General features: G+C 42.0%; 1 long non-coding RNA gene across 1 annotated transcript; it reads left to right on the top strand.

Moving 5' to 3' along the window:
- The first annotated feature begins 81721 nt into the window (after positions 1 to 81721).
- LOC128787690 (uncharacterized) lies at positions 81722 to 84972 on the top strand. Its single transcript, XR_008430796.1, has 4 exons — positions 81722 to 81794; positions 82857 to 82973; positions 84616 to 84678; positions 84870 to 84972. It is a non-coding gene; the product is annotated as an uncharacterized LOC128787690 (long non-coding RNA).
- The last annotated feature ends 59207 nt before the right edge of the window (positions 84973 to 144179 follow it).

The following is a 144179-nucleotide window of genomic DNA, read 5'->3' as shown; positions in this document are numbered from 1 at the left end:
TTGTAACAAAACCAGCTGGTGTTTCAGGTTGCTACCTGTTTCTGCTCCTGACTTGCCCTGTGCTGCCCTCATGGCTGGCCCAGTAGCCATTACCTCACTCTGAGCAGGTCTAAACCCTCAAGAGAACAGGCAGAGGTGAGGTAAATAGGATAGGATCCCTGGATTATAAACCTGGTTATAAACCTGGAGCTCCTCTTTGTTTTTCCTAATCCTGTCCTTGCACACTGCATGCAGAAATCTTTGGCCTCAAGTTCTGCCAGGGAAAGGTTAGATTGGATATGGGGAAAAATTTCTTCATTGAAAGGGTGATCAAGAAATGGAAAACACTGTCCAGTGAGATGGTGAAACCACCATTTCTGGAAATGTTCAGAAAACATACATACATATAGCACCTGGGAGCATTGTTTAATGTTGGACCTGGCAGTGCTGTGTTTGTGATTGGACTTGAGGACCTTTGAGGTCTTTTCCCAACCTTGACAATTCTATGATTCTCTTGTAATAAAACAAATGGCTCCTCAGCACTGGAGAACCATCATCTGCAGCATTTGTTGGGCACGTTTGGCCCACACCAGCAATGCCCAGGCTGCTGAATACAAAACTTTTTGCTGAAATGTGCACAAATGCTTTCTTTGCTGTGTGTCAGCACATCCCTTCTCAGACTTTGCAAGGAATTTTGTTTCCATTTCATTCATCCTCAATAATTAGGGAATTTGCTGCAGCCAATGTGCGTTGAAGAATGGGAGAGGAGACCTGGGGACATGCCAGCACAGCAAAGTGATGATTGTCCTGGCACCTGACTTGACTGGTCTGTGGATGAGCTGTCTACACCTGGATTATTTATTTTCAGAAAGAGAGATATTTTCAGAAGGGAACTTCTCCAATCCATCCTAAGTGAAGGAGGAAAAAGGTGGGGATTTTGATTTTTCATGACTATTTAAGTCAGCTAACTGAAATTCTGCACATTGATTCTTTACCTTGTCGTCACCTTCAAATCTATGTAAAATGTTGAGGACAAACAACAGAATTTTACACTGCATAAGACACATAAAAGAAGAAGATTTTTTTGCGGGGGGGCTTCATGGAATGACTGTTCCCTTGACACCTGCAAAAACAAGCCTTTGAGCCTCTGCCAGAAAATTTCTTACTGTCTTATGTAGAAAAATGCTAGATCTTCTAAAGGATGTTAGAGCTATATTTCCAGCTATCCAAGCCTCTGTAGTTTTTTCAGACTTCCTAAAAAATAACAGTAATACTTCAAAAAGTTCTTTAGCTTGTTCCTGTCAGACTCCTGGGGTAGGTGTCCAGGCCTGCTCAAATAAAATACTCCTAAATTCAGCAGATGCTGCCTCACCCCCTTCTCTCCTGCTATTTACTATTCCACCCACAGCACGTTGGAGCTGCTGCAGATTGTGCTGGGGCTGGGGCTGTGCAGGTGTCTGAGGCTGGAAATTTCAGCTGCTTCCTTTGCCATCCCTGAACTTTGCCACGACAGACACTGAGAGCAATGGGGAATCCGACCTGTGAGTCAAACATGACATTCCCTGTCTGGTTGCACGAAATGTAACCCACAGCATCATTTAGCCCTCTAGGCTGGAATCTGTTTGCCTTAATTATGGGCAACTGTAAAAAACTGAGAAAGATGCGAGAAATGAGATTCCACAAGCCCTTCTAGTGGTTCTGCCTGGCCTTAAGCACTAGGAAACCTCTTGAATATGTTGGCCGATGCTCCAGCACGCACTATCCTACGTGACCTCTATGAATATTCTACGTGTGGCTACAGTAATTCTGACATTCAGTAATGTCTTCAGCCTTTCAAGAGCTGTACAAATTTCAAGTGAACTTTCATACTGACTCTGCTAGCAAGATCACCTACACATTCTCACAGCAATTCCAGCTTTAAGCTAAGGTGGAAATGTGCTGGTATATAAATCCTGCCATTCTGGCTCTTTGAACATGAATGCTATCAGTTTTCAAAGTTAGCCAGATAGGACAAATATGTTCCTTTACGGGATCCTTTCTTTTGATCACTGAGGGTATATCAACACCTGGTAATTTCTCTGAGGCCTGCTATGGTGGAGGCTGTCTTTCTCCAAAGACTATGGAAAACATCCAGGGTGATGGTTTTTCTAGGCCAAAATTAATGTTGTCAATAATTTGGATACTCGTCCTCCTACCCCTGTATTTCACACACAAGGAAATACAAGCAATCGTGTGGCTTATTTGATAGACCCCAGCACTGAACTCAGGAATTTTTGGCTCATAGCCCTGTGCTCAAACCCTTTCTCCTCCAGCACTCAAATAAGGGCCTGGTATGTTCTCAGTAATGACATCCAGTGATTTGTGCAAGTGTAATAGAACAATGCCATATGCTTTGGTTCTTAGGCCAAATTCACATTTTGGCTTTACTCCACTGGCTGTAATAAAACGAGGCAAATGGGAACATTTGACCTGGTGTGTTTCCAGTCTGTAGGGAGTGTAGAGGTGGTCCTGTGGTTTTAACATGGAACTGTTTTGCTGTGATGCTTCAGTCTTTATTTTGAACATGGGAAGTTTCAGGGAGAAGCAGCTGCTTGCATTGTACTGGAGACTTCATGGGATCTGCCCAAAGGAAATGTTTCTACCATTTCCATCAATGCCCACTTAGCAGTTGCTTACCCTTAAAGACATTCCAGTTGCTTACCCTTAAAAATCTGAAGTGTTATTCTAATTCTGTTGAAAGGATTTTTGATGTCTCTGGTCATCCCATCTATAAGAGGGTCTTTTCTGGATTATCTTAACTAAAGGACAGCCACTAACCAAGAATGGCAAATAAACCATCTATCGTATGTGGGGAAGTTTAAAACAAATATCTGCTGTGTTGAAACTGGTTGTGTGAGGATTATCCAAGTGCCTCATACATCGATTACAATACTTGAAAAAACTGCAAACTCCAGGTTCCAAGAAGGACCAAAGCATATTTATCTTCATTTTATAGAAAGACAGGCAAGATATTTGGACACAAAAATATCTGTGGTGAGCCTCTTGAAAATGAACCCTTCATACACAACTTTCTGGGTTGATGCTTCTTATGGAATTGTGGAGCTAAATTTGCTCATCATTTATGTATTGCCTCTTGTTGAAATCTTTGATTTCTTTTTTTCTTGGTCTTAATTTTCCTCTTAAGGAGCTTAAAGAAATCAAATTAACACCCCTTAAAATATTTCCTAAGAATTTAGATTAACAGTCTTTACAAAGGACTGACAATCCTTCCAAATAAAAAAACTCAAAATATATTTTCTCAGTAAAAAGTGAACTCCTACAATGATACTCCTCTCTTCCCACCCTGTAGTAAATCTTGGCATTTATCTTGAAATATGTCAGCATAATAAATGAAGTATATTGATAATATAACAGTAATAAAAAGTTTCATAGTATCCCAAGAAATCCTGAGGGAACTTTAGCTTTGCTACTGAATTTAGGGAAAAAAAAATAATTCTAGCATTAGTGAAAACATTGATCTATAAGAGACAGAAGAAAGAAATGCCTTGCTGAATATATTATCTGTGAGGGGAGAAGACAAAATGACTGAATATTACATGTAGTGTATGTTGCCCTCCAGGCTTTGCTCCAAACTTGCACAGGAAAAAAATAAAAACCAGGCTGAAAATAAAAAAAAAAAAGGAAGACCTATCTTTCAGCTTGGAATAACTTCTTTAGGAAGTAGAGCTCTTCAAATGTGTTCATGACTTAGGGAAGAAGGGGAAGTGATTTGTAGAGGTGTACGTGTCTAATCAAGCTTTCTGAACCAGTCGCTGCACTGGGCTGGGGCGTTATTTATGACAGAGAGTTTCAAAGGTCACTTGGAACGAGAGAGTATCTTTGATGGGTGACATTCTAGCCCAGTGGGAAACATGGCATAAATTAGCAGTTACAGAGACTTTCAGTTTCAGACACTTTAACTTAGTGGAAAACGAGAAACATTTTCCCAATACAAGAGCATGTAGCGACAGGACAAGGGGGGATGGCTGCAATCTGAAAGAGAGGAGTAAGTTCAGATTAAATATTAAGAAAAAAAAAAATCTTTACTGTGAGGGACGTGAGGCAATGGAACAAGATGCCCAGAGAAGTTGTGGAAGCACCATCCTTGGAAGTGTCTGAGGCCAGGTTGGACAGGGATTGGAGCAACCTGGGATAGTGGAAGGAGTCCCTGCCCACACCAGGATGATGGAACAAGATGAGCTTTAAAGTCTCTTCCAACCCAAACCATTCTGTGATTTTATGATTCCCCTTCCTTTCTAAATATTACATCTATTATTACTGTATTTTGTCTAAAACAAGAAAAAGAAGAAATTCAGTGACTAAAACAGAGACTAGGTGTAGATTAATTACAAATAATTTTATCTTTCTAAAATTTAGGAGTCTGATATAAACTAGTTCTCTGGATTCCTGCTATTCTTGCTGGGAGACGTGGGCACCAGCAGTTTTATATTCATCACACACTCCTTCGACAACTTTTCAATACAGAGTGACCAGAATCAGGGTTGTGCTTCTCCATTGACTTCACAGGGATCTCAATTAGTTTTGCTTAATATTGAACTTCTATTCAGCTACACTGAGGAGGGAGAAGCTCCATCCCAGGTAAAACTTGTGCCTTTAAAGTCAATGACAGCAATTCCAATCACTTAAATGCCATCACATCATCTGTCAGGAATATTTTGTGCAACTCCTTAAATCAGGATATTGCCAATCTAAAATTTTTTAAGTTAGCAAGGAAAGAGGAACTGAAATCATCCCAGATTACTTGAAGTATTTCCTGAGTAGAGGCTGTCATCTGAGCTCATCTCTCTCAGATTCTTTATATAGATTGGAGAAAATAAAAAATTAATTTTTAGACTATGAATCACAGCATTAATTTTAGATTCCTTGTTTAGAATGATGCAATGAATTTCAGCCTGGAAGTGCCTAATTCTCTTCTCTTCACTGATTTATCAGGGAGTCTAAACACTCTCTAGATGACCTGTAGATTCCTCTGTTGTAAACTTTTGCTTTTGGCCACATGAAGCCTAATTCTCATCATAGCCCTTTTAATTCATGTTTTAGTATTCTTTGCCATCTTATCTTTCTGCCTTGATATAAAAATTAATATGCACCATCCTGGATAGTTCCAGTTGTAAGACTGTTCCACTTCAGCCAGGAAAACTTGACTGATTTTAGGGCAAAATGTATCATAATATAAGGAGCAAGTTTCTTTCTAATCTCTTTAAGCAATGGTAAGGAAAATTTTACACATGCTTCTGAATAGGTTTGGTGGCACAAAAATCAAAGTGTTTTATAAGTATTGCTAGGTACATCAGAAAAAAACTAGAAAACATTTAAAAGTCCTATTTTAGATGCTCTTAAGTTCTGCCTTGCATAGTCTCCAGTCTTAAAGGAAAATATTCCATTAGGTTTATACCCCTTCCAAGGTCTTCTTGCAGACATACATCAAAAAGGACATGGTGTGAATATAACTGAGCCCAGAGTTTGTAGCATAGTGGGGAATAGTCTTTAATGATTCCTTCTGGAAACTGGAATCTTCCTGTGGAAGAAGGTGAGTCAAAAGCTTCTTTCTTTGACTTTTCTCAGAGAGGATTACAAATATAGGTAAAAAGTCAATTGTTCTCTCTGAAATTTTTGGTAGTTTCTGCTTATACATTTTTGAGGAGAAATACATATTCTGTCAGTCCTTAGTTGAATATCACTATTGTGTCTTAGCTTTCAACAGGACAGCAGCAATATTCTTAAAATATTGACAAGAGCCTTTAAACTGAGATCTGGAGCTCTGCAGATCTTGCATTTGGTCACTAATTTGTTGCGCTTTGTATCCAGGATTTTGGTTTTCTGTCTCTGGAGGTGATGATGCTTCCTCTGAGTAATTCAGAGCTGTATTAAGACCCAGATCTTGGGATATGCTTGAGAATTTATAGTCAGGTTCCACCCTGAGACTGACTTTTTGTTACTCAGAAATACTGAATTTGGAGCTGTATTTCGATGAAAATATCAGATCACAGCTTGAAAGATGTCAAAAAGTAATTTAGCTTTTGATACCTCCTAAGAAAACAACAGAGAACAAACTAGAAAACGTCAATATGTCTCTGAATAAATCTATAATCATAAAATCATGGAATAAAATCATATAATGATTTGGGTTGGAAGGAACCTCAAAATCATCTGGATCTCACCCCCTGTCATGGCCAGGGATGCCGCTCACTAGATCACGTTGCTCAGGGCCTTGCCCAACCTGGCCTTGAGCCAGTCTGGCTCTCACACTTTGAATATTGTGTGCAGTGATGGTTTTCCTCATTTCAAAGAAGATATGACAGAACTAAAAAAAGAACATAGAATAACTAGAATAACTAGGTGAAAACTGTTCACCCTTCAAAAGAGATGACATAACAGAGGTTACTCCTTCTCCATTTTTGGAGAAGGAAAATAAGCAATTTTTTTATCTCTCTTCCCCCCCCCCCCCAATAAAATAGGCAGACTGTGTAAAATAAAACAAGTTAGTGCCAACCACAACAAAAAACGAAATAAAAGTTTACTCTTAGAACATGTTGCTGAACCTTGGGAGTGTCCTCCACAGGACCTTGCAGATGGTAGATTCACAAAGCCATCAAAGTTCTTCTGAGGTTTTTTAGTTCTAACCAGGGAGGGCCTTGAACCAGTTTGATAGAAGGACAGAAAAAGTCCTCTAAGAATATAGGTCTCACTTTTCCTTGCTCCTGCCTTATGCTTGGCACTTCCTGTTGAACTTTGGTGAAGACAGGGTTAATTCCAGCTAGACCTTGGGTTTCATTTTTATGAAAAATTTTTATTGGCCATTTTTATGCTATGGTCATGGCTTTGCCTTCAACAAGACTTTTGCCTTGTGTATGCATCCTGAAATGAGTTAAAATCTTATAACCCTAAATGACACCTTATTATTTTGTCTTCATCTCTTCCAGACAGCGTGCTTGGACCTTAAGTCCCTCTGAGCCATTACTGATGGCAGTAAATCCTCTGGATGACTATCAATGCTTGAAGCACCATGAATTCTAATCTGAGGTCTATGGAAGTCAGGTGCTCTTGGATGGTCTGTCTAGCTCTACTTTAGAGGCACAAAGAAGCACCAAGGGGAGAAAATGTATGGCTTATGTGGGAACACCCATAGTTGATGGGATTTTTGATAGTATATCTACAACTGTTTTTTTGTTTTCTTGACAAGAAGTTAGTTTTGAAGGTCTGGGCAAATTTTCCCCCTTGCTTAAAATGTCTTTTGTTCCCTTTATGTTTCCCTTCTATGGGCTCTTCTGTCACCATTGTGTGGATGGAGTGGCTTTGATGGCAAGGTTTCAAAATCCAGTCACTTCTGTCAGTCAGTCATTGAGTTAATAACACAACTATGGCTGTAAAAGGTGTACCTAGGCAAAGCAGAACTGGAATTACAGGAGAATAACTTCTTGAAGTGCCCAAGGGGAAAGCTGAATAAATAAGGGCTTCCAGCCCGCTCAAAAATGTGTCAAAATGATGTCTGCAAAATGTAATAATGGCTTAATAGGAACTCAGGCCATACATTGTCCAGTAAAATATGAATGTAAATGTTTGGAAAACTGTTGTGCACCTAACAAGCTGTTTTGGAATCCATTATTTACCTTGGATTTCACTGAGTGTGTGATGGGGCCTTGTTCAATGTGGAGCCTTGATTTCCCTCATTATTTCAGTTTACCTTTTTATTTTCTCAATGTGTTCATATCATGATGGCATTTGGCATTTCTCAGTTTTCAATTTGCCTTCAGTGTGAGACCTGGATTAATCCCTCAGCTGATGTAACCCTGCACACTTCATTAGCACCAAGCAGATTTACATCAGCTGAGGATGTGTTTTTGGACTATTTTCATCCACAGTTTCCCCCCTCTTTTATTTCTTTTTTATCTGTCTCATATTTGTCTATCTAAAGAAAAAATTTGGTTGGGCACTTATTGGAATCTACATGGAAACCTCAGACTGAGGACAGAGTGATGTGTACCCTTCAAAATCTGAATATTTGCTTTTTAATTAATGAGGCGTTCAAATTTAAAAGGACAAATTAAAACTGATTTAGAAGTTGTATACAAGAATTTTCTTTAACTGTTGCTTTAAAATCTATCAGAGACATATTTGATGTTTTTGCAGCTGTATGGCTCTTATACAACCTAAGGACCATTTATTGGAATTTTTGAGTGAACTTTTGTTTTTATAGGTGTGTAAATGTGTTATCGAAGATATCTTGGCATTTTAACCAACGACCTAAATTTTGTCGACTTTCATAAAAAATATAAGTTTCTTTTTTACTTTTCAGAAAACCCCTTTGGTTGACAGGTGCTGTTTTTCCCACAGTGAGCCTTTCAATGCACTTATTTTACTAAGAGGTGGTTTGGATTGAAAAATAATAACACAACAAGTTAAATTCAGTCCTTGATTACACCTCTGTAAACCTGGAGTAAAGTCATGGAAACAAAGAGAATTTTTCAGCATTTGCATCTATCTGCACAAAAGCAGAAGGTTCTTTTGGGCAGAAACAAAATCTGTCTTGACACTTTGCATGAAATCTAGTCTATCCTGGTTTTTATAGGACTTCTTTCTTTTTTGTGGACTTAGGAATATTTTTTATCCTTGAGACAAGCGAGAGTTTTGCTCACAGTCTGAAACCAGGAGTTTTTAGGTATGAACCAGAGAACAATGAAGTGATTTGTGTTGGGCTCCTCACTCATTCACATGCAGTCCTAGATCTTCTGGATATTTGAATAGCAAGAGCTTTATTTGGTGGCCAAGAGAAGACTCAAATAAGTAAATTAAGGCCTTTTGCTTCCACTTGCTGATTACCATTAGATTTTAAGATGGAACAAAGTGCCTGGTGGGAGAAGCACTAGTCCCCTGGGCCAAGAGATGAGATGTGTAAATGTTATCACTGAATCACAAAATTCAGTTGTTCTCAATTTTCTTTTTTTTGTTTGTTTGGTTGGTTTGTTTTGGTTTTTGTCTTTTAATCTTGGTAACATTTTTAATGTAGTCTGCCTTCCTGAGTGCCAGTGTGCTGGTTTTGAATGAGAATCCAACTACTTCATTAAGAAGTAGATATATATGTATATATATACCACTAAAAAAAGTGTTAACAAAAATTACTCTTATATTCTAATTAAAGAGATTTAAAGCCTAGTTTCTTGCCACCTCAGTCATTGCGTGCTTTGCCATTGACATCATTAGGAGAAGGATTGGCTTGATCATTCCCGGGAGTCCTACAGAATAATTTTCCAGTCTTGATTTATCCTTCATTTGGTCTGGGCTGAATCCATAAGGTTTGTCTGGTTTGATGGCAGAGAGGGACAGGCAAGAGTTGGCTTTCAAGCACGACACTGTTCTTGTTTATAAAGGTTGCTTTCTGAAAAGCCTTTGGAGAAGCAGGGTGAAGAGGATGTGTTCCACATTGCTATTTTATTTAAATAAAAATGCCTAGATTTTATTTAAACCCAGCTCAAACTTACACAGGGGGAATAGGTGAGATGACCACTAGCCTTAGAAACTCTGCCCCATCAACCTTTTTTGTCAGTGCTCCTAATTTTTAACCTTTTTTTTTTTGTTCTCCTCTTGACTCCTTCCACTCTGTCAGCCTTATTTTTGAAGAATGATGCTCAGCCTGAAAGAAAAGTCTTGTGTTCTGAGTACAGTTGGCATTGCTGCTACCTTCAGTTACACACAGCAGGTGTGATGTCCAGAAAAACATTTATTCTTTTCTGCTGCAACATCAAGTTACCGATGTCTCAGTCTGCGAGTCAACCTCTCCATCTTAGGTTTGCTGAATTTTCTAAATTTTCTAGAAAATGTTCGTACTAACAGCATGCCAGTTGTGGTGCTTTATTTAACCACACTAAATGGTACCTGATCCACTTCCAGAGAGAGCCTGAAATGTGTGAGGTGCACTGATTCAACACTGACCACTGCCTGCTGCTGCTCTGACACTCCTTCAGGACGGCCAGAGCTGGCCTTGGTCCTCCATCTGCTTCATCTCCTTCAGGCTGTGACACCCCCACATGACCACTGTTTTCTCTCCCCCTTCTTCTGCTGTGTCAGAACTGACAGCTGAGCTGGATGCTGATGAGTCAAGGCTTGGTGGAACCCCAAACACATATTTGTGGATAATAAATTCAGACCCTGAATGAACACCCATGTTGCAGCAGACGGGTACCAGGTGGGTGTTGGAAATGTGGGATGTGAATTCATTCAAAGGATGCTGGGGCTGTAATTTACAACCTCCTGGTGTATGTTATTTTTAAACACTTGATTCATTAACACATCTCTAGATGTTAAAAGAGGTTCGTAAATCGATTGGTAGCCAGGAAAAATGAGCAGCAATGAGGTAATTTCAGTCGGAATGGGCTCATTACCACGCCAACTGTCAAAAGTTTTTGAAGCCAGATTTATTCCTTTTCCCTTCTTTCTAACAGCCAACACAGGCTGAAGGTATTTGGTTTGATTTTTTTATTGTAGGATAAGAAGAAATTGAAAAAAATAAAATTTGGGAAAAGACAGGTAAACAGCAGATTTTCCTAGAGAGCTGAAAAAGTACTTGAAATAGAGATTTTCACCAATCTTGGACCTAGTTTGGTCCAAGACTGGACAGAATGACTTGTAAGTTTGTCCCTTAGGAGCTGCATGTGAAGAGGAGGATTAGCTTCATCATCTTTTGGTGCAGCATCATTTTCAAATCATGGCAGGGATAATACTGATGTAAAAACAAAATTAAAAAGGCGAAACCCCTCCATATTTCTCAGATTTCTTTTTTTCTCTCATCCAAATAATGGCACAACAAGGCTGGATCATCAATAAAAATCTGAACTCCAAGCAGAAACCACTCGAGTCCTGAAGCAGAAGGTCAGGGGTGAGACCTTCAGGTGGCTGTAATTCGTAATGTTCACACTTGCTGAGAGAGGCTTTGATGAGTCCAGTCAGCTCAGGGAATCCCCAGCTCTGATCTACAAACGGAGGCTACCACGAAGAGATAGGAGCATGTTCCTGAGGAGAGATACAGCGTTCCCCTCAGGTTCACTTTGGACAACTGGAAAGTAAGATATCTTTGGGCTAGGGTAAGATTATGAAACCCTTCACTGGTGTGTTTATTCCTGATCGGGTAGCACACAATTACTCTGTCCTTCCTGTTCATCCACTTTTGCCCTTCTTATCTGTTACGTTTCATGACAGTAGTTGAATTGCTTGATCAAAGGAAGCTCTGGCTGGAATTTATCTCAGCTAACTGTAGGCAACCTACACATAAGCAGGTAAGTCTGAGTTAGTCACTCTAGGCTGCTTTTATTGTCAATAGAGATAGCCAGGTATCTCTAGAGAGCAATTAATCTGATTCTTTTTTGATATCTATATTAGGATGAGATGAATCACCTTCTCCAGACGCCTCTTCCTCTCTATTGCCTGTAAAGGGAACTGAGGATGACTAGCTTAGATGTAGGCATCAGTGTTATAGATGCTTTAAGATAAGGAGATAAATCCAACCTCAGGGGAGCCCCAGTCCTGGAAGTCCAAATGGGTAATGATTCTAGAAAACTTACTGCAGAACTAAAGATAATGGTTGAAAAGAACTCTCGCAGCATGAAACACATAGTGTTTTTTACAAACTCCATGACACCCTAAACAACAATATTGGTGGGTATGTTTGAGACTTCTGTACTGTAGAACACTGTAGGATGGTGTGCTTCATGCACTGCTTGCTCTGCAGAAATGGTTCCTGTTGAATTGCCACCTTTGTGCTGGTGACAGAAACCGTGCAGTGACATCACTGTGCTTTTCCTGCTCATATCCACTGCTGATTAACTGCTTCAAGTTAGAGAACTGATAAAACACAGGTTTAAATCCAAGGATTTGGGCCCTAGTTTTGAGCCACACAGTGTCTTCCCAGTGTCTGACTACACAAACCTGTCCCAGGGTATTTGTCTCCCACAGTCAAGCGCTTCAGATGGGAAATTAACCTTCTGTATTCAGACACTTCAGACACTTCAGTAGGGATTTTTTTTCTCCTGTGGAAAACACCTACTGGTTGCATGAATAACCTTTTCTTTCTCTAAGTATAGACAGATCTCACACAGATGGTTTTGACTAGATAACTAAATTCTGTATCAACCAAAGGCTGTAAATCTTACATGTAATGTCCATGTTGTCATCTTGCTTATAAAGTGCTGGAAGGGATATACAGTGGGAAATGTGTATGTCTGCAGGGAAGGAGGGGCAAATTTCTGCTGGAGAAGTGGTAAAGATGTTATGATCAGAGGTGTAATTCCAGCTTTTCCTTAAGGCTCTGCAGAGTACAGAGGGATCATACTTCACCATCTCTGCGGCTGGTGTTGTTTTTGCCACCTCTCTTGTTAATCAAGGATCTTTGAATATTAGACTAGGGAAAGATCTGTGCCTGGTAGCTTGCCTAGTTGATAGTTATGTTTCTTTTTATCAGACAGGAGATGAAAGCCAAGATAATACGAGCTTGCCATGGTTTAAGCCCAGACAACAAATAAGAACCACATGCTTGTTCAGTCACTGGCCCTCGGAGGGATGGGGAGGAAATCCAGAAAAAGGTAAAAACCGTGGGTTGAGATAAGAGCAGTTTCATAATTGAAATAAAGTACAATATAGTAATAATAATCATAACAACAACAGCAATGACATTAATCACAATTGCAATGAAAAGGGAGATAAAAATAAGAGGAATAAAATCCAAGTAAGACAAGTGATGCCTAACAAAATTGCTCACCACCTGCTGACCAAAGCCCAGCCCATCCCGAGCAGTGATTGGCCCCTCCTGGATAACTCCTCCCAGTTTTTATATTGAGCAGGACCTTCCATGGTATGGGATATCCCTTTGGCCAGCGTGGGTCAGCTGTTCTGGCCATGTTCCCTTCCAGCTTTTTGTGCAGATTCTCACTGGCAGAGCCTGGGAAACTGAAAATGGTTGATTTAGGGTAAGCACTAAGCAAAAACTAAAACACATCAATGCATTGTCAACATTATTTTCATACTTAATTCAAAACACAGCACTTAACCAGATACCAGGAAGAAAATTAACTCTATCCCAGCTGAAACCAGGCCAGAGCTTCATTTTCTCCTCATTTGTACAGCTTCCCTTGATACTTATGGTAGTTATATATCAGTGTTACCTTACAGTTGTCATTGTTTCTGGTTTTGGCAGGCTATTTTAAGCAATTGAGGTCAGATGAATACTTACTACACAGCCAAGACCCATTAGGGAGTAAGAATAATTCCAGGTGACTGTGTTAACATTACTCTGTACTGAACTCTATCCTTAAGATCTAAATATTTATTCTTTCTCAGTCATTTTCATAGCAAAACAAAAATCCAAAGGTATCTAGTTTAGTTTCTTGTAGCTGAATTAAAGGTGAGTCTTTTTAAAACTTTTACTACTAGGTATTAATGACTCAAAGACATTTATGAAGCATTAAGTAAGGACACTTCTCTGCTACTTAATGTATTTCAGATTTTTTTTTTTCATGTCATTTGTTAACAAGGAAATTGCAGTTTTGGTAGGTGTCAATATAAATGACCAGATATTTTTTCTCATGTATAAATACCACACCACTAAAGACCAAGAAGATATTTGTTTCTTCCAACTCTCATGTTTTATGTAGACAAGTCATAGCTGTCAAATGGGTACTTAAACAGAACTTCTGAAGAAGGTGATTTTCTGAGGCAGGAAATGCTCATTTGTCCTTTTCTGAAGGTATGAATGTCATCATTTCCTTCTCTCTTTGTTACTCAGAATGAAAGGCCAAAAAAAAAAAAAAAAAAAAAAAAAGAAAAGAAAGGAAAGCATTTATGTCCCTTAGTTTGATGACAAGTTAGTCAGGAGAGCAGAAGCTGTCAAGCTTTCTTTGAGGAATGTGTATTTACGATACATAACCATCTAGACAAATACAGGTAGAGTTTAATTACCTTCTTCTAACTCTGGCATAAAATGAAACTAGTTCCATGCACTACAGCTACATTAGGGCTAATTTTTAAATAGATAAACTGAAGAGCAAAGGCATCCTCATCTGATGGGTGGGGAAAAGAGACCCATGGAGATTAAAGACTGGAGGAGAAGAGGATTTAGACAAGCATTAAGGTCCCTTGCTCTGAAGGAGGCCCAGAAGCCAAGGCTAGCCAAGCTCCTGGCTTGTTTCTGTATTTTAAATTACTCCCAGTCCGATTATGCCCCTCCTTGTGTGAAGCACATGGAGAACTGGCTCCAGGACACAGTTCTCATGGGGAGTCCTGGGGAGACTGAGCCCTTTGCATGCAAAGTGCCACTTAGGAATGGGTTTGCAGTGCAGAGCTCTGGGTACAACTCCTGTTGTGTAGGGCACAGACATCACTCTTAATCCCTGAGCGAGCTGGTCCAGCCAGGGCTTACCTTTCTGATCTCCAGACCCCTCCACATCCCTGACAGAGGCAGGTCACATCCAGCCAGAGCTGAGTTACTCACACTTCAACGCTTCCATTTTCACCAGAAGTATAAGCCAGCACATGAAATACTTTCTTTTGAAAACAAACCCCCTCACAGGCCTTGTAGGAAGTTTCTTGGGCCTCTTATTAAATTACTGGGTGGTGTGGCTAAAGGCAGAGCTGGGACCCCCAGCTCCTGTGTCTCAATGGAGAATAATTGTGCATCCTTCAGTGAACCTTGCAAAACCTCACCAGTGGGCACCATCAGCCAACTTGAGCTTGAGCTCACAGGATTTTCTCTTTCCCAAGTATCACATCCTTCCTGCTCCCTCCTTTTTTTCCCCACTCCTTTGTTTCCAAAGATGCCCGAGTCCCATTCATGTTTCCAAACCCCTACAAATGTAGAAAAATTGAATGAGAGGGTTTCACCCTCATTGGCAGTAAGTGCATCTTGATGTCAAGATTTTATTTAATCAGTAGTCTGGGATTTTTTTTTTTTCCTTTCTAAATTCCTCTCTACAAATAACTCATAGTGAAAGAGGGCAATTTTCTGGACAGTTATCAGGCAGCTTTCATCCTTTTTCTGATGCACAGGCCACCAAACTAATAGTTTTATGCTCTTTTCCCTCCTGCCCAGGATATTTCTTTTTCTTTCTTTTACTGACTCAGCTTAAATGACATTCCAGCACTTCATGGGAACATTCTGTTGGGTGATCTAGTATGAGCATGTACAATTTCCAAGCACCATATCAAACTTTTTAGTTACATCTCAGATGATAAAGCATAAAGGCTTTATTCATATTGTGTTTGCCTGTGTCAATAAACCACAGCTTCTCAATGGAGAGACTGTGAAGTGAAATGGAACAAAAGACCTCATGGTATCACAGAGTGAAAAAAGTCATATGCCAAGGGAGTGACAATCTTCCAATGGATTCTTTTCAGTGAACACATGGAGGGAATTCAACTTGCCTCCAGCCACTTACAGCTCAGATTGAACCTCAGCCAAGAATAAAAAATTAATGTAACTATAATTCTGAGGTTGCAGTTGCCCTTATCCCAGACCAACAAAATCTTGAGGACTTATTTTTTTAACAGATCCCTAGATGAATTTCATTGTAGGAGAGATGTCTTCCAAAATAACTCAGCAGAAAGAGACGTAAGAAAAAGCCACAGCTGAAAAATGAAGCCTCACGAATCTCACTTATGTTTTAGTCAGTAAGACCAACTTCAGGACAAATTGCTAAATTGATATCTTTTTTTCCTTCTCATAATATGGTTTCCTTCACATAATATGGTTTCTCATAATATGGTTAGATACCTTTCTGAAATCCATGCTTTACCTGACCAACTTGGGCTTAGTGCTGAGGTGGATTTCTCACAGGTCTATATGGGAAATCAGACAAGACCAATGAAATATCCCTTCTACCGTTGAAAAGAGCTCACATGTGAATCAATTCTGTAAAGGCCTCACTTTTTATAATTTTTCCACTGCTTCTAAGTAAAAATCCAAAAGACAAGAACAATTTAATACCGTCATAGAATCACAGAATGGGTTGGAAAGGAGCTTACCATGAGCAGGGTCACCTTTCACTAAACCAGATTTCTCCATGCCCATCCAACCCCTTGAACTCTTCCAGGGATGGGGCATCCATAACTTCTCTGGAAAAGCTGTCCCAGGACCTCACCACTCTCACAGTAAAAAATTTCTTCCTTATATCTCACCTAATTTTCCCCTCTTTCAATTTGAACACATTGCTCCTTTTTCTATCACTGTAGTTCCTGATGAAACTTGTCTAACATGAGGAAAATGAATATGAAAACTGTTATAATATTACAGAAATCTGAAACAAAGTGTCATCTGCATCCTGGAGAAAAATAGGATCATTTAAACACAGGGTGTGTTGTCTTTCCATGTAGATGGTTCATGCTTTTGTCCAGGCAGACAAAATGACATTAGTCCAACTCTGCTCAAAAGTGGGATCTAGACATACCTAAGCTGATATCCATCAGATATCCATCTGCTGTGGTCTTAAAGGTTATGGAGCAAGATTCCACAACCTCCCTTAATATCCAGACTCTGTGATTATGGGACTTGTTATTCAGCATGCACTATGAATAGATAACCTAAATCCTTCCTGCAGCAAATTGAACCTTTTTTTTTTTAACCTGTCCTCTCCTCAGTGCCACTGGGAAACAATGATTACCATCATCACTAAAACAGTCTTTTCTGCATGTGAGGAAAGCTTGATTGTCCTCAGTGAACCTCTTCCTTTCTTGACCAAACAAATTTTATTTCTGGAAACTGTCCTTGCAGGTGATGTTTTCTACTGGCATCTCTCTTCAGTACATTTACACCTCCCCTGCTGGAAAGCTCCACCCTTTTAGGAATTTATGTCTCTGAGCTCCCAAGTGTATGTTTCATAGAACTACAGAATGGTTTGATTTGGAAGGGACCTTAAGGACTATCTCATTCCAACACCCCTGCCATGTGCAGGGACACCTTACATGAGACCAGTTTGCTCAAAGCCCTGACCTACCAGGCCACTTCCATGGTTACCTGGACTGAACATAATTTCTTTGGATTCCTGACCATTTCTCCAGTTTACCCAGAAAACCTGAATCCTGATATTTTCTGGAGTTCCTAGAACTCTCTCTCAATAGTGTCGTATGCTGATTCTATGCAGGTACTGCCCAGTCTGTCATCGGGTGGTTTTCAAACTCTGGGACATCTCTGCCACACAACTTTGAGTATTTTTCAGAACTAGTTCTGCACCTGCTTTTCAGTGATCATACCCATGCTTCGGAAGCATGTTTGCTGATAAGAATGACTTACGGGAATGTGCTATAAACCGTAGAATAGTTGTGTTATATCAGATTTCTATGTTCGCTCCATCCATTATGCCAACTATCCTGGCATTAAAGGGAATTAGATTGATTTGACATGATTTGTTCTTCACAAACTCATGTTTCATCTTCTATCTTATTACGCCCTGGCTTGCTTACAAATGATTCAGTGACTAATGTATTTCAGTGTGTTTCTAGGCTTCAAAGTGAAACTGAGACTGGCTCATAATTGCTGCTTTGTCTTTTATTAGAATAAGTCCTCTGCTTGCCCTTCTGCAGTGCTCACACAATCTCTTGCGCTCTCAGATAAGAACTTGTGTTTTCAGATGAAATTACACAAAGGAAGTTCTGTGGGGCTCATGACCACAGAAATGTCCAGCTTCATATCTTCCCAGCCAAATCCAGAGCTCATGGTATTCTGGCACATGGCTGTGATCTCTCTTCATCCTTGACCCAAAAGCTTGTTCCACTGGCCAGCTGCATCTGGCTGTCTTTGGCCAGTTTGGGATGGTCATGTCCTTTCCAGGGATGGTCTGACATGGGAATCTACTTTGTCCTGTCTGTCACTCCTCCTTTAATCCATCCCTGGTTATGTAGTCCTGGACATTATCCACTCACCCATCTGTCAAGGCTCAGATGCACTCATGTCTGATAGGTGCTGGACTACCAAAGTGAACTGTACCACTCTCCTCTATGACCTCAGGAAAACAAGGGGACTTTCAGAAATAAAAGAAAAAAGGAGAAAGTTTAAAATAGATCAAAGAAAATGTATTTTCTGCAGTGAGCTGTCACATGATATCAGTGTGATGGGATGGACGTTGGACTTCTTATCCCAGTCTTTTTCCTCCTGGAGACCAAGAGCCATATTCCTCACAAAGACCAAGGTCCTAGAAGGAATAAAATGAAAACTAAATGCCACAAAGAAATAATTATTTGATAAACCAGGTTGTGCTACTGCAAACTTGACCAGCTAATGCCAGAAGTCGAGGCCTCAGCTGAGGTGCAAACAGTGAACTCTCTCTGGTGAATTAAAAGGGAAAGAAATAGAACTATTTTAAGATACCAGATTTCAACTAATATTTCCCCAGTAGAAAAATGGTTACTACCCCATAAGTCAGGATGACTTCTTATAAATCTCTTCACATTGTTATCTGAGGTAAGGTAGACACACAGGTTAAGGGAGAATAAATTTAGGAAGATTATAAAAAAATAATGTTATAAGCAAATTTCTACTTAATGAACAAGGATGGAAGATTTCTGGACAATTCACAGTTATTTGCATCCATCATTATAACGTTTAGTCTTATTAACATTCTATTAGTTCCTATTCACAAACTATTCCTATTAACATCCCAAACAAGATACAGAAATAATTGCATGAGTGGCCTAATCAGAATAGCACCAGCTGCTTATTTATTGTCTGTTGTGTTCTCTTTTTATTATCCTGCTCAGATCCAGGTTTACAGACTGGAAACAGTTTTCACTTCCTTTTCTAAAGTCAGTTTCTCATGGCTGTGCTGCTTCTTCAGGACACAGACCTAAAAGGAAGTAGCATTACTGGTACTGTAGGAAACGTGAAAAAGAAACAGCAGAGAAGGAAACATCAGATTGTGATCTTGTCTAGTAGTAGTTTAAAGGCAGTTTTCCTAGAAGTAGATAGTAAATATTTTCAAAGCGAAAGTTATGAATTCTGAGACTGCCAGAAATTCTCACAAAAATGTATGAATAAAGAAATTTGGGTAGGAGGGGTAGATCAGCCAAATTATTCTAAGAATCACCTTCAGCTAATCTCAAACAAAAAGTCGGTGCTTTTTGTCAATGAGATTAAAGGAAGTGAAAAGAAAAAGTGTGTGGCTGTTCAACCCACAGACATGCAGTTTAAGCATGAGGAAATTTTCCAGTGCATTTATACTAAATAGCTGAATGCTGTGTTTAATAACAATCACAAATAAGAATCTGCATCCACTTTGACAGGACAACCCCATCTGAAAATGACAAAGAAGAAGAACAACAAAATTAAAATACATTGAAATGATGGTTTCCCAATTTGAATCAGAGCCTGTGAGGAGTTTTGATGACTCTGAAGGCATTTTGCCCAGCCCTTGTGCTTTGTTCAAACTCTTCCATGCTCCAGCTCTCGGTTTCCTTGCTGGTTTCCTCAGCTAGCTCACTGTGTCACAGCTCTCTCCCTGTCTGTCTCCCCTCCCAGCACAGGCACGGGGACATTCCCTGCAGAAGGAGCTGCATTGTTTGCAGGCAAATCAGGTGTCAGAGCTTTTAGTAGACGTGACTTCCTCCCAAACACAAAACTGCACTTCCAGCAATACATCACTGCCATTGTACAGGTTGGTTTGCAAAGAATTTTCTGAGGTCAGCATCCTTTGCCAGACCCTCAGCTGATTGCCAGGCTTATTATGAGGGAAATGCATAGCTGGCTGGGGGGGCTGTTGGATAAATTGTCTCTGCTGCTGGGAACAGCTTTGACCCAGTGGTGAATAGTAAGGAGATGTGTAGAGGCAGGAGAAGCATTGCTGGAGAAAAAAAAATAATGTATTTCCCCTTCTCGGCTGATGGGAGAGTGGCTGGGATTTATTTTCTTTTACAGCTTGTGCAAGGTGGAGCAGCTTCCTTCTTCTTTTGTTCTGTGCCTTTGGTAGTTTGACTCATGTGAAGGTGCAGTGGATGAATTTGCCTGTGGGGCACAGTGACAAAAGGGCAGCTGGGATGAGTCTGAGATCTTGGCAAGAATCAGCTGGTTTGTAGCCCTGCTATTACAGTGCAAGAGCACATGCCAAGAAGAAATCCTAGGAGTCAATTTGTAGTCTGGGATCTCTCAGAATCATAGAAAGCCTTGTTTTGTAAGCTGGGCAGGGACATATCCCACTAGACCAGGTTGCTCCAAGGCCCATCCAGCCTGGCCTTGGACACTTCCAGGGATGGGGCATCCAGAACTTCTCTGTGCCAGAGCCTCACCAGCCTCACAAGAAAGAATTTCTTTACGTCTAATTATAACCCAGGTGTTTCTCTCCAGACAGCACAGCTTCCTCCTCACCCTGTGCATTGCAGTGTATTAATAAAGGTAATAAATTGGCTTTTGATCATCTGTATTTTCTAGGTGGGTGAAGAATGATGGTTCTGTTTTTGCAGCATTTTTCCATATGGTGTCACCAGGACTAGCAAAGCTAGTCATGAAGAAAGGCTCAGCATTTGTTGCTGCTGTGTGTGACTTTGGCAGCTGTTGTGTGTGGCTTTTAATTGCTGCAAATATAATTTCAGAGCTTCTCAAGACTGAAATGAAAAGAGAGCACATACCAGAGGAGTTCAACTTCCACTGAAACTTTCCTCATGAGTTAGAAACTGTACTGATGATTGACAGAGTTCAGTCCAACAAATCACCTTCTCTCCCCTTCCCCACTGTTCAAATAGGAAGGGTTGTCAGATGCTGTGGACCTGAGCCGAAGTGGAGAAATGTGTAGCTGGCAGAATGGGTAGGAAAGAGGAAGAGTGAGTTAGCCTTTTTCACTCATGCGTGGGAGAAAGGCAATGCTATTAAACACCATTCAGCTCTAATGCAGTGAAAAAATTGTATATGACAAGCTGTGACACTTCCTGTGGATCTGAGCCATTGTTTGAGCCCAACCTTACCTTTCAGTGACTGGAGCAGCAATGTGTAGCCAGCTGGCAGCTGAAAGGACAGTGAGGGAGCTGTATCACAAATGTTAATCTTACTATTAGGATATCTGATTTATCTGTGGTTGCAGTAACAATGCTCCAAACGTGTGGCAGTGAGAGCAGCAGACAGTCACATGCTGTGTGTTCTGCTGGCTATGGGGAGCTAAGGCCAGCTCTAATATGAAAATGTCAGGAGTTGCTTGGATGGGATACTGGCTGCATTATCCACTACACAGGCACCTGGCCACTAGGAAGTGTGCCGAGACCACCGTGTGGATTTCATCTCCTCTACCAATCAGCTGGACAAGCACAGGCCTTAATTTCTTTGCTTTAGTGCTCTGAATTGGCTTACTTTTGAAGTTGTACACCCCCTTCCTCCTCCCCTCTCTGCCCCCCACACATATCCTCTCCTTCCCTCCAAGGGAAGTGCTGCCACACAACGCTGCAGGGAAGAAAAGGGGATGACTGACACCAGATTTATTTGAAAGGTGCTTTTGAGGCATCAGCCTAGGGACGCTGTGGGAAGTCTGGCCCCAGAAGGTGAGAGGTAGCTCAGGAGTCAGAAGAGAAAGGTGGAGCAGGGCCAGCTAAAGCCGGCCTAAGCCAGCTCTTCTGTTCTTTCCTTTTAAAGTTTAAATCCTCCTGCCCTCAGTTAATCCATCATTTGCTTGTCATCTAGCTATTGATTTTACATGCAGGTAATATTGTGTCTCTGTGCAACATATTTATATGCACAGACATAAAATAATAAGTAGATTAAAGAACAGGTAGAGAGAGAGATTAATTGATACACTCTGTTTTCATACAGTGCTGAATGCTGGTATAACACCACTTGAATGAAAATCAATGGACAACAAACCAGTGACAGAGTAGCTGGAGGAAGCTCTGTGTGCCTGTCTATCCACCTACCAACCTACCTGTCTTCTACCTTATCATAAAGTGTTTCTTGAGCCCATAAACCTTCTTGCTGGTTTGGGGTGAAATTATTTTGTAATAAATACATGCAAAAGCTTTTTTCCAATTTCCCTCCCAAAAAGAGAATGTCTGGGTTTAAACTGATGCCCAGTGACATTAATAAGGTTTGGACAGGCTTAGATCCTGACTCTTTGAGAAGTTTCTGTCTAAGGCACACTTGAAAATAAAAACAAAATTTATGCATATTTGCAGTAGATTTTTATTATTCTGTGTGATGGCTTGCATTACTAGAAATGCACAGATATCAGTTAGAGTCTCATAAGTAAAGACCCCCTGCTATTCAACTTAATTTCTTTATTGTTCTTTAGATCTATGTGGTTATTCAATATATATGTATATCTAAAATATTATTGCATTATACATAAAACATGGATCTATATATCTCTATGTTATAAATATGTGTGTGTAACATGTCTGTGTGGTGCATGTACATTAGAGAAAACTGTGAATTTTTGGAAAAATCCTCCGTGTTGCATAACGCAGACAGGCACTCAAACATTTGTCAAGGATTCCAGGCGGTGTGAAGGTAAGTTGAGTGAAAATGTTTATGTGAATGTTCAAAGCCGGGGAAGTTTGAATCTTGTACAATACAATTAAAATGTGTATTTTAGTGATAACTGAATCAGAAATAAACACAAAGAAAATATGAGAGAAGAAAGGAGGAAAAAATTACGCACTGCCGACATGCTCTGAATTAATTTGCTAGGTAGGAACCGTGATGTTGATGTAGATATTCCATCTGCAGCGAGCTCCTCTGTGAGAGGAATAACCTCTATCTAATACTGCATTGATATGAAGGACTTTGACACAGTTTGGAAACATAAGTGATTCACTGGAATTAAAAAAAAAAAAAAAAAAAAAAAAAAAAAGAAGCATTTCTGTGTTATAGGGTCCAAAGGAAATAATTTATGCTGCAGGCCTTTTTGTTCTAGTGACGATTATTTTATGGGAAATAGGTTTTGATTTCTAAACTTAGCCATGCTGCCCACAAAACAGTACTTTCTGGGGATTAGTGATTGATCTTTCCATTTCTCAGCTTTCTTGGTTCTCTTCACATCTTCTGCTTTCCAATGTGTGTGTGTGTGTGTAAGCTCTGTAGCCAAATGCAGAATAGTCATCTGGCAGAAGCAATAACCCACTGGAATACAAACACATTTCTGTCTCCAAATTTCACCATGTCTTCAGTCTGAAGGCCAAGGATGGCAGAAAGATTAGAGTTTGACATTCATTTCTGTTGTCCACTGAATGGATAGGGGAATTCCCTTTCTTTGGTGTTTTGAACCCACAGAATAGATTGTTGAAGGCTGGAGTCAGTATCCAGACAAAATGTTTGCTGATTTGAAAAGAGGTGTTGTAAGAACAAAGATTTCAGAATTAGAAAGGCAGATTGAGTGTGTGTTGAAATCTGTCCTTCTCTGTGGAACTAATAATCTTTGCAGTTTGGGATGGGAACCTGCCTCTGTTTGACTTCTGTCTGGCCCAAGCTCATTCCCAGGTTAATGGCAAGACATCAATAAATCCTTCAATCGTCGGTGAGTGGCTTGGTAGTTGCTATTCCCAAATATCTAAGAATGGATCATGCCTTTATATATTTATTACCTCATCTTCTCTGCTTCAGTCCATTTGTGCATCACCATTGGGGGTGAATGTTCATCTGGTGGGGCTCTGGTCTGACTGTCTCCAAAGGACGTATTACATAAACCCAGTATCAAGCTGCAGATTTTTTTGCTGGAGCTGGCTTCACACAGCACAGCAACCCTTGTAAAAATTGCCTATTTCTTCTTCTAGACCTAAAGAAATTTCCTCAAACTTCAGATTCTTACTAGAGGAGATAAATTGGCAGCATGGTGCATGGTCACTTCATTATGAAGTGTTTTTTTCTATAGTCAACAGAGCTCAATAGTCCCCTTCTAAGGGAAATTAATCTTATCTCCTATCTCAATTGTTCTATAGTTATCACTGTCTTACCTCAAGAACAACTACCTGCTTAAATTAGATGCTCCTTGTAGTGCCTTAGGTGGGAGAAACTGGTCCTGGGCTTGATTATATGGGATATCTCAGTGGATTTTGTTAGCACATAAGAAAAAAAAAGAAACATAAAAAAAGGAAAAAAAAAAAAGAAAAAAAAGAAGAATAAAAGAAAAGAAGCAAAAGCATCTGAAACCAAGTGAGAGCATTCATGGATTCCCCCACCTTAATTTTCATATAATCATGTACTTAGGCAACACAGAAAATACCAATTGTTCCAGATGCCAAATTGAACATAATTGGCAAATCGTCGTCTTGAGCAAGTAATGATTTCCAGCAGGTTAAAATCTGTTAACATAAACTACTGAGCCAAATGCTATTGCATAACAAATACATTCTGAGAAATTAAGTATGATTATAATTAAATGAAGATTAATAATGGAGTAACTGTATATTGGGGTATTATCTGAGTTGATGAAGATAATATAAATTATCACTAAGACTTTATAAGGTATATGCAGCCAGTGTGATTGCTGAGGACAAAATTTTGTAGCCAGTGACCACACAGTGGGCCGAGAAAAGACGTGTCCAGCTATTTTAGACTTCAGTGGGGTCACTGAAAACCTGCCTGGGTTTGGGAGGATGTGGGTGGCCTTTGTTACACATCTAGAGTGAGACTTAATCATACATCACATGCCTCCAGGCAGGCACTTTTTCAGCAAACAAGCACCTATAAAGCTGTACCAATACTGTAAACATGATCAATAATACAGTGGAATATTCTTTACAGGAGCACTCCTGTCAGACGTTGTCCTTCTGGTTCTGGTGACTGGAGAAGTACAAATAATTCTGAGTTTTTACAACTTGTTCCCACTTTTATTTCACAACCCACTTTTCCCTGTTGACTTTTGAGAGAAAGTTATTGTTAAGCAGTGATGACCTCTGCACCTTAAACTCTGTGCTAATCCTGGCATACTCCTTTGCATCTCAGTTTGCCGCATACCTTAACACGAGACTGGAATGTTTCATGTTCCAGAAAGGAATTTTGGGCTCAGAAACCTGTATTTCATGGAAACACGTTCTGCTAGTGGAAGCATCAGTGGTTCAGGCATATCTTACTGCTTGACACTGCAGGAAAGAAATGCTTGGAATGAGGCAACTTGAATATTTTCTCCACTTTGTAAATGTTTTGAGAAAGAAATGAGAAAGCTACTTGTTGGGAGAAAGTCATCATTCCTTTCTCTGCTATGGCTCGTGATTAAATAGTAGGGTCAGAGTTGGATTTTTGGATAGCTGCCGGCCCTTTGTTACTGCTTTTTTTGTCTACATCTATTTTGTATCTCAGGAAATAAGTCAGAGAGCAAACTGCCAGCCCTCTCTCACCTAGCTCTGAGGGGTCAAGATGCCTGTATGCAAGGCAGCATAGAGAGCTGTTCAGGATGCCTATATACCCCATCTCTGTGTGATCTTGGGTCCGTCCTGGAAAAAGACCATTTGACCAAAACATCACTTGATTAAAGTGTCCTCATGGGACTTTTCTATGGGAGAAGCAAAATGATTTGTGCCCATCGTGTCTGTATTACGGATGTGTGCTGCTGATTAAGCATAAGCCATGAAGCAAGTCTTGGTTTAACACAGGCTCAGACTCAGGTGTTCAGAGTGCTAGGGTCTGAATTCAGAGTCTGACATTCGTTCTTATACACAAATGGACTTTGAAGAGTGACTCAGCTGTGCCTGCTGCAGGGTGCCCTCTTGGCTGCAGTGATTGCATTGCCTGCATCTTTACTTTGTTATCTGGCACTGTGAATTGCCCCCTGTGTATGCCCATGAAATATTGAATCTAACAAAATTCCTATGCATCTTTGCTTTTCTGCGTATAGAAAAACAGGAGGAGGTACTCATGATAAGAAATGGCCATCTGGGCATCCACAATGTCAATCAGAGGACCAAATATCTAAAGATTTATAGCATCATTAAGGAGTTTTTCCATATAGTTTGTAAAGGAAGGAAGAAAGGAAGGAAATAAGTGAGGGAAGAATAAATAAATAAATAAAAGGAACAGAAAAAGAAAGAAAACAGAGCAGTGAGCAATTCTCTTAAGAAAAGGAGTTGTAGTTCATTGAACCTTGTCTTCCTCTTGCCTCCCTGATCTTAGGTAAATATTTGAGCTAAGTCCAAACCAAATACACAGACCAAAATAGCATAGGGTGTAACTGATACAATCTTCAGAACTCATAGAAAAGGCGACTTTGAAGGGGGAAGGGAGAGACCTTTTCCTAGAACAGCTATTGCTTGGGTGAAGACCATCGCCCCTTTGACTGGACAATGCGAATGAAGTACTTTCCATAGCAAGCACAACAAAATGTCCCGTTTTAGAAATGTGTCCATGGCTGAGCTAGCAGAGGAGATCTGAATGTTCAGTGCTCTTTTACATGGCTATTCATGCAATTGTCCTAAAGTCCCTCATAAACATTTTGCCCTCATGTATTGAAATAATCAAGTAATCTGAAACACTGGAACAGTTATCCAGAGAAGTTGTGGATGCTCCATCCCTGGAAATGTTGGATGGGGCTCTGAACAGCCTGGTCTAGTGGAAGGTGTCCCTGCCCATGACAGGGGGTTTGGAATTAGATGATCCTTAGGGTCCCTTCAAACATATGATGTTCTATGGTTCCATGACCTTTTCTATGCAGTAATAACTTCTCTTTTCCAACTTTCCATGGATGTCGTCTGTGTGTTATGGGAAAGAGGTGAGGATGAAAGGCAGTGCCTCAGCAGAGAGGAGAAATCCAATCTGTGGGGATTAAAAATCAAGTCTCTTTGCCCCATCTACATGACAAAGGCCCATTGCATAATGCTATGAGTACAGCTAAATCCAAGGCTTAGTCCCTCACCTCCTGGTTAGGCAACAGAGAAGACAGATAGGGCTGGAGGAGCAGTTGGATGGAGATAGCTTTGGTCATGTAAATGCCTCGAGTTCACTGTGAGGAGTCTGAGCCCATTCATCATTTCATGCCAAGCTCAACTGCTTTGATGGAGGCATCACACCCAACATGCACTGAAGATGTCCTCACATGTCTAATGTGTCTAGACATTCTGGCCTTTGATATCCTGCAAGCTGCAGGAATCTAGAGGTGACAGGGACACTGCAGTGGTCAAAGCCTGTGTTGGATTTTTTCTGATGTAAATCGCCAGAACAACACCCAAAGTTAGAGTCTGATGCATCGAGCCCGGGTGAGGAGCTGGGCCCATGCCAGTGGTGGCTGTTACTGAAGGTATAAAAAGTCTTTATGTGAGGAGGAGGTTATGGAAGGGAGTGGTGGATTATTATGAAGATGGGGCTGAGCCTGACTTTGGGACAAGTCTGTGTAGCTGTTTAGGAGACAGCAAAAGCCAGGCCCAATGCATCTGACACATGGTCTCTGGGAATTAAAAAGGATCTCTGACTTTTGGAGCTCTGATCACAGGTTGTATCTTGTGCTTGTACCTTGTGCCACACACAACTCTCACCATGGCTGTGCACTGGGTACAAAACGTTCCTCTCTGGAGGGCTTGTGATCTTCTGGGAGGGTTGCTGCTGGCTGTCAAAAGACTGCTGGATTTGCCCTAGAGGAGAGGAGGGATACAGATGCACATCAGATTTCCACATTGTGTGAAAGGAGCCTTATAATTAATTTATACATTACAGTTGGGAGCCCCAGGCAAAGGGTAGGCTCCTGTGCTTTCTCCTGACCCATTGTGTGAAGTCTCATGAGATGCAGGGTGGGGAAGTGGCTGCCTCAGACGTCTTTGTCGTGCAATGTTGGTGATTACGTGACAAACGGGGCTGGGCCAGCCTGCCTGGGCACGGGGAGAGGTTGAGCAGTGTGGCTGTGTGATGTGTTGGGCACTGTGGTGGGCTGGGACATCACCAACTGCTGACATGGTTCTTACTTGTCCTCTGGCAAGGTCTCACTTGCACCTTGTCCCTTTGTCATCATAGAACCCTTGAAAGGTTTGGGTTGGAAGAAACCTTAAAAATCATCCCGTTCCAAGACAATTGCCGTGGGCAGGGACACCTTCCACTGGACCAGGTTGCTCCAATTCCCATCCAACCTGGCCTTGAACACTTCCAGAGACTGGGCATCCACAGCTTCTCTGGGAAACCTGTTCTGGTGTCTCACCACCCACATAGTGGAGAATTTCTTTTTTACATCTAACCCAAAATCCACTCTTCTAGTTTGAAGCCATTCCTCCTTGTCCAACTACTCTATGCCCTTATTAAAAGTCCTTCTTCAGCTCTCATGGAACCTCTTTAGGTACTGGGGGTGCTGCTCCAAGCTCTCCACAGAGCTTTCTCTTCTCTGCCTTTTTTGTCCCCAGAGATGGGTCAGTTTAGCACCTTTTTGCCCCTCCCAGCTTCTCTTCCATAATAAGGACCAGCAGGACTTGTGTACCCTGCAGAGTCATCTTCTCCATGCTGGTTCAGAATCCCTTTGGAAAAGCAAAAATGGGATAAAATAGGAAAAATTTTGACCTCTGTATGAACAGATTGTACTTAGCTGTTGTCACTGTGGCATAATAGGAGAGGATTTGCTCTTGTGAGAAGGGATGGATATGCTGTAATCCCCCTTAGCCTGGTCCAGCACATCATGTGTGGTCTGGGTGCCGAGGTGCTGCTGCAGATGAACTGACTTGTTCAGGCTGTAGCTGCATGCAACCAAATTAATTCCAGGATTAATGTTTAAGCTGGCTGCAAGAGGCTCTTCATCTCATAGAAACGCTGCAATTGTTGGACTAAAGGTACAGTCACCTCTCTGAAAGGGATAAAATAAAATTCACACAAAATTTTCAAGAAGTGAAAAAAAAAAAAAGAAAAAAAGAAAAAAGGAGTTTTTTTTGAGTTTTTGCTTCACATAATTAAAAATATTTCCTTTGTGTCTTGTTTGAAGAAATTATTTTATTTTTCTGAGTAATATTTTTTCGCCAAAGGGTCAGGTCCAAGAGAAAATCACAAACCTAGTCTTTGAACTCACTGAACTGAAACTCTTTGATCCCCTTGAGAGGTTTTTCTAGCAATACTTGAAGCCCACCAACTTGTTTAAATGGACCTTGGGCCATGGGCAGGGTCGGCTTCCAGGAGCTGACAAAATCAAAGTTTTACGAAAGAATTCCCAGTCTGAGGCACACCTCACCACCCCACCCAGGAGAGGGAGATTATGGGAACTCATATCACAGAAAGATCAAGCTTCAGTTTAATCACCTCTTGTTAATGCCTTTCTTATATTGGATTTTAATACATTTTTAATCTGTTTTTCATTTTCCATGCTTTATCACTGGGGCGATCAGAGCGAACAGGAACCAACCTGATGCTGGGACCGAAACACAGCAGAGGAGATGTAAAAGCAGAAGTAAAATTTCCCAGGAGGTTGTGGAGTAGGGGTGTGAACTGAGGACTTGTCTGGCAGAAAAAACCTAAACTAGAGTGAGGCAGCTGATGTGACAGGGCCTTGTTGTGTGACCTTGAGCCCCTTTAGCCTCTGTTCCTCCAGTCTTTTGATTGAATATTTAGTTATATGCATAGAATCACAGAATTGCAGAATGGTTTGGTTTGGAAGAGACCTTTAAAGATCATCCAGTTCTAACACCCCTGTCACTGACAGGGACACCTTCCACTAGGCCGGGTTGCTCATATTCTCCTTTTTATTCTAAAGCACTGACAACACCAAAATCTTCTTCCCAGCTACGTCCTCTAAGTAATACCCCACACAGAAAAAAAGAAAAATCTTTCAAACTTATGATAGTGACTCAGAGAATCTGTCAAAAACCCCTTCTGAGGGACTTCTCCCATCCCCCCCACGAGGAACTTATTTTCCCTTCTGTTCAAAAAGACCCTTATCAACGTTTCAATCTTTCCATGTAAATACACTGACAAGTGTCAGGCCCTGGCAAACCTATAATTAAGGCTGAATACAATTTGCTAATAAAAGCCAAGAAACCCTGGGTTGAGTTTACTTACATTATTCCCACTGGGCACTTTCCATCAGAATCTTTTATCAGCCTCTGCAAATGCCACTTTGACATTATTTTTACTGAATCAATCAAACGTGGACACAACACTCATTCTCCTCCTTGCAGAGAAGATGCTCCAGCTACAGAAATAAAGATTTGTGCTGTTGTTTGTTGTTGTCATTGCAGCTCCTCTGACTCACAAAGCACAGTGAGCTTTTGGAAGGAGAGAAAGAATGAGAAAAATAGAGGAGAGGAAAAGAGAAAATTGGAGAGAGAGAGGCAGAAAACGTGAGCCAGAGATTGTGGCAGGCTTTACAAATTGGCACAGCCTTATCAACAGCATTTCATGGTTTTCTGGAACTCTTTCAAAGGGAACTTGCCTTTGTGTGCACTGGCTTAAGCTTTACTAATATTTAAAGCTATATTTAAAAGTTTATGAAAATTACTTCTGAGTTCCTCTGTCTCTTAAAATCGCCGAGGCCAATGTTTGCTTCTTGTTATCCCACTCACCCCCCTCTTCCTGCATTTTTCTGTGGTTTTCCCGTCCTCTTCGTCCTTCCTTGGCAGGGTCTCTGCCTTTCCCTCTCCCTCCCATTTGCTGCATTCCCTTCACCCAGCCTCCCCCCTCTCCATTTCTAGGGAGCTGGGAGAAGGGTTTTGTTTGGTGGGACTGTTTGTGATGGGTGAGGTCCAGCTCCGAGCAGCGCCGCTCTCCACTACATCAGTAAGTGTGTAAGTAAATACATCTCTCACGCTCTTTCTCTTGGCTCCCTGCTCGGGCAGAGGGTCAGCTGGCTTTTCTCCTTGCTCCTGCCTATGTCTGGGTCAGTTGAGCACAGTCTGACACCTCCAACAACCCACAGTGGCATCTTCATCCAAACACCGATATGGAAATAGCTCAGGTGATTCCTAGAACAGACACACACTACTTCCAATGGGTTTTGAGGGGAGAATTTATGCCAGCTTTCCACTGATGGGTGGAGGACTGATGGGAACCCCAGACTGTGTCCAGATTTGCCTGCAGCCAGTGTTATTTGTGTGCAGATAGGCACTGGGGATTGTGCTCCTGGAGGAGGGAAGTCTAAACATGTTCAACATTTTGGTGTGCAGATGTGCCCATGGTCTGGGCAGGAGGACACTCGAAGGGGAGGGTGGTCCAACACAGGCTTCTGTAGCTCTCCCAGAGATCCACTTGGGGTAGGGTTTGCTTACCCCTCACCCTGTGATGGCTGTGTCTGAGCTGCTTGCCCTTTGTAAAGCATCATGCTGACATTGACAACTGGATATTCTATGATTCCATGATCTGCAGAGGAACTGCCACTTAAAAAGGCCCATTTCTCACCAGGGCTGTTGGGAGCTGCAGATGCCCCTCAACTATGTGAATAAATACACCTCAGAGGTCTACAAAGGTTAGATGAATCCTTTTGGGTTAAATGACTTGGAAAAGTTAAAAAATATTAGATCCCAAATAAAATATTCTAAAATGACTTACAACATTTTCATATCAGACTTTGAGCTGTATAATAAAAAATAATGTTAGCTAATGTGGTTTTAAACACAAAGTGTATGTGACTACATTACTTCAAGCCAGAGAGCCCTGATGGTCCAGCACTGTTTCCAAGATCAGTCAAGACTAAATGTTTAAAGAGAAGAATAAACTACTTATAGAAAAATAAAGTGTCTGTGCCTCCAGCAATCACTGATGCAGACATCTTCAGGAGACTACATTTATACAACCAGGCTTAACAGCCTCCACTGTGTCTATCTGTTGAAATTTCCCCCTTTTTGAGGCTGTTTTTAAATAAAAAGTTAGTACCTTGGGTATATCCAGTGGCAATGTCCTGTTTGCCTGGGTTATTCCCAGCTGATGATCCCATGGGTGATTCTATACCTTCACAGTGCCCTGGAAAGTGCCTGCTCTTTCCTTGGGCAGTTTGGTGGAGTTAGGCTGACTTCAGACAGGATGATCTTCTACGACTTTTCTGTGACTTCAAAAGAGGTAGGCAAATGTGCCCTATCTGAGGAAGTGACCCCTTGCTTTACCTTATTCTGTGACATTAAAAAGAGCAGCTTTGGTGTAGGGGAATGTCGAGCAACGCTCTCATCTCTCAAGACTTAAAAGCGCATAGGGATGAACCACGAGGATAAGCTATAAATGACTTCTGTATCCTATAATGTATCAGTTATAAGCAAATCCTTTATATAAATGAAACCCAGATCCTTTAGATTCCCTTTGAAGAAATCTTGTCCTCTGGCAGTGGGAACTGCAGTGGTGGGAGTGACGGAGGTAGTGGCTGGAAGAAACGGCTGTCTGCTGGAGATAGGATCGACGTTCCTGCAAGGGACAGCTGCAAATTTGGTGTTGCAGTGAGATTATAAATCCCCTTAGATTTTACTGGTGTTTCTGGAGAGAGAGAGAAAGTTGATTTAGAAAAATATGGCATATAGGCACATGTACTCATTTATAAAATCTAGATGGTAACACCATGCTCTGTGGTGGAAGGTATATTCAGCTTTAATGTGTTAATCAGCGCAGGTCTGATGGAGTGTATATGATCATCCCTCTTTTATAAGGCAAGGGAAGGTTAAGTGATTTGTGAGGCCAGAGACTAAATCAGTGTCACAGATGGGATGAGAAAGGACGAGGCTCCAGTTCAGGTTGGATTCTTAACAGAACAGGCAACACCAGAAAGAAATAAGGCTCAGGCAAAAAGCAGTGGTGGCTTGTTACTTCAGTGTTCATCACACTGCTAAGCAGTGCTGCTAAGTGAAAAGTCCTCTGCTTCCTTTTTTTCTCATCAGATAAAACAGCGGCCAAAACTCTGTCTACATTCTCTACACATATTAATCTTTGCCTGTTTCACATTTCCTATGTGCTGGAAAATTATTTTATTTTCTAGAGGTCAGACATCTCAGTGTCCTGAATTTCTCTGAAACAGCAAATACTGCCCCAGCCTGATCCTGTCACTGCAGCTCCCACTTTGTAAAAAACACGTACTGCCTATTAAGAAAACAACAATCATGCACTCCAAATAATTAGTGTCATTATTGGTACTGTGGCATAACCTGCAGGGCCCAATTAAGATCCAAACCTTATCACGCTAGGTTGGGGAAACATACATTAACGCACAGTTTCAGCTTTGAAGATTTTGTATTTTTAATGGATAGAATTAAGAGTGGGAAAAAGGAACTTATTCTCCCTATTTCACAGGCAGAGCACTGGGACCCGGGGTTATTAAGTGAGTTGCCCAAGGTCACACTGGCTGTGTCAAAGGCAGGAGCTGAACCTGTGTTCCTACCTCCTGATCAAGGAGAGCTGTGAGATGGAGCTTATAACTATGATGTGTCTTTAATACAACAGGGAAAGTAATAACCAGAAGAAAGAGCTTGGGAAGGAAAGAGGGAGGGAGAGGGATGCGTGTAACTAATAACAACTGGTCTTGACTGAGATGCTCCGGGGGATGTTCATATTTCATCCCAAGCCACTTAAAGAGCCAGTTAGTCTTAGGGAACTCTGAGCCTATAATCTAATGCCCAAATAATAACATTTGTCATTAAGTAATTTTAAGTAGAACATGCACGTATATATGTGTATATTTACAAATATATGCACACAAAGTGTTTTACTTGTTTAACCTACATCTGTATGTATATATAATAACACATGCACATACACACACACACACCCTGCCCTGTCTTAAAATAACATGGCTAAGTTAGGAGTGGATCTACCGCTGTAGCCTGGAAATGTAGATGATCTAAAGGTCGTTGTTAACATTAAAAAAAAAAAAAAAAAAAAAAGAAGAGAATGTTTCATTGAAATCCATATTTTGTAAAGCTGTGCTCAAAGAAAAGTACTTAAGTAATGGCAAAATGTCCCATTCTATTATTTGAAGAAAAAAAATTATTTTAATTTTGCTTTTTTTTTTCAAAGTCAAATGTGGTTTTTTTTCCCCATGATCTTTTGGGAAGATTTGGGGTAGATATAAAATTTAAGTATTTCAAAGTTAGTAAATTTTTGAATTTAATCTATCCGTTGAAACAAAAACCCCAAACAACAAAAGAGTCTGTATTCCAGGTAGAAAAAATCACTGATGCAGTGATGAGAGGGGTTCAAGGCAGTTACAGCCACTTGGAGGAGGGTTTAACTCACAGCCCCTGTGGGTACTGGGGGCTCTTGCACTGTAGAAGTGGATTCTAGCTTTGCTTCTGAAAAAAATTTCCAGACAAATAATTTTGTGTTGGTTTGGTACCAAAATGGTCAGTTGTGAATTTCTCACCTTGGAGGGAACCTGAGGATGCTGAGCAAAAAGCTCTTTGGTGAAAGAGCTCAGTTTTGTCCTTAGAAAAGATGCTGGAAAGCAGCTTTTTGCTTGCCACAGAGTGGGCATCCAAAATTAGCAACTTCATATCACTTTAGCCCTCTTGTACTTCAACCTGTGAAGAAATGAGAGCAAGAAAACCCTCTCAACACACAGAGGTGCTATGGAGAGAAAGGCATAAATATTTGCAGCACCTTCAGGTGTTAAAGTGATGGGCAATGAGGAAAGGAGTGTGTGGAAATGAATCATTCTGTCTTGGGGCAAAACTGTGCTGACATGCAAAAACATTTGTCTTGAGGGTCATGCATCACACAGGGAAGAAAGTAAAATCCTAAAGATTTTGTGATTACGGGAGCTCTGTCCAGCCTCTGCACAGATTAAGGCCTTATAGGAAGAGAAAGAAGTAAGGGTGTATTTGCATTCCTTTTGCAGAGTGGATGTGTGCAGGATAGCAGCTTTAATCCCAGAACTTAAAAAGTGTTGGACGCTTGACTAGGAGATCTGAGTTACAGTTGTTTGATGTACTTTCTCTTTTTGCATCTCTTTGCGCAGACACATTAGATAGGCAGCATATATTTACATTCTGGATTTATGAAGTTGGAGCTGGACGTTTTTCTAAATTACTGTGAAACTAATGCTTTTCACATCCTGTTCAGTCTTTTTGGGCATCCTCATTTGCACTTCAGCTGGCACGGTTGCAGGTTTGACTTTGTTTTCCTCTTTCTGCTGCGTTTGTGGCTCTCTCCCGTTTTCATCTATTTCCATCTTCTGATTGAAGTGACCTTTCCCATTCACCCTTAAAATTCCACCCAGCCGAAAACTAGTCCTGCCTCCAGGCCTGTAACTTTGGCCTCTGTGTCCTGGGACAATGGGGTGAGGAAGGCAAAATAAGGGACATTCCTGCAGGTCCTCGGTGTGTGGATAACAAACAGGGCAGAAGAGACAGGCAGGTAAATCAGAAATCTCTCCATTAGCTGGTTAAGCATTTTGGAGTGACACCAGGTACTTTAGGAGGTGGCAGCCACAATGGAGGGACATTGGCCATTTGATATTCATGAGATGAAGGAGGTTTAAGAAAAGAAAAGGAAGGGGGAGGGAGGGATGTGGGCTTTCTAATGTAAACACCATTATCATTTGAAAATCAATTAGCTCCTCGCACCGAGGGAATGACGAGACTTAAGGCCCTTTTCTGAACTGCTATTGTGAGCCTGGGTTATTTACTTTAATTAAGAGGAGACAGAGTGGATTATTGTCTCAAACTAGGGAGTTGGGAAGAGTCAGAAAATTACACTCTACCTCAGTGAACAACAAAGCCCAAGGCTCCAAACAGCAAAGAGACAGGCTCCAAACCCAGCAAAGTCGAAAAGAAATTAGCCTTTAATCTGGATTCGTCCTACATAAGGAGCAGTCAAAAGGATGGAAGGTTTGGAGCCTTGCTAAGCACCAGGCATGATATTGCAGTGGCTGCCACTGCCAGCTCTTCTGCTGGAACTTAAGATTGCTTCTGGGAGGAGCTTCTTCCCCTGGAAGGGTTAGAGTTTGAGAGCAAAGATTTCCTTTTTCCTAAAATTTGACACGTTGAAATGTCAGATGTGGGGCTTTGTTTCCTCCTGCTCTCCAACACAATAACGGAGCAAAGCATTGTTCTAGAAAGAAATCTAATTGTTGATGCAAAGATTTCTCTCCTGGATGAAGATGCTAATATTTTTTTGGCTCTTATTTAATTTAAGCGGCTTGGATTAAAAAATTAGGGGAAAAAAAAGAAGGAGGAAAACAAAAAAGAGAAGGAATTTGGCAAGTGACTAATCCACAATATTGTCTTATTTGGCATATGGAGAAACACCCCCCGAGGTATCTAATACTGAGATGTTTCAGCTCTGTTTTGCATTGCCCACTCTTACTCTGCATACTCTAAATATGTATTAAGTCAGTCGAGCATGGCAGCTGCTGAAGGAGTTGCCACAGCTTACTGGGTAAATAATGATCGTTTTTTAAATCACCTAAATGCGTATCTACCCCAAAGACCATGGCAGTGGCTTATGGGAATGCTGATTTGCATTTTAAAAATTTTACTTGGGTGTTATTTGCAGTTGCCGTGCCTCCCACTCCATGCTCCAGTTTTAAGTCCAGGGTCCAATTCTGCTCTCAGTTATGAATGGGAGAATAAGGACTCCCATCATTTAAATCAGCAATGTGAAGTCAAACTGAGGAAAAACTCAATGTGATGAGTTTTGCCAGGAATGTAACCTGGCACTGAGATTTTTTTGGTGATTTTGCAGCTTTAAAAATAAATTGGTGATAACTAAGGAGCACCTTTTATTTGGGGTGGGGTGTGAGGAGGGCTGTAATGGGACAGATAGGCCAAAGATGAGCTGCTGTCCAACTTTCTGTTGAAGCAGGGAAGAGACAAGTTCACATGTAAATGATTGCAATCAGGCTCTGCTGCACCTCTAGAAAGCATCTTCCCAAAACAAGGCTTTGGGGTCTATTTAGGCCCTTTTTTCCCAGGGTGGGAAAAATTGTGTATTATTCTGAATACTGACATGCATCCAAGCTCATCAGCTCTTAACCCTTCACAAAACTGGGACTATCCTCTATGTTTTATCAAGAGACACCTTTGCCTACAGAAAACCCAAAAACATGTGGCTCTGGAAGGGAATAGAAACTTTTCAGAGGGCCCTGGGGAAAAAAACCACTTGTTACTTTATGCAACACAAAGAAAACATATTTTTATATATATCCAGTCAGAGATTTTCCATGCATTCAGGACTCTTTTCCTCCAGCCCACAGAGTCTGCTCCTCCTTTGCATCTGGATCCCTTCTTTCTCATTTGGTCCTGTAATAAACCAGACCCTTCTCATATGAGAGCCATTCCCTTTTTTCTCCTCATGTTTCCCATGGATAAGTGCCTACCCACGCACTTTAGGTCTCGTTGAAATGCCTGCCCTGGCTCTGGGGTCCAGCAAAGCTGAAGTGTGTTAAGGAGTTCCAGCTGAGTGTTGGTTTGGCTCTTTCATCTCTTTTGTGAGTTTGTACATTTTAGGAGCTGGGCAACTAGACCAGACTTAATGACTTACACCTCAGCTGTGTCCTGTGACTCTTCCACCACCTCTCCTTGCTCCCTTGGGCAAACTCTATGAGATTCAAGGTGCACAGACTTTCAGGTAGAAAGAAAATTTGCCGCGACTTAGGCTTAGAAACCCTTGGAGATGAATAACTGGACCTTATGATGCAAAATCTCTGAACATCATGCAGTTGGTGTCACATCCTGGGAGGTGTAATGTCAGACAGATGCTCAGTTGTTGCTCTCTCCTCCTCTGGCAGGGTATAACTTTTAATACTGAGCCACAATGGCACAGACAATGCATTAATTCCTGCCTTAGCACTGTACTTGTTGATTAAAGTGTGTTCTTTATATATGTATTTTCTACTTATTGTAATAGTACTTTGTGATCTTGAATATACTTAATTGTATTAGAAATGGTGTGCTGGAACATTTTTTATCATTATTAATATGAAAATAAATAAAAGGAGGATTTTTTTTTACCTCCAAGGAATAAATCAAATCCTTCTCTGGAGTGCAGGGTCAACAGACCCACAGGGCTGAGCTGCTGGCTGCAGATAGTGTGTGTGTGTGTGTGTGTGTGTGTGCATAGATGACTACACACACGTGTGCCACCTACATTTGCATTCCTACAGCTGTTCATTATTTGTATCTATTATACAGTGGAGAGAGCACAAATGTATGCAATTGAGACACAATAATATAGGGATATGAAAGGCCCAATCCATCAGTTCAAGTGTGTTTGGGTTTAAGGAGAAGGGGACGTAGAGATAAATACACTGATTTATTCTCGCTAGCGCTCTCTGCATGCTGAGGCTGAACCTGAGCCATCGAAGCTGCTGGAGCTGACAGTGATTTATATCAGCTGCAGGGTCTGGCCTGGAGCTTTTAAGTGTATGTCAAGCACCTCCAGCACTTTCAGAATCTTTTTTTAAATGGAGTTTTCCAAATCAAAATCTGAGGGAACGGCAAATCCATTAAGAAGGCGAGTGCACACTGTGTTTTGTGTTTAGGGATTCCTATAATATTTATGTTCAGTTTTGACCATCCGGCTGCTCAGAGTCACAGGCTATGGCCTTGAATAGCAATCATGGTCTCATTCCACAAGAAGCCAAAGGTCCCTAAACACTGGTTGGCTTGAACTGAGTCCAGTAAGGAGATGACAGGCCAGGTTGTTAATTACAACCTTTTATTCTGACAGTCAGGCTGCAGAGATGTCTTGGCAGCTTTCAGAGCTGTGTGGAGCAACCTCTCCCTGCTTTACACTGTCGTAACATCACAGAGAACGGGAGAGCCCATTCAAAGAGCCAGAACAATGTGACAATAGATTCTTGGGTTATGCTGCCATCTCTTCATTACTCTTAATAATATGGAGATGCAAACCATGGGATGCCCAGGAGTGCAGCCCAAGATGAGGGCAAAGGAGGTGGGAGAGAACAAGACAATAGCAAATGTGGAGGGTACAGGAGTGGGACCCAGGGGCTGTATTCCTGGCTGTGCTGAGGGCCTGGGGTAAATCCCTTCTTGTCTCTGCTTCCCGTCTATCTTTTGTGAAGTTAATTATAATCTCACTGCAGCAGAGGGTAGGGCCTGTTACAGGACCCATGAAGACAGTTGACCCTATTTGTGAGGATAAATGGGTAAAAGTAATGGGAAAGGTAGGGGCTGAGGGAGGAGGGGGGTGAGATGGGCTTGTTCCCAGATCAACAGGGTGAAGGAAGGCTCAGTCAGAAGCTACTTGGCATGTGAAGGAACTGTTTCCCTGAGGGGTCCAGCTGCCTAATTTTCAGCAGGGAAGAGTTATTTTCGTTTGGGTGGAGTTGGCCCCATCCTTTATTCTTATTGGAAAATAAAGCTAATTTTGGAGCTTAACTCTAAGCTCTTCTGGTCAACCAAAAAGGCACTGGCAGGAGTCATCATCAGCCTACAGCATATCTTGCCTTGGTGCAGCACCCTATATTATGGGTACTGAATGCCAACAGATTTTGCTATTGTCTTGATTTAATAATAATCAAGACATTGCATCCTCAAGTTCCTCCTATAACTCTTAATTATAAAGAAAACTTGCTAAATTTAAGCACTCATGTAAAGCCAGTGAAGAACAGAAAAGACTTGGATCCTTTCAGATCTGATCGAAGGCAGATTTTATCAGCAAACAATTTACTATAGGTTTAATTTCACTCCATGGGCTCTATAAGCAAGGAGTTCATAGAGAAGGTTTATTAATTCCCAGCTACTTTATTATCTTGGTTTCCCCAGTGTCTTGTATCCTTTTCTCCAACAAGGAATCAGAGTGGCTGCCTGGAGACCAGATCTTGCCCCTTCCTGGATTCCTTTCCAGGCCACTGGCAGAAGTAGTGAAAGAGGGTCCTCCAGGATGTGCCAGAAACAAGAGAGCTCCTACCACTCAATCTCTGCTACCCAAACCCAGTCTCTTGGCATTAGCTGAGAAAGTGCCTCCCTTACCTGTGCATCCCCAGAGCCTGTTTTGTTCTCTCGCCCCTTTCCAAGCAGGACTGCACTGGGAAGGAAGGATTGCAGCTCCTGGGACCCCTGGCAGGGCGCAGCTGAAGAAAGTGTTGTCAAACACAGGCAGGGATCAACTTGCACTCCTTGTCCCTGATGCAAATGTCCACAGGAGGCTGTTGTGAGGATGGGCTCAGCACCGTGCTCAGTGGCCGAGTGGAGACTCAGGGATTACAGGAGCAACTGGGTAGTGGTGTCAAGAGGGAGGTGAAAAGTTGCCTTTTGCTCAAATCCTACTTGTTGGACAAATTCCAGAGCCAGCCCTTACCCAATTTCCAGCTCAGAAAAACTCATCCACAGTCTTAGAGGCTTGTCTGTATATGTCCATCTAGTTGCTGCTTTGCTCTTAATTTGCTGACGTTGGCCCCACTGGAAGCTATTTCCTTGCTGGGATCAGTGGGATGAGTTGTAAGCATCCCCTAACTTGATGATCTCAAGACTCGTAAGTTAAAAATGTAAAAGTGACTGGGCTTGTTCCATCTGAAGTGGGCTGTTCACAGTGGCATCTGAACTGGCAAACTGGTCAGAGCCGTGTGTGTAACATCTGGGCCCAGAGCTGTGTGAAGCTGCTTGGGATGGGGGGTGGCTGGAGGAAGGCATATGATTAAACACAGTGTTGAGGCTGGATAAAAGTGGCAGTCCACTGCTGGTCCCACAGAAGCCCTGAAGAAAGAGGGAATTCTCTGCAAGGGCTCCTGAGAGGTTTATTGTTCCCTGGTGGTAAGGCTGCAGGACATGTCAGTGAAAGGCTGGCCTCTCTGCAGAGACCTTGTGCCTCTGCAGTGACTGCTTTCCCAGAGCTGATGCCCATTTTCCCTCAGTAGCTTCCTGCCAGAGTTCCTTGCCTCCAAGGATGTTGGCCTGGCAAGTTTCCTGGCAGCCAAGTGCCCTTGGTTCCCCCTGGATCATGGGACCGTTGGATGATTTGGGTTGGAAGGGACCGCAGGAGGCCCTTATCCAACCTCCTGTTTTGACATCAAACCAGCTTGCTTAGTGCTGTATATGGGTTGTTGGGAATTTCCCTGCATTATCCAGGGATTGCTGCTCTCCTCTGCTGGCCTTTGACACCCTGGGCACTGTGGTTCCTTGGGTGGCCATATCCAAACCTGTTTGACCATCAAATCTCAGAGCTTCCAGCCTTCCAGGCTACTGAGAATGCAGAAGCTGTGCCGTGAAATTAGGCTGCTCCCAGGTTTCTTGTTATTTTTCCTCAAACAAGACCTGTTTTGTCTTCTTGTTCCTTCTCCTTTCCCCCCACAAGCCTTTCTCCCTCTTATTCTCTTAGTCTCTTTATATATATTTAAAATAAAATCATACCAAAATGTTTCTGTTTGAGAGAGACATCCAGGGTACACGTGGCTTGGTGACTGACATGTGCTTTCCAAGACGTCCAGAAGACAGTGATGTGGTCTCAGGGTCACATCACAGAACAACTGACTCAATAAATAAAACTTGGGAAAAATCACTGAAACAGACGAATTCCTTGCTACAAGTCCTTACAGATACTAAATGTTTATTTGGATTCAGAATCCGGGAACATAAAACAACTGGGAAAAAAAACAAGGAGGAACTTCACAACAAAAAATGGCTCAAGAAATTCACAAACCACAAATTGCTGTGTTTATGTGAAAAAGACAGCATTTCCTTTTCCCTATGCTTTTAACATTGTAAGGGGTTGACATAGATGGCACAGGGGATAGGAGGAATATTTTTATGCTCTGTTTTTGGGATTTATACGATTGTTTAAGTTGGAAAAGACCTCTAAGAACATCAAGTCCAACCATTAACCTAGCACTACCAGACCCACCACTAAACCACATCTCTCAACACCACATCTACATGGCTTTTGAGCACTTCCAGGGACAAAGATTCCAGCACTTCCTTAAACAACCTGTTCTAATGCTTGACCATGGTTTCAGTGAAGAATTTTTCCATGAAATCCAATCTAAACCTCCCTGGCACAATTTGAGGATGTTTCATCTTGTCCTATTTCTTGTAACATCAGAGAAGTGACTGACTCCCACTTGGCTGCTGCTTCCTGCCAGGGAGTTATAGACCAGGAAGGTCCCCTCTGAGCCTCCTTTCCTCCAGGCTAAACAATCCCAATTCCTTCAGCTGCTCCTTATCAGACTTGTGCTCCAGACCCATTCCCAGCTCCTTTCCCTTCTCTGGACATGCTCCAGCACCTCAATGTCTTTCTTGCAGTGAGATACCCCAAATTTTATTTCTTTGGTGGGATGAGTTGCCGCACACCTTGGCTTCCAGTTGCCCAGACACGATGTGGTTGTGGATCATAGGCTTGGGCTTCTTTCCTATGGAGATGCCGGTGTTGGGTGTGGCTGGTGCATCTCTGATTGGCTGCTTATCCTGATGTGCATGGCTGCAGTGTGGGTATGTGCAGACCCAGACACTCAGAATAACCTCTGTGTCCATCTTGCCTTTATTTCTCTGCTCTCAAACATGCTCTGTTTCCTTTAACGGTGCAGTAATCATCCTTTTGGTCCCCATAGATCTCAATATCATTAATACTCTATTGATCAGGCTCTGACTTTGGATCAGGAAATGCCCATGTGTGATTGCAATGAAAATCTGAGGAGTTTATTCAGATTGGGTTTGCACAGAAGCCTCTTTCATGCCATACCACAGATATCCTCCTAACCCCTTTTTTGACTGACTACTTGTGCATTTCCTCCTCCCTCTCCTTTTTCCCTTCAGGGAAATCTTTAAATGAAACGTTTCCCAGACTGTCATTTGCCTCCAGAGTGCTGTTGAAAACTCACAGTAATATTTTTTCCAACAGCAACAGTGTCACCCTATACCACTTCCGATCACACTTGGTCTTAGTCTTTTCATACCAATCCATGGAGAGAGGAAACAAACAAAAAAAAAAAAAGGCTCACTGGGAATCCTGACTTGAGATTCACAGGATTAGGTCTGTTAGCAGTGCTATATACAACCCTGACATGCAATCAGCAAAGTAAAATATTAATTATTGCCTGACTGTCAGCTGAAGACAATTTCAATTATTCTGGTATTTCAATGGATGAAGAAGCCCTTTAGGCTGGCTCATGAGATTAGACTTAAAGGCTCTGTAAATTAAGAAAGTTGCAATCAGTGTATTATCTGGCAGGCAGCTGTGGAATATACTCCAACAGGGAGGGGAAGGAAGAAAGTAAAAAAGAGACAAATTGCTATATTCAGGTTGTGGTTTTGATATATCAATTTACAGTTTTAACATATGCATTTAGGAAATAATTGTTTTGCATTACTTAAATCAGCTTTAACAGCATCAGTGTGAAGATTTCAACTCCTACAGCTTGAAAGGTCAGTTTTTCTTTTGCCTTGCACTTTCTTTGAAAGACTCGTTTGGGTTAGAGGAGGAAAAAATTTAAGCATTGCCAGAAGAACAAATCTTTCAGAAAGTTATTCAAATATTATAATATATGGCTGCTGATCATAAAATTCCATTAGAAGCAACATCTGTAATGTCCTCCAGGTTAATTTTTATAATATGATCTCAGCCTTCTTTTGCTGGATATGCACGGATGTGGTAACTGTGCCCATATTTGGCTTTTACCGCTCCCATCTGACGTGTTAGGGAGAATAACTGGTATCATCCTATCTTGCACTTCTGGAGCTTTTATCTCCCAGTTTCTCAAACTGTTTCAACATCTTTGCAAGCAGCAGTGAAGAACCTGTTTGCTTCCCCCTGTTAAATGACTCCTCCTGGTCAGAAATGCTGAGTGCTGAAAAAATGGATGAATTTCGGGCACTTTTGAAAAAGAACAAGTACAATTTAATATCAGAGTGTGCTTACTCTGGTGGGGTGGCATTTTGAGCTCTAGGAACTCCCAGACAGCTCCCTGGGCAGGGAACTGGTAAGTTGTGACATACAACAGCTGGTGAAACACAGTGGTTGATTTGTGGCAATGAGGGCTTCAGTAGGGGTGATGAGTGGGAAGGTCTCATTGAAGGTTGGGACATTTTCCTTCTTCCTGCCACTCCAGCTGGTGAGGATGAAGAAGTGCAGTTACCATAGAGCTCCCTGCAGCCATGCAATGTAGATATCAAAGTGATTACAGCCCAGTAATATAGACAAAATGTATACCTCCTAGCTGCCTTTGGTGATGTCCACTCTGCATTTTCAAGATAATGTCCTTTTTTCAAGCCCCAGCCTTCCTAACAAGGGTGGTTTTGTGTGGCCTGGGTAATGAAAATTGTCAAGGGGAGACTTGGGGCAGAGTCTGAATTTATAAGTGCACTTGATGGCATATAGTCCTGTGGTGCAGTTGAGATTCGATATCTTAAGAGACTCTTCTTGCTACTAATCTTCACTCTGGTACATGAGAACTAAGAAGTTCAGTGGTTTCCTCTGAAAATAGCCTTATTACTGCCCTATAAACATTGATAAATCCTGAATGTTGTGCTTCTAAGGCACAAATGAGGCATATATGCCCTCTCTTTTGTATATCTTTTATATAACTTTTATATATAAATGAAACAATGAACAGAAAACAAAATAACACATTTTTTCTCTCATACAACCTGCTTGAGCCCAGGTCCAGGCCCAGGACTAATTCCTTCACACTACTCATCTTATGTTTAGATGTTAACAATGTGGAGGGAGATATCTTAGATTCCCACTGCCAATAAGGAAAAAGAAACACTCCAGGAATCCAGACTGTCCACTGTGGTGAATTCCTCACTTCAGGCAGAGAAATAATGATCTAGAAGCTCCTATTTCTCTCCAGGAGCTGTAAAAACCTTGACTACTAGCTCACATTCACATGCTTAAATCCAGGTAAGATGAATGCCACTCTTTTATTTGCCTGCAGAGCTTGTGTCTTCCCATGGACATGTAGAACAGAAATTAGTTTAGGTTGATCTTGGCTGGGAACGCTAGAGATGGTGACAACAGCAATAACCATGATAACAGCAGCAACAAGAGCCATAGATCTGATTCAAGGATTAATCAAATATAAGATTTTCACTGCCCATCATCTTTAATAACTTCCACTTATCAACCAAATTTTAATCTCATCAACTTTAGTGCAGACTTCATTCACTTCAGTGGAGCTCCTTTCAAATGACAATCATATAAACATGACTTTGATCTGTAGATCAGGTGTTACAGAGAAGATTGGCATCTGCAGGGTTTTACTTCCTGGTTGTGACCTGTTTCTGCATTATTAAAATGATATGAGTAGCATGTTGCAAGTTGCACTTTGAATATTGGAATAAAAAGGTCCAAATTTCCAAGCACAATTACTGATTCTCAGAGCTTCTAGTTTGAATGGCTTGAACTTAGATGCCTTCATGAACTTTATTTCTGTCTGCTGATTGCCCTCTTTCTGAAATCCAGGCTTTGATAAAAAGCTTTATGTTGGCAACCTACAAACAGATCCCCTGAATCTCTCACTACCTTCAGAAGTCTTGGTCAACAATCCTTGGTCAATGCAGCCTGGTCATCTATTTGGCACATTGCATATTGAACATTTCATTTTACCTTCAAGTGATATTTTGACCTAAATGTGCAAAATAAATAATTTTTGGAAGTTGAGAGAGAGTATTTTTACTGATGATTCTTTTGAAATATTCAACATTGCCTTTGCTGTTTCTCTCTTTTTTTCCCCTCTGAGTTTGGCTAGAAAACTGTAAACACATAATTTAAAAAAATGGAAAACTTCACTAGCAATTTACCCCACAGTTATGCATCTTTCTGCTTTAGAGAATATTTAGCTAAAATTAGATGACAGCTCTATACCCTTAGAACCAGTGTTATGTTTTTCCTCCATTTCTGATCTACATAATTCAAAACAAGGAAATGTTAGCAGGTAAAACTGCAGGGTAAAACCTTTGGCTGCTGGAAATATTTGCATTTATTAAACTAACAACTGTAAAGCAGATATGCACATCTTTAGACTTCCTCATTCTTGCCTTATTAAAAAAGATCTTTGAAATTCAAAAACTTCCATGTAAATCTTGTGCAAGCTTTTTTCCTTCCCCTGATGCAGATGATTGTACTTGGGTGGCTTAAAAAAACCAGAACCTTGATCCAGGAACCTCAAGACATCACTGATAGTATAAAATCCAGACCAAGTCTGGATCTAAAATTTGGCAATGGCTGGAGTGAGGGTCCCCACAAACTCCCTCAGACTCATGAGCTGGAACTTTTCCACTGTGCACAAACATGTTAGAGAAAACTGGCTTGTCTTGATCCATTTGCTTGGAGGCAGGCAAGTGCCTACTAAACCGTATCCCCAAGTGCTGCATCCACAGCCTTCTGAACACTTCCAGGGATGGGGATTCCACCACTTCCCTGGGCAGCTTCAGTTCGTAGCTGGATCACACCTTGACACCTCCTCTGGGAAGGATGTCCATCAGAAACTTGGGTGGACTATGAGATCCCCAGAGGTGACTTATTCACAGCCATTTTACCATATGAGGAGCTCAGACACCTGAGCGTAGATCCCACTTCCCTGGAAGTGTTCAAGGCCAGGTTGGGTGGGGCTTGGAGCAATCTGTCCTAATGGAAGGTGTCCCTCCCATGGCAGGGGAGATGGAACTGGATACTCTTTAAGGTTCCTTCCAGCCCAAACCATTCGGTGAGAGGTGGGTAGATAGAAGCCTCATGATTTTCAACAAAGCAAAGTTCAAGGTCCTACACCTGCATCATGGCAATCCCAGACACACCCACAGGTTGGGTGGAGAAATGGTTGAAAGCAGCCTTGTGGAGAAAGACTTGGGGGTGATGGTTGATAAAAAACTTGCCGTGAGTTGGCAGTGAGCGCTCACAGCCCAGAAAGCCAAGGGCAATCTGGGCTCACCCAAAGCAGCATGGCCAGCAGGCCAAGGGAGGTGATTCTCCCCCTATTCATCTCTCATGAGGCCCCACCTGCAGTGCTATGTACAGTGCTGGTGTCCCCAGCATAACAAGGATGGGGAAATGCTGGGGCAAATCCAGAGGAGGCCATGAAGTTGATGAGGGGACTGGAGCACTTTGGCTATGGGGACAGGATGAGCAAACTGGGTCTGTTCAGCCTGGAGGAGAGAAGGTTGTGTGGAGACCTCATAGAAACCTTCCAGTATCTCAAGGGGCTACAGAAAATCTGGAGAGGGCTTTTCCCTCAGGAGCTGTAGTGATAGGACAAGGAGCAATGGATTGAAACTGAAAGAGAGGAAACTTAGGTTAGATAAATAGAAGAAATCCTTTACTGTGAGAGTGGTGAGACACTGTCACCAGGCTGCCCAGGGAGGCTGTGGATAGCCCTGTCAGTGCTCAGGGCCAGGTTGGATAAGGCCTTGAGCAACGTGGTCTTGTGGGAGGTATCCCTGCCCATGGCAGGAGGGGTTGGGACTGGATGATCATTAAGGTCTATTTTAACCCCTTAACATTCTTTGATTCTATGAAAAGCATTTTACCCTCTATTAGATGTTGAAAGAGTGCAAATACAGCCCTTTTCATGCCTCAGTCTGTATTTTTCCATGTTGGGTACATCTATATCACACAAGATCATCCTTAAATCAGTTATGCTAACTAATAAAATATCCCTTGTGGCCTTTTGAAGAAGGTATCGATTGGTAACAGAGAATTAAACAAAACAAAACACAAAAGAATGGTTCCCCTCCTATTTACAGAAGAAAATGACTCACAAGGGACAGTTTCTTATCTTTTCACAATACAAGGGTAATGCCCTTCATGGCAAACACCAGAGCTGGAGCCCAGAGTTTTATAGGTGTTGTGTGAGATATATTTTCTCGTGGGAAATGCTGGACTAGTCCAGACAAGCACCTGTTCTTTCTAAGGGGATTGAGGCAAGGCTGGGAATTTTGAAAGGACATCCCATCTCTGTTTTAACATATCATGGGATAACACCAAGTAACAGTTTTCAACAAAATTATTTGAAATTATTCTCATTTTGAAGATAGAGGGAACTGGCTGCAGAATTTGACAGCAGATGAGCAGCAAACTTTACTAATCCAACTTAGGGCTTCTTTTTCCTCTACTTACTTGGAATGGTTTCACTGAACCAGTTAAATTGCAGGAGCTTACTTCAGTATAGCTAATGCTCTAAACCAATGTTTGAATTTTATACTAATTAAGGCCAATCCACTGTCATTTTTGTATAATGTGAAGACTAGTGCCCACAGTAACCTACTGAATTTAATATAAAAGCAAGATAAAACAATTAAAGTGTGAGAATATTTGATTAAGTAGCTCATTGATTTATAGTGGAATAAATTGAAATGGATGGGACAGAGAATTTTTTTTAATGGCAACCATATTTTATGTTCATTATCACAATCTCTGGGCTCTTTGTGCTTTTGTAATTAAAAGAAGAAGTTTAGGGATAGTAACTCTGGGATTTATTACTCTTGTCTGCTTTCTTAAGACCTTTTTTTTTTTTCCTTTCCTTTTTCTGATGTGGTAAAATATTAAAGCCCCATTGAAAAGTCATATGGAGTAAGTGAATTTCTACAAACCAGTGGCTGTCTGACATAATTTAAACAGCATTAATCCTGACAGTTACGCAGGGTGAAAAAAAAACCACAGAGAGTTTTGTTTTGGTGACAGGGATTAAACCTCTCCTTGGGGTGGTTTCGGCGCTGCAGCAGCTCCCTGGGAGGGAGCCTCATGCCCTGGATGCATCAGTGAATGCTGTGGCTGGAGGCTGGGAAAACACATCACACAGAGGAGATAAGAAGAGGATGGGGTCACTCTACAGGGCACCACCAAAGCAAGGATTGCTGAGTCCCAGGCTCCTGGTTATTCCCCCAGAATCTGCAGATGCCACACAGTGCTTACCTCTGCTAGTAGGGATGGGGTGAGGAATGAGGCTATCCCCTCTCTGCCCACTCCTTGAAGGGTGCATTCTACTCTTTTAGAAGCACAGGTACCCTCACATGACACCAAAAAAGCAGGGGGATTTTCTAGCCTTGCTTGTGATGGAGAGAGAGAGAGAGAGAGCACAGCAAAAAAATATTTAGGTATCATTTTATATAATGCAAATGTTAAGAGACCCTTCCAAGGATGCAGAGAAAATCAGTGTCAGAGCAAGTCAAGTACAGAGACGTGACCATTAAGAATGATCCTCTGCAGACCACAGGTACATGTATCCTACCAGCCTGCCCTGTGTTCTTGGGATACACCTGTCTAAAGCTTCCTTGTAGCCTTTTCTTGTGGCTTAGGGAAAAAAAAAATCTTGAGTGGAAGATGAAAATCACACTCAGTCTCCTACAAATATTTAAGTTTTTGTAAAAGGAAAGGGTATTTTTGTTGTTTGAAAAAGGGAGGGGGGATTTTGTCAGCATCCACGTGCACCAATACATGCACATTTTCACTCTCACTCCCAGAAAATCCTGCATAGACTACTGAGCAGGAGGATTCCTAGAGGATAACAAGTACAGTAATTCCAGATAGTGTCTCACAGCTGATCACACTGGGAAGATATAAAAAAAAGACTGGAGAACAAAAAAAGAAATATAGGAAAAAATTGTAGAATCACAGAAAGGCTTGACTTGGAATGGACCTTAAAGATCACCTACCAGAATCGAGTATGAAATAAGCTACTTGATTAATGAACATAAGCCTATAAAAGGGTTTTGTTGTTGTTGGGAGTTTGTTTAAAGAGTCGTTGCACTTTCCAGGAAAGGAGGTGGTAAGAGCAGAAACCCAAGGCAAAGTTATACCAGACAGTGCAGCCGATGAAATCAGCTCCTTTTTTTCTCAGCGTTCGTTCTGCTGCCAAGCGTCCTCACCATGGAGTTGGGAGACTCCAGGGCCATCTGTTCAGCCTTTCAGAGATCTGATTTCAATAGTGGGCCTCTGTTTTGTGACATTTCTTCCCAGAGTTACCTTTTTTGCAGGGACATCTGCTTGAAGGTCAGCTCGAACAAAAGTATTGACTCTCAAAAGAGAGGCTAACCCATGCCAGGAGCAGGGCTGGATAGGGAGAGAGAGGGACAAGGAAGACACATTTTTCACTCATTTGGTTTGTACCTTAGCGGTGTCATCCCCTCTTTCCTCAGGCCATGTTTAGGGTTGTGACATCCAGAGGAGTTTGAATGCACCTTTTACTTTCAGTATTTCTCACCCCAGGAGTTCAGAAATCACAAGCCAAGCCCTTTGAAATTACAAGATTGGGTTAAAAGCCATGAAACTGCTGTAAAAAAATTACATTTCAGGGATCTTTCTCTTTGCCTTCTGTCTTCAGAGACTTATGTTTGTGTCCTGCTTGTTTCAGGATTTTTCTGCAGCAAAATAAGGTCAAAATGTATAATTTTTTCAGTTAGTGTGAGACAATCTTATGGGAAAAAAAATCTGAAATTTTATGGCAAATAGTATTACTGCAAGGTATGTCGTGGTCATTGGCAACCCATGTTTTGCTCAGCATGAAGAATGAGATGGGTCCAACTTAGAATATTCTATGATTCTGTAATTCTTTGGCTTTATGGTCCATTCTTCAAAGGTGCTGAAGATGCCTTGCAAATGCTAAATGAGGATGCTCAATCTGTCTTCATCCTTCATCGAAAGTGTTCTACAGTGTGGAAAGAATACAATCTAGAAACTGAAATAATAAAAATGGTTTTCAGGGGACCTAAGCTCTGCTGAGTGGTACCCATGCTTTGCCAGCCAAGGTAGGATTGATCTTAAGTCATGACTGGAAAGTTGGTGTGGCACCTCAGCTGCTCATCACACCTGCAGAGAGACAGATACCTCCACAGAGGGGTTCAGCACTGGCAGATGATGGGTTGCCCTCTGCAAGTATTTGTTCCCTCCCAGTAATAACAGAGAAAACCTCAGAAACTGCTTAATTTTAGACTTTCACCTTTATGTGCCTAAAATTCAGTGTCTTTATTCTGATATATTTGAGTCAATATAAGTATATTTGAACACAACTATCTGGCCCTTATGGATCTGTGTCTCTATGAACCTTTCCTTGGAAATTCCTGTGTGCTATTGCCAGAGATGCCCTGGGGATGGGGGAACACTGCTACTCTCAGTAAGGCTGTTGGCAGTCCCTGGATGCAAGGAGTGCAGGGATGCAGTAACAGCAGGGACTTGTCCAGGTCTTAAAAGGATTCAGAAGATTTCTTTCTTATTAGTGTGGCTGAGAAATAACATATAGGTATATAATGACCATAGGAGTGTGTGGATATGGCACACAGGTGAGCACACAGACACAAAAAGCCTCAACACACATATTTCTGTAGTTAAAATGAAAATTTTTGCTATTATACCATTCAACACTATATGCACACATGCAAACAGAATAGTTCAGCCATACTAGCACGTCTTTGGTTTAGGACAAACAGCAGATGATAATACTGAGACCTTGCTGTACCAGGGGAATTATAATTCCCTTCTACAGTCATGGTTGGGAAAAGATTACTGAGCTGGTAGCAAGTTTCCAGCCCTCAACTGCATAGTGGGATCTGGAAGCTGGGGAGGGATTACTGCTACCCAGCTGAGGGGAAGGGATGTGTGGAGGCTTTCAGAAGTGTTTAATCCCACCCCAGCAACTGGAGAGCAGTGGTTATCACTGGTGGGTTTTACCAGGGGGGGGCCACAGCTCAGATTGAACCTCAGTGGGCAGGGAGGTTGGGGGGTGTTTTGGGAAGAGAGAGGAAGGCACTGGGACTGGTGGCTGAGGCAGGACTAAGAAGCCACTGCTCATGGCAGAGGTGGGGCACGGAAAATGGTTAAATTTGATGTATGGATTTGAAGCATCACTTTGGTGGTTGCAGTGCTGATCTATGCACTAAGGTAGGCATCACTCTGTGCCCACTGCTGAGACCTGACTCACCTGTGCTGTCTCAGCAAACACATCCATCTCAAAGTCCAGAGGTGCCAGTAGAAGGGCGGGTTGGGGTGAGGTGGTGAGGAAAAGCCCAAGCACACAACTAGCGGTGTCACAGCTCAGTCTGTGCACCAGCTCCCACCTTGGGCTCAGCTCTTCCTCGGCACAGTGTTGAATCACACTTGGGTGAAGTGTTGGTGAGGTGTTAAGTGTTCAGAGCACAAGGAAAAGGTCATAGGTTGTTTAAAGACTCTCAGTTTTCCTCATCAAATCATCACAGTTTAGCTTGGCACATAAAGGATGTCCCACATAACCCAGGCTGGGACAACTGCTTGAAGCATCTGGGACATGGTGGTTTTTCTGTGCCCTAGAAAGTGATGCCAGCTGAGCTGATGGCTTGGCATCCTTTAGCTCTGCTGTCTCAAAGTGCAATTTTCTCCACAGCCTGAAGCAGAGAGGAGCAAGGCTGGGTGTTATATGGGTGGGAGGACACCGAGGCAGCAGAGCCTATGTGTTTCAAGAGAAGGGGCTGGCTGACCTTTTCTCCTGTTAGACACTATCTATCTGAAGAGGGATTAAACTAAATAGTTGTGGCCTTCACTTTCTGTGCAGATGCTCTACAGATAATTCTGTTTTCTGCCAGCATCTTGGCCAGACTGAAACAAGCTGAAATCCTGAAGTTCTGCTCTAGAATAGTTATACCCACACTCTGGTTTTCCTGCTGTGACAAAATAAGAATAGCAATTCAAAATTTCCCACATTAGCACAATTTATTTCATTGTTGGCACTACCGTGAACAAGAAGCTTCCTGCAGAAATCCTCACTGTTTTTGCTGGGAGAGGCTTCTGCTTTCCTACCCAACTTATTTTCAAACTTGTGCTTGGTACTCAGATGTACATGACATTTGCCAATGCAAATCTTATTTTATGCACCAGTCACAGTGGGCTCGTGTTCAGGAAAGGAGGTTTGGTGTTGGCTTTTTTGGTTTGTTTGCTTTGTTTTGGTTTGTTTTTAATTTTTGTTACCAATTAGCTGGTTTTGATCTTCAAATTCTAAGGGATCCCTTGGTAAATCCTTCCCAACAATTCCCTGAGAGATGGAGCCATTTTATTTTCTCAAACCTATTCTGAACCACCACTGGACAGTGTGGTGCACTGTATGGAAATACATTTCCTGTGTATTTCAGGAAATTAGTATTAAGTTCTTTGTCCAAGCCTGATGATGCTAGGGAAGAAAGTGAAAAGCCAAGATACAGAGCAAAGAACAGAGGAAAATAAGAAAGGGCACTTGTAGGAATCAACCTAGCTGATAAGAATATTTCTTGCGGTCATCCTGCTTGGACATTGGGAGTCTAAATTGTAATGTCAGATCTTGACAGTGTTGGACCCTGAAAACTGCATGCTGAGTAGAATGGATTGGATTGGAAGGGTCCTTAAGGATCACACAGTTCCAATACCCCTGCCATAGGCATGGATGCTACCCACTAGCTCAGGTTCCTCATGGATTTATCAAACCTGGATGTTAAGGTCACTTCCAACCCTAACCATTCTATGATTCCAAGACTGATCTCACTTTCTTTCATTGGGAATTGGACACTCTGAAAGTTAGATTATGCTATGCATTGTCTTAGCATCCTGCAAGAACATGAAGGTATGAAAATCATATGAGAATTTTTTTTTTTTTTTTTTACTGTCTGACCTACCAAAGGCAGATCCAGATCTGAGCAGGGCTACTCTTTGACCAGTCAAGTCTCATTGAACAGCTTAAGTCTGTCTCAGCCCAAGGACTGCTCTGCTTTGCAAGAGTAATCCTTGTAAAAGAGAGAAGGAAGATCTCAGTTATCCTGTGATATCACCATGTGATTAATCACCAGAGAAGTCTTGGCTTCCCAAATTCCTCTGGGTCTAGGTCTGGAACTGGATGCACGCTTCTGTCTGGGCACCCCCTTCTCACAGACGAGGCCCTGAAGGGTAAATTATCTTTCCTGGCAAAAGACACAGGGAAAAGAGCAGGAAGAGAATCTAAAGGATGAATCCTTCTGTAGTTACATGTCTGCCAAAATAATCCTATGGGGATGAATGAGCTCAAAGCCAAGCCAGAGTCATGCTCTTTCAGGAAGTCTAACCCAAGCTGGTGGGTGGTGGTGCATTGGATGAGGGAGCTGCAGCTGTTTCCATGGTGGTCTCCAGGCTGCAGGTCTGGAAGGGCACAGTTTGTTATATCCTCTCTTTATAGGTCTATTTTTTGTTGGTGTTAGCAACCACACCAGAGCTAGATGAGTTTTCAAATGATGTGTCAAGGAGTATCATGCCTGATCTTTAACTTCTAGAGAAAACTGCTGGCCTGCATTTGCTCCCATTGAGATGGTGATACTGGGGGAATCCAGGTCTCTTGCTCTTCCAATGCTTCAGCTCTGTGGGTCAAAGCTCTGAAGCCAACAGCTTTAGAACCACTTCTTTGGCCACTGAAGTTCACAGAGCACATTTGATCTGCACTAATGTGGAGGATCTGGCACATCACTGCTGCCAGAGTGGATGGCATTAGCCCAAGTCTGAATCTGGCCTTTTGACTTTCAAAAATTGGCTGCAAAATGAGGGATCCTTGTCAGCTTTAAGATTGATGCTGTATGACTTCAAGCACATTTGTCATCTGTTTGCAAAGTGAAAATAAGCTTACAGTTGTTGACAGTAAATGAAGTAATATTTACATAATACAGTCATACCTGTTTCCTGGTAAGGAGATCAATGCATATTTCTTCTTGCAATAACAAATTCATGCTGTATATCTTCACAGACACAATAATATTTGAAGTGAAATATTCATCTAGCTACATAATTACATCTATTGTTTTCTATTTGCTTTTTGTTCCCTAATAGTTTATTACTAGTGGCCAATAGTCAAAAGCAATCCAGAGGGATGCAAAACAGCCCCTCATTCCAGCTCCTTTCCAGAGATATTTTGGTTATTAAAATTGCTGTCATTAAGATTGGTGCTTGGATACTCCTCTGCAAACTGAGGCCCTGCTGCTCCAGCTGGTGGATGCACTTGTGGTACAAGGCATTGCCTGCCCCCAGGATTTTACAGCTGGAAAGAGGCATGGCAGGACACAGCCACCCCACAGCAGATCAGCAGAAAATCTGCCTTGATGTGTCCAGGGCATTTCCTTCCCTCCTCTTGCTGACCAGAGGCAGAGCCAGGACAGAGGGATGTCTCTGTCCTAGACTTGAAGAGGCTGGAGGTGAGTGGAGACTGATCCCTCTGAGCCTCTCAGCTGTCTTTTCCTTTAGTTGAGGGAAAAGGTTTTATCTTTCTGTTCTATAGCATCCTCCAGACTGTAGGGTTCCGAAATCACTTCTACAAATCAATAGCAATAAGTAAGTACTGAGGTGCCCCCACTAATAAGACATTTGTGTAAATACTGAATATCTTGTGTAAATACTGAAGATAGCAATCATGATTTAGTAATTATTTCCCCCTCTTCCCACCTCCATACCCCTCTGTGAACACAGAGCTTCTGAAGAAAACCCTGCAGCTATTTTTTCCCCCGCACAACAGTATCAACATAACAAACCCTTTAGTCAGGCAAGTTCCCCTCTTGTCCCTCCAGCTGCCCTTAAATTTTCACCCTGGTATAGAATGATGCTCTGAGTCAACTGGATACTCGCCTCCGCCTACTCGAGAGCAGCTTTATTTCATATCTCCTCTTACTCTGGGTGTCATGCAAATGGGGAGGAGGAGTTACATCCTGAGCATGCAGCAGCACTGCTGCCCTTCATATCTGAGTGGCTCTATTTGTTCTTAAAACCAGGAGTTATTTGCTTTTTTTACAAGACAGTTTTATGCTGCTCTTGAATATCCAGACAGGACTGGCCACCGGTAAGAAGAGAAAGCAAAGAAAGGTTTCCTGGTAGGAAAAGAGGAAGCAAAGTAGTGTTTCCTGGTAGACAATGTTAAAGGAAAAACTAGTTTCCAATTCTGTACTGGGCTGGCAATGAGGACACAACAAGTGCTGCATTAGCATGATCCAAATATCCTGAGAGCAGTGGGCAAGTTAGCCCAGCAGTGTGGACCTCTAAGATTGGTCCCACAGCCACTGTGGGCATCCTGCTGGCCAATTCAAAGGTGCTGAATTAAGATGTCCCAGGTTTAGGTAATTTATCAGCCTTTTCCTGATAGATAAGTCTGCTTGAATCACCTGGTCATGAACCACATGATGTGATGAAGGAGGAGACAGCTGTTGTGGGCTCAAGCACTGCCGTGCTCTTGAGTTGGCATGCACAAGAGCTAATAAAAATATCAGATGTTGTCCCAGCTCCCAGGTGTTTTCAGGCTGAACAGGGAAGGGAAGAGTTTTTCTTCTTCTTCTTTTTTTTTTTTTTTTTTTTTTTTTTTTTTTTTTTTTCATTATGAGAAACAGTGCATAGAGAAGCAAAGGGACCTTGCTAAAGTTAAATTCCTGCACAAATCTTCATGCCACAGCTGGGAAATAAGCATCTGAATATCTTTATATTGATGTATGATGTACCTTTGGGTCAGACATACATGGTGTATCTTTTCAGCACCCAGCACAATGGGGCTCATGTCCTGAATAAACACTGATAATACACTGTAAGCATTCCTCAGTGATGGTATCAAGATTAGCGTGGATTATTTTTCGTCTCTTGACCTGGTAATCTGTGAATGTCTCATCACACGTATTTATCTAATATTTACTTCAGTTAATTTCTGTCTGGGGGAAGTTCATGCTTGGGTAGAATTCCCTTTGGGTTTAAGGTTTTTAGGATTCTGTTTCTCAGCACACCTCAGTGGGTTCTGAGAGCTTCTAAATCACAGACTCCTAGGAAGGTTTGGGTTGGAAGGGACCTTGAAGACCATGTAGTTACAACCCTCCTAACATGGACAGGGACCTTCCACTACGAGAGCAAAATTCTGAATGCCCTTGTGGATCTCCAGGGTGGATTATCCACTTCAGGTAAATTCTGCATATGGTCAAAGTTTTGTATATGATTGAAATATCTTCCTGCAAAGAAGTGCCCCTCCATTTTATTTAACTATTGAATTTTTTTTTTGTCAAATTAATTTATTGTATTGCTAGTCATAAAACTTTTAGGAAATCATAGGATCAACAAAATGTGCCAGAGATGTTGCTGTACCACTTGTCAAGCAGATGCTTTTTAAGAACAGTGCATCTCACCAGTAATTTCCCTGAGCCTTTCCTATAAATATCCTTTTTTTTCTGGTCCTTTACTGTACTGTTCTAGCTCACTATGTGCACAACCCTTTAAAAGGCTAGTCCAATTAATGCTTTGTTTTCCATTTGTCAATTTATTTTGAAAAGCTGAGAAAGATAGCCATGAAAAAGGGAATGGAGGGAGACTGTAGCAGGGTCCCTGAGCTGCTCTGCAAGCTCTCGTTTTTGATTTCCTTGCATTTGCAAAGCAAAAGCTCAGAATGAGTTTCGGCTTTTGGCCACCAGCTGGAAGCATTACTAGTGATGAGTACTGAGAGCAGTAAAATTCTGCTACCCAGGACTGAAGAGGGAACATCTGTGGCTGTTGGAGCTGTTTCCATTCAGCTTTTAAACAGCCCAGTAGAGATTTGTGGATCTGTGTGTGTGTGAGGGCCCTTTCCTTATCAAAGAATATCCTGGTAATGTGTTTGGGGCTGGGTAATAATAGGCAGCATCAGTGAATGCTGTTTTATTTTGATTTTTTTTTAAAGTGCATGTCTTCTAGTGGGTGATTCATCAGCTGCTGCTACAGAAAGTATGTTGGGAAGCTTGCAGCTGTGGGCTCAGGCTGCAGTTTCTGTGTCGTTGCTAGGGATTCTGCATTAAATATCCCGATTCTCTGCACTTAAAACTAGGAAAAATTGACATTCTGACTTCCCATAAGAGAATGGAATACGTGATTCACAGCCCTTCTTCTGCAACATTAATCAGGCCCTGTTTACAGGGAATAGAGCCAAGGGGGATGGTTAGAGCCAAGGAGGTACACTCAGAAAGCCAAATGGTGATGTAATTTGGGGCAAAACAGTAAAGGCAAGCCACTTTACTGGCTGAGATGGCTCGTAGTGGGACCAAATCCCAGTTAAAGGATGGAGAAGCATTAGGGTTTCTTGGCTGTGCCATTGAGTGCCCTGGTTTTACTACAGGTTGTTTATGGAGGAGAACAGAGCTCGAGCTGGGAAGCTGAACTTCCAGCAGATCTGCTGTGGGACTGGAGAATGAGGAGTTCACAGTTTATGTGCTGGGCTTTAAATCCCCAATTTCAGTGTGTTACGTGAAGTTCCCTTTCCATAAGGATATGATGATCCAGTTTTCTTGTCCTGTCCATGTCTGGGTTATGCCTTGGGCTGTTGTGGTGCCAGGTGCTCTGCACACGTGTGTAAAGGTTTGCTCCTGATCCCGGGCGTTTGACACCCATGTAAGAAAGGGGTAAGCTGTGACAGCCCTCTTACAGATGGACTAAGGGAAATTACAAGGAACTTCCTTGGCTTTACCTGGGAAAACAAACCTTATGAACCTCAGCCGGGAAAGGAGCACAACTTTCCATAGCAAGTTCCCTGTGTTAATAGGGACATTGTCCACCTGGTATCACAAGAATCCTCTTTTGCACACAGGCAGCACACATAATTTTGCAAGCTGAACAAAAGTTGAACAAATGAGTTTCTGTCCCCTCTTCAGTTAGAGGCAATGCTGGGGCTGAGCGTGGCAAGGTTTTCACAAAATATGATGGTACTGTCTGAGGACACAGGCAAGAAAAACATAAATACTGTCCCCATCCAATCACTGCAAGGAACTTGCAGGAATGTTTCCTCCCTGACCTTTGCAATGTTTTCTTGGGAGTCTTCCTTGCAAATTGAATCCTGTCTGCCCACTGAGATGTAGAAAGAAGCCTGAGGAAGGAGATTTAAAAAGTCTGACCAGCCCATTTGCATACTTTATTTGGAGATCTCTTGGCATTCCAGCAGTGAGCTGTTGTATCCACAGGTATCAGCATGACCCCAGCAAACTGAGGTTTCCTTCTCAAGCTCAGGCAAAACAGATTATTTCCTAGATCAGTAAACTGCAAATATGAACGTGCTTTCCCTGGCTCCCTAATGGCATATCTCCTTTCCAAATGAATCCAGCTTCGCAATTTTACGTAGAATTTGTTGTTTACAGCATCAACTAATATTTTTGTTCTCATTTTTTTGCATGATCCTTCTAAAAGCAGTCCCTCCTCATGCCATTACTTCAATGTCAGACAAAAAATTAGCAAGAATTATTTATTAAATAGCAGAATATCTTAATCCCTGCCATGTTTAGAAGTGACCTTAGAAATGTTTTTAAACATCACATATTTTCTTACTAGGAGCTGTGTTTCTTCTGGGCACTGTATCCAAACTGTTAAGCTGTGGGAGATCCAGTCTGATTAATAAAGGATGTTTGTTGGTTGGGCCACTGGAAATTCTCCATTCTAAATCAGACCTGTGCTTTAATCTTGGTCTTACAGTGACAGAACAAAGAGCAAGCTAACCAGAATTTGGGACGGTATGATATTATCAATGATAGCAGTCTACTGCTTCTCACCAAAGTGCTGAGGACTCACACACTTGGGACACAGGACTGAGTAGCCAAAACAAACAGCAGGGCTCTGCTGGGGAGAGGAAGCTGTTGGCATAAATCCTTCACTGCAAAGCTGTAGCTCCAGTATCTAATCCAACACAGGATTGTTTTTTCATATTATATCGAGGAGATGGGCCATTGGTGGTGCAGCAGAAGCTGAAAATGCTGTGAATGGTGTGTTTAGTAGTGGTAGATGGTTTGTTATACCTCAGAGACTGATTAAGGGTTTCCTCTGTGGTAAATCTGAAAGAAACCTATAGACTCCTTAACAAGTAAAATAATAGATAATAATGACCAAAAATAATTATTGTTAAATGAAAGAGAATACAGAAAAGGAGACAGTGTTTTGACTGGCTGAGAATCACTGAGCACCTCAGGGACACTTCTATGGCACACTGATGGTGAGAAGTGGGAGGTCTGGGTCCTTTCCTGAACTCTGCCATGAATTCCTTTTATGCTTTTGGTCCCATTATTTAATTTTCTCAAATTTTGGTTTTCCTTTAATTCATGGTACAGGAAAATGGTGCTTAAGGAATGTTGGGTGGCACGAGATACCATGGCAAAGCCAGGTCCTCAGCTGGAGGTGCCAACCATGATTTACACAAGCTGAGGATCTGGCTCTCCCTTTTCTAGCATGTCAACTCACATCCATCTTTATGCCAGCAACATCCAGACCCTGACTACAAGCATTTAATAAGTTTAAGGAAGTTCCTGTTTTGATCTTTTGTTATAATCAGTGTTATTACGAATGCAAACAATAACCAGAACAATTGCAGTCATCAATGGAGCTACTGGTGAAGAACACAGGGCTTTCCTGCTTAGACACAACTATGAAGAGGACTGTTTACTTAGCCAGACTGTCCTTTTATAGTTACCAACAGGAAGTGCTTGCAATGTTTGTGTAAGAAGGAGACTTCGAATTATCCCAAATCATCTCTTCAAAGGGATGTGAGAACAGAATGTATGTTTTAAAAAAAGTCTCACCGCCCTTTTTTTCTTGCCTTATGAGTGAGCACATCTGGTTTTGATGGAATTGACACTTGTTGTCTATGTCTTTACAGCCCAGGTTTGTCACATTCTCACCTCTAAATGGAAAAGTTTTGGATGAAAACCCACTTTTGTTTTTTGGCTTCTCCTGAGTCTCTGTAAACACTGGTAGGCAGTGTAAGGCAAACCTGACCCAAAACAGCCTCTATTGTTGAATGTCCAGACATCTGCCAAACTGAACACTAAGGAGGTAGGAGTGGAATGGCTGGAGTGGGATGAGTGAATGCCCATGATACTTTAAGTTGGATATCCGGAGAAGGTTCTTCACCCAGAGGGTGGCTGGGCCCTGGAACAGGCTCTCCAGAGAAGTGGACACAGCACCAGCCCGGACAGAGCTCAATAATTGTTTGGACAATGCTCTCAGGTCCATGGTGAGATTCCTGGGGTGGTCCTGTGAGGGATCAGAAGTTGGGCTTGTTGATCCTCATGGATCCCTTTCAACTCAGGATATTCTAGGGTTCTATGAGAAACTTGGGACACCACAGTTTTGGTCAGCTACAGGAGAGGAGTACAGGGAACTCACTGGGCTGTTAACAGACTAACCAGGATGTCTCTTTATAAACAGTAATAGACTGTACCCAACATCAATTAGTGCTTAGTTTTATCTCAGTTTTGTTTCTTGTTGCAGAGAATTATACAATGAATAAATCAAGTTCAAAAATTCTCTCAGCTTACACCTCAGTAAATCAATGTTACCCACGGACCAAATATCAGACTTCCTTCAGTTAATGGGTTTTTGTCATTTTAATCTTCAAATTTACCTGTTCTTACCCATTAATACATGCTTGGTGGAGTGAGATGGAAACTTTTATGAACACTGGAGCCCTGCAGCTGATCTCACACAAGTAAGAAAGGACTGGCCCACACATGCAGCTGTCCTCTTGCTATATGGTACCATTCATAAATCAATTTAATATGTGAGTCTCATTAGGAGAAGGAGCTATTTTATCCCAATTTTACACAGGGGGAAAAAAGAGGCAGAGAGAAGGATTAGGGGACTTGCCCAAGGTCACACAGGAAACCTGTGGTAGAACCAGGATATGAACATAGATTTCCTGAGCCTCCATTTGCTGCATTAACCACAAGCTCTTCCTTCCTCCCTCCCTTGTTTGGGAGAAACGACAAGGTTTCTTTAACATGAGAGGTGCCCTGCAAGGACTCAGCCTCAAGGTTCTTCATTTCATGTGGAGAAGATGCTCTAGATGAGAGACATCCTTGCTCTGAAGACCATCCCTGCAAAGTACTTGTGTGTTTGTACCAGAGGAAACCAGTCACCTGTACAGGTATCTTCCCCTTTCTCCTTGGCACAGGGTTTTGTTGGTGCAGGGAGGCTGCATTGGAGTTCCAGGAATATGGAGTTTGTGAAAGCCACAGGCACAGGAGATATTTTTACCTTTATTCCCCCACATGTGGATATCTACATTGTGGAGCTCAGCAGATCACCTGACAGTCAGTTCAGGGCAGGGCCACAGCTTAATTTGGGGAGTTAGATAAACCACACAAGGTGAAGCTGCCTTTGTCTCTGTTGGACCTAATGCCAGCTCTGGGACATGGAAAAAAAAAATCTTAACTTCTAAGTTCATAGAAAAATTCTCTCCCAGGTGTCAGTGGAAAGCATGCAGCATGAGCAACCCCTTCTGCATGGGCAACAGAACAATGCTGACCTTGTGTGTCAATGGGTAGGAATGTCAGTCCAGCGTAAAACCCTCTCCTCCATCAGAGACTGCTGGGGAAAAGCGGGCCAGAGACATCATACCACCAGGTCTACAGAATTCTGTGAGACCAAAATTTCCTAGGTGATGCTTTCTCAGTTTCCAAGGGAGAGATTCTTCTCCCCTGGAATTCACTGCCACTGCTGTGCAGGACAATGAGAAGAGGTAAGCAGCAGCTTGAATTTCTTCTCTCTGCTTGTGCAACCAAACCACCATTCACAAGAGGGACTTTCTAAATCATGCACATATAATACAAAAGGAATTATGTTGTCAGTGGCATCACCTTTGATAACAAAGGACAATACAGTAATAATATGGCATTTTCTTATGCAGCTTGCATGAAAAGGACACTCCCAAGTAAGTTTTTGTGGTTATTTTTTGTGGCAATCTACTGCTCTTCTATCATGTTGCCCTGACATCAACACAGGGATTAGAGAGAGCCCACATGTCTTTTATTCTCAGGCATGTTGGTAACTGGCACCATCTCACCTCTGAATTCATCTCAGCAATGACCCAGCTGCTCTTCTTGGACTATTTTTGTGCTGAGCACAGGATCTATCTGCTCGAGGGGGAGACAGAAACTTCCCCATCTCACCACAATATCATCGCTCCCTATCTATCCCTGTGCTAAACAAATGGGAATGCATTTGGTAACCATCCACAGGGATTTTCCTGCAGGAGAAATATTGTCTGAAGAGGGCTGCAGCTCCCCAGCAAGGCTTGGTGTGAGATGCTATCACTCAGCATAACCCCAGGCACCAATGGCAGAAGGAGGAAAAGTCTAAAGGGTGGCCTGAAAGATTTGCTGCCTTTGTTACACTGATCTGCCATTACTCTGCTCTGGGTAAGGTGTTTTTATCTGGAATATTGAGATTAGTTTTTCTGCTTGGTTTAATGACAGCATCCTGAAACATTCTCACCAGCTTAGCATTGGTTAAGAGAGGGCAAGCAAAGATTGTTGATGGTGCTTAAATTCATTTGGAGGATGAGAAGAATATCAGACAGCCTGTTAAAAATTAATCTCAAGGTCTCTGGCAGCATACTGAGCAATATTTCAGTGTTTACCTGTCTCTCACAGGCACACCCCATTGTTATAATTTTTATTAAACTAACAGAGATAAACCTGGATAGAAGGAAAAAATATTTTTGAAAGTGCATCCTTCTCTAGCCAGATGTTTGTTTTCCTTTAGTCAAATGCAGCCTTATTTCTCTCTATCGCTTTTTTCCTTTTTCGTTCATATAGTTTCAACTATTTTTTCCTCAGAAAGCCATTTAAATTATTTCTTAAGAATTCGTGTGTATTTAAGATCTTATTTAACTTGAAACTTTATGACAAATTAATATACAGCAGGTCAAATCCTTATGATTTGGGAATCTTAAAACTGAGTACATAGAACTAAATAGACTGCTAAAAATTATAATGAAAAATTGTGATAGCCTTCCCCCTTTGTTATTCACAATTTCACACTGAGTTGCATCTCAGTTCTTTGATTCCAGCTTAATATTGGTGTCTTCAATGGGGCGTCCCTGTGGATTTAAATGTTACTGACATGTGTAAGTATAGACTTATCTCATTCTTATCAACAGCAAATTTTCAGAGAGCTGCCAATGCATCAAAACTCTTGCTGAGTCCCCAAAGTTTATTGTATTTCCTTATGACTGTTTATGTAAATTCCCACAAACCCACATGCACTGAGAACCCAACAAAAATCTTCTGATACTACTGCATTCCTCCTCTTCATCAAAACCTTTGTCAGCAAGTCAGATTCTGCCTTTTGAAAGGAACAGCTATTTTTATTCATGTTGCAAAAGGTTTTCCAAACTCCACATGCATTGTTATGTCTCTCAAATGCATTACATCACACGACTCCTCTGAAAGGTGTCCAAACCCTGCATTAAAACACTTGTGGGAAAAGTTGAAAAAATAAATGGCTTATGTTAAATGGTATTTTGAAAAGGGAATGAAATGTATTGCACTGATATGGAAAGGTAGTGTAGTAATGAATGCTTTGGGTTTGAATTAAGTGTTATGCTCTCCCTCATTAAACTCCATTCTGAAGTTATGCAGACTTATGTGTATCTTCCCCCACTTTCCTCCTTTTCCACTGAGTATAACAGAAGAGTGGTGAAGTATGAGCTCTCTGAACATCATGCCATGAGAAACGTAACCAAAGCAGGTGGGTTTCCTTTAAATTAGGAGAGAATCTGATCTGCCCATATTTCAAATACCAGCTTGGAAAGCTCTGGCAAACAGCAGAGCCAGCCTGTTCCTCACAGCTTGGTGTCACCAGCAGTGTGTGCCTCAGCAAGGCATTGCTGCTCCAGCTCAGGCTGAGGGCAAGAACAGTGTTTAATATTTCCCGCAGCACATTCCTGCTGAGTGTGGTGGAATTTGGCCAGTAGCTTTTGGAGACTATTGATATTAAAGGTCTTTATAATGAGACTTTTGTTCTAAAAACAAAAGTTTATGTTTATCCACACTGTGCTGTTATGGTGTTCCCATGGGTCCCACAAGGCAAAATATTCTGACTGGTGTGACCTTGGGATACTCTGAGGACACCATGGGATAAGGCTTTGCTTGATTGAAGGGAAATTTAGGGCCACTGGCCTTTGTAACATCCTCCAGGATCTCTTAATATGGCTTTCTGGACAAGTCCAAATCTGGAAAGCTACCTGCCTGAAGCATCCAAAGTCTTTAAAAACATATCCCACAAAACCATGTGTGGCTCTCTCAGCACTCCACAGTTCCCTACATTTCAAAGGTTTGGAGATGGACCCAACTTTTCCCTGGAATCAGCCAAGTCCAGAAGAGCACGGAATGACTGCAGATCACATCCCAACCAAACATATGACAAAAATGCTCTGCTGGCCTTCCTTGGGCCAGCTCCAGCACCAGGTTCCCAGAGGTCTCATCCTGGACTGGGATAATAATGTGAGCATTGCAAGCACCTGCTGAGCAGGGATGGTGGCTGAGGGGAGGCTTATGAGCCCCAAAGAGGATTTTGGTTCACTATTTATAGTTTAGTGTTCTCTTTAAGAGATGGATTGTCTGGCTTTGAGAAAGAAAGCAATGTGGCATTTTACGAGGGGCTCTATGTTGGTAGTGTGATTCACACATCTAGGGGATGTCTTAGGGGATTCTCTATTTGCTCTGTCCATTTTCGGGTTTTAATAAGTTTTTGGCAGAATTCAGGCACCTCATTTCTCAGGCTGGGAAATTCTGACAAAGCTGGCTTGTTGAGAAAGTTGTTTTCCTATGTCCCAGCAGATGGTTGGATGGCCAGCATAGGTGAGATGCATAACAAAAGGGTCAAGAGAAATGACATTCCATCCCTGCTCTTGGTTGTCTGGGAATTCAAAGTAAATGGGGATCATAAAATGGAAGGTACCATTTAAAGCTTGTACTATTACAGGTTCATAAACATGCTTTATTAGCTGCTTCTGCTAATTACTTTACTTATTTGCTGATAAATATTAATAAAAATTTTGGAAGCTGCAAAACTACACTCACAGAGTCCAAACCCACAGTAATAATTTCAGTATACTTCCTGTAGCCTATTTTGTCTTAAACAGTGGCTTCAAAGGAATATTTTTTATCCTAAAATAGTTGTCCCTCATTGCCTTCTAGATGTCCTTGCATGTTTGCCAAGACAATAGAGGGAATGTTGACAATTATCTTGCACTGGATGCCTAAAACCAAAATAGCTGAAGATATCCTCTTATTTTCATCCTTAAATTAAGTACCATAAGTTTGAAGAAGGAAATCTAAGCTCTTACAAGCACTTCTTGTTGGAAACCATCCCCCAATTTGACCTCTAGACAGTTACCCTGCCTGGCTTCCATTGCATCTCTGGATGCTCAAGTTCTCCCCAAAACACCTTTTAAAAGAACTTCTTCACTTGTTCCTCTCATCACATCACAAGCCTTCCCTTGCCTCATTCCTTCTTCTCGGGTAGTTCAAGTTTATCTGTACCTCTAAGGTTCTAGCAAATCCTGCTCACAGAGATGTGTTTTCTCATCTTAGTTTTGTGTTCCTTCGAGAATCTTTAGCTTGGTGCTGCACTGTACTGTACTGCATGGATTGGATCCTCCTTTAAATTCCACTGGTGCTGTTCACAGAAAGATCAGGCTGAGCATGAGGACACCTGCATTGCAGTCTCAGCAGCCTCCTCCCCTTCCTGGGACATGATGACCTGGTTGTCCTCAAGAGAATGACAAAAAGGCTGAATTTTATAAAACATCAGAATAAGGTTGCAAAGGCCCAGATAAACAAATTTTCATACTATGTGGTTGTGCCTGTCAGCAATGAGTGATACACCAAATACAATGGAAGTTATGTGAAGGTGCTGGAGATTTCAGCCTTCTTACATCTTCAGTTCAGGCATTCAGGGGCAACTATCACAGCAGAAATTTGGTCATATTGGAAAAGACTGAGCACTGTTTGCAGAAACTGAAAGGATTTACTTAGTTTTTGTTCTATTTCTATATTTAAGATACTTTGCCATTCCAGAGCTTTTTCTCAACATAGCAACTGAGACCCCATGTGGCACCTGGGAAGGTCAAAAAATGAACATTTTAAAGAAACCAGATAACAGTTTCCTTTTATTTTATCTTGTAAATGCATTTTCAGTTTGTTAAAACAACACAGAAAGACATTTCATATATTCTGTTCCTTAATTGAATGATAGACCAGAGCCTCAGCTGGTGTGATTCTGTATCCTTCCCTTGCAATCAGTTTAGTGCCATAGAAAATTCACGTCCAAAACCCATTTTTCATGGTGAACACAGAAACTTTTCATCTAGTTCCTCTCAAGGCTTCTGCCACTGCTGCTGCTGTCATCCCATCACTAGAGATCCTTCTGCTCAGGAGCTTTTGAGAGCCCTGTCAGGGATTTTGGTATGAGTGGGAACCACTTTGCTGCCCATGTATCATCAAAAAATTTCTGCCATGCCAGGATCAGACCAGTCTTGGATTTGACAACCCACTTGACAGTCATGCAGATGATCTTTTTTTTTTCACTGGCTTACAGTGGCTTCACGATAACCCAGCTGAGACAAGTATATCTATATTTTTTAAGATATTTAACTCACTTTTCAAGGAAGTTAACATGGCTACCTGGGACAACATTTTGCAAATTTTTCAATGATTGTCTTGTTCATGAATGTACACATTTCCTTTAAGAGGATATATGCCTAAACCACAGTGCATGGACATGAGTCAATAAAGGAAGCAATTCTTGCAAGCTTGTGTGCATCTACACAGTTTCTTAAAAACAGACAGCAGAATTGCATGGCAAGTTACTGTCATCTGAAAACATGAGCTGCTATAAAATGCTGGTCTGTGATGTTGGATCAGTGGGTACAGTGGTAAACAAAGCCTAAATAAACTGTGTCAGACTTGAATTTATAGGTTAATAGAATCATTTAGGTTGGAAAAGACCTCCAAGGTCATTGAGTCCAACCATTAACCCAGAACTGCCAGGTACCCAATCCTAAGTCATGTCCCTAGGCACCACATCTACACATTTTGTGAACAATTCCAGGCATGGTGATTCTACTACATTCCTGGACGTCCTCTTCCAATATTTGGGCACCCTTTCACTGAGGAAATTTTTCCTACTGCCCATTCTAAACCTTCATGTATCTATAGAAATGTCACCCAGCTTGCAATTTTCAGTAAAAATAAAAATAGAATCGGTCACCCTTATTTTTAAGATCTCAAGTTTCAAACCAAAGTCAAAGATTTGTTTGGCTCTTTGCAGTTTGAACACCTGTGTAAAAGTAAGAAAGGGAGGGAGGGGGTGAGAAAAACCTCACAATTTTTTTTTTCTCTCCTGTTTTTTTGTAACTCTCTTTATTTTTCTGTAGGTCTTCAGGCAGCTAGAGTGTCACAAGGTTTTTTTTACACCATCCAGTCTGGCAAACAATGTGAGGAAAATGCACATTTTGGCATAAAAATAGAATTCCAGTGTGACTTAAAAAGTTGTGCAATGGCTGATTTTTGCCCTGTGTCAGCACTATGTGATGCACTGGCCTTGCATATATTTTATATCACATATATTTTTATATTCCATGTAAACATAAAATGGAGAAATTAAAAAAAAAAAAAAGAACAAAATTAAAAAATATTGGGCAAAAAAGTTACTTGAAGTCTCAAATAATGCTCCCAAGGGCATTTTCTGCAGGTTGATGCAGGGCAGAGCAATCTGAGCTACGCCTGGCTACGGTGAGCAGAAAGCAGAGCAGCTGCACTGTGTTTTACTTCTTTGAAACTTCTGACAGGAAACAGCCCTGACGTGGGGCCAGGATCTGTCCCTCAAATGCTGGAAGGCTCTCTGCGTTCTCAGCATTCAGCATTTTGCAGGAGAAACCCACGAGTCCTCTGGTGCTCAGCTTACAGAGGGTCTGTGCTGCTGCAGCCTCTGCAGCTCCAGATTTTCCTGTGTCAGCTTCCCCAGTGCTGCCCAGGGGAGATGGTCACAGCTTCTGCTCAGCCTCCCCACCTCCCAGGCTGGGATTCCAGCTCAGCCAGCAAAGCAGCTCAGCACTAGGCACTACTCTTCCTCCTGATACACTTTGAGAACTTTTAAAGTAGCGCAGCAGAAGCAGCACAGGAGCCCCTTTGCCACTCACAGCAGCAATATCATATTAATAACGCCAAGTCACTGCCCACAGTCAGAAAAACATCACAGCACACATCAGGCCAGATGTGAAACTCAGGGCAGCAAAGTGAGTTTATAACCATCCCAAAGGTCAATATAAGGCCTGCTAAAGCTTGATTTTACATGCACATAAACCTTGCTGCATGCAAACATAGGTATGCAGATACCCCTATATGCACAGTGCCAAAAACCTTTCTAATTTTCTTTTTTTTTCTTTTTTTTTAGTTTTTTTCTTACTTTTTGAGAGGCATGTTGTGGAAAATGTGTGTCTCTGTGGGTCTGGTGACGGGCAAATGTTTATGTGGGTGCTAAAAAAAAAAAAATGGAGAAGGTGTGAGGCATATATTCAGAGAGCCAGAAAGCCACACACAGGCTTCTATTTATAGCAGCTTCGTGGTGAAATAGAGAAAACGAACGGCAGCTTCTATCTGCTGCTCCTAACTGAAGTTTGACGAGAGCGACTACAACATTTGGGGTCTCTTTGTAGTTATAACTGACAACAAAAAGTGATGAGTTAGCTGTTTCCTTTGCGACCCTCTCGAGCAGGTGAAGCAGCCAACTGCTGCACGACCGGGGCGGAACGAGCTGACGCTGCCTCGGTGCCTGGAAATGCTCTGTGCACCCCAGGGAGCCCAGGTCAGAAAGCAGAAATAGCCAATTTTTTTCTGAGCACCATGGGTGGACTCTGTCTCCTAACCTGGCTTCCCAGACCAGGTGAAAAATTTGTGGTCCAGGTGCAGTGGGGTTGTGTGGGCATTTTGATTTGTTTCCAGTTGCACCTGTTGGAAAGGGAAAAATACAGATACAGGGTTCTAGTAACAGAGCTGAGGTCTGAGGTCATGGTTCAAACTCACTGATGATTTTTTTATACCAATAATAGAATGACAGCAGTTCTGCTCTTGATTTTTTGTTCAGTGGATTCTTCTAAAATGGGATTAACTAGATATGTTCTTACTGATGTGATCCTATTTCTGCATAGTATAAATGGGTTGGCTTATGTAGAGAATACAGTGGGCCTGGGAACTTGGTGGTGAGGTATTAAAAATGCAGTTTTCACCTGCTCTGCTTAAATTGGGATAGTGGCTTTAAATTAAGACTGAGTTTAGTTTAGATATCAGGAAGGGATTCTCTATTGTGAGAGGCCCTGGCACAGGTTGCCCAGAAAAGTGTCCAAGGCCAGGCTGGACAGAGCTTGGAGCAACCCAGGATAGTGGAAGGTGTCCCTGCCCATGGCAGGGTGTTCAACCTTGATGATCTTTAATGCTCCTTCCAACCCAGCCCATTTTGTGATTCTTTGATTAATTTTTTCTGCTTTCTTTCTTTTCTCATTTCTTTCCTGAGGGCAGTAGTTCATGTATTTTCCTGCTGGAAGCTGAAATATCCAGTGGGTGAGAAGGATCCTCATCACCCATCTCTTTACCCATGAAAGCTGCTCTTTGCAGTCCCCAGTGCTGGCCACTGCTCTGACTTTTACCCTGGTGTAGGACCCTGTCTCTTCCTCAGCTGCCCGTTTCATGACGCCTCCAAATCACACCCACTTGTGTGCAAATCATGGATTGCTCCATTAGGAGGTGGGAACCATCAATTTTCTGTTTGTTTGGATGGAGGAAGTGGGTTTGGCACCTGGAAAATTACAGGGCTGGGAGCAGAATATCAAGTTCCTGCCTTAGGTCCAGACCAATAATGGTAAGAAAGCTATCTTAAATCAAAACTCTTTTCCCCCAACTTTTTTTCTTTAGTTTTATAAAATGCAGAGAAAGCAAGCAGACAGAAATATTTTGTGAGCTGGTATTTGTTGCAGCACACAATTTTCTCAGAAAGAAAAAAATCTTGAATTATTAAAGAGCTGCAAAACTCCCTTTGCATGTTTTAAAATTAGATATATTGACATTTTTCTTTAAGAGGCAGTTTTGATTTTCAGTTGAAGTCAATGTAGTTTTAAAAAGCCTCTAAAAGATTAATAAAAATATACACATGGATTTATTTTGAATGAAATCAATATTTTATGAATTAATCTTTGAATTTTGTTGACTCACCAAAAAATTCACTATTTTCTTTCTGAGTTGATCTGAATTTTTACCAAACTCTACATTTTAAAAGAGGAAGTGAACTAATAAATTAGATATTTGCACAGCCCCACAATACCATTAAGCAGTCAGTTTTGCCTACTCCTATCTCATCTAGAATCACTGGTGAAGAAATTAACTTCTTTTTCATTCTAACGTTTCTTTGTTTCATTCATTCAATATTAAAAGTGCTTTGGTTTAACAAACTGGTCACGTGGTGCACTGCCTGTTCCTTGATTGAAGCAGGGCATATCTCTTGGAGATGATCAACACTGAAGACTTCAGATATCACTCTAACTCTATTTTAAGAAACATGCATGTTATGTGAGTTCTCCCGTGTCTAATATCATTGCTGAGTTTAGACCAATGTATTTCATTTTGGGGTAATGTCTCAGTGACAGCACTGACTTGACAAACCCTTTTCTTAGACTTGGATCTGGCCTCCCAGTGCAAATGTGACTTCAAAGACACTCACTTCAAAGAAATTATTGCATTTTTGTTGAATTCAAGTGAATCTTAGTACTCACTTGAATTTTCATAATTTTTGCTCTGTCAATAAACTACTTTTCTAGGTGGTGATGGAGAGAGATCCCAGGGAGGGACAAATGCTGATGAGATGGTTTTCTTCAAATCATAGAATCATTAAAGTTGGAAAAGACCTCTAAGAATATAGAGTCCAACCATTAACCCAGTACTGCCAAGTTCAGCACTAAAACTTGTCCCTAAGCATCACATCTAAATGTTTTCTGAATATTTCCAAGGCTAGTGATTGCACCACTTCCTTGGGCAGCTTGTTCCAATGCTTGACCACCTTTACAGTGAAGAATTTTTTTCTTAATATCCAATCTAAACCTCCCCTGCTTGAGGCCATTTGGTCCTATTGCTCATCACCCAGATGACCCTACTAATCCCTACCACTCAAGCAATAACTGAAAAGAATGATTTTGTGGCAAAATTTTAGTTTAATCTTGGCCACTGTTCATTCTGTCTTCATTATGTACAAAAAACCCCAAAACAAACAAACAAAAAAACCCCCCCCAAAAAAACCAAAAAAAAACAAACCCCCCCCAAAAAAAAAAAAACCCAAACCTCAGAATCTTAAAACTATAGGTCCTACAGAAATCGCAGCAGTCAAAATACACTCTGTTGTAGAGGAAACCAGCAAGATCTTTGCAAAATAAAAGTGGGACATTTTGCTCAATCCCACTTTGCTCATTTTCCTAGACCAAAAGTCAGTGTTAAAAGCTTGGCTTTGTAATCAGCTTCAGGTCAATGGGGACAAGCAAGGTAATCCCTAATCCACATCAAACCATCACTCTGGGTGTGGTTGGGACACCCAAGGACAATGATTTGCACTGTACCTCAGTTGCTCAACCAATTTCTTGGGTAATTTTCCCTACTGCAATGCCAGGAGAAGCCTTGCTCAAGGTCCTGCCTGTGATGAGACATTGTCCTTGCCCCAGAGAGCTTCCAGCTGTAGGGACAAAGACAACAAATAGGGAAACAGCAGGAAAAATATAGCCCAGGGTCATAAAACAGCCCAGTGCTGGAAAACCACATTTCTCTCTCTTGCTGTGCCCATGCTGTCATGAAAGTAGACACGGTGAAGGCATGTTTAGTCCTGTGATTTTTAGGCACATTTCTGTATTTGTTAGTTTAGCACAGTTATGAAGTTTTAGAGCAGGGACCATATAACTGTTGGTTCTCAGCCTAAGGTAAAGCACATCTTGATGTCCTTGATTTTAAACTTTCTTTAGGAAGGTATGTTAAAGCACAGCTTCAGTTTGCTAATCAAAGCAAAAATACAAGCAATAGAAGTCCTTCAGTGTTTGCTCCAAGGCAAACTCATGGTGTGGTGGGGTTCAGGGATGAAGGACTGACTTCAGCAAATCCACCCTAGCCAAAAAAAAAATCCCATTCTTTTCATTATAGTTTTATGTCAAGTTAGCTCAGGCAGCTTTGAGTCCGGCAACTCAGTTATTCTGAGGTTAAGGAAAAAGCCCCCAGCTTAGCTTTTTCAGAAGTTAAGCCCTAGCTCTAGACTTAGCTCAAGGACTCATCTTCCCCTGGAACACTTGATGGGTCAGCACTACCAATTAGTTAAATTTATTACAGTCATAATTGTGGGCACTCCTTCAGAGCCTACCCAGCTCTCTCTTTGTAAACTAAATTAATCTTTGGTGTAAATTAGAAGAATTTATCCAATATATTGGGGGAGAGGGGAAAGCAGCAGTTCCTGGATCAAACTGTCAATAATGAGAAATGTTTTTTAGAGCTCCCCATGCATGGGGGTCCAGGAACTGTCTCAAAACAAGAGCTAGAATGTTTCATTGGAAACAGCAGCTCCTCTATAGTCTTCAGGTGCAGCAGTTGGACTATTTTTTTTTTTTTTTCCAATACAAAAAGCCACCCCTTACCAAACTCCCATCTTGTACTAGATTGAACCAAACCTGAGCAAAAGCTGGGGCTGGCAAAGCTCCAGCCGAGCGCAGGAGGTATGCTCAAAAGCAGGAAGCTGTGGCAAAGCTGAGCAGCTGAAAAGCTGCTGGAGCTAATATATTGTGGTCATGGGGATAGGCAGCAGCCTCCGAGTAGTGATGGGAAGACTCAAAAGCACCTTCAAAACAGGCTTGAGAAACACTGCTGATCTCTGCACTTTGGCTGGGCTTTTGCCCTCAGGGTTACGCTTGAAGCTTTAAGAACATCTCTCGTCGTTGGAGAGGTGCGGAGGTTTTATCCCTGAGCCCTGCACAAGCCTCGTTTTCTGCCTGTGCGCTGAGATGCAGAGGTGAAAGGCTTTGAAGGTGAAAGGGATGCGTAGGATTGGGCTCATCTGGCAGCATTTGTGACGGCAGCTGAGGCCCAGCAGGTCGTAAACACTCGCTAGTGAAGAGCTGCCTTCCCCACGTCTTCCCGCGGCAGCGCGAGAAGCCAGGCGTGCGCTCGTGGACTGACTAATTCTTTTATGGGGCAGAAAAAAAGGCACTGACTGTGAAGCCAATAAAAAACACCAGGTGGTCAAGACATTGTGGAGGTCCATTGTTCTAGGAGATTGTTTCATTTCTTAATATGAACTGCGATGATGAGAACAGGACGCATAATATTGACATGTGGGGTAGGGAGCAAGGAGATGGAATGGGTGAGGCAAGGGCTCCCTTTCCTTCTCTGGCCACCCTTGGGAGGGGGAAGGAGCTGCTGTGTTTCAGAACTGAAAAACCAGTGCAAGAAGAGATAAAGGGAGGACTTCCCACTTTCTCAGGGGTGAGGTTGCTGCTTCCCTATAGTGTCACAGTTCATTAGGGAGCTGCAGCCAGTACACACGGAGGGAGGGGCATACTCCTGTCTCCATAACTGGAGCTGTGCTCTCTACTCTTCTAAATGCCCGTGGGTGCCTGCCCTTGCAGCTGTTTTGGTTTTGGCTGTGTCCTGAGAGACTGTTTCATGTGTTTCTCAATGCCTGCAGGGGCCAGAAGGAACTACCTGTGCTTGCTGGAGACACGTGTTTTCTGTGGTCTGGAGGGTCAGAAAATACATGAACATCCAAAGACACCACCTTTTCCAGTGGTCTGCTTTTTACTGACTTTTGGACTCTGGACAAGCAAACAGGAATTACTGGTAACCTGCACGTTGGTTTCATGTGTTTTACAGCTTTTCAGCAGTGATGGCACTGCTCTCAGATGGAGTAAACTGTGAGCATGTGTCAAGTAGGTTGGTGGAGCTGTAAAAACTCACTCTGTCAGGTATACTCAGGGCTTGCCTATCAACTGGGCAACAAACCCTGGCCTGTCTAACCACAAATGCATAAAAGAAGGATGTGTTTGAAGGACAGAGAGAGCTAAGTGCTCAGACAAGTGATGAAATTTGAGCAGAATGGAACTGGACCAAACAAGCTACCTCAGAGCTCTGTAAAAGGTGGTGCTTTGTATCCTACTGTGGGCTCAAGGCAGCTGGGATGAAGCAGGTGTAAGTAGAGATGGATGTCAGCATTAGCTTCAAGCTGGCCCCTTTCTGGGAAGCTGAGTTCTTTGTGCCAAATCTACAGCCATTTAGGTGACCAAGGAGACTGCTGTGATGCAGGTGGGCTCATCAAGCCAGCTCTCACATCCCAACACAAAGTAGCTTTACATCAGCTGCAGAGAGTGCAAAACACACCATCTGGTCCAAAATATATTCCATGCTGTACAGGGCTCTCACTCAGGGATCACATACTCAGCACCACTCTCAGATGGTGAGTGGAGGAGCCAAATGAAGAGCAAGAATCTTTCTTTTTTCTAGGGAGTATGCTCTGTATCCTGCCCTAGAAATAGAATTAAAAAGAAAAAAAAAAAAAGAAAGAAAATAATTTATGTTGGACTGAGCTGTGGTTTGGAAAGAGAAAAGGAGAAAAGAAACAAAACAAAAACACTGGCCCATAAAGAAGAAAAAACAGGAAAGGGAAAGAACAAAACATCCTGTACACAGCAGCCAGTCAGTCGAGGAGGGAGGGTCTGTGTCATCTGCATTCCTCTGCATGGACAGCCTGGATCCAGTCTGCATTACTCAACCTATCCTTACCTTTCTGCTCACCTGATTTTGTGATTTCTCCTGTTTATTCCTGAGCTGGATCAGAAGAATCAAAGGTGGTTTCAGACCTTTGCTCCTCTCCAGATGCTACTTCATGAGAGCAGTGTGGCATCTGCAGGCTGTGCCACCCCCAGGTCCTTTTCTGGGATGAGTATTATGGATCCCAGAACCCCACTGGGCACTGACAGATGTTAGCTCACCTTCTCCTGCTCCAAGGTCAGCTCTGAGCCTGAGGCAGTCAACAGTATTGTGAATGAGCTGACAAGATATACAGCCTGAACTGGAGCTGGCTCTGAGTCTGGGCTGAAAAATTTGGGTATTTCTGCACCTCCCTGTGTGAAAATGCCTCTTGCTCTTCACCTCCACAGCTAACCTGAGAATGAAACCAATGTGGAGATCTTGATGTCTCAGCTCAAGAAGCAGCCAGTTTGCAGGTTAGGGTGGCTTAGTTGGTTTGAACAGGGAGGCTGGAACCTGTGATGTTTGTGCTGTTTATTCTGAGGTGAGGAGGGACCACAATGAATTGGGTTTGTTAATACAGCATCCTTTGGGAAGCTTGAAAGATGAGTGTGAACAGCAGTTTAGAAGGGTGGGAACTTCTCCTTTAAGGGACCATTTTCTAAGCCCACTTAAATACTAATCAGGTGCCCCTCTCCTGGTCATCATTTGCATGGTCTTGCTGAAGTGGATGTGATTTCCTCCAAACCCCATAAATGTCTATTCTTAAGCAGTTCCAGAGTTACTGCCTCCTTCTCCAAGCAGGCTGCATGCACAAATCTATCACTGAGCTGCTGGAGCCAATCATGTCTCCTGCCTCTCCTTCTGGAGAGGGAAAAATGAGCTTTTTAAAGAGAGGCAGAACTTTCCCAGTGAGTCGTTCGGAAGTTGGGCACACTTCTGCCCCACCAGTGGCAGAAAGGGAGGATAGGTACCTCATGTATCAGCAAGAGGCAAAACCTGAATAAATTCCCCAAAAGCTGATACCCAGAGCATGGTCCTTGAGGTTAAGCTGCACTGACAGCTTCTCCTTAGATGACCCCACAATCAATGCAACCTATGATCACTGATGGCACATTCAGCTGCTCCTATGTATTTTTTTCTTGGTTCTCCCTCTAAAAGTATTCCAGAGAGCTTTTTTTCCCTCTGCTTTTCTTGTTGAAATTCTCTATAATGAAAGCTTAGAAGAAACACGTTTGTTTAAGAACAGATGTAGCAGAACTAGCTTCCCTATCTTCCCAAATCCCTGAAATTGGGGAAATAAATATTTAATAATGATGTATGAGTTATTTAGGTGCTTTAAGAGGCACTGCCTTCATACAATATCACTTTCTAGAATTCCCTACTATCCCTTGTTCTCTCATTTCCACCCCCTGCCATCCCATACCTTCTCTTTTCCAGCCTGTTTATTTTAGAGTGCAAAGCTACTTAGAATTATTTATTTTTGGATCAGCTACTAACTCATTTCATCACTCGATGCCTCACTTTACCTATACATTAAGAAGGATTAATAGTACCTGCTTTTCAGGGCTGTTAGCAGTCTAAATTAATTCATGCTTATAATGTTTATAAAGAGATTTGAGATCCTTGGTGACTGGAGGCTAGGGAGCTGCAAAGTATCTTATTTTTACTTAATAGTGAGGGGGTTTTGTGCAACTTTGCATTATAAAAGTACAAGAAACCTTGCAATTAGTTGGAGAGGCTTTTATTCCCAGGGCTTAGTTTATATTCCAGTTCAGATAGAAGCATTTTGTCTGCCTATTTCTTTCCCTGATGTTTTAATGAGAGTTAATATCCTTATCTCCCTTACTGAGAAATGCTGGATGGTGCAAAATGGGGCAATACATATCACAGGGTGGGTAACAGGGCTGTGCAGTGTTGTTTGGACTGCATTTTGGTGCTATTACTGCATTCACTTCTTCAGACTGCATTTTGGTGTTATTACTGCAAAATATGCAGCCAGAAAGAAAAATTTAAACTTAATATTAGCAGTTATGACAATAATTTGTATTCACTGGAAATATTTTGTTGGCATTGTGGGAGGTTGGTGTGAGTCTATCAAGAAAGGGAAAGGACTCCTGCAGAGCAGGAGCAGGTATGAAGGGTGTGTCCCTGAATGAAGCCTGAAATTAGTTTGCAATTATTTCACGTTTACTGAGTAATCCCCCAAATGATAGTGCCAGTGACCACATCTGCTGCTGACCCCATATTGCCTTACAAGTATTGCTCAAAGAAGTAGCATATTTAGACAGATCATCAGTTTGGTTGTGATAAAAACAGCTCCACTGAAATTACTGGAGATTCCTTACTCTGTTGCCTCTTCTCCCGTGAATGGAATTTACAGGTCAGAGTGATGAACCAGTTGCTGACAGCAACTGGGCACCACTGATGCTGCCCTCAGACTGTCCATGAGAAGGGTGGGAATTGCTTCCACAGCACTATGACCACCTGAGGGTCTCTCCTGGTGGGAGAATTAGTGAGATTTCTGATTGTGTGCCTCCAGCATCCCAAAACACAGATAGACAAGAATAGAGCCCAAAACAAGGCCTCTCTTTGACAAGATCTTTATTTTCAGGACTTAGCCTGTGAGCTGTTGCCCTTTCTTCCATTTTGGCAGACTGCAATAATTGCCCAGATGACATATATAGGGAGGCCACGAATTATTAACAATTAACTCAGCTCTGGAGTCACTGCCAAAGATTTGTTGGTTCGTAGAGGAAGTCAAAGTGAGTAAACCATGCTGAGTGACAATAGCTCTGCTTCCCAGCCAGGCTGAACAGCTCGTAATGTAACCCAAACGTTTCCTCTTTCCAAGCTTGCTTATAAAAGAGCAGACAAGGAAAGGGCAGAAAGGACATTTAGAAGAACACAAGACTGGAAAAACAACCACTGATGTAATGTACTTTCTAAACTAAACATAAGGCATGCACTATTGCGGCCATTTGAATAACGATTAAAAGGAAAACCAAAACAAAGATAATTTGGTCTGCTTAGTCCTGAATACTGAAAGAAAAAGTGTGAGCAGTTCCATGGTGCATGGCTGGGAAATATTAGCCCTGAACTTCACGTGCTCTGAATCATCTCTGCTTCTGGTAGGGAGAAAATAGCAGAAAGAAGAGATTTTGTATGAGATAGAGGGAGTAGAGATGTGCATGGGAATTGGAACATGCCAGGCAGAAGAGCAATAGAAATATCATAGACCTCTGGTGATTATCTTGTATGGTCCTGCAAGGCCCATCTGAGATATCTTTAAAGTCCAAATGTCCAATGGGACAAGCTTTGGAAAGAGTGCAGAAGATGAATCAAGAGGATAATGAGCAGAGGATTTATTTACGTTGCCATTTCACAGAAGGGCAAGTGTGAAAAGCATGAAAAACTCAAAGCCTCTTTGCTGCCTCCTTTTCTCTCCATGTCTAATATGTCCTGTTCACTGACAGCACTTATGACAGCACATTTCAGCAGGTGTTTTCAGGATTGGGACCTATGCTACTTGCCCAGAATCTCAGAGGAAATATGTTGGAATAATACCCAGATTTCTCGAGTCCCGCATCACTTTCTCAACCACAAAACCATCCTTCCTGTCTCTGCATAAATATAGAGCTGAGAGAAGTGATTTTATGTGCACATGCACAGAGTGCCTTATAAGGAGTACAGGCACACTAAGGTGAAAATTTTGTTAGAAATATCACTCATTCATGAAGTAATTTTGTTTATATTTCTCTTGTTTCTCCTCCAAATTTCTCCCATTTCAGACATCACAATGGCACTTGCTTATGTGAGGATTCTGATTGCTTTTTGTGGAATGAAAGAAAAATCACATGAATTTCAGCTGGAGCAAAGCCATAGGATTTGATTTCATAATGCAAATCATTACAACTCTGGTGCATCTGGTATGAGTCACTGGTATATTTCACTGAATTTCTTTGTATCTGAAGTAAATCCTTTTCTCTGGGAGGCTCCAAAGTAGAAACAATGAGAAACTAGTTCTCCTTCTGTCCTGTGAATTCAGGTTCAATATGAACAATAGCAACTTTGATAAAGTTACCAAGCAGATTTTGTCTAGAGCTAAGAGAGCAGTTTGTATTAAACTGGCCCACAGCTAGTCTGTGTTTTCAAAGGACCTTTAGTAGGGATCCTTATGGAATTAATAGATGACAAATTCAAAGGATACAGAAGGAAGAGGTTCCTCCTTTGCTATGAAATGTCTGGATAATAATAAGTTCCCATGGATTAGATAAGAAATTGCACAAACCTGTGAAAGAAAAGAACATCTAGGGCTGTGGATTACAAAGATACATTTCTGGCTCAAGAACTCCCTGGGCTACAAGTTCCTGGGATGAGGGAAAGAAAACTACATTAGTGAACTGTAAGATGTTAGAGGTGGGCTTCTCAGAAATGCTCAGACTTGGGCTATTCTTCCACTAAGTTAATAAATGCTGATACCAGTGAAAATAAAGAGATGCTTGTGGACAGAGTGGGCTGTTCCATCATGTAAAAGACAGGCAGTGCATTTAATCTGGTTGGGTAGGCTCAATTTTTGTTCAGTGGGGAGATACAGGCACCTCTGGAGATTGATTCATCCCATCCTAAGGCAGAAGTCCAAGATAAGTGGGGTCAATCACCCACTGTCTCACTTCATGACTTCAATAGAAATCAGAGTAAATAATTTATTTGGGATGTCTGGGGCAGGGTTCAGTTAGAGACTGGAATTTTGGAAGTCTCCTTGTGAGGTAGACGCTTTTTTGTCTCTTAGGAGGGAATGGGGATGTAGTAAAGACAGTCTGTGGAGCCTGTGTTTCATTTTACTCTGCAGACAGGTCAGCTGCATCCTCCAGACTGCAGATTAGTGGGTGTTTAGTGCTGTCTGAGCTATCCTAGTGGATCTGTCCTCACCTCCAGCAGATATCCTGGTTGCAGGTACCATGTCACACTCTTTTAATTCAGATGCCCTTAAATGGAGCCTTGTACTCACCCTGTGGCATTTTCCTAAAGGTTTTTGAGCACCTCTCCAGAAGGGCTTTGGCTTCCCATAGTTTGTGTCGTTTCCACTACATATAGAAGTAGCTTGGGTAGCCTACAATATTATAGTGGACACCTATGTGTGAGCAACTGAACTAGACCATAATTCACAAATAAACATCACACACAGACATGTAAATTTGGGTGTCAGTCTGGAGCTGAATCCCAATTTTATCTTGTAGATGACCAAACCAAGGTAAGATGAGTTCTACTAAAAAATTATTTTGAAATATTCCACCTTAAGAACAGGGAAGATTCAATAGCTTTTAGGAGTACTACTCAGCATGCTCAATAAGGAGCTCTTCCTTTTTGCCTCTTCTCCCCATCATTTCTTCCCCCCAAATCCTTGCTTGGAAGCAGGTGTAGAGCTCCAGCTACTGAATGAAAGCCACTTGTTCACAAAGGGCTCCTCAAGAATTAGTAATAAATGTCTCACACCTACAAGTAAGTTTGTAGTTTTAGCAACACATAAACCACATAAGTCTTTCCTTTTCAGAATTTAGCATTTCATAATAGTGAAAAATAAAGTCTGTTAAATTTATAACATAATAAAAAATATCCCTCTGCTACTTTATACTAGCTTTCAGTCCAGTAAACAGAAAATGTCTTTTAATCACCAGCTGGCCATTAGTTTGACAGAGCCTCTTTGTCACAAACTACACATCAGTCTTACATGTGCAAGCAATTTTGATTTTTCTCAGGGAGAAAAATATGCCCTCTCTTTCCAAATATCTGACAGTTAGGATGGTTTAGCTCAAAGCTTCTCAGTTAGGGCACGTTGACATAGATGGGCACAAATGGATGAAGCTTATTTTGCCTGCACTCTGAGCTGGCTGGATATAGGCCAGCTCTGAACTGGAAATCATGTTAGGATGGAGCTTTGCCCAGGCTAATAAGATCTGTTGAAGGCAAATGCTGAGAAGCAAGACATATTGGATATTAGGAAGGAATTCTTTACTGTAAGGGTGGTGAGGCATCAGAACAAGTTGTCCAGAGAAGCTGTGGATGTCTCATCCCTGGAAATGTTCGAGGCCAGGTTGGATGGAGCTCTGTGCAACCTGATCTAGTGGAATGTGTCCCTGCCCATGGCAGAGGGGCTGGAACTAGATGATCTCTAAGGTCCCTTCCAACCTAAACACTGATACTGTGATGCTATGTTTCTATGGGAATCATTTTTCACTGTAGGCCAATTTTTGATAATGGAAATAATTCAGGGACTGAAGGACAGCATGAAAGATTGCACACGTGGGGTCTTTTCTCTCTCCAAATGTCGATCTAATCAAAACAAAGGCTTGAAATGAAGAGGTCTCTTTGATGGCTGTTATGGTCCTGAGGTCACAGTTAAGTAGCAGAACATCAACAGTTAATAGAGCAGAACCTGGCTCTTCCTAAATTGGTGTGAATTGATAGCAAAGCCTGGGATGTCAAACCCATGACACTGATGTGGAGTCAGCATGAGTGAGAGTAGAATCAAACCCCTTGTGAGTTATCATTGCTCCAAATTTCTCTGCTTTCTGGCAGGTTTATGGCAAGGTCTTTTCAATATTTTAACTTTACGTTTTTGTGTGTGTGTGTTTAACGTCCTGTCTCTGTGAATGCTGCATAACCACAGTGTGTTCCCCAGGGCATCCCTCCTACATACACACAAAGTTCTGCTTAATGTTTCACTTGGATTTATTTGAATCCTTTATTATTGCAGCACTGAATGAATACTTGCATTAAAACTACTTGCCTCAGTAATTTCACCAAAAGTTTTTTGTTTTATTTTCAAATTGCTTCATCACATGGAGGTCACATTGACATTGTACTAAAAATTCAATGCTGCAAAGGTTGTCTACCCACAAAACTTTTAATTGTCTAATTGAACACAAGAAAACCAAATAATGTCAGGTCCCACATAGCAGTCAAAAATTTAGATGGAGGTTGTATTGATTATATTTGTTTAGAAAAAAAAAATTGAAATACCTCTTCTGATGGACCAGTTTTGTACATGGAAATGGAGAGTTTTTCTGAATCAAAATATTTGGAGCACCTCACAAAATTTTCTCAGCAGCTCATAGAATAGTTCCCCCCAGCTTTCCATGGAAAATATACTTACAGCAATTCTCAGGCTGATTTAGGTTATCTTGTGAAGAACTATGTGGTTGCTCTGAAGTCCATATAGAATGAAAAATTCATGGAATTTGGGTTGGAGATGACCTTAAAGCCTATCTTGTTCCAAACCCCTTCTATTGGGGACACCTTCCACTATCCCAGGGTGCTCCAAGCCCTGTTCAGCCTGGCCTTGGACACTTCCAGAGAAGCCACAGCTTCTCTGGGCACCCTGTGCCAGGGCTTCACCACCCTCAAAGGGAAGAATTTCCTTCTAATATCTGTTTTAAACATGCCCCATGTCAGTTTAAAGCCACTGCCCTTGGTTTCCCTTGTAAAAAGTTCCTCTCCAGGGACTTTTAATTTTAATTATATTTTATTTTATGTCTTTAATATATTGTAAATTAATATGTTTTAATATATTTTAGTTAATCAAATTTAAATAATTTCAGCTATTCTGTGTAGATAAGACCTATGTAGGGATGAGACATGGAATTCTTCTGGATTCTGAATGCTCCTGTTTCCTGCTATGATACTGGCAGTTTCCATCAGTACTGACACAAATTTTGGTAAGTCAAACTATAATTCTACATCTGAGAGACATCAGTTTGGCTCATTGGTCCTGCCATGGAACCTCTTTCCCTATCACAGGTAGCACAAGGCTGTGGTTTCTCCCCTGTCATGAGACAGGAGCATACATGTGTGATGGAGCAGTTGTCCTACCACATCTGGGGTTTTGGGTCTTGTGGAGGGAAAGTGAGAGGATGGAGAACTGCAAAGAAGCCTGGGAGCTTGTAAATCACATCAGCAAGTGTGAAGGGTTTCATTTAGCACACTGGGTTTATCTTGTGTGTTATTTTGTCCCCGTTATTGGCCTTTTCCCAAATATTAATGAAAATAAGAAAAAAAAATCAGAAATTATTTCATTTCACTGGCAAGGAAATATTAAATTGGAGTGGGAGAAATAAGGGAAAAGCAATAGTAGCTCAAAGATATTACATTTCTACAAAACCTGAGAAAAAGCTTGACAAATCAACTCTCCCACTGAGACATTAACCTAAAGAGAAGAGCATTGTTCTAAACTCAGACACTGGAGAACTCATCTAAGAAGTAGAAAACCTAGCTAACATGCTGTTTAGCTTCCACTGGCCTAGGAATTGAGATGTTAGCCCAAAGAGAATGCATGAACAGCAGTGTCTTTTGAATCACTTTTTAGAACTTGATTTCATTCACTTTTGTGGAGCAAAGTGATGGTCGTGCCCCGATTGCTTGACGCTACCACGAGGAAAAAAATATCGAGTCATACTTTAGGGAGAACTCCTCTCCCCAAGTTGAGGTTTAGGGCATACTTGACGTCCAGACCCTCTATAATCAATGGAAAGCAACAAGCACATCCCCAGGATGATTGTCCCATCCTAAATGAAGTGGCTGGAAGAGTCAAGCTGATAAAATTTCAGGGTGCTCTGTTGTCTGCTGAGTATAAGAATCCTGTGTTTCTGGCTTATCCTAGAAAGAAGCAACTGAAAGGAACCACATGGTGGTTAATTCCAGACCAATGAGTATGGCAAATTCTTCCCATGGCATTGCAAGCACCCCTAGCACATGTGACCTGAACTGTCCACCACCCCTGTCCTCTGTGTCACCACAGTAGGTGGGACAGATAAATAAACCACCAATGTAAACTGGGTTTTTCTTGTTTGGAACTGGGCAGAGTCCCAAAAGGGACAGGAGAAAAGGGCTGTTCTTGTCCAGCCTGGTCAATGAAAAGTTCCCAGGGAGAGGTTTCACTTGTAGGCAGAGGGAGCCTGAAGTGCATTTGGAAAAAGAGCTTATCCACTGCAATCTCCAAGTCTCCACTCAGCCAGTCGCTGGATTTCCCAGCTGCTCTACTAAAAATAAATTGATGAAAATGAAAACTTTCTCTTGGCAGGGATTTTGACAAGTGTCTAATGTAGACCTGTGCTGATGCAGTCAATGAGTAATAATATCAGCATAGCCAGCTATGGGAGAGGTTTATATTTTTCCTTTTTCTTTTTCCTTAGGAAGGGGGAGGGCCACGCTGCAGGACATTATTTACAGTACAACATGATTCAGTTGCCAGAGGGGGAAAAGAAGCCAGCCCATTGTTCAAGGACTATGCATGGATTGAACATTAAGAAGTAAATTTCCCTGCCTGAAAAATGTAACCCCCGCTCTCTCCCTTTGGCACAGCTTCATCTGGGAGTTTTACACCTGAAAGTTGGCCTCCAAAGGAAGACCAAAATCTCCACTCAGGTCAGACACAAATGAAGGCCATCTTTGTTGCACCCTAAAGAAGGAATTTTGCTGTCTTACGGAGTAGGATTTTCTATTAATTTTTAAATAGAGGATTTGTTGTAAAGAAGGCTGCAAAAGGTACAGCTGGGTTACACCAGCTCAGGATCTCACAGATTTGCCTCTGAAGTCCCTCTGACTGATTTTTAAAGGTGTCTGATCTAAACCCAAAGAACAACAGCAGCAGCACCAGTGGGGATGGGATGAGCTCAGCCTCATGAATTGTACCTTGAGCTACAACAAACTGCACTCTCTACCAACTATTGAGATACACAGTTCAAGAATGGGGCAGTCATCCATTATAAGGTAAAAAGTTACAAACATAAAAAAATAAATACAAACCATAGCTCTAAAAGCTTGGAAAATATTTATCAAGCCTTGTGGTTCTTGTCTTGTGAGAACAGGCATCAGCACATGCTGAGGGCTGACAAAGTGAGATCTCTTCTGTAATTCTGAAACCCTTCTGGAGGATGAGGAAAAGTGTTAGAAAACTTTTGCTACACAGCATTCAAAAAGAAATGATGACTTATTTATGGCATACTTTGCACAAACTCATATAATGGCTGAGTAATTATTGGAAGCTTTTTTTCTCCCCCCCATCAGTTTAGAGGCACTGTTAAACCTGCCAAAATGAATGAAGCATCATATAGAAATCATAGAATAATGGAGTGGTGTGGGTTGGAAGGGACCTTAATCATCATCTAGTTCCAACATCTATGATAAACTTAGTGGCTCTCCTCTGGACTCATTCCCTATTCCCTTGTCTTTCCTGTGTCGGGGGCCCCAGAACTGGATGCAGTTCTTCTGGTGAGGTCTTACAAGAGTGGAGTAGTGGAGGACAGTAGAGAAGAGTAGCTGATGGATTGCTGTAGAACACCTTGCTGACTGTGGCTGCAAATTCCCAGAAAGTGCTGATAAAATATCCATCTAGGAATATCCAGTCATTGCAGTAATAAACCACTAGGAATTGCATGCCCTACTTACTGAATGTTTGCAAAAAAAAAAAAAAAAAAGTCTGTGAAGCAAGTACTCACTGTTTACACAGTCATTAATGAACATTCACAGATTTATTTTTCTCTGAGTTTCTTTCTCTAACTAAATTACAAGTGCAAAAACAAGATTGTGGTCATATCATGTTTAAACAGGCAAAGTTTCAAACATGAAGCCACATCTATTATTCAGCACAATCTTATAAAAACATTAAAAGATGCCTTTTTGAACTTTGTGGTTATTTTTGTTAAAAGACAAAGCCTCTTCAGGTTAGATTTTATTCTGAAGCTAGGGTGTGAGTAGCAATTACAATGCTTTGTGTATGGTGCAGTGCTACTCCCTACTAATCTAAAAGGATTCCTTCTCTCCCTTTTTTTTTTTTTTTTTTCATTCCTTCCATCCCTGGGCACCATCAGATAATCATGGAATCATTTATGTTGGAAAAGACCTCTAAGATCATTGAGTCCAACTGCTGATTTTATTAACCTAACCCCTTCACATGTTGAAACACATTGAACTCTTTGCTGAGATACTGCTCTTTTGTAACCTGGCAAAAAACTGCCAAAAAACCAGCCCAGTTCTGTTGCTGTGTTATTTTTTCTGCCAGTTCAGCACTGATCTGGTTCAGAAAGGGACCTGAGGTGCCCTGGGAGCTGATGGGAGTGGTGGAAGGATGTAGGTAAGGAGTGGAGGAGTAGGAAGGAAGGAAGGAGTGAGACCACCCCAGCTGCAGTACTTAAATGAATTCATCTGTGTTATCTACCTGCATCCTGTGTGCAGCCAGTCTTCTCTGCACTCATGGCAAAAATTAATAAAAGAAAAGATGCACTTAGAGTAAGGGTTGAGAGGTTACACTGTTTGCATCCTCAGGCATTTAAAAACTTTCGTAAATCTGGCTGGATTCGATTAACTTTAATTTTAGACTCATGTTCAACCCTAAGCAGGAGTGTAGTCTCCCAGAGTCCAGTGAATCACTAATCTGCTTCCATTTTAATGCACACTTATGTTATTTGCACAGAATGGAGAGAGGAAAGGACCTGATAAAAAATTAATAAACACAGATTAGCTGTGTGCACCAATTCTTTTCTGTGCTGTATCAGCAACCTTGCCTCACTGTCTTCCTATCCATTATCAAACAAGGTTTTCTTTTCACTATGAGAGAGATGTGAATTCAGAGGTGGATCTTGAAGCTTGGTAAAAACCTGGGAAGTATCTTTATTTCAAAGTATTATAAATAATTATTTTTCTAGAACTATCCAAGATAGATGCAAAATTAAGAAAGTCACTTTCCTTATCTGTAAGGACAAGAGTTCAGCTGATGGGAATCTGAACTGAAAATATTGCAAGAGTGAAGCACTTGGAATAGGAAATCAGGGTTATTGTACTACAGGGGATTCCAAATCATTATTTTTTTTTCTGTTTTCCATTGGTAAGAAAAAGAAAAAAACACCTGCATGGCCAAAATTCTGAAAGATGTTTAGGATAAATGGAATTGACAATTTCATTTTTACTTCATTGATTTGACTTGTTGTTTTGATTTATAATCCAATTCTGGACTAAAAGAGAAATATTTTGAATATGACAACAACATGGAAGACGATCATTTTTTGTTGTAAATCATAAATGTACTTAGATATTATCACAATTAATTAAAAAAAAGAATACTGATGAGATGAAATCACTATTTTCTGAAAGAATGAAGTTAATATTCCCAATGGAAACATTTGGCTTGAATTATCTCTGACTTGCATTTATCTAATTTAGGGATGGTGCCACAAAGCCACCTGGGATAAAACCTTGAATCTGAGAGGGGGGGGATGTATAGTGAAGGGATCTCTTAATTGTACCTGATGGTATTGATTGGCTTTTAGTCTTCCAGAAGTGGAAGTAGAAATCTTGATCCAGCCACTGTTATTTCTTGCATTAATTTACAAATTTATGCCTTTTCCACCATCCCATACCTTTCTAAAGTCTTTCTGCTTGCTTCAATACATCTTAGTGCTTCTCTGCTCTTAGTGCTGTGAAAGAGACAAGGAAGAAATAGCTGCAGTTTCTAAGGATCTGCTCACCTCGTTTTCATGAACATATATATTTTACTTTAATTTTCTCAATGCTTTGTGTGTTTCAGAAGGAATATTGAGTAAGTATTTTGATTCTGGGGAAAGGCAGTGGCCAGAGGCCTGCCTGAACATAAATCTAAGTTGAGGAAGTGACCTTATCTAGTTGGGATCAAGAAGGACATGGACCTGAAGGGGCTGTTCATCCTGGGCAAGAGAAGGTTCCAGGGAGACTTCAGAGCAACTTCCAGCACCTAAAGGGGATCTACAAAAGCTCTGGAGAGGAACTCTGGAGAAGGGCATGGAGTGATAGGACAAGGGAGAGTGAGTTTAGATCAGATAGTAGGAATAAATGCTTTACTCTGTGTGGGGTGAGGCCCTGGCAGACGTTGCCCAGAGAAGCTTTGGCTGCCCCATCCATGGAAGTGTCCAAGGACAGGTTGGATGGGGTTTGAGCAACCTGGGATAGTGGAAAATATCCCTGGCCATGGCAGACGGGTTGAAATTGGATGATCTTTACATTCTCTTCCAACCCAAAACATTTTGTGGTTCTGTGATCCTATCATTGCTCATTTGTTTGACTGAGCCACACCTGGAATACTGACACCAGGCTTATGATCTGACAAAGCTGTTGGGCTATTTTCCCATGGATTCAAGCAAAAATTCATTGCAAAACTCACAAAACAACAGGGATACCTTTTTTGGACATTTATTTCATTTGGGGAGAAAACCTCCTTGCAGTGCCTCATTCAGTGCTGAGTTTCCAGACTCACCATGAGACAGTCATTAGGGCTGACTTTGTGTGGGTTAGTGAGATTTTACTGCATGAGATTTGCCATCTAAAAAACATCCTGTGGAAGGATATGCTGTTGGTATCTGTCTTACAATCTCTGTGGGATTCAGGTGCCTGTCTGTGTGCTTGCACAAAGCTCTGATTTTGGGTACAGGTTCACAGAGCCATGTGCCACATGAAGCACCTGGGGCGGTCCTCTCTTCCTCTGATGATGTCAAATAATTCAGTTTCCACTTCCTCTGGATGTGCAAGACCCATTCCTTTCAAACAGGGTCTGAAAGAACAGACATTTCCAGATATGTTAGCATATGTTAGCACCTTCTTGTTGCTGCCAAATTGTCACAAAATCATGAATTTTGGATGAAAAACTGCATCTGCCTAAAGAGAGCTCAGAGAGAGACCTAAACTCCAGTACATGGAAGGCTTTTGGAAATTACATTGCAGACAATTAAAGGTTGCATTGTTTAGCTAAGTCATAACCCATCACTATGAACAAGGCATTGGTTACTGCCTTGACAATGTCAATTTTTAAATCCATTAGTGGTTTAAGTGACAGTTTCTTTATTTGCCTCTTCTCTCAATACATAGCAATGAAAACAGCAAATCAACACCAAATTCAAAGTAACTGAACAGATAAGCTTCTTTCCCTACTCTTTGGCAAAAAAATCCTCATTCTAGCCTTAGAGAGCCAGTAAACCTGACAATCTCCTGAAATGACACATAGACTGGTATTATGAATATCTGATAATCTGTGAAAGGTTTAATGAGGTGTAGGGTGAAACTACACAAGCCAAATTTAAGATTCCACATCAGCTCCTGCTATACCTGACTGGGTAGAAAAAGAATGAAGAGCCACATTTGGTTTCCTGTGACTTGTTCTCAAGGAGTTATTCTTACATCCCTCAAAGCTCAGCATCATCTTAAGCTCCTTGACCACAGACATGGGAAGTTTGCAAAAATAAATGTGCATGTCAAAGCCAGCTGGTGTCCTCCAGTTCCAGCCTTCTGCCTGCCCTTGTGCAGCTCAGTCATGCTAATACTGGTGCATGGGGAGCCTGAAACAATGCAGGTTTAAACACATTGATGTAATTTGTTGTTTTTTAAATCTCACTCATTGTTCATTAAGTAGTACTCTTGTCCTTCTCCCCATCCCTGGAGTGAATTGAAAAGCTGGGACAAAAATGGGAGTGAGTCACAAGTGAAAGACTTTAACCCCTGATGCAAGAATAGTAGTTTTAGCTGCTTGAGCTATGTGAAATTAATTCCACAGTAAGTGATGTAGAGCTAATTGCACAGGGACTGACAGTTGAGAGCTTGACAAAGGCTCTGTACAGTCACAGAATTCTGTGATGACCAAAACTTCCTCATTAGTCCTTCAAGCTTCCCCCATTTACCTCCTGTTCCGCTTTCAGACTAGAAGCTCCTGAGTTTTAGGACAGCGTTAAAGGATTACTGCCTTCAGCTGCTGCTGAAATGAATCCAGTGGTGTTTAGGTGGCAGCTGCCTGGCAGGATCTGTACGTGGGTTCAAGTGCTCTCTTGACTCTCAGTGACAATTAAATGTCCAAATGACTTTTTAAAAATCCATTAGTGCCTAGTGGCACATTTAGTTGTTCAGTTACCTCAATAAATCTCTGTGTAAATTAGAGGAAAATTATAATCAAACTCCTTAACATTTGCAAACTGCTTTATGACCGATAGGTGTATCAACTATTATTAGCCCAAAGGCAGAGCTACTCTTATCGCTGCTGCCAATATCTAGGCTCGTTTTACTTGGCAGGATTTAAACCTAACGGTTCTTATCATAAAAAGAGAAAGAAAGTGTCATCAGAACTGATTGAACTACATATTGGCTAAGTTGTGTTGTAATGGCTGTCAAAGATAAACACAGGGGTGTCTTATCTTGTTTCCTAATCGTCTTCAGGTGTAATGTTGTCATTCATTTTGTTAACTCTCTTTTTGTATTTAAACCCCGGGGAGACCACAAACTGAAAAATACGCATTCGGTCTATTTCTGCTTCCTATTGGTCTGTTTGTGGGAATAATCGTTTCAAACTCAGCGACCACAAATGAGTTTATGTTTATACAAAACTTCCTGAGAAAGCACAGGGGGGACCTGCCACCCTTCGCTGATGAGTTGACAACGTCTGCTGCTGCTCGCTCTGTTTTAGGTGTGGTCTTGCAGAAGCCTGAGCTGCCCTTGCTTCTCCCAGGTCTCTGCAGGTTTACAGGAGCTTGTCCTGTAGATCTGCTTAATTTCAATCTCCCTTGGCACTCAAATGAGGTGTTCCCTGGATCTTCCTTGTGTAGATAAGGAGAGACTCTGGTTGTTACAGAGGCAAGGTGTCCTCTAATCCATCAGCAGGAAGTGAAGGAGAAGGAGCTATTCCAGCTCTGCTGCATCTGTGATCATTAGCTCCAAGGAACAAGCTGGGCCTGAACAGACAGCAGCAAAATTGATGTGTTAGACATAAAGCAAAGAATGAATTCCCCCTTCTCTTAGAGCAAATTAATTGATTTTTAAAATGTTTCTTCTCCCCCAGAGCACTGCTGCTTCTGGATAGTTTCTAACCTTGTCCGAACAGTACAAAAAATCTCACTGTTAGTTTTACGCTAATAATAACCCCATGAAGGAAAGAAGTAATCTTAATTTTCTTGTTTTAGAAATAGAGGACTGAGACTAAAAAGGGGGGATGTGTCTTATCTATTTATATGCATTTGGGCATTTGGTCTAAGCCAGTTGTCTGCTGTCCTTCTGTAGCTGATAGAGGAAGGTAGGCAATTCCAGATTCAAATATCCCATTTCTTCTTAGCTACTTAATTTAGCAATGGAAGAGTTGGCCTATGCCTAATCCCCATTGGGATCCTGAGCTAGGTGGAGAATGACTTTGGTCTTCTGACTGTGTGGGTGTTCTCAGAGTTTGCCTAAAATATTCTAATAGGATCACAGCCCTCACAAAATGGTGTTTAGCTGCTTTGCTTTGCAAACCCAGACAGTGGTGTATGATCTCCCCTGCTTAATAGCCCACTGGTTTGAACAGTCATTTAGGAAGTGAAATCTCACAGTTCAGCCCTGAGAGAGCCTGGCTTTATCCCTCCTAGAAGCATGACCTAGATACCTTACTGCTGTGCTGGGGAGAGATGTGCTACCACATCAATCACAAACAAATTCGAGAGTGGTGGCAGAGGCCTTGGGGTAAAAGGACCAAGATGGGACTCCTGAATTTGTATTGACAGAAGAAAGAAGCTGCATGTCTCCAAGACTGTGACTCCTCCCGGGCAGAGGAGACAGGTACCATGGAGAAAAAAAGGTCACTGGAGGAATTTTTTAACACCCAGGGTTTTCTCAGCCACTTCTGTTGTCCTGCACAGCCTGAAGAACTACTGAGGCTCCCAGAGCTTTCAGGATGATTAATACAGTAATGCCCTGACAACCTGATTTCTTGGATTATTTTCTTTCCTCTTTCTCATCTAAATAATAAAAAAAAAAAAACCCAAAACAAAACAAAACCCCTCAGTTTATTTGCCAGTCATCTGCAGATGGTTAAAACAATTATTGGAATCTCACACAGTAGAGATAAAAGCTTTTCAGCCTTTCTTAAATGGTCATCAACTTCCTCTTATTGAACTGGGTTAGGCAGTTTCTGTGACTTTGCAACACTTGCCCATTAGACAAGAGGTATGGAATCTTTCTAGGAATTTCAATTTCAATTTCTAATTGCACAGATTGAAGGGGAGACAAGAGAAAAAGGTAAGTAAAGAGGAGAAAGAGAGAAGGAAGAGAGGAAAAGGACGGGAGAAGAGAGTTGAAAAAGAAAAAGAAAAAGAAAAAGAAAAAGAAAAGAAAAGAGAAGAAAGAGAAGAGAAGAGAAGAGAAGAGAGAAGAGAAGAGAAGAGAAGAGAAGAGAAGATACAAAAGAAATTAAAGAAAGGAAAAATAAAATAAAGAGGAAAAGAAAAGAAATCTTTAGTTATTAAATGGAAGGTCATATAAAGAAAAGAATTGTAACTGGACTGATAACTGTGTCCCTTAAATTAATACTGAATAATTGGAAATGATAATTTGCAAGTGACATTTCCTGCATGGTTAACCATGGTATAGGCTTTATTGTCATATTGTTAGAAATGAATAAGTTGCTGCACAACTGCTAATAGCATTTGTAGCTATTGCAGATAAGGCAACAGTAAGGGGTAATCTAACCACATTCTACCAAGTATAAAATGACTATGTAAAATGACATCTGTAAATCAAAGCTTAATTAGCCTGATGTAATTGACAATAACTGGCCAGCCTGTTTCCCTCAGGTGAGCTGATGGCACAGTCAGATGGGATGTCCTGGATGTAGCCAGGGTACAATGTTGCTGCTGTCCCCAAGGAAAAGCTTCTTGCACCTTCACACCTGCTGGGTCATTGCTCTCTTACCCTGGTTTCTGGCAATTAAAAAGCTCGTCTGAGAGAAAATAAAAGTAACTTAGGCCAAGGCAGATTATTTTGGAAGAGTTCCTTGCTATAGATCAGGATCTCCCCCTGATCTCGAGGTCTGTGCATGAAAAGTGGGAATGCTGGGTTAGGTGCTCTGGATGTCGAAGGGGACACAGAAGGAAAGCACTGGAAGGATTGGAGGTGTGGGAAAATGCCTGATGGTGTAAGAAATTAAGAACTCTATTTATTTAGCCTGTATGAAAGAGGACTGAGAAATGCTTTGATTACAGTTCATAATAGAGAAAACGCCAGATGTGAAAGGGCAGTTTAATTTGTCAGAAAGCAGATAACAAGAATCATGGATATGAACGCTAGACGTGCTCATCTCAAAAAGAAGGCACATATCTTTTTAACAATGAGGCTGATAAAGAAACTACAGAAAGGAATGATGGATTTTCCATTTCCTGATGCATGCTGCTTAATTTAAATTGAGTCACCTCCAGGTAGAATTGTGCTAGTCCAACACAAGTTGCAGCCTAGATACAGGCCTAACAGGATGAGATGGAACAGGAAGTCAAATAAGATGGTTTACGTTTTAATAATGTCTTTAAAATATAAGAATTAGATAACACTGTCCTGTGGTACTACAAAAGCTGGTATAAACCCATTTCCTCTCATCTCATCTCATCTCATCTTTCATTGCACATTGCACTTTTGATCTAGGATAAAAATATATGATTCCAGTAGGCGGTCCAGGTTTGTCTCCCCTATTTTACAGCCATACAACTGGGAGTGTTATTATAATCACCATTAAGGCTTAAGCATATGTTTAATGTGAACTTAAATACTTTTTTCAACTTGCAGCCTTAATCACTGCAGTGTAATAACCAAATCATTACAGAGCAACAGATTAGTTCTCAGAGCTTCTGCACCTTAGGCAGTGATGTCATTAATTCATATAAATGAGGCAGCACTGGGCCTGATAGGTACTTGGAAGGGAGTTTCCAGTGCAAATTTTTGCTTAAAATAACTTCTGTTGAGGTTAGCCATGTAGCTGCTAAACGAGTGCATTGCACTGAGGAATGGGGACAGGCAGGAAGCTAAAATGAAGGTAGAAGGACAGAAGCTTAATAGGTGCAATTGGAACTGACACAGGAAGGAGCTGGGAAGTGAATGAAGGCATGCAAGGAAGTCATGGAGTCATAAAATGTTTTGGGTTGGAAGGGACCCTGAAGACAATCAAGTTCCAACCACCCCATCACGGGCAAGGATGATGCTCACTAGATGAAGTTGTTCAGGGCCCCGAAATACATGAGATATAATCAAAAATCAGTCTGGATTATTTTCACAGCTATCCAGAAAAGCCTCTAACCTTTACCATCAGGCACAGACTAACTGGGTTGTGACGTAATGGGTACATGTAGGATCACAAGGATATTAGATATAAGGAAGAAATTCTTTATTGCAATGGTGGTGAGGCTCTGGCACAGGTTACCCAGACTGGTTGTGGATTTCCCAGCCCTTGAAGCATTCAAGGCTAGGCTGGATGGGGCTCTGGGAAACCTGGTCTAGTGGAAGATGTCACTGGTCATGGCAAGAACCTCAGAACTGGATGATCTCCAAGTTCCTTTCCAACTCAAACCATTCTATGTTCATAGTTCTACTGTCAACCTAGGGAACAACTTGCTACCAAATTGCTAAACACAGGTTTTAATAAGATTATTAAAAAAATACCTTGGCCTAAAGAAGATCTCTGGATTTAGTTTCCTAGTACATTATAAAGTGCAAATATTGGTCAAATCTTTGTTAAATTTGGATTTCTATGACCTTTTCCTTCTGTGCAGTTTTCCTGGCATCACTCATTCATTCTGTTTTACTTTCAGGCTACTCTTACAATCAAACTTTTCAGGATTTGGTAACTTGGTATCTCTGCTTCTCTGTCAAATATGGTTGAAATTGACCTAAATCCAGAAGTTCTCACTGTAGAACAGGTAGCAAGATACAAGGCACAGATAATGTCATCTCATGTCCCCTAAGGAGACCATATTAAAAAATGATTGGCCATTCATACAGATAGCAAGGATAACAATACAAACCATAATTAAAGACAGTAAAGTTATTGGAAGGCATATTAAACCTTGTACTTCAAGGTTTAAGCTCAAATCTAGCTGTTACAGAGGATTATAGCTCTATATTAGAGGAAATAATTGATTTCTAGGTCACTTCACAGTCATTACCAAAAAGAAAAAAAAGTTTTTTAAAAAAATCAATTATTTTACTTCCTGTTCTTTTTTTTTCCTCCTAACTAGAATGATTTGACCAGAGTTTATAGTAACCAGAATGTCCCCAAATCATCAGGAGAATCTAAACTTGTTCTTTTGTGTAGCAAAAAGATTTAATACAGAATAATTTCTTCCTTCCAGAAGGGAAGCAAGATGGGAGTCACAAAATATTTAACTGATGTCTCCTGTGAAATTTTTATTTCTTCTTTATGGTGTCCTCATCTTCTGATTCAGGATTTAGCTGGAAAGGGGCAGTGGGATGGATGGATTGAAGCCTGGCCCAGGTAGGTTGTGTTCATGTGTAGGACACCATAGTCTGGAGACCTTTCTTTCTATTTTTTTTTTTTTTTTAGTTATCTACAATAACTGTGTTATTATAACTGTGTTTCATAGAGATGTGACTGCTTTCCTTAGCTGACTGTCAGAGGAGTGAGGAGGACCTGACAGCTCAGAGGGGAGGTGATCTGAATTTCTCATCAATCTCCTGATCTTATGCTCCTTGAGAGGTGAGGTACTGACACGACTACCCCAGATATGACCAGTGCAAGTATGAGTTTATGTGCCTACAAACTGAGGTAAAGTCCTCCAAGGTTAGGGTTAGGCTGGAAGGAAAATTATGCTGCTGAGGCAACATCTCTTTGACAGTCTGCCAACATCTCCTGAGATCAAGGCTCCTGTGTCAACTGTTTACTTACTTACAAATTGCATTTGATGTAATGATTTTAGTTGGAAATAACTGTGACTGGACCAAGATGCAGGGCACCTGCCAAAGCCCTCATTCTGGAAAACTCATATGCAGTGTCTAGAGCCAGAGGATGAACCATCAAATACTAGAATAGACCCTTTTTCCTTGCCATGGATCTTTCCCAGGGTTTTGTACTGAGTTTATGGGTAAATTTGTATATGAAAAGTAGGACTCACATGTGCCTAGCATGAGGAGAATCATATTCCAAGCAACAATGATATATATATATTTACACAGAAGACAGTCAAATTAACCTGAATTCAGGAACATTATGTGGACATTTCTTGATGTGCATTTAATCTCTCTTTCTCCATCCCTTAAAAAAACCCCAAATTGTGAACAGCAACAACAAAAAATTAGAGAAAGAGCCAATGAATAACAACAAGAAAACAAACCAGGAGAGGTGTTATGCAGTCTGCACTTTCTCCTCACCCATCCACACAGCACATTTGCCACTAAAATCTCCAAAAGAGTATTTTGCAGCTCTAACCATGTCTGACAAGGACACCACCACCTCCACCCACCCCTTTCATAAGTGTGAACTGACTTTACTTTACTCAGATGTTTCACTTCAGTGAAAAGGTGAAGCAAAAATTGTTGCAACAAGTTTGGATGCTGGTAGGTCAGTGGCTCATCTGTATTGTGGTGGCAATATTTCCTCCCACCTACCCTGTGCTCCTGTGTTGCTACAAACATGCATGACAAAAATGTTGCAAAATTGTTGCAAAAGTGGCATGAAGGCCATTATTTAAGAAAAACCATAAGCCAATTCTTCTGCAGAAAAATGGATGTCATAGAATCCTATAAGAATCTGGGTTGAAAGGGACCTTAAAAGCCATCCAGTTCCAACACTTCCCATTGGAAGGGACGACTTCCACTATCCCAGGTTGCTCCAAGCCTTGTCCAGCCTGGCCTTGAACACTTCCAGGGATGGGGCAGCCACAGCTTCTCTGGGCAACCTGTGCTAGTGCTTCACCACACTGAGTAAAGTACTTCCTAACATCTAATCTAAATCCACTATATGCAGGAATACATCTGGTGCAGTTCTGCTGGTCAGAAGTACCTGCACTGAAATCAACATTATTCTCAAAAAGGGAGGAAATAAGAAAGTAGAGGAAAAAAATCTTTAAATATAATTGAGCAGACAACCAGTAATCCCAGTAAATTCCATCCTTGGCATTAGTGATGCTGTATTGATAGATCCCAGCAGAGAATTTGGCCGACACTACGACCAGATCATATTACAGCAAACGCTGCTCGGAGCATCTTCATACAAAGCTGGAATATAACTGAGCAAAATTACCAAAAGGAACTGCTTGAAGCAGGGTATGATTTTGTTTAACAAAACCAAAATAGTTTTATAAAAGAGGAGTTCAGGGTGTGGTAGTACAGGACTGCCAGTGATACACAACCAAATCCCTGAGCTGATGGATGCTAGAGCCCTCTCATCAAGCTTTCTGTTACACCTTGGCCTACTGCCACTTCCAAAGTGCAGGGACAATGCAGAGGCATTTTGCTTCCTCATATTCCATGGATGTAGAAGGCCTTAATCTTCACTGTTAAACTAGAACAAAAACAAATGAAACAAACAAAAAGCAAACATGAATTTCTGTTTTCTTTTGGGGGTGAAAGACAACAGGAAACCTAGTTTTGCTTCATTTCTCAGTATTTGAAATCCAGTGGGACCTTTTGGTACAAAAGCTCAATTTGGACTGGATGGGAACCCAGTTTACTAGTTTAAGTCACTGTTGGCTAATACAGCTTGAAGCTGTTCTACAATAAAGCACAACATTCAGCTGTGAGCTTTATCGCTGGGACTCATCTGACCTTTCCCAGGTAAGCTGGAATTGCTTAACACCGTGGCTACCCCAAAACTAATAGAACCTTTCAGCTTGGCTTAGGCTATCACTTCGCTTCCCTGACATCAATTTCTAAAATAAAATAGAAGGCTAATTGGTAAATCAGGCAAGTACTTTTTTCCTACCCCCCTGAGATATAATGGTCAAATACATTTTCAAATCTAAACTACCAACAATACAAAGGTACAACTTAAACACAGAAATAAAAGGGGACGGATGAAAGTTCAACAAGAATTTTCCAGGTCAATTTTATTGGCCTTGATGGGGACAGGTATTAATCACAGTCACCAAGCTTAAGGCAGAGTAGCCAGTTTTAATCAGCATGGTTAAAAAGTGTAGGGAATCACAGAATCACAGAATCACAGGAAGAAATGGATATGCAGGAAATAATTTACCTCCAGGGCTTCTGGCACCCCAAAACCATTTTTACCTCACAATATCATGCTACTGTACTGAAATACTCTCAGAAAATGCAAGACCACATAGGCTGACTATAGTATGAATTCTTCAAAAACTACTTGGTGTGAGATGTTGAAACTGAAGATGGACACCGACAGGATGCTTTGCATATTATGGGTTGGATTTTGAGATGTGTAGTGTTGTAAAGCAGGAGGAATGACAGGAGCTGAACAACTGAGCCAAGTGGTTCAAGGGCAGAGCCATACCCAGTGATTACTCCTTAGCAGGAGGATTTTGGATGAGGAACAGCAGGTGATGTGAATGATGGGTGTGAGAAAGGCTCTTCAAGTTGTCCAAGGAAATTCAGATTAAAAAAAGGTGAAGGAGTGATGAAACTAGTCAGACTCATAAGTTCAAATCTCTGCTGAATGCCCCAAAGACAAAAATTCAGCCCAAGCTATAGAAGATGCACAGTCCAGACTGGAACATGTTTCAGCAGCCAAACTGAATATGTGGACACTATCATGAAGAGTAAAGAAAAGAGGGAAATATTAAAGCGTGAAGACTTTAGTACTGCAGTTGTGACTGTGAGGCACCGTCCCATACCGTTGCTTTCTGCACTAAACGCAGATGAAAAATGGAGAGTTCCTGCCACAAACCACTTCTAATCTCAGAATAAGGCACAAATATCCTCTAATCACCACCCACGGCACATGAGGTGGGAAACCTCCTGTCTGTGTTAGAGAACTGCACCCCTTGGCAGCACCGACATCGCTCGCCGGCTCAACGTCCCCATCAAAGCCACCCTGCTGCAGGAAAAGAAGAAGCCAGAAGCTTCCAGGAGAATGTGTGATCACTCCCTGGCTGAGGCTGGAGCAGCTCTGCAGGAGCAGTCCTTGGGCACGATCCCCAGGAGTGCTCCACGTGAAGCTTCCTCCAGAGCTTGGTCAGCACGCAGGAATCCGATGTTTAGAAAGCCATTTTCCTGTCCATATAAACAATCCAACCACAATAGCCCAATTCCTGGCTCCGAGGCCTCATTTAAATGTTGGTCAGTCGAGGCCCACAATTAACATTTAATTAGTAAACTCCTTACAAAGGCAGGAAGTCTCAGACTTTCCCTTCATTCTCTTTCAGGCCTCTGAAGGGAAGGACCAGGCCCGTCTTTGGCTTTCGACTCAGCAGACGGGTGGGTTTTTTTGTTCCCTCTCCCAGTTTCCCTTTGCTTGCAGAACAGTTGCTTTCCCTGAAGCAGACAGGCATGACCTGAATATGTTGAATGTTTGGCTGGAAATAATCTACTTAACATAAATATTTCCATCTAAATTTTACCCTGGATGGCTTCCTTAGTGTTCCCAGAGGACTGAAGGAAAAGTGGTTTTTCAGGGATGAGGTGGTGAGGAGCTTGGTCACCTGCACTCACAAGCCCTTGTGGTAGAGGAACTGCCCAAAAATCCGATTTTGAGTGTGATGCTGGAAAGTTATACCTATTGTCTGTGATTACCAGGACAAAAATGACCTCTTGACAATAAGAAGGGAAAATGGTGATGGTTAAAATCAAAAGAAAGCACTAATGCGGAGGTTGGATCAGACCATGACTGTGGTGAGGCTCTTTGCTGAAAATGTGTGATGGAATTGGCACAGTGGCCTTTTCCCCAGCATGGCAGAGGGACTTGGAGTTCACACTGTAGATTCTGTTACATTTAGACATTGTTCATCCATCCAGAGAACACAGAACCTCACCTTTGGCCACCTATTTGCTTTTCATGATATTATTCAGGAAATATGAATTACAAGCAGAGCTTGTTTTTAAACAATGCTAAAACAATCTGAACTTGCTGACTGGAAGTATGACAAGATAGACCATAGCACATAAAAAATTATGGAAATTTATTCACCTGAACACACCCTGAGAGAAAAGTAAAGGTGTGAACAAAACAAAAATAATAATTGTAAAACCGTTTTTTTTTTTTAACACTTCTTTTTTTTTTTTTTCCCTGATATCTATTTTCCATTGCAGCACACAGTAGAGTTTAAAAAGTCTGTCAGCTGGCATGATGTATTTTTCTGCTTACACTTTTGAGATTTTCTCAAAGTAAACTTTGCTGTTCTCTCTAAAGAGAAAGCTGCAGTGATACTGTACCACCACTCATACAACTGCTGGATCCTTTTGCAAAGAGGGACTGTGGAGAGCAGTGAGGTTGTTTGACTTGTCTATCTTGCCTCTCTTTGTCTGCCTTTTGTCAGATATGGAGAGATTGAAAGAATTTATTATTTCATAATATGAATGTCTGAAATCATAATCATCCCTTTCTCTCTGGGATCTGGCCATCTGAAAATCAATTTGGCTTTGGATTCATTGCTTCATTCCATTTTATGTCTTTAACTCATTGTTTGGCCACCATTACACCTTCAGCATTTTTTTCCCTTGTGTTCACAGAATTGGAAGGAGACAACTTATAGTGATTTATGGGAGTGCTTAGCCCTGGTTTGTTTTGGTTTAGCACAAACATTAAAAAGCATTCATTGTCAGGCACATACCTTCTGTGTGCTGGACAAGGGCTTGAAAAAATATTTTCCTTAAAGACCTTTCACAGGTCTCTGAGTATGGACAAGGTTTTTTGCTAGGTATCTAGGTCAATATTTAGCAGAATTCTGTTGGAACATCCTGTTTCCTCTGCATTTCTTCTGCAGAGAGAGATAAGCCACTGCACTCCTTTATCCAGGGCACTTACCCCCGTCATCATCCACACCAATTCCACTCACTTGGTTGGATCATGAGGTGAGCAGAGCCACAGCCTTAACTTCTTTTTTCACACCTTCCACTGATGCTTTGAAACTTACTCTGAGCAGAAGTTCTGAAAGTTATCCAAAGGCTTTGGAGACAGAATGGGTGAACCTTACATCCCTTATTAGGATAATAATAATAATAAACATGGGAGCTACCTGACCAAAAGAGCTCATCTAAAAAGTAGAGATCCAAACTGAGCAAATCACCTTGCTAGCATATGTGAAAATAAAACCCCAGCTGTGATAGCAGAGAGCAGGGTGCTATTTTTCTCCCTCAGAAGTGGAGAAATCAGATGTTTTCCTCCAATGTTCAGATCTCACTATGATGGTATCCTAGACATTTATTTGGGGGTAGGCTCCTGTCCCAGTCATCTCAACATAGCTGAGATAGATTCATCCCACGTGGAACTTACCTGAATGCAGGTGTCATTTCTGTGTTGTACACTATTTTTGTGCTCCTTCAGGACTTACCAACAAAAATAACCACCACATAGACAGTTCCTAATCAGCAGAACTTAGAGTTGAAGGGATCAGTGCAAAACAGAGGAAACCCCCCAATCACTTTTCTGTTAAGCATCACTAGAACAATATGGAACTCTGACATTTACCAGTACAAAAGATAAAAACGATCTTTTTTTTCTTATTGCTACATTTTATTTAATTGTCTCCATTTTGGACTGGTGGTTTTCTTTCAGAGCTTCCCTGTAAGGGGCATCCAAAGAGCTCTCTGTGAAATCCAGGCTTGCATCAACCACTGCCGTGTGCTGGTGTTTGAACAGACAGAAAGAAGAGCTCAGATCTCCAGATCCAAAAATAAAACTAGACATATGCTACGCTCTCCAAGGTGTTTGGATAGTCCAAATCTTCATGCAACAGCCCTGCACTGCCTGGAGGTCCATCTGCATTCCATAAGACAGCAGAGTTTTGATATGTCCACCGTGCAATATGGAAGCTCAACATAAACAGGTAAAAATGAACTGTGGAGGAATGATCTGGCTTGTGGATGGTATCCCTGAGAGATGTTGCCACTATGCATTAAAGGTTAAAAAATACAACAAAAAGAAATTTTTCTCTTAAATAAAGGCACCCTGGCTCCAGAGGATGAGCTAATATGCTGGGCCAGTTTTATAAAACACCTGATTCCCTGAAAAAGTAAATGACTGACCCCATAACACAAGCACTGTGAGTAAAAGCATGATCTTAGTTGCTTTTGTTGCAAAAGCATGATCTTAGTTGCTTGATCAGTTCACTTTTCCTTTACAATTTTTTAAAAAAAATTAAAATTAAAATCAGGAATAGAAATAAAACAGACCAGAGTTCGTGACCTGTTCAGGAATGCAATTAGCCCATAAAAATCATGACTGGGATTTGTTGCAAGGTAGAAACATGATCCCTTAAAATAAAGTTGCCCCTTTGCAAAGTACCAAATGATGGGGAAGAACAAAATAAGGGAGAGATGAACGGTTTTTACTTTAACCCCACTTCCCTCCCTCCTCAACCAGAAAAAGCTGTAAAAGAAAAGACCCCTCACCTCCTGTAGTCAAGTTTCACAGCAAACAAGAAGTCCTGAGCAACTCTGTGATTACTTTTATCTCTGCAAGACTAATCCCATGATAAACCTCTTGTTTCCTATACTTGATGTACCACTATTTTACTAGTCCTGAATGCATCAAGCACATTGTGGATGGCTCAGTACGAACAAACAGAACCTGACAGTTTCCTTCCTTAAAATAAACAGAAGTGGTACTTAGACACAGTTCAAAGAGTTTAGCACTCCCAGAATGGCTATTATTACCCTTTAGGTGGTCAAGTAGACCCACTTTTTTATTCTAGTGAAGGCAGCTTTTTAAAATTTTGCTCCCTTCTTATTTTTTAACTGGCTGTAAAATGATTATATAATTACAAAGCCTGTTTTTTTTACAGTTGTCTGCTTCCACTTTCCTTGTCAAGTGATCTATGTGTTTACATCATTGCTTGTTTGTTTCCACCTCCTTTTCTGAGAAAAAAGTCGTGCCATTTGGGCTTCTCAGAAAGCATTTTACCAAAGGCAACACCATACTGGACAGCTGACCAACAGCAGGCGAGGCTGTATTTAAAAAATAACATTACAGTTACCTCTATGAGGCCGTTGATCCAAAGGTTCAGAGCCTTAACAGTTACCAGTCTACACAGAGTTCATAAAAGGAGTGCAAATTAATATGCTGTTGCTGTTCTGTATAAAACTTGGCAATTCCTTCATCATTAGGGTCTGTGCTCATCCTGTGTGAGTGTAAGGAATTGCCCAGAATGTCTAGGACTTCTAGATTATACACCAAGAGGATGAGTAGAAAGGAATTTATATTCTCTGATAATAAATATCAATTTTTTGATGGGCCTACTGAATCAAGCCCAGTGGAGACAGGAGCACATGGCATAAGAGAAGCTGAGGGTCCTGGGTTGGCTCAGAGTTTTAAGATGAGAAAATTCAAGATCACTTATGAGATTGGGTATTGCGATGAGGGGTGTAGAAAAGACTAAATCAAACTTCTCTCAGAGTGCACAGCAACAGGACCAAGGCAACTAAGGAGAGTAAGATATTGTGGACTTATTTTTTTTTCCACCTTGTGAGTGGTCAAACAGTGGAAAGGAGACCTGTGAAATCTCCATCATTGGGAATATCCAAAATTCAACCAGGTGGGACACTAAGCAATTTGATCTAACTTCAAGGACGACTCTGGCTTGAGTGAGGGGCTGTATATGTGACCTCCAGACTTTTCTTAAACCTAAGTGTCTTCTCAGTAAGAAAGCAAAGAAAAAATATCATTATCCACTGGCTATTTGGACCTTTCCCTCAAGTAGTCAATATCCTAAACTCCTGAATAAAGGCAGGGACTAATATCTGTACCTTGTGTGCCTAATACATTATTAGTGCTGTGCAGCTCCAATCATGTGTGATTGAATTTTCTCTGGAAGTGGGTTGTTTTTTATTTTTTTAATGTTTTCTATGAAAAATACCTTTCTGTGTTAAAAAAATGAGGGAAATGCTGAAAACTTAATTTCTTGGGTTTTAGATGAATGTTTTCAGTTTGTGGGGCTAACTTGAAGGTTTTCAAGTTCATGACAAAAATTTCCTGTTTTTCCACAGTGCATACCTCCTCTGAAAAAAAATTATGCAAGTCTCTAATTGTCAGTTTAGAATCACAGAATCATTTAGTTTAGAAAAGACCCTTAAGACCATTGAGTCCATCATTAACCCAGCATTGCCAATGCCACCACTAAACTGTGTCCCCAAGTGTCACACCTACACATCTTTTAAGTAGCTCCAGAGTTGGAGACTCCACTTCTTTTCTGTAGTGATGGCCAAGAGAAAAATATTTTGCCCCAACGTTAAGAGCATACCAAGAACTTTCTGTAAAGAAGCCTATTCATTTTGAGCTTATAAATGCCAAATGAACCCAATAGATCCTTACTGAAGTGCTCCAGAAAGGTCAGAGGTTTAGAAAAGTGTAAAAACATAAGGTTTAGGGCTGTAATTCCTAATATGCTTGAAGGAGAAATGGAATGTTTGGTGGTGCTGCTGTATTTGTCACATGTCGGGACAGGGTGATGTGTGACTGTTGCAGGTGTGTTAACAAACCCCTGCAGTCACTGTTCTTGGTTAGAAGGTGTGAGCAAACCCAACACAAACAAAACTCCCAAGTCTAACCAACAGAGATGTGCAGAAATGGTCTCCCCTCCTCTGCCCTGGCTGTTATCACAGTTTGATGGTATCTCCAGTGTGTGAGGAGCATTGTGTCAGGTTTAGTGACACAGGGGACAAAAACAGGGAAGAGCTGTACTGGGAAACCTCAGCTGTGAACACACCTCCCAGCCAACCTCCTCTGCACTGGGGTTCCACTGGCAGCAGACCTATGGGAAGCTCGGCTGTGGCCTTTCCCTGAGGCAGAAACTCCCTGGCATTATTCATTTTGGCACGCACTGAGGGGATATCACTGCATGCAATACCTATCTACCATTGCATGGAACAAAAAAAAAAAAAAAAAAAAAAGGACAGGAATGAATGGTATAAGCCTTATGTTTCAAATATGATACTTGACAGGACTGTCTCTACCAGTTTGTTGGTGCCAACAGTGATTCGACTGTATAAATCAGCTTTGATTTTTCCCAGGTTGCCAGGGCTGGAATAACCTGTAACACTGATTAGGTTGTGGGTGTTTTAAAGCCCTCCTAATGTATTCGGGGAGGGGTAATCATCCCCCTTTTATAGTTGGGTAAACTGAGGCACAGGGAGGAGATGCTAACCAAGAGCTACAGTGCCCCAGCCTGAGAGAGAAGCCAGCTCTCCTGACTGCTCAGCGCTTGCCTTTTAACCACTAGACCATGAATCCTGTTTGCTTTGTTTCCTTGGGTTTTGGGCATGTTTGTTTTCCCCTTTCATGTACCTAATGATGCTGGTCCACAGCAGGCAGTGGACAGCTGACAGATTACAGGGAGGGAATGGGGAGCAGGATGCTACACCAGCTCCAGTGCTATTTAACCCTCCTCCTGTGGTGCTGGCCTGGGTCCCTCCCACTCATGCTCATATAACATCCCTGGGGCAAGGACAACAACTGCCTAAATGGAAAAAGGAAACATTTCCTGTGTCTTTTAACTACTTTTAGTGCAGTGTGGCACCTTCAAAGGAAGCAGTGTGCTTAGCTTAGTCAGCCAGCATTCGGTGGGTCTTCAGAAACCTGTGGTTTTGGTGGATAAATCCATCAGAAACTGCACATTGGGAGCATAACTCAGCACTCCCACAGAGCTGGTAGTGACTTGTGACCCCTCTGACACCCAAGAGGCCAAACTGCAGAGCAAAGAGCTCTTAAACAGGCCGCCCTACTCAGGTTGGTTTTCACTCTCACTTCACAGAACTTCATTTTAGACTCCCTCCATGCTGTTCATCAAAATCTCTGTGCCCAGGTACTGACGAGTCATCTTTGCTTCTGTACTTCTCCATCTTTTCACTGAAGGCTCTGGTTAGCAGGTCAGGGGAAAAGAGAGACACAGAGAGACAGGACTACCAGTGCAAAAGCCTGAGGAGTCACCTGCTCTTTCTCTACCTCACACCATCTGCAAAGCTGTTAAACCACAATCCTGCCCAGTTTACTGGCAGAGAGGACTGGCCTAATCAAGTGAAGCAAAGTATTTTTGTGCGCTGTGTTTTAGCTTTTTTCCCCCTATTTCCCCCATTTTTTCAGCTGGATTCCCATATTCTGTTTACAGTGTAAACATATCTGAAAACAAAACTGTAATAATTTTGTGTGCACAGGAAAATGGGTCAGATAGCATTTAAGTCCTTATATGAGTTTTTTCCTCCTTTTTTGTCTCATGCAGTTACATTTCACAACTGGCTGTAGTGCAGATTTGACTCCACTAATAGTGTGGGTTCAAAAAGCTGAAATGCCTTAAAAGTAGTATTTAAAAACATCAGCCCTAAGAAGAAACCTTAATAATTTTAAAATATCCTGTGGTAATGTACTTACCACAATATCCCAGTAGTGCTTTCAGGACAGAAGAAGAAAACAGGTTTTTACTTTTGATTCCAGGGTGTCTCCTATGATCCACATTGGTGTTCAAAATTCCACTATGCTAACTGTTGTCCAAAACCAGCTCAAAGGTAAATCTAAAAACTTGAGGGGAAGAAAAAAAAAAAAAAAGTTTTTCTGGCTCAGGCTGTATAACAGTGATGAACAGAGTGGTCTTTCCTTGGAAAACAGGAAGAATTGATCCCAAAGTTGGGGTCCCAGGCTTTCTGCAAAGCCACCAGAGGAAAAAAAACCTCCTTCTGCTCTTCCTTCACTGACTCACCCCCTGTGCACTTTCTTTCCGAAATGCAGGCAATGAGATACATATCCATGGCCATGCCTCTTCAGGGGAATTAACTCCTCTTACATGATTATTTATGAGGATATTGTCTATCAGGTGTGAGGGCCTGCAGCTGATGCTGTAGGACAAAAAATCATAAAAACTGGATACACACTAGGGAACACCTGAAATGTCAGTATTATTTCCAGTTGCCAGAGGGAAAGCACTTACTGGAATTATTCTCATATTATTTCACCATTAGAGTTTCTAATTAAAATGCAAGCCCTGACTTAGCTGGGCACTGTTAACATGCAGTCTCCAATCAAGACAAGCTATGATTTTAGTCTTAATGCATTAAGGAGGGTTTTGCTATGCTTGTGTGAGTATAACCAAAGTCAGATGGATGCCAAAAGGGAGAAAAACTATGAGTGCCAAAGCACCTCCTTCTCTCTGCCTCCCGCAAATGAAGCCAGAAGCTGTAAGAAACATTTTCTCTCCTTTTCTCTTCCCATTTTTTGGACAAGGGGGAGTCAGGTGGTTCTTGGTGGCTAGAGATTCCATCATCCTGCAGAGCCAGGAATGTTGCTAGCCCTGGGGATGATGTATGTGCTGGTGAAGGAGGGCACATGGTGAATGCCATGGGAGCTGTGGGTGGGTGTCAAAGGGCCGGGGTGAGGACAGTGCTCCTGGAAGGGCACCCGTGAACGAGCTGTGACTCATGTGCTGGGTGGCCCTGTGGCAGCCTCCTGCTCTTTAACGGGCAACCAGGGAGATGCACGTGGCTTGTAGCTGCATCAGTGGTGTTCCACTTCCTTCACAGGCTCAGGAGGGAATTAGAGTTTTGAAAGAATCACAGCTTTTGCTTAAGCACTGCGGGATAATGGGAAGAACCCTCAGTCACTAGAGGAAAGCTTCTTCAGACGTGGCCTGTTCTGTCTCTTGCCAGGACTGTCTGGTGTCAAAGAGAACCAGAGGCAGCACCCTGCTCGAGTAAACCTACCTGGTTTTGTGTGCCATGTTTTTAAGGAGAGCTTCGCACAACCTTGTGACAGTTTCAACTGTGACTTTGAATAAAATCTGGTAAGATATTAACACCTGAATTTTTTTAGAAAACGATTATTCATTCAAACTCAGATGTTTTGGGGGAAAAAAAAATCAAAACAAGCCAAAAAACAACCCCTGCCTTCAAAAAGCCGAACTGGTTTGCTTGAATTTCCTATTTCAAAATTTAAAAGAAAAGCTTTCAGGAAACACCATTTTGATCTTTCTTTTTCAAAAGCTATGTTAAAATGAAAGCACTAGTCAATTCAGCTGTTTAACCCCAGTAGTTCTTAAATACATTAACAATTTCTGGAAATGAATCGAGATCCTCAAAAGGATTCAAGTGCTTCTCTGCTTTTTAGGAGGAGAGAGATGCATCAGACTTCTGCCTAGCAGGGTTTCAGGGGTGTCTGCCTATGGCAGGAGCACGTGTAAGTCACCCACTGAACATGTTTTGTGTACCCCATAATAATGCCCTGGTCACCAATCCACGTTTCCTGACCCACAGGGGAGCATTGTGCCTGTGGTGGAGATGCCTGTGGGTGGCAGATGTGTGAGGAGGATGTTTCCAGCACAGGCTGAAGTCTCTGCTCTGCTCCAGAGCCCTTGACACAAGATGGGATGCACCCATGGGTTGTGTCTGGTAGTAACTGGTCCTAGGGTGGAAGAGAGATGCCAGGGTGACAATAAATGTGATGATCATCACCTAAAGGGGGAAAATGGATGAGAGAGCAAAGAAATGAAGCTCATGTGTGGTATGTGGTATGAGGTTTGGCAGGACCCATTCTGAGTAAGAAGCCCCCAAAGGTGATACCAAATAGTATTTTCCTGAGCTGGGGATCTCATCCTTGTGTTCAGTGAGCAGCCCTTGGTTTAGCTGCAAACTATTCCTCTTCTGCTCTCCTATGACACAAAGATGTGCCTGAAGCTTCTGCTTGTGATAATTTTTTTTTCATTTTTCTTTTCACATTTAAGATACAGCAGAAAAGCCTACAATAAATACTTACCCCATCTCAAAAAAACCAAAACACCAAACCACCAAACCAGTTTTCAAAATACATAAGACAGCTCTGAAGCTGTGACTGAGAGAGGGTCAGGCTGCAGCCAGCTGCAGAAAGCACTGGTGGTGGGAGAGTCTGACAATGTGAGACTGGGGGTGGAAGCTGTGGTATAAGAGAAGGTCATTTTGTAAAGGCAGGGTTCTCCTTACACCATCTGAGTCTCTCATTGTCTACAATGGCTAAAGTTCACAAAGGCCACTGCAGAGACCTGGTGCATGGAAACATTTTTCTTTCAATTACTCAGCAAACTAGAAAGTGAGAAAGAGAAACCAAGCGAGGTTTTTTTTTCTTTATTCTTTATTCAGTTAGTCTGCTGCACAATTCATCTTCCTTGAACCCCCTGCTCTGGTGATCCTCTCCTGAATCTCTCATTTTGCTCATGTTAAATGTATGAAGAGCATGGTGTGAGTAGCAGTTTGAAATGGATGCTACACGTGATGGATTATCCCTCACCTGGAGGATGTAGCAGTTGGAAAGTGGAGGCTGAGCTGGAGCCAGGAGCTCTGTGCCCCCTCCTTTGCAGCTGGTGCTGAGTGATGGGGAGGAAATCTCTTAGCTGTGAAGATTGGCAGGGTTTGTTAGCTCATGCTCATGTGCACTGATGGCAGGAGGCTTTGCCCTGCATGAGGCTGATTTCATCTGTGCACTCCCAGATTTGCCATCCAGGTAAGCTCTTTCCACCATGTAAAAGAAAGATTCCAATTAAAACCTGGGCTGTGAACACAGCTGGGATGCACAGGTGTGGGTTTACAAGGAGAGAGGAAAGGAAAGGGCTTTAGCCCCCTCATTAGCCTCCACCTCCCTTCCTTTATGGCCAGAGGTCTTGTGCTCCCAGTCTGGGTCCTCAGCAGGGCTGTGGTGAGAAAGAGACAGTGAGAGGAGCAAGCAAGGGGACAAGTCCAGGGCATGATGTGGAATGCTAGGAAGGGAGGGGCTCAGCCCCCTCCACTGGCACTTGGGCTCCTTCTCTCCTGGTGTATCCAAAATACCAAGGCCTGACCTGTCCCTAACCCCACTCCCCAAAACATTTCTTTCTGTGGCTCCTGGCTGGGATATTTGCTGTTTTTTCATTGTCTCCCAAGCAGCCCTTCTCTTCGTCTCCTGGAGGTCCTGCTGCTGTCATGTTCCTGGCTCAACATTCCACCTTCTCTGTTGCAACATCTCATCAACTTCTCCACTTGACATCTCTGTTGCCAGAAGCAACCCACACTGTGCTATCAACATTTGGGGTCCAGGATTAAAAGAGGAACTTCTGGCACACCTTTTTTTCTTTTCCTTTTTCTGACATGTCCTGGGTGACATCCCCTCCTTTCTTGTCACCCCATAGTATTCATGTCAGCTTTTAAAATTTAATATCTATGGCTTCCTGCAAATTTAACTAATTTTATTTTTTTATCTTTGACTTTATTGAGCCACTGTCTGTTTTTTGTTACTGAATGGCTTTGCATTGAAGCTGTGCTGCACTGCACTTTATTATGTCTAAGGATTGGATATATTTAATTGTAATTCCTTTGAAAAAAGCCCTTTGCATGTGGAATTAATGTGGGGGGCAGGATGAAGACTGGACCTCTTCCTCCACTAAAGAAAACTGCCTGTAGGTAATGCCTATTAAATGAGCAAGGGGTCCCTGCCTTCTTACACAGCTATTCCCACAGAAGGAGTATTTTATACAGACATCTTGCTTTCATGGGAAAAGGCACCAGGACCTCAGGAGCTGCAGGCCCTACCCCTGCCACTGTTCAGGATGCTGTATTTCCTCCTGAGACCACTCAGGCTGACCCCAGTGGCTCTGACTACTGCAGGTGACTCAAAGCACAAAGAAGGCTGAGCTGGGCAAGGGAGGGTGTTTGTGTTTGTCTTTCCTCTTCCATACTCTCATGTGTAGAAACCACTTTGGGACTGCACATCAGGCTGATTTGGGCACTGCTCATCTCTGGCTTTGCCAGAGCACACCAAAAGGGAATTTCCCCTATCCTTTAGTTGTTTTACTTCACATCAAAAATGGCCCTTGTTCTTGTCTCCTGTGTACACAAGAAATTTTGGCATGTTAGCTAAAAGTATAGGGGAGAAAAAAAAAAGGGGGGAAAAATCTGTAAAATGCATTACATTACATTTGGCTAACACTGTGATTGAAAATTTTGCTGCTTTTTTTTTTTTTTTTTTTTCTTTTTCAGAGTGATTTTTGGGTTATGACGGAGTTGGTTCACAGTACTAAGCTCCAGAGTTGTGGTTAATTAGTAGCCAGTTTAGGAAATTATATTATCGTTACCTCATAATTTCTTAGTTTAGCAGTTTTCCTTGTCTTCCATCTCCCTCCTTTCTCCACCCCCTCCAGCCTTCCCTGTTCAGGGATATTATTTTTCAGGTCTCCAGGAGCTTGAAAATGCACATTATTTTTTTTTATTATTATATATATATATTTTTTTTTAATGAGACTGTCCACAGAAAACCAAACCCAAACAAAAAAAATGCATTGTTTTTTGCTTCCCCCTCACCATGCTGGTTGTACTCTGGCTCTTGCCCATGAAGCTTCATTTCAGGCACCCAGTGTGGTGCAGGGCTGACCTCCCTGTGCCCTGTGTTTGTTGACGATGAGCATGATTGCTTCCACCCTCTGCCATCCTCCCCCACGTGAAAAGCAAAGGGCAAAACAAACAGAAGGAAGAAGCAAAACAACTGGGTCCCCTCAACAAGTGGTGGCAATGTGCAAAATTAAAAATAAAAACCATGGAGGGGGAGATAAAACCCACAACTTAAAGAGGTCTTTTCTAGTGGCCTACTTTGAAATCAGACATTTGCTAATAATGGCAGAGGAGGAAGGGGAGTGGGAGTGCAGAGACGGAGACCTCGGGTTTACTGTTCCCTGTTCAACTCTGTATTCACACAGGCTTTGGATTTGCAATGTCTCAGGATGAAAACCCAGGGTAGACACATGAGAAAAACACCCATCTAGCAAGTTTTGGCCCTGAATTGGCTCCAAATTGATGTTTTGTTATTCTGTTTCCATTGATCTGTCAGTTATAGGGTCATTTTAGCAGTTTGTCCTCGAGATCTGTGTTGTCACATACAGGGAGATCTGGCCACTTTGGAGAAGGATGGTTGATATGCAGACCTCTGGAAAACAAAGGTCTGACCTGCAAAATGCTGAGCTGAAGCCCTAAATCATCTTATTGGTGTGGCAACATGCAAATTGTCTGCAACTGAGCATTTAGAAACATTTGCATCAACCACCTACCACTTGTTTGCTCTTGCTGTGCACCATATAAGCATTTCACCAAATGTTCTTTTTCTTTTCTACCTTGGCTGTTTTTTTTTTTTTTTTTTTCAATTCCCCCTTGGTTTCTCATGCCACACAAGGAGAATGCTTGGGGATATTCACAGAATCACCAATTAATTCCATTGTCTCCTCTAAGAGGCTCTAAACGTGGATTGTGACCTTCAAGATTTACCTCACATATTTGTCTCCACTGATTACTTCGCCTACATTAGGCCAGTTCCCCCTCCTCTGCAGTGTTCACACCTCTCAAGCATTTTCAGACTCGGTTACAAGTTAGTACTTTCTTCAGCAAGCTTCTCACGGTGTTTGTGGCTTTTGCCAGCCCTAAAATGTTGTGCTGTTGTTCTCAACACCCCTCCTACTCAACATGGATAGGAGGGACCTGGAAATGCACATGATCATCCGCACACGCCGTCCCTGCACCTTGTAGGAGAAGGGCTTTTACTTCCCAGCAGTGATCACAATATTGAGACGTGCCAAAATCACCCCAGCTTTTGCCAATATCACATTTCAAGGCAGAACTATCTGTTACCTCTCAGGCAGTCTTTAGGTCGGGAAAATAAGTTGTGCCTGGAAAAAAAAAAAAAAAGCGTTACTGAATTTTAAGCAGGACTTTGCACAGAGGATAAATCAAGTTTCAAATCATATGAGCTGGCTGTAGCCAGCACCAGCCGTGGGATGTGCGGGGAAGGCTAATACTTGAATTTCTTCCATACACTTGGCACCAATTCCCATTGAAAATTGTATGAGTTGAAACACACTAATATTTTTCTGGAAGTTTTGTGTGTCTCATCAAACATATTCTCTCCCTGGGTTTGTCCTCACTGAACAGTGTATTTCAAAGGCTTTTATCAGTCATTGTGTTTCTGCCCATTTTCCCAGGAGAAATCTCTTTTTCATCTCCTGCCCAGGCAGTGCATCTCCCAGGGGAGCTTCCTGCTGTAGCTCTGTCCTCTCTGTGTCACAGGTCACAGTTATGGTTGTCCCAGAAAGAGGGGCTGGGGGACTGTGTGGGGGAAAGTGGGAAAGACAACATTTCTAGAAGATTCACACTGCTCTGCCATTGGGACCATCCATCCATCTCCTACACAGATTCATCATTTTGTGTTCTGTGGATGTCAGGTTTCTGGGGTTCCTTGCTGGCTGAAGGGCACCATCCTGGTGGTTCTCAGCATTTCTGAGCCATCAGGATGGGATGGTGAGAACCAAAGACAGCCTGTGGAGTAAGTAACTTTACCCAAGGAGAGGACGACCAGCTCCTTTCCCTGTTTGCTGAGAGGGGACAAACCACGGGAATCTCAGCAAGATTCCTGCTGGGACATGGCTTGAGAGCCAGCTCCAAAGCACAGCTGGAGCTGCAGGCAATGACCACACTAATCTTCTCTGCCAAACACACCCAGCTCTGCCACGTCCAACATGCCCCAGGGACACGGCTGAAAGCTCTTGTGAACCTCTGGTATAGATGCTCAGTAACTAGCCTAAGGTCCATTTTAAAAGCCTTAATTCATGGGGTAGGTTGCCCAAAAAAATTTACAAGATGTCTGCTCCTGTCTGTCCATAAGGAAAAAAGATTTTTTTTGCTGGTCATTCAGTTAAGTTAAACAGTTTTCCACTGTAGCAAACCTCTGTGCCTCCCTGTCCTCCTGCCTCTCTGTCTGCACTCTCCTGCCTCTGGCAGAGACGTGAAAAGGCTTCAAACGCTCCAAAATCTGGCACCCTGTTGCAAAAGCAGAGCTATTTATTTTCTCACTGTTCAACACAGGAATCTCTTCTGGGGGTGGTTATCGTTTAAGACTGAGATTCAAGAGATGCTGCGCTGTGGTCTCAGCTTTATTCTCACCCAGCTGGATGTATTTCAGGGCTGGTGAGCATCAGGGCTTTGAGCAACACTTGACTCCTCAGATAGCCACACTGAAGTCAAAGGGCATCTTTGCTGGGTGAGGTGTTATTTCCAGGGGGACAGACACATCTACACCCTGGCTCAGCCTATTTTGTTTTGAATATCTTACAAATACTCAGGTGCTGCAATAAGCTTATCATCTGAGAATCTTTTTTTTTTTTTTTTCCTCTTTTTCTTTTTACTTTTTACCTCTTCGATGTAAGTTGTTTTTAATCTTTGTGAGTGGAAACTGAAAAAAATAACCTTAGCCACAGAAGGAAAATTAAAAGATCTTTGAATTTTCTATTTTGCCTTAGGACTTCTAGGTAGGTTTGCAGTTTTTAGCACCTGACAGTTACACCTTGCAGACAAACAGCTTAAAGCATCAATGCCTACTCCCCATAGCAGGTCTAAAGCCTGGGGTTTGCAATGTGCAGCTCTTTTCATGCTCTAAGGGATGATTTTAAATGAGTTTAGCTAAATCAGAGAAAAGTCTCCCCTGTTGGTGATATTATTAATCATAAAATCATAGAATATCCTGAGTTGGAAGGGACCTGCAAGGATCATCAAAGTCCAACTTCTGAAATAATCTGAAAGAAGTGTTTGGGATGACTCTGTCTCGTTCATTTAATTGAACCTTTTGATGAGACACCGGAGTTAGGCTGGCATGGTGCAGACACCAGCCCTTAGGTTGCTTCTCACTGTTTTCCTGGGGTCACTGCTGGCCAAACAGAAATGTGACATAACTTACTTGTTCCCCTCAGCCAATACTACTGCAAGAGCAGAAAAAAAAAAAAAAAAAAAAAAAAAAAGAAAAAGAAAAAGAAAGAAGGTGACATTAAACCAGCTAAAAAAATCTCAAGAGACCTGTCAATCAAGAAAGATATTTACTGAAGCTTCTATTGACCCATATATGCTCTTATCTAGAAACCTTTATCTTCTAAGACAATGTTGACTAACAGCTTTTCCTTTACTCTTGTTTCTATCTTAAAAGAATAACAAATAAGCTTAATTCTTCACAAAATCTTTAGCAAATGCCTTTTAAGCCTAACACAATGGTAGTTATTTTAAGAAGGATGGCTAAGCACTGCAACACTTTTCTATTTTTCTGTCTTCGTTTTTCATATTGGAGCACTTAATCACAGTTAATCTTTGTGCACAGGGAAGACACATTAACTTTGTTTGCACAGGACTGATATAAAAGCTTTCAACTCCTCTGTTCCTGTATTCATCTCCCTGGTAAGCTTTACCATTTTAAATAACAGATAAAGGAAATGCTGAAGATTCCGTGATACAGTCTATCCTTGCTCAAATAACTGCAGGAACTAAACTTGTAAGAAAACTTGGAGCCAGCCTGAAGCTGAGCATCTGCAAATCCCACTGGGAGGTTTTTGTGGAGGAGAAGGGCAGGGTTTATTAGGGTGTCTTCAAAAATAGCAACCTGGAAGATGCCAGTGGTTAGGAGAGTTGAAAGAAGACCACCTCCCTATAAAACTGTGGCTTTTAGATGTTTCTACTCCTTGCAGACACAAAAAAGCCTCATTGCTGGCACTGCAGCCACCTCCTGACATTTATCTGAGTGTCCCCTCTCTTCAAAGCAATGCTTGCTTCAAAGCAAATAGTGACCACAGAACCTTAGAATCATAAAATGTTTTAGGTTGGATGGTACCTTAAAGACCATCCAGTTCCAACCCCCTGCTATGGGCAGGGACACCTTCCACTATTCCAGGATGCTCCAAGCCCCATCCAGCCTGGCCTTGTATGCTTCCAGGGATGAGGCAGCCATATCTTCTCTGGGCAATGGCTTGTTAAAGAGCCTTGTTTTGATAGGGTTATATTCTCCAAGGCTGTGAAACTGGGGCTCCAATAAAATCAGTGAGTCTGAAAGAAAAAGAATTTCTTTACCATTAAGGGTAATGGTAATTTAAATGCCTTTTATGGCCTCTTTACTCTGCCAGAGCAGTAAAAGGGGGCTTACTCCCTGCTTATGCCCAAAATTGCCCTGCTTAATTGTCTTGGAATAATAAAATAATAAACCCTTTGCCTTCACTCTATCCCACTCAGACCTACCAGAACAGACCTGCTGGTATAAATGTGGGACAGGTATAAGTGTGGGACAGGAAGGGAATTAGAATGCTGTGGCTTGGGGGTATTGGCTGGAAGGAGAAAGCTGTATGTTAATTCATTAAGTAAGACCTGTTCCTGGGATTTTTTTTTTTTTTTTGTCTGATTATATAGGTATGAGCTTAAACTACTGAACTCAGGAGAAATTCTGGGCTCTTGGGACTGGATGCATGCCATGGCCACATGCTGATTCCATGTTGGTGGAGTCTCAGAAGTGCACAGGATCCTGTGTGCATTTATTTGCACAGGAAAGAAGCTTTGACATGGGAAACAAAGGGAGAGATGGTTCCTCATGCTGACACTTTTGGAATCAGGGCTCTGGGACATGGCATGTACATGGAGCACATCCTTGGATTTCTCTAGGAAAACTCAACAGGTAAAGAGAAACGGGAAACGGAGAGAAGTGATCCCGTTGCAACTTCAGTAGATATTAAAGCACAGCTAGAAATCCTCCTTTGCTGTCTTTTGCTAACTCTGCATCCTGTTTTGTGTTTGCTAGGATCCAGCAAAACACAAGCAGTACAGGTTGCTCCAAAATTTCTCTGTGTCTGTCCAGACATTTCTGGGAGCTGTTCACAGAGACCAAACTGTGCATATTTTGGCCAAGAGCCATCTTGGTTTGCTGTGAAGTACTGTAGTATAAATAAATATATATGTGGAAAAAAATGCATGAAGAACAATTGTTTGGTGGTCAGGAGAAGCAAAGCTGCCCTTGCCCTTTCATCCCAAGATGAGAGGACATTAGATCAGACTGATAAGCAGGTAGACTGTTGGCTGTTGGGTCTTTTTTTTTTTTTTTTCCCTTTACTTTCTGTTTAGTTTCAGTAGTACTGAAACAACTTACAAGAGGCCTGAGCAACCACTATACTGACCAGCCATCGGGTAGGCTCAGAGGCCTGAGAGCCAAAAGGTTACACTCAGAGGACATGTCTGTGACAACAAATAGACCATGGCTCTGAGGGCAAATGGCACAGAATTAATCAACCATAGAGATTCTTTCTGTCTCTTGTTTCAAAAAAGTTCTGCCTTCCCTGCACTATTCATTTCCTACATATATTGCAGAATCATAGAAGATGCTGAGTTGGAAGGGACACACGAAAATCATCAAGTCCAGCTCCTGGCCCTGTGCAGGACAACCCCAAGAATCACACCAAGTGCCTGAGAACATTGTCCAAACACTCCCTGAACTCTGGAAGGATTGATGCTGTGACCATCTTTATGGAGAGCATGTGCTGAGTGCCCTTTGAAGTGTTCTAAGACATTGTCTTGCCTCTTGCTGTTGCTCAGAAGACCATAGGTCTTCCATAGATCCCAAATAATTTCTGACAAACTGGTGAAAATGATATAGATATTCCAGGGTTTTACTCCAGGTGTTAGTAAGTGGCCAGCTGGATGAAGGTCCTAGAAAATACAGTCTCTACTAACAAGAAAACTGATTTGTGGCCCAACAAAAGTATCTGCTTTAGGGTGAGCTGAGTAAATTTTAACAAGTCATTGACAACGCTGCTGGCTTCCCACCAGCTGCAGTGGGATTTCACAGGTCATCAAGTAAACACCTGAATTTGGATACCTTAATCTGTGAACTAAATCTCATTCCAAATTCCTGCTTGAATATCTAATACCACTTGAAATGCATGAGCTTGTTCGTGGATCTGACCATGGATATCTAAGGCTCTATATCTTACCCGCTTTGCAACAATAAAAGAGTAAATATCAGAAAAAAATCCTTAGAAATAAGCTTCTGAGGCAGCTTCATGTGCAGTACAGATAAGGCAGAAGAACCACTTTTTGCTATATTCCTCTTTTCAGAGTGCCCTGTTCTAGTCCTCTAGGACAGGCAACTTTGTCTCCTGGGGAAGCAGGTAGGTGTAGAGACTTTTATTGCAGATATGCTTATTTCTAGCTCCCTGTCCTAATGACTACAGATTGTGCGTCAATTGGTTTTGTTAAAAAAAAAAAAACAAGAAAACAAAACAACAACAAACCAACAAAAAACAACAAAACAGGCTCCTTGGGTTTCTACAGATTCCCAAAGGAAGTTTTTGTTCATTGGCTGTGGGTATCATCCTACAGTGTCTGAATACTGGTGCTACTGGTTGGGTCTTGGAAGGGATTCAAAGGCAACATTGTACAAGAGAACTTCACAGGTCCTGGCACGTTCGACAGTGGTGGGTAGTGGGGTTGCTTAATAAAGCAGTTCAGTTCAAAGTGGAGGCAGAGGGAGTGTAGGCTCATAGATCACAGCACACATGCTAGCCCAGAAATGCCAGGGTATTTCAGTTGTCATTAAAACATGCAGGTACATGAATTATTGGTGGAACGAATCATCCTGTGATGCCTGAGGACAGAGCCAATAGAGGCAAAACACTTCCAATATTTAGAAAGTTTGGCAAATTGTTTAGCTTGGAAGTTACTGAAAGCCATATTCATTTTAATTAACCTTCCAGTGTACTGGCAACAGGTCTGGTTTATCTGTGCTCAGACCCCCTCCACGATAGGTGTTTTTCAGGTCCCACACATTGAATTTTGGAAGCACCTTGAGGAATTATGAATGTGAGGAATGGATGTGACTTGTCTAAGTCAGGCAAGATGTGGGTGGGCTCTTTCTCAGTTCTTGACACTATCCCTCATATCCCACCTGCCATCCTAGGGCTGGGTTTTCAATAGGGCACAGTAAGGTGTTTGACATAAAAATCTGGATGCCGCAAATTCTGAATATCCTCACAGGAGTCTCAGTTTTTAGGTGATGAGACCTTCAGCAAGGGACACAGAGGGGTTCTGGGTGCTATGTTCAGACCACCTTCTGTGTGTGCCCATTTACCTCAGCACCAGTGAGTGATTTGCATTGCCCTGATCTCCCCACCCTGAAACATCAGTGCTGTGGAGTGCCTACAGAGCACAAATGAGGCACCCCAGTAGCAAGCTGGGACATTATAAGGACTGTATTCAAGTTCTGTGGCACTTGAAAAAGGGGATCATGATTAAAAGACCCAATTTGTTTTTCAGAGGGAAGCAGGGAGGACTTGGCCATTTTCCTTCTGTTATAATCTCCCTTCTCTACTTTGGGATGTTCATGAGATAGAAAACCTTGGTAAGAAACTCCTCCAATGAAAAATAATTAATCTTTCATCATCCCTCATTTACATCTATCTCACTACCAGCCCAGGAATGCTCATCTAAACAGAGACAATCTCAAAAAACAGACAGGTAGACAGGGGGAGTAGCAATGTGGACCTCATTTTAGACATCAAAGCAATTGTTAACTGACTTCTATTTATAAAGTTGGTAGATTTTCAATGCTCTTTCACAGAATGAGATAGACAAAGAGTGGGGGTTTTGTGTTGATGAGTAAGTAAAAGCTTCATTTCTAAAATGATTTGTCTTAAATGAGTTGCTTAAGGTTCTGTTTATAGTCTTGGAGTGCTGGAGCACTGTCACACCTCCTGATGGTAGATGGTAACATCTACCCTCAGGGACTTGAGGAAATAGCATCTGGCCATGTGTTTTTATTCCAATAACTTATTGGCACCCTTTGGTTCCCAAAGCACACTGTTTTTTTCTGACATAACATGAAAAAAGGAGCAACTTTAGGTTCCACATCTTTAGGCCAAAATCCTGAATAACAAGACTGAATATTTTAATTTTTTTTAAATTCAATCTTTATAGGAATTTTTAACATTGAACACGGAGGCTTGTGTTTGAGGAATAACTCAGGGTGGGCGAAGTACAGAAACTGAGATTTCCTGGTCCAGGTATGGACAAAGTGGGAGTATGAAGGAGGTAGGACATGATGGGGAAAGAGTGAAGCTGCTCACAGTAAAGCAGCTTATGGTCTCTCCAGTTCTGGAAAACAGGATTTTTCTACAGGGTTTCTTTACTAACAGAGAAATGTAACTAGCCCCATCTGGGACTAATTAGTCACCTGGTGAAGAAAAACAGGAACTATAAACTGATTTAAGGGTCCTGCCTCTCTTGCTGTAACATTTTTCCAGCAATGACTTCAGACCCACTATGGGGAGAAGGGAGAACTGCTTGCAAGAAACACTTTTACCTTTGTTTATCCTTGGTGGCCTCAAGGAATGGATTGGACCAGCTCAGAGCAATACCCAAGCTGCACTTTTCCTCCCTGATGCTCATTTCCATCCATATAAGTAGCACCAGCTTCTATGTTCTATGACTCCTGAACAATTGTTGGGGGTTTTTTTGGGGGGTTGTTTTTTTTTGGTATTTTTTTTGTTTTGTTTTGTTTGTTTGTTTGTTTTTTAAAGAGCCCATGTCCATCTCTCAGAGTGGTGAAAATGAGTTTGGTGATGTGGTTACCTAAGTGCTCTAGATCAGAAAGTGAATAAAAGAGAACACAGAATTGTCCCTTGGTAAATTTTCACATTGTCCTTAAGGTAATCTCAGAGGTGGATTCCATTTTTTGAATGTTTGATTTCACCACCATTACCTCAAAACCTTAGTGCTTGAAATTGTGACACAGAACTGGGACTCTGGTTATTACGATGTCAGAAAGGAACTCGGGTCAGACATATTGAGCCCTATATGTTCAACACTAGATTCTCAATATGGCTGGGAGGAGTGGGTACAGAGGGGAAGAACAGTGTGTTATAGCTAACAGCAAACAATAGATACCTTGGAAAAAATCCCTGGGCATTATCATGCAGTGATACTTCCTCAAACACTCTCCCAGGTGTCAGCAATTTGCATCTGAACCAAAGGGGCTGCCTTTGTGTTCACTAGCCATGGGGGTTTTTAATTCCCTGAATTTCTCTAGCAGCCCAACTGGACCCAGGTAAGCTATTGGCAAAGGTTTATCACTCTCACCTCTGGACACAACATTGCAGCTCCTGTCCTGCTGTGTATTTTCACCTGCCAGGTGCTCCTGGTAGGGCTGATCTGGTGTGCAAGAAGCAACAGCCTTGGGTGTGAAGAATCACAGCAGTGGGAGAGGCTGTGCTGCAGGGCTTTGCTGCAGCTGGGATGTCACCTGGCAGCACCCCACACTCAGAAAAGGTGTGCTTGAAGGTGTTTTGCCAATGACACCTTGGATATGGGAAACCTGGCCCATGGAGACCAGGATTACAGAATCAGTTAGGGAGTTTCACATGGAGTTTATTCACCATGGTGAATAAGGTGGGTGACATGAAGCTTGACAGAGGCGCAGATCTTGGGGGAAGTGTCTGCAGTGGGTGACAGAGTACTCTGGTCCTCTTTTCTCCTCCTCCTATTGCCAACCCCAGCTGTGCCCATACAGCTTCCAGGGCTGGTGTGCAGACAGCAATTTGAGCAATGCTAGATAAAAAGCAGTCTGTCTCACACCTCTTCTTCTTCCAAAAGCAGCACCAAAGCAGGAATGAGGAGTGAAGGACCTGGATTTAGATAAGGGTGGGTTCTGCCTCTAAGAAAACATGTGTGGAATTGCAAAGTTGTTTACTTAATGTCTTTATGAATTTGGAAGGCACTCCCAAAACACTCCCTCCACACAACCCTGCCCCTCCCTCACCTCCTCAGCTTGGAAGATGCCTAACAGGAGGCTGGCATGGACCCCAGTGATGCACAGACCTGTGTGGGGTGATCATGCCAAAGAAATATTTTCACCCCTCTACACTGTTCTCATATGTACACCTCATATCCCAGCAGCCAAGGCAGCTGAGGAACTCTGTGCAAGTCTGAAGGCATTCCCATTCCCTCTCCCATCTACCCCTGCCAGCCAAGCATCTTGCTGAGAAAGACAAGGAGCAAGCTGAGGTGCCACCATGAAGGCTCTGACCCCATCCTCCCTCTTGCAAACCCAAATAAAAGTCAAGGATGCTCCCTAAACCAGCCTCCGAGAGGAATGGGTTAACCTGGGAGGTAGTGAAAGCCACATGAGAACAACACAGGTGCAGCAACAGTTTTTATTTGGTAAATATCACCTCCCCAACCTAAGAGGAGGCCCATGAAAGAAGACGCCTCTTCTGCAAATAGGAAGAGTGTGGTTAGGAGCACTTGCCGAGCTAATAAAGGCTGTTGAAGCTTCAGCTTCCGTTGGTGGTTAACCCCGTGACAGGACTCCTCTGAAAACAGCACCTGAGTGATACACGGCTTAATTCTGTTTGATATTGACATGGTTTTTATCACATTGCCCTGGCGCTGGGCACGCAGCTGAAAGGCACTGCTCAGTGGAGCAGGGGGTAATTGGTACAGAACAAGGCAGGGCCATGCATTGCTGCATGAAATGGTGCTTGGGTCAGCTGGGGAAATCCAGGCTGTCCCTGCCCGGTGAGCAGCTGCTGGGATGGCTGCAGAGCAGAGAGCCATGGTGTGATAGGAAAATGGTTGCCCTTGTGGTTAAAACCCAAAGTTTGGTGACCTATTTCCTAGCAAAAGTGTTCTTTTTTTGGGTTTTTTGCTTTTTTCTGCCTCTTGAGGAAGAGTGCTTGGATTGAATAGATGAGATATGCAGCTCTCTGTCTGTCTGAGATGAAGGTTGGACTGGGGCTCTGCATCAGAGCCACCTCAGCCTGCAACGCCCATGTTTCCTCCAGGCCAAGGCTATACAGGTAAATAGAAGCTGCAGAGCAGGATGGAGCCTGAGCACTGAGCTGATTTCTGCATTAGGAGCTTTTTTGCATCTCCAGTCCAGAGCCCTTTTGCATCCACAGGACTGATTTTTGAGCAGACAGAAGTATATTAGCAAAAAACCTACTCACAGCTTGTGTCCCAGCTCTAAAGCTGCTTCACAAGCTCAAGGGCTTATTTCTTTTTCCTCCAGGAGTAAGTAATGTCAAAATTAGGAGGAGGATGCTACATGGAACTGGTATCACTCTACCCTGTGGTAACATCCAAAATTACCATCACATCCTCTCCTGAGCTGAGAATGGCTCAGCTGTTCTCTCTCATCCACTGTGCAACCCCAAGCAGATATGTGAGGGGTTTGCCAGGTTCACTGTCCATAAATACATCTCTATTTTCTCCATCCCTAAGCACTGCCAAACTGTATTTCAGATACTGAGGAAGATGAGGGAAAAGAGTCTGCAACAGATCTCTGTGAAGGTACTTTATTTAGGGTATAATATGTATATTTTTTTCCTATTCAGAATTTTCTTTGTCTGCAAAGCATCACACACACCCTTATGGCTCTGTAGACACACTACAATTTTAATATTGCTTCAGTTTATGTTTCACTCACTCCACATCAGTGAAGTGGTGTCTACAGAGTTGCAGTCCACTTCCAGGCTGGTAAACAGCTCCCTGGAGGTCCTCCTTCATCTGGGCCAGCTCAGCTCCGCAGAGGTCCAACACAAAATTATGGGGTTTAACATCACTAAACCAACCCCCATGGCAACCCAGCAGAACTTTTCTCCTTACTGAACTAAGGTAGGATTGGGGTGGGCTGTCATACGCTGCAACAGATCAAGGCTGACCCTATTTGACATCCCTTAGTGTTCAAGGCCAGGTTATATGGGGCTTGGAACAACCTGGTCTAGTGGAAAGTGTTCCTGCCCATGGCAGGAAGGTTGGAGTGAAATAATCTCTAAGACCCCTTCCAATCCAATTCTGTGTTTCTGTGACTTTTATTCCTCATACCATCACTGCAGTGTCCATGGGCTGTGACAAACATGGATTTCTTTCTTTCTCCCCTGTCCTCCTCTCTCATCCAACATCTCCTTTGCACAGCTGGGCTCTTCACAATGCCGGTTTCTCCAGGCATTAACTTATGAATGGTACAGGCAGCACTTTGGAAATTTACCCTTATGTGCCAACTTCCTGCTATGTGAAACACCTGCATTTAACAGCAGAGAAAGAAAACAACCACCACAGTAAACCTTGGGTAAAACTGGTTTCAATTAGGAGCCTTAATTGCAATGAAACTAAAAGAAATCAAAATGGGATCTCTGCTTATATGAGCTCTCCTCCTTCTCTCTCCCCACTGCCCTTCTCATCCCTTCCAGTATGGGTGAAGCATCAGATCTCTTCAGTCCCCACCCAGACACACATCATCCCCACAGGTGGGCCTAGTACCCAAATCTGTGCCTTCTTTCTCATTTTCCCTCCTCACAGGCTGAGGTGAAATTCCAGCTACAGACTCTCATGGCTACAACAGACCTTCAGACACTTTGTCATGACTCCTTCTATACCCCAGGCTGGTGCTTCTCACCCAGTTATCTTTACAGTGAGCCCAGTTACTTGTTTTTACCTAAATGAAAGACCCCAGCTTGTTTTCCTTTCTTCCCCTCATCTTCTCTCAGTTTTAGGATGCCAGCCACCACACAGATAGTGTACCTGACTTCCTGACTGAACAGAGCACAACAGGGACTGCAAACTTCCACACACATTTTCCCCTCACCCTGTTGTAAATATTCTCCCATGCAAGAAGACTGAAAGCTACAATTTCTCCATTTTAACCCAGATCTGCTCAAGGTGTGGCTATTTTCATATTTCCATCAACACAGTTTCGTGTCTTTTGGCAGAGTGAGCGTGTTGCCATACGCAGTATCGTGTCCGCAGGTGTTTCGGCCCCTGCCACGCTAAGGAGGTGAGAGGAGATGGTTCGGACCTGTCACACCTACATTTCATCATAAAAATGTTAATGGATCATTCCAGAAAGTCTCTGCAATCTTTTCACTCGCTTTTACTAAATGTTGTGTTGGACATTCTTGGCACTGGCACGGCCCGTTTGTGCCTTGTTTCTGCCTCTGGAGAACTGGAGTTGGGTTATGTACAGCTGCAGGGCTCTGCAGACTCCAGTTTCCCCTGTCATTAAACTGTTGGACTTCCCACTCTTCCAGCAGGAGATCCTGGTGGTGATGGCTGTGGTGGCAGGTGGTCTTCCTCCTGGTTCTCTGTATAAGTGTGGTAAATGACTACCAGACCCAAGTGGCAATAGGACCCCCCACACACAGAAGGTTGAAATTCAAAACTCAGAGATGCCATCACCTTGTGTGAATTCAGGGTGCCTGGGTTTGTCTTTCTTTGTTTTTGGTGGTTTTGAACTATATACAAAAATATATATAACCTGAAAAAAACCCTACATGATTGAGTTTACAGGTTGTATGATTTGCTCAATAGTTTTTCTGTCCATGTCCTCCTTTTGGGAAGAACTGCTTCTTGTTGTCCTTGTTCCTTAGTCGCCTGTTCCATCCTGGTTGCTGACGTTTATCAGCACAAACTGGTGAGAGCAAAAGTGAAGGCGGATATTTTCCCTGAGGAACATTCTCCTAGAAGAAGACAAAGTATTGTTGCTGGAGCAAAGCTCTGTGTTTCTTTTGCTCATGCCAGTGCAGGACCTAGAAAACAGGCAGAAGAACTTAAATTCCTTCCAGGAGAGTTGAGTTGCAGCAACATTTTCAGCATGTAAGGAGGGACTGTTAACTTCTAGTAGTGTTGAGGAGGCAGCAAGTAGCACCCCGGGATTCATGCAGACATTGAGGAAACAGAAGGTTCACCCCTCCTCTGCTGTGGTAGTGGGGATGGCACAATTCAGGTGTTGCAGGCGGGCACTTAGGGATATAGCATGCAGCTGGGTTCCCTAGCCAGCAAACACACAAGCCATCAGGTGGGTTGCAATTCCCAGTTGTGTTTCTTCATGCCTATACCACCATCACCTAGAGGAAAATGCTGTTTCCCTTCTGTGTCCAGGAACCTTTTCTTCAAGGAGGCAAAATGAGACCTGTGTGAGGCAGCCAGGACGAGAGTGCCACCTTTCTCACAGCAAAACCGCCTGCCAAACCCTTGCTGCTCATGACACAGCCATGAAGGCAGCAGAACCAGAGCTCGATGGAGCACTTGCCCAGGCAGAAAGTTTTATCTGCCGGTCTCCCACAGCACTGGGTGCGCGTGGTAAAACCGAAATCTTCCTCAGCGTAGCTGAGCTTCCTCAGTGTGGTTGCTCTGCAGTGAAAGAAGGGATTGGTGTGTGTTTGATCTGTGAGAGGTCCTGGTTTGCCTTGCACTGCAGCTGATGGGCTCAAGACGTGAAACTCCCTTCCGTGCTGTGGCTGAGATGCTCTGAGCACCAGCATGTGGCCAACAGTAGCCACAGGGCACGTCCCTTCCTGGCTGTGACTTGCCTTGGAGATGGGGAACTGCAGCTGGGTTCCTGGCATGGTTAAAGCCACTACCCCTGCTCACCACAGCTCCGCTTCAGACCCGTTCTCCCTTCTCACAGTTGTTTCCTTATTTGCTTTAGCAGAGGTGGTACATGCCACACTGGTTTTTGAGCAGACACTGGGGAGCTGGAAGCCAGTCTGGCAAAAGTCTTGTTTGTGTGATTTTTTTGCAGTTGTGAGGATGAAGTTTGGCACTGGGCATGGAAAAGGAAACAAAACAGAATTTTCTCCCTCCCAGATTTCTGTTGCAGATTTCTGTGGCAGCTTTGTCCTGCTCTTTCTCCTTGCTGTGAGACTCAGTTTCTCCACCTGGGAAATAAGGAGAGATGCTTGTATTTTCATCCAAGATACAGATGGCCACTCGCTGCTGTGGGTCAGCTTAAGATTAGGCTGTGCATGCCATGGAAATAGAGGAGAAATGCAGGAAATTTTATCATGGAGTTAGTGGGCCTTAGCACTCACAGTTTTCATGCATTGACACCAACTACGACTTTCAGTGTGCACAACTTTCCTGTGAGGCTACATCAATGGGACTGGAAATAAGTTTTTGGGCCGTCAAATTCAGTCCCTTGTTATGTCTGCCAGTCATCTTTACCCTTTTCTCTAACAAACTTTTCAGGTTTTCACTCTATGTGCTGCCCTTCCAGATCCAGATTCCATTTAGGATTAGCCATCTTTTTCCACTATTTCCTGGGAGGGGAATGAAAGAGAATCAAAATAAAAATGTCTGGGAGTCAAATCACTCTCTTTCTCATGGTGTAAGATCCTGCACTTGGGTTGGAGCAATCCCAAACACAAACACAGGCTGGGTAGAAAATGGGAGTGAGAGCACTCCTGACTTGTGGCTGTTGATAGATCAGAAGCTTGAAATGATCCAGCACTGTGCACCCAGAAAGTTCTACCATATCCTGGGTTGCATCAAAAAACAAGTGTGACTGCCAGGTCAAGGGAGTTGATTTCCCCCTTCCACTTTGCTCTTGTGAGAACCTCCTGGAGTGCTTCATCCAGCTGTGGGACATCCAACATAAGAAAGGCATGGATCTGCTGGAGAGAGTCCAAAATAGGCCACGAAGATGCTCAGAATTCTGCAACACCTCTGCTATGGAGACAGGCTGAGGAAGTTGGGATTGTTCAGCCTGGAGAAGAGAAGGCTCCTTCCAGTACCTAAAAAACACTACAAAAGAGTTGGAGAGGGACTTTGTATTCAGATATATAGTGATAGGACAAGGGGATATTACTTTAAGCTGACAGCAGGTAGCTTTAGATCAGATATTAGGAATAGAAATTCTTGACTTTAAGGGTTTTGAGAATGTTACCCAGAGAAACTGTGGGTGCCCATCCCTGAAGGTGCTCAAGGCCAGGCTTTGAGCAACCTGGTGTAATGGAAGCTGTCTCTGCCCAAGGCAGGGGGTTGGAACTGAAGGATCTTTAAGGTCCTTTCCAACCCAAACCATTCTGTGATTCTATGATTCTTGTGAGTAAGGTGTTTTATGTCTGAATAGAGGTGGCTGCACCATGAAAAATAGAAGAACACAATACCAAGCAAAGCTGGTGCAGCCAAATTAACTTTGCTGCAGTGCACTGAAGGAATCCCTTTGGACTATGCCAAAAGCTGAACATGTTTTGTTAAGTGAATATGCATTTGGGTGTTCAACCCAACTTTGGGTATTCAACTTCCTGTGGGAAGGAAGTCCTTCCTGTAGACTTTTGTGTACAAATTAAACCTGGCCTGGCTTCAACATGGGCCTAGCCCTGTTTTCCCCTCAGCCAGCTTTGGTCCCCCACTTTCTTGGCCCTTTGCAGCCAAGTGTTTCTTTCTAAGAATTACCAGGCCATGTGTTTTCAGGAACCCTCAGGAAGGTGAATGAGCTAAAGTGTGATGTCACTGTGCACAGGCTGAAAACATTTAGCCCTTGTGGGGATGCTCTCATTCAGGAATAAAGTCACCTTACATTGCTGTAGCTAAATCCTCAGAGGAGGATTAAGTACTAAAGGCATTTTAATCCTAAATGAGAACCTGCACATGTGCTTTAATTTATGGGCACTGACTTCACACCTGTAGTTAGCTGACTTGCCAGCACTTCCCTGTATGTCCCTGTGTAGGAAAGCTCTAATGAGATGCAACTGGAATTTGGGTGATGCTGTTGCTATTAGCTCTCTTTTTGAGTTTCTGTAGTTTGGGTTTCAGTGCTTTCTTTGTGGTTTGAGTTGAGGTTATTTTCCCCTTTTTGGTCTTTTCAGACATCCTTTCAGTTTTGGTATATAGCATGTTTGATTAGAAGAATTCCAGATGGAAGAATTTTACCTTCAGAGAAACATACGCTTTTTGGCCACTAGAACTATTTTGAATCCTGATGGGAATTGGTATGAAGCAGTCTCCACCTGTGGCTTGGAATCATTATTTGAATGAGAGGAGACTCTTCTTTTAAGTGTACGCTTCTCCTTCATAGAAATTCATAACTTTAAGTGCACAGCAAAGCTACTGAAGTTACTCAGTTGGGATCCTAATGCTCTGTCTATAAACATTGAAAAAAGTAACTTTGTCTGGGTTGGTTCATGTTAAAAAAAATCTTTGTAGAAGTCTCTGTCTTTGTTGGCTAAAGACATGAGTATAGAAACTAGTCAGGACAGACGGATGCTGAAACGTTGTTAGTGCAATGTTTCCACTGTGCTGCTCTGCTTTTTTGCTTCCAAGAAGGAACTCAACCATGGCATTTGTAAGGGGGAAACAAGACCATCTACACTGTTCTTTCATCAGCTGGAGCTCTTTGACTCTGAGGTGACCTCACAGAACAAAATGTGGGCAGAATTAGGTCATGCTAGTGCACCGATAGCTTTCTTGGCTGGGAAATTCTGCATTAGCTTTCTAAGAACATCCAACAACACCCATTACCCTGAAAGTGGATGTCTGTGGGGAGCAGGAAGTGGATTCAGTGCTGCCAGCCTGATGGAGGGTCTGAGGCACAAATCTTATGGGGAGTGGCTGAGGAAACTGGAGCTGTTTAGATTAAAGGAGGCTCAGGGAGGACCTTATTCTTGTCTAAGCTTGCTGGAAGGAGGTTGTAGTATGGGGGAAATTTGTCTCTTCTCCCAAATAACAAGAGAAAATGGCCTCAAGTTGCTCCAGGGGAGGTTTAGATTGAATATTGAGAATTTCTTCATTGAAAGAATTGTCAAATACTGGAACAGGCTGCCTGGGAAGTGATGGGATCCCTATGCCTGGAAATGTTGAAAAAAAACTTGCAGATGTGGTACTTAGGGACATGACTTAGTAGTAGACTTGGCAGTGATGGCTAAAGGGTTGGACCGGATGGTCTTGGAGGCCTTTTCCAACCTTAGTGATTCTATCATTATATGAATTTTGCAGAAGACGTCTGTGGCTCCAGATGCAGTGGTACCCAACAGACAGGATTTTGGTTTAGAACAGAACTGGGAACAAAGGCACAGCCTCTGATCCCGCTGTGCTTTGGTTTCCTCAGCTGTTAAATAATATCTTCTCTTTGCTTTGAAACATCTGTGTACACTTGATGGATCTCAGGTATTTCAGGAGTGGTGATTTGAAACATGAGTAATTTTGTCTTCTAGATAAATTGTCCTCCCTCTGTTGACTCCCTGGGGAGCCAAAAGAGATGAAATTTTCCATTTAGACTAGAGATTTGCCTAGTACTAAGCCCTGGACTGGGGTTCTGGGTTATAAGGTCAATATTGTTATAATAATGATGATAAAATAATTATTATAACATGATACTTTATTCTGCATGTAAGTGGATACACCTTCCCATTTGTTGTTATCATTGTTTATTAATTATTCCTGTAGCCAAAGATGTTTATTGCTCCATGGAACTACAGGAGAAGGGGCTTAGGCTGAAACTGCCTTTCGCTTATAATCACTTTCATCCACTAAAAAAGGAGGGATAATAGCCAAAATTCTCTGCTCAAAGGATTGTTTAATTTTGATTTTGCCATTGTTGTTGTTGATTACTTTATAAAAAGTCTTTAGGGCAAATATAAAATGTTCTCACCTACATCCTGATACCTGGAAATCAGTATAACCTGGTCAATGACTCCAAGCTTTTTCAGGAGTTGATCCTTTTCTTTGCAATGTATGAGCTGTTGCCAGATTTTAAGCATGTGAGTGGTAATGCCAGAAACAGTGGACTTCATGTGCCCTTGGAGCAAAGTGCATCCTTTCAAGGATTTTTTTAGAATGGGTTGCTCTTTATTTCTAAATAGTCAGAAAGTTTGAATTCTATTGTTCATCTGCAATTCTCATAAAGCTTTCTAAAAGCAACAAAAAAGCCCAATATCCACATGAAAACATACTCAATTACACACCAGAGAAGCAGAAAAACAAACAATCTTTAAACCACTGCAAGATGTAAAAACACACACTCCCTTTTTTAAGAGGTGCCAAAGTGCCTTTCAAGTGACCATCAGCATTTAGAGCTGAAAGCTTCCTGGGCCTTGAGGCATTTATACACAGACTTCCCCTGACTTGAGAAGTCTGTCACTTTCATTTTTAAATAATAATTAAATTAATATTTAAACTAAATCTTGAAGTGGCATGTTATATTGCAGGACAAGCAGGTCAGTGTTGCAGGGAAATGAGAGCACGCTGTTGCGAGCATCACTTTCCTGCTCTTCCTTGTGTCATTCACTCATTTAAATCATAGAGCTCAGCAGACCGCAAAACAACTTACAAAGGAATTACAATAAATTACACTCATCCCTGTTTTCACAGAGAAGGAAACTGAGGCAAAGAGAAGTGAAGAAACTTGGCAAGTTTCTGCAGTGGGGCTGTTGCAGAAGCAGGCAGGATCCAGATCCTTGGGCTCATTGTGGATGTCAGGCTGTGTTGTGTAACCTTACGTGCAAAATGTGTATTCTCTAATTGCTACAGACTAAATCCTAAGGAAATAATGAAATGCAGTAATCCAAACTAATTGTACACCTTAGCTGTTTAAGCAACACAGAAGGTTTGACTGAATATCATGCCCACTAAACCATATCACAAATACATTTGAAAGTAAAAAAAAAAAAAAGTGTGGTTTTTAAACATTTTCTAGATCTTTGATCAATATGATTTTGAAGTCACAAGTGGGGGACTGGACTGTCTTTTGTTTTGTTTGATCCCAAGGTTTAGTACAGCCCTGGGACTCTCATTTTCTGAGGTGAACCATGAGGTTCTCGCTGCCGTCAGGCTCCAGGGCTTCTGTTGCTTTCAGCAGCACTAGTGATAAAATTTCTGGTTTGAAAAACCAATCCAAATCTCTAGTCCTTAACCAAATAAATATTATGACAGTGTAATAAAATATCCACAACCCTCATCTCCAAGATCTCTTTATTCTATCCCTGCCCTTCAAGGAGGTGAATTCTGATCTAGCTTGCGCAGATGTGTTTCGTGGTGTAGAGATGTACTTAAAGGGAGGTTCGTTTTTTCATGTCGTGGTGAATTTGGCCTTTAGGTAGCAAATTCTTCCTTCTGTTACTCCACTACAGGCTCTTGCACTTTTTCTGGGGCAGGGAATGTCTTTATGTTCAGAGCACGTGAAGGGCTGGGTGTACTGCGGTTCTGGGCCACAGTCTGGGGCTCCTAGGCACTACCACATGCTGCATAATTAATATTAGTAATGAATAATAATAATAATAACAGCTATAATAACAATGATGTCTGAATAGGAGGGAACCCCATAACCTTACCCTTGGGTGCCTGAGTACGAAACACAAGCCAAGGCAATTCAAGAGAGACACCAACAACAGGGTTACAGCAGCCCTGGCAGCTGCTGGCTTTCCTAATAAGCATTATAAATGTGGCTGGGAGAGAGAGGCAGTGCACAGCAATTTCACATTACAGGCTCCATGTACAGGGCAGTGTACCATCACCGATGGAGTCATTTCAGTCTCGACTGGAAAACCAGTGGGAATTACTGCTCTGGAACACTTTTCATTGAAGGGAGAGCAGCCCCAGGAGCAAGCTCTGAGAGCAGCACTGGGGTGTAAAATGAATTGCAAACAACTCTTGCTTTTATGTCTTCCATACAAATGCTTGAGTGATGAGACTCCAGCTATTACAGAAGGTTTCTCTGTGGTGCCAGCCAACTGATTATCACTGGAATGATTAACAGCTCTACCTGTCACCTCTTTAGTCCAATGAATGGGACCCACTTTGGTTCTGGCAGAACCTCATTGACCCTTAATTTGTTGCAGGTTGCATCCTGAGGAGGTGCTGAGCATCCCCACCTTCCTGTGATGACAGCATTTCCCTGAAATCAGCATCCACTTGAGAAACAACAACAAATGATGATTGGAATGTGTATTTTTTGCTCCACTGTTACTGTTTTTATTCTGCCTTCATATCTAGCAGTTCCAGAAGGCTGTTTGTTATCTGGAGAGAGAAGGAACCTGATCTTTATGTCACTCTTTCAGGATGGTGCTCCTGGTGCAGGAAAGATTTTTGATAGCACAACCTGTCCTTCCACAAGCAAAGCCCAGCATAACCTCAGCAGCTTAGCACATATTTAAGTCCTCTGCTACACAAGAGCAAACTGAAGTTTTGCACTGAGAAAGAAAATAGGATTTGTCTTATGTCTCAGTGCCAATGAATCTCATGGTTTTCATTTGACCTGGCATTTATTGTGTCTCTCAGGAAGACCCTTGAAAAGTGTCCGCAAAACAATTGTTGGCGTAAGCAAATATTGTCTGGATAAAAGGCTCCAGCAAGCCAAGCCAAGCCAAGCCAATTCCTGCCCACTTCCAGTCTACTGTAAACCCAAAGAAACTCTCTTGATTTTTTTTGGCATTATTGGGAAAGCAAAGCCCAGCTCTTCAGGGCTCTTCCCAGTCATTCCTGGAAGGGTCAATCTCTGCTCTGAAATCCACCACACCCTTACTTTTGCCAGCAACCAGCTCCTAGGTCACAGCCATTAACCTACTGCCAGTGCATTTCAGTCAGTTTTATGCCCCTTCTCCTCTCTGATGGAAGGTTTTTCCTGAACTTCACTCCTCTGATGTTTAGAAATCATCAAATTTCCAGCCTTTACAGACAGTTTGTTCTTGTGCCAACATTGTCCTTTTGCTTAAATACCTCATTTCCCTCCATGGCGCTTGCCCACCTTCCCCTCCCTAGGATGTATTTATAGAGAGCAATCATATTCACTGCTAACCAGTGCCTGCTCAGCACCTTCCAGCATAGGTCCCTGGCATCTGTCTTATAGACACGGCTTAAAGTGCTTCCTCTGTGTCTGAACGCAAATAGAGTTCCCACCCTGTTCCAAACACGGTGCTTGCACACGCTGGATCTGGTCCAAAAGGCCTCGGGATTGCCTATATACTTAATTTAAATGGCAACAAAAATAAATCTCAACCCAAGCTGTCTCATGGGACGGGCTCTTTGCAAACAATGGAGATCGTGCCCTTCTCTCGGTTCCCTCTGCCTGAGAAAAAAGGGCAACTCTAAGTTGCCGAGGCTGAATTCCCGTCCTGCCTTGCTGGTGCTCTCCCCCTGCCCTGCTCCCGGGGTCTCACTGGGGAGGGAAGCCCCTGCAGTGGTGCTGATAGGACTGGAGTTGTCTGGCTGCCAGGGTGAATCAGAACAGCTCTGTCTCTAACATCCCACCGCCTGTTAATTAATGCATTAATGAATTGCCTTCTAATTCCTATAATCATCCTTATTTTTGGGGGTGAGCAGGCTTTCAAGGTTGCACAGCTTGCCCAAGGCCACATAAGAAATTAGTGGAAGAGCCAAGAAAGAAACCTGGGTGCCCTGACTCCTGGGCTGGGCCAAATTGCTCTCCTTTTGGTAAAACATCCTACGCACCAGTTCCTTTGCTCCAGCAAATGTGCTCGGTGCGACGAAGCACCTTTTTTTTTTTTGCCTTACAGCAAGACTGCAGCAAAGCGTGTAACAAACTGAGATTTGAAGCTGCCTTCAGCAGTTCCTAATCTCTGCAAACGTTATACTCTTTGTGGTAAGGAGCTTGGGAAGCTCTCCCTGCCTCCTTTGTGACGGCAGATACGTGGAACTGGCAGGGTATTGTTTTCACTTCTGAGTCAAGCTCGCCTTCTGTACGCAGATAAAACTTCCTTCAAAGTCAAGAAGAGTTTTGCTGAAGTGCGTTAGCCCAATTTGTTTTTTAACTTCTACGTTACTTCACTGACATAAACAAGTACAAACTAGTGCTAATGCTATAGGCAGCCAGTACAGCTACTACAAGGGGAACGGGTTTGTGATCTGTTAGTGCATTGATGCGAAAACCATCCAGTTCTGATGATCAAATATCTGTTTTTCTCTAAGTAATATTTTTTTTTTCACTTGATCACAGTAGTGCTTGATTTTGCACATCTAAGTTAAAAATGACCTCCCTAACGTCATATGTAAACATGAGCAGGATTATCTTCAGTATGTTTGATATTATCATTATTATTTTCTGTTATTTCACTATCATTATTATTCAGTGTCCATTGCAGAGGTAATATTTCAAGATAAATTAGGCAGAATTTATATTGACCAAATCCAACCTAGACTTACTTCATCACCTTTAAGTGATTGATCTTGAGATGGTTTAATGGACTTTGTATATAAAGTGACATTTACCTTCTTTTCAGTGTCCCATCGTTGTTATTTACCAGGGCAGCCCATCAAATGAGAATCTAACTAACAGAAATATGCATGTAATTCATTATATGGATTCATTCTTCAGACACACTAATATCTGCTGTGAGAGATGGAGGACTCTCAATCTACATGTGTGGTTATGGTTTTGGATGGGAAATTTTCCCCAGAAAAAGAACCATTTTGGAAAGAACCTGTATATTTTAGTACTTTTTTATTTCTTTGAAAACATGAAAAAATCTAGAGTGGCATCAGCATTGCCTAGGGTCTTGATTGTTTTCTGCTTATGACTAAAACTGAAGGTGGTCTCAATCCTGTATTAAAGTTTCTATAATACACCAAAATTCAACCGTTTTCTTCTCTGTATTTCACAAGTTATGACTTTGAAAGTCTTGTATTCAAGGTAAAAACCAGAACTGTAAAGTCCCACCTCCCAAATGCAGAGATTTTAATAATTCCGAGATGTGCTCAGCTGGCAGCTTCTTGCCCACAAGAGGACTAGGCTGGGCTGATAGGTGGAAAAGTGCTGTTCTTGCTGCTTGCACTCCTGCATGAGAGACAACACAGGAGGGCTGTTGGGGATTTATGGAGAAATGTCCATGGAAGTCCTAAAGAAAGAGATCAGAGGAGGAGGCAGAAGGGAGGCTCCTGCCTGGTGGTGTGAAGATTGCTGATTCAGGGCTGCAGCCCTTGCAGGAGTTAGTGTGCTCTGCAGTGCGAAGGGAGCCAAGCCACTTATGCAATATTAATATTAATAACTGCTTTGCACTTCTATAGTGCCTTTCATCCGAGGATTTCAAAGCGCTTTACAAACATTAATTAATTAAGGCCCATAACACCCTGTGAGGTAATGCAAGTAGATATTACAGCTCATGCAGAGGCCAGAATTGCCAGCATTACAGGTATAATCCTCTAGCAAGAGTTAACTTATTCTTGAGCAAGCTTTCTTACTTATAGGCATAAACAGGCTTCCCTTTAACACCGAGCATGTCTCTTTTTTCCCCCCCTTCTTCCCCTTGATCCGTCAGTCTTCACACAAGCAAAACTTCCACTACGAGGCAGCCAAATGAAGTGAATGAGCAGTACTTCCATCTCCCAGCTCACTGCTTCCTCTTTGATCGTCTGATAAAATTGTAGGATATTGAGAGGCTGCAGAGTTGTGTCACATATTAGTGTCCTGCTTCTGTGGGGTTTCCCTGTTCTAAATATACTTTGCACCAGGGAGATTAAAAAAGGAAGTGAACTAAAATATGTTTTATGGCACCTGCTTATCAGATGACCTCCCAACAACCTGCAGACATTAGCTAATGTAGCCCTCATTGCAGCTGGTCATAAATGCAATTAGTGCCATTTCAGCCAGGGATTTTTTAACCTTTCCTAGCTCCTGTATTTCAAGACTGAGTTTGGGGCTGGTGAGGAAAAGGTGACCTCTTAAATCCTCTGCCCTGTTCATTGCAGACCTTCATTTAACTCTGGTCTTGTGCTTTGTCTGCTCAACATTTGTACCCATCCTTTTTTCAGCCTGCCTTTTTCTCTATGGGAAGGTGTGGAATGCTTTTCCATCCATTCCTGTCCACTCCAAGTGAGATTAGAGTAGGGTCAAGCTGAGTGAGATACATTGCAGGCAGCTCTGAGTGCACCTACAAAGAGTTCCTGTCCCAAAATCCACTGTTGAGAACACAGTGAGACCTGGGTTGACATCTCTGGCTACACTGAGTCATGTCGTGCATTTAAATATGCTGGCACATGTCCCTCAGCCCATGCTGGCAGGAGCAGACCTGTCCAAGGGGAAGTCAGGAGGTTGGAAAAGCCACATTTGTGCTCTTATATTTCAGTGCTCACAGGAACTCCACAGTCTGCACCACACAGAAGGTTGCTGTTTATCGTATTTGCCACAAAATACCCATTTTTTCTGCCATTAGCCCATCTCCCATCATTTCTCCTCTCCCTTTTATGAATGATGGAGCTGACCCCTCCAGCTCCAAGCTCTACACACAAGGGAAGTGTCATGTCCATCCCACCTGACCATTTTGGTAACCATCCACTGCATCTGGAGAAGCACAAAAGGTTCTTTGGGGGGAATTACTCCAGAGCACAACTTCTCCAGGATTTGCCCATTCAACTGCCTTCTGAAACTGCACAGACATTAGCTAATTAATGTGGTGAGTTCACTAAACCAATTAATTGCATTTTTTCTGTGAGTGGGCTGGGCCTATCAGTCATCTTCATAGAGTGCCGTTTAGGGCGTTAAAAATACTCTCTTCATCAAATTAAACTTTATTAAATAATAACTCCTTCCAAATTCTGGGCTAGGAATGAACAACGTCACTCTAACCACAAGAGCTGTTTATTGTGCATAAATGTCTTTTACTGCCCTGCCAGCTGTGATAAAACAAATTCAGATGCATATTCTCAGTACAGTAAGCACTTTCTCCCCTTTCATAGTGTTGCATTAACCCAAAGACTCCATCCTTTTGTGCAGAACTCCCACTGAAATCAATGGGAATTTTGTGTGTGCAAAGAATGCAAGGCTGGGAAGTTATACATCCTCATGTTGGCCAGCAAAGGCATTGTGCTTGCCACAAGGGGCTTTTTGGCAGTCAAGAAAGTGTTTTGCATTTTTCAAAGACAAGCAGAACTGAAGAAACACTTAAAGGCAAGGGAGAAAAAAATTTGTCTTTTAGTTTTGATTCTCCTTAATTCTAAAGAGAGCCTGAAAATACCTATTTTTAATTTAAAAGAATTTTAAGACTTGTCTTTTAATAAAACCCTTTTTTAATTTTAAGAAATATCTTCCTTTTTTTTTTATGTAACTTCTCAGAACTCACAGGTTTATCTGTTAGAAGACGTCTTTAGCAAGGCTTTTTTTTTTTTTCCCTCAATATTTGTTAGACAGCAAAGTTAAAATAATGCTAAAATAATAATGATGACAATTGTTTCTCAAACAATTCAACAAAATTATTTTGATTTTAGATTTTAATATCTGAATTTCTGCTTTATAAGTCTAATTTAAAAGAATGGTTTGGGGATTTTTTTTTTATTCTAAAGCTAGCCCGGAAACTTTCTATTGTAAGATATGTTGAGTGCCATTCAGTGAACACCAGGTCTGATTCTTGGTCTTGGCACTCAAAAAATCATCACATATTTGTAATTTCCCTGCTGTAATTTCAGCTCTGAAGATCTACTTGATATTGATTTATGGCTGCTTAGGAGCTAGTAAAAGCAGCATTTACAAAGCTTTATTAAGGAAAAAGGACACAAATATATAAGTGCCACTGTCTAAATGGCCTAGACCTTCAGTCCCCACTCAGTGACCAGCTCTGTTTTGTGATCTTAAGTTGTGGATACCCCTTGACTGGAAGTGTTCAAGCCCAGCTTGTACAGGACCCTGAGCAACCTGGTCTAGTGGAAGGTGTTCTTGTCCATGGCAGGGGGGTTGGAATTAGATTATTTTTAAGATCCCTTCCAACCCAAACCATTCTGTTATTCCACTACTCTGTGATTTTATGATTCTGCATCCTCTGGTGCTCATGAGGTCCAAGAACAGATCTCAGTGGCCCTGGCAGGATGTCACCCCACATGGGGCTAAGGAGGGAGGGACACGTAGCATTCTCTCTAGTTGAGGAACCCCTTTGCCTACTTCATGGGTAGTTCCTCCAACTACTTGGCAGCTGTCTAACACTGTACTCCACTCCATATACACTCACCCATTAAAAAAAAAAAACAACCCAAGTTTTGACTGCTTTTAGCCTTTGAAGGAACTTAAGGGAAGAAATTTGTTGTAAAATTTTGTCTTCCCTTCCTCCCACCCCTTTATTTTCCATATCGCACTCCACATTTCTGCAGGAATGCTTAAAGCTGCTCAATGACTCAGTTTTTTTGGCTGATCTGTGTTCTGCCAAAAGTGTTTGACCTCCACAAGGAGAGCTGAGTAGCCAAACTCTGTGTTTTACATTTCTTTTGCCATCCCAAGCACCTACAATCCAGGAATTCAAGCACCTAGCTTGCACATACTTCAGTCTTCTCATTAGGTCTAGGTTTGAGTTGTGTGGCTCTTTCAGAAGCATCAGCCTTAGATGGAAAAATCTGCCTTGCTGCATCTAGCATGTTTATGAAACTTGATAGCACAAAGATCTTGCTTCGCAGCTTCTTCAACTCGTCAGTCCTTTTATTAATTAAATTAGGGCAAGTTATATGAAACATGCTAAGATTAAATTGGAGACTCTTGGAAGAACTCCAACCAATTAGAATGATAGTTAAAAATAAATTCATATCTAAAAGAGAAAGAAACCTGAAAGACCACAGCAGGCCACAAAACATTGCAAGAACTTGAAATAAAGCCAATATTAATCTCCCATCAATAAATACCATATCTTTCAGTGCTTATGGTAATTGCCCCAGTGATTCCCCTTAAAGTGGTTCTTGAGCACTTAGAGTGCCTGTTGATAGCATCTTCTCAAGTCTCAAAGCAATGGTGTGAAAGCACAAATAGGAATCTCGGCCTAGGCTGAGAAAATATGTGGTCTTTAAAATGTGCTGATTTGACAACAGGTTGCTGTTTGTCACAGACATTAGTTTTTATCTGCTTAGTGGATAATTCTTCCAGAGGGGTCTCTGCAGCATCTCTCTGGCATTGCTGCTCAGCTTGACATGAGGCAGATTTTCCAGTGAAAGTAAATATTGAAGTAAAATAGGTCCAAACTCCAACTGCTTCTTCAAACAGACTTTTTCTGGAATCACGGCCTGAATGCTTTGGGATGGCGTGTGACTTTTCATGGGTTCCTGCCTGAGGGCTGCTGCTTTCTTCAGCCTGAAAAACGACAGGAAGGAGCTCATGCTACCGTGAAAATGTCGCATAAATGCTTGTCACACCAAAGGGAAGTGGGCTTGGTGGTTTTGTTTTTTTCTTTTGGAAAGTATTTTGAGTCAGAGCTAACATCCCTGAAAACTGGTTGCTGACCTTAATTGCCTCTTGGGTAGTAGGCACAATGTCACATTTGTTGCGTGCAAAATGTCATTCTCAATTTCCATTTGTTACCCAGAGCTCATCAACTTTCATGTATTTTAAGAATTATCCAGCTGAATCTCCCTTCAGCTTTTTTTTTGCAGCCAGGACCTGTAAATTTCACAGGCCAGCTCCTGCAGAAAATGCTTAAGTGGCCATCAGTGTGAAGGGCACTGTTTGGATCTAGAAAGTTGCATATTTTCACAACAGAAGAAACTTTGTATGCATATTTTGCCAATTCCTAGATGGCCCTGGCTATTTTTTTACAGTGCAGCTCACAAGATGCTCAAAGTGCCCATGAATGATATGTGGTAGAAGGGATTTGCCAAATACAAAAAGATTTCTGGGACTCTGTTCATGTAGTACCATAGAAAGTCAGGCAGCAGAAGAGAGGCACATAGAGATTTTCAGGCAACATCCTTCAGCTGGATATACTAAGCATGATCTTGTGATTATTTCGTGTATATATGTTACTCTTCCTGATGACCACACATTGAATTTGATGTCCTTGTGTTCGCTCACCAGTGAATGTTATATTTTGCTTATTATTTAGATTTCCTTTGGCTTAAATGGCATTTTCTAGATTTTACAGAAATGTTCCAGAATTTATCCCTTCCAAGGTGGCATGTGCTGTTTGAAATTAAACTAAAAGACATCTCTTTGATGTTACTTTTCATTCTAAACTTAGCCATCGCATGCCAAAGCCCCACTTTTGATTGAACACAGCTTTCTTCGTTTTTGTAAGTATTTTTTTGTAAAGTAAAGATCTCATTAAAAATTAAATTTTCATTCCCCTCTAATGTATCAGCAAGATTACAGAACTCTGATTTACTGTTAGGATCGGAAATTAACTTCAAAAGACAAGAAATGGAAAGTGGTGGCTTATTCTCCCATGGCATATTACAGCAGTAAGAGAGAGAGTGATAGAGTGATATCAGAAATGTATTTTTCTCTCAAATGAAGAAAACTATATAAATTCATTTCACACCTGCATATTTACTTGCATTTCAGGACACTTTTCTACCCTAGGTAAACATCTGGGATAAGTCACAAGCTGATATTATTATTGTAAAATATGCTGGCAGATAAGAAGTTTCACTTTTCTGATGCATCCACTGCCAGGCGTTATGCCTTATATATTTTTAAGCTAAATTAGGCAAAATATTGAGTGTTCTGGCTTGCATCCAGCTGCACATTTAAACCCATTCTGACAGCAAGCAGCAGTGGTCCCACAGAACCTGGTTATATGCAATAAAGAAACTATTCATTGAATTGCCCAACTGGGTCTGAGCCAGGGTGCAGAATATTTTGAGGATCCAGGCTATCCCACAGTCACCTCTATGGTTTCTGAGTATCTGCCTTAAGTCATTCAGTTTTTTGAAATGGCATCTCTGTTGTGGTATGTTATCCCTCCTTCCTTCATAAAAACCTTTATTGAAGTTTCAGCTCTGTCCTTAAGGCCTGATCCAGACCAGGATAGGAGGCACTGCATTCCCAGCTGTTCTTAGAGCTGGCTGAAGTCATCCACAGGGGTTGAGGTATCTTGCTGGAAGAGGTCCTGTGCTTACCCTGCTTGTTTTTAGCTCTGTGGACTTCTTTGAAGGGTAGACCTGGTGAAGAAAGCTCACAATCCTGAGAGATTCACTGTCAGAGAAAGCTTTGTCACTTGCAGAAGCTGAGCACACAGGTGTGTTTATTGCTTATGCCAAATGGTACAGCTCATTGCAGTACCTGTGCCCAGAATGGACCCCCCAACTCAGTGTTAAGGCTCATATCAGTTTGTGAAGTGCATTTAATACTTCAGAAAAAATACTTCCAAAGCCTTACAGTGAGCAGTAAATTGTCAAGAGAGAAAACACCAAGTGCAAGTGCCCAATCCAGGGCTGCAGGGATATATGGCTGGGACAAGTAGGTCCCAGGCTTCACCTCAGCAGGTCTTCAAAGGACTAAGCAAAGTCAGCTTTGCTTTGCTCCCTTCAAAAAACACAGTCACCAAAGGAAAAGGAGGAGCCTCTCACCATTTATGTTGTAGATCACTGGTTAAAACCACTTGCCCAAGAAAAGCAAGACAAGTTTTGGGTTTGCTTCTGCCTGGGAGGTTCAAACCTACGTTTCCCAATTGCCATGGGAGTACCCCAACCACAAGACTGCAGGTGACGCTGGGTGGAGAAACCATTTCTGCATTCCTTGGTCAAACTGTGGGACTATGCAGGAAAGATGAAGAGATTCCCACAACCCTTTGTGAGGAGAAAGAGATGCTGGGCTTCTGGGGCATTTTCCCTTTTGTGTCAGCCTGATATCTGTTTATCTAGACACAGTACGAGATTTGGATTTGGGAAGGGGGAGTGAATTTCAGGAGTGAGTCAGAGAGGCATTTAATGAATGAAGTATTTCTCCTAGAGATTATACCCTGTGCATCCTTCAAATCTCAGTCCATAGCACTGTAGTGCAAAATGCTCATGCACCAAAAAAAAAAAAAAAAAAAAAAAAAAAAGTGGAAACTGAAATTTAAGATAGTACTCTTTTTAAATGCTAGGACATGAACACATGTTCTAGTTGAAAGTCACCTTGGGGTATCATGACTCCTTCATTGCTTTCTCTCTACTCATCGACATAGTTTGAAGGAGGAAATAAATACTTTCTCCTTCCCATGCCCTGGATCTCACCCTCACCCAATAACTCAGAGTTTAGGTTGGTTTCATGGGAAATGGGAACTCTGAAGCCCTGGGGCTGAGGAGGGCCCAGGACCCACTGTCCCGGTTCCTGCTTTAATCCTGGGGTTATTACAGGAGCAGAGCGCACTGTCACTGCAGCCTCCTCCCCTGCCAGCTGCATTTAAAAGAAGAAAGCAACTACAACTGCATTCTTGAAGGGTGTGATCTTGTGGGTGAGAGGTAGGGGTGTTCCCAGAATTTCTCCAGGATTGGGTCCCTCGGGGGACTCTGGTGCCACCTTGCCTTGCTGTGCTGGATCACAGTGGGGCTGCCCAAGCCAAGCCAGGCACACGATGAACGGAGGCACCTCCAGGGTGAGATGGTAGAAAGGAGGGTAGAAAGGAGGGGCTTGGGGATTGTGATTGTTTTGGAGGTTGAAATTTCCCTAAGTCTATTCTGTCAGATGTCATCAGCAAACACTGAGGTCCTTTAGGAAGGGCAGCCTCCATAGAGCCCTTTAATGGACGCCCAGAATTCCCCTTCCAGGATATGCTCTTCTCTTCACTAACCATAAAGAGAAGCTGCAGAGGTGCTTTAATGCAGGGTCCTGATCACTTAAAATTACATGCGGGCTTCAGTATAATAACTTTACTCTGAAAAGGGTGGATTAAGATTAAATGTAAAAAGGAAATTCTCTGAGTGGTGTGACACTGGAACAGCTTGCCAAGAGAAGATGTGGATGCCCCATCCCTGGAAGTGTTCTAGACCATGTTGGATGTGGCTTGAGCAAGCAGGCTTAGTGGAAAGTGTTCCTGCCCATGGCAGGGATGTTGAAACTGGATGATCTTTGAGGTCCCTTCCAGCCTAAACTATTCTATATGCTTGCACTTAAGTACAGGGGCTTAAGCATTGGGCTTATGTATGTGCTTAAGTGATGTGCCTCAGGTAGGTGAAAGGCAGGTCACTGGGAGCTGCCTCTCAGTGTACTGGCTATTACATTTAATTGTTTTCCTCTGTTACTCCCTATGAAACAAAACCAGTTCAGTAAAAATGGTTCCCTGGGTGTGCTAAAGCAACACAGGACATTAATCTGGAAAATAGGGCCATGTCTCCACTGAGATCATACGGGATCCTTTTTGTCTCACCTAACGCGATTTCCCAGTTTACAAGATGGAAATAGCTTTCCTGTGACTGAAGGCGTCTTTCACACACTGTTTCTTTAAATTATCATTTGCAATCCCTCAAAGAGAAAGAGGCAAAGGAAACTGGGTGGGAATTAGTTGCTCCTTCACGTACATTGCAGTAGTTACTGTGTGGGAGGATCATTATTTCTAATGATGATGGATGGTTCCTATATGAAAGGGTTTTTGCCTGTGTTGTTCCCCAAGTTGGAGCAAGAAAGGGTTACTATTTTAATGAGAGAAGTTGAAATACAATTTATTGAGAGGGATGAAAAAGAAAAACCATAAAAGCTGAATCAAAACAAATGGAATGCTTTGCCTGATCACTTTTATGGCGTTGCTGCTTTCATAAGGTGTACACACACACACACATGC

The sequence above is a fragment of the Vidua chalybeata genome, chromosome 5, assembly GCF_026979565.1.
Source record: "Vidua chalybeata isolate OUT-0048 chromosome 5, bVidCha1 merged haplotype, whole genome shotgun sequence".
NCBI lineage: Eukaryota > Metazoa > Chordata > Aves > Passeriformes > Viduidae > Vidua > Vidua chalybeata.
The sequence above is the reverse complement of the archived record's forward strand: the minus strand, read 5'-3'. Positions and strand labels throughout refer to the sequence as shown.